Source organism: Necator americanus, chromosome III (genome assembly GCF_031761385.1).
Source record: "Necator americanus strain Aroian chromosome III, whole genome shotgun sequence".
Classification (NCBI taxonomy): Eukaryota; Metazoa; Nematoda; class Chromadorea; order Rhabditida; family Ancylostomatidae; genus Necator; species Necator americanus.
The window spans coordinates 29,180,862-29,325,040 of record NC_087373.1 but is presented as its reverse complement, the minus strand read 5'-3'; the positions used below and the strand labels follow the sequence as shown (position 1 = coordinate 29,325,040).

General features: G+C 38.4%; 5 protein-coding genes across 7 annotated transcripts; 1 reads left to right on the top strand and 4 right to left on the bottom strand.

The window, feature by feature from the left end:
- Window positions 1–8,890: 8,890 nt before the first annotated feature.
- On the bottom strand, window positions 8,891–17,865 carry RB195_011324 (uncharacterized protein; the record flags this gene model as incomplete). The annotated part of the gene is made up of 3 exons (XM_064192683.1): window positions 8,891–8,983; window positions 13,996–14,027; window positions 17,727–17,865. 3 exons carry the CDS (start codon window positions 17,863–17,865, stop codon window positions 8,891–8,893), a joined length of 264 nt encoding a protein of 87 aa, XP_064050266.1.
- Window positions 17,866–24,286: 6,421 nt separating this feature from the next.
- Window positions 24,287–24,508, bottom strand: RB195_011323 (uncharacterized protein; the record flags this gene model as incomplete). Its single annotated transcript, XM_064192682.1, has 1 exon — window positions 24,287–24,508. The coding sequence occupies one exon, from the start codon at window positions 24,506–24,508 to the stop codon at window positions 24,287–24,289; it is 222 nt and encodes a 73-aa protein (XP_064050265.1).
- Window positions 24,287–25,924, bottom strand: RB195_011322 (uncharacterized protein; the record flags this gene model as incomplete). The annotated part of the gene is made up of 2 exons (XM_064192681.1): window positions 24,287–24,422; window positions 25,743–25,924. 2 exons carry the CDS (start codon window positions 25,922–25,924, stop codon window positions 24,287–24,289), a joined length of 318 nt encoding a protein of 105 aa, XP_064050264.1.
- A 21,594-nt stretch (window positions 25,925–47,518) lies between these two features.
- Window positions 47,519–52,307, top strand: RB195_011321 (uncharacterized protein; the record flags this gene model as incomplete). Its single annotated transcript, XM_064192680.1, has 12 exons — window positions 47,519–47,592; window positions 47,785–47,928; window positions 48,384–48,507; window positions 48,586–48,661; window positions 48,719–48,813; window positions 48,874–49,296; window positions 49,824–50,159; window positions 50,222–50,802; window positions 51,058–51,118; window positions 51,344–51,470; window positions 51,548–51,638; window positions 52,112–52,307. 12 exons carry the CDS (start codon window positions 47,519–47,521, stop codon window positions 52,305–52,307), a joined length of 2,328 nt encoding a protein of 775 aa, XP_064050263.1.
- A 1,219-nt stretch (window positions 52,308–53,526) lies between these two features.
- Window positions 53,527–117,167, bottom strand: RB195_011320 (uncharacterized protein; the record flags this gene model as incomplete). 3 transcript variants are annotated; one of them, XM_064192679.1, is made up of 26 exons in its annotated part: window positions 53,527–53,613; window positions 53,681–53,866; window positions 54,073–54,171; window positions 56,258–56,360; window positions 56,440–56,612; window positions 56,732–56,819; window positions 56,915–56,985; window positions 58,203–58,360; window positions 59,273–59,393; window positions 59,456–59,551; window positions 60,054–60,137; window positions 62,846–62,915; window positions 62,982–63,072; window positions 63,232–63,400; window positions 68,839–68,941; window positions 99,728–99,856; window positions 103,092–103,208; window positions 103,449–103,517; window positions 109,921–110,078; window positions 110,152–110,310; window positions 111,123–111,210; window positions 111,273–111,393; window positions 115,552–115,649; window positions 115,762–115,880; window positions 116,835–116,951; window positions 117,033–117,167. In XM_064192679.1, the coding sequence occupies 26 exons, from the start codon at window positions 117,165–117,167 to the stop codon at window positions 53,527–53,529; spliced, it is 3,009 nt and encodes a 1,002-aa protein (XP_064050260.1). The 3 variants fall into 3 exon arrangements, with proteins under 3 accessions (XP_064050260.1, XP_064050262.1, XP_064050261.1); XM_064192678.1 differs by lacking the exons at window positions 99,728–99,856; window positions 103,092–103,208; window positions 103,449–103,517; ... (6 more) ...; window positions 116,835–116,951; window positions 117,033–117,167 and adding an exon at window positions 80,976–81,076; XM_064192677.1 differs by lacking the exons at window positions 53,527–53,613; window positions 53,681–53,866; window positions 54,073–54,171; ... (10 more) ...; window positions 63,232–63,400; window positions 68,839–68,941 and adding an exon at window positions 97,932–98,049.
- Window positions 117,168–144,179: the final 27,012 nt, after the last annotated feature.

Below are 144,179 nucleotides of genomic sequence, written 5' to 3'. Positions count from 1 at the left end.
ATACGTGGGTGAAAAGTGCTGGCAATCGTAGAACTACTTCTCAAATGTGACGAAAAAGAGGCGGAGCGTCTTCGGTGAAGGGGATGGCCCTAAAAATAAACGACGAATGAAAACGATTAATTTTAAGCTAAAAAAACAACCACGAAAATTCTGAAAATTGTGGAGAATTTTCTCGAAGCACATTTTAATCAGTTCACAGAATTTTTCGAGGAAAAATAATTTATTCAATCTTCTTTTAACAAAGAAGTATCTGTGTAACGTTGGAAGCAAAAATGTTGAAAAAGTCCTAACAAAATGAAAAAGTGAGCAGAAAATCTGTTGGTTACTCTAGAAAATTCCCTTAAAAAAGTTTAATTTGAACTAATTAACTAATAATAATTTAACTAATAATATTAATAAAAATGCAATTAACAGTAATTATTACATTATATTAGACTAATATTAAAATAAAATAGAACACAAAACTACAAAAATCAAAAAATAGAAAAATAGAAAAAAATAAAATAAAAACGTTGTAAGAAATAGTATTGGGTAATAAATAAAAATATTAATGTAATAATGTAATGTAATGTGTAATGTGTAAAGTGGAATGTGTAATGTAATGCATTAATTAGTTAGTTTTAGTTTTAATTTGTTCACAATTTTTTCTGAAGTGTTTTTCAATTTTTTTGCGGTGATTTTCCTTATCCCAGACTCTTTTTCCTGAACGTTGTTTTTGGTCAGCGTTTACAAAATACGAAGATTTCCCTTAATAATTACTAGCGGAAAAAGCTATGTACTTGGCGATTTATTTCTCCAAGCTCGTTGATAGTGTTCCATTATATTCAGGATACCGTATATCTAATGGACTTCCATTGCTTGTTTCGAGGAGTAGATTCGATGGTTAAGCGTGTATTTTCGTGACGTCGTGCATAGAACGAGCATAGATCGTGTTGTGTGTTCGGAGAGGTGGGAAAAAAGTTGACATTAGAACGTGATCGATTTCCAATGTGGCTCCCACACACAGAGACACACACACACACAGCCAGGACATACACACTTGAGTTCCCTGACAACTAGCACTTTTTTCCTGGACGCGTGTGTGTGTGTGTCTGAGCAAATGACGTTTGTGATAGGCGTAGCGCGTTCTGATGCACTTTCTCATAGAAATTCACTAGTAGATTTTTGTGTTAGTTACGAGCGCATGGAGAATAGGGGATTTTGAACCGCACTCGAACAAGAACTTCACGAAAAATGATCAATCCTTCCCGTGAAGAATCGCCCAGCGTCAACGTCAACGTTCGTCGTTCAATGAGCAAATGATTTATATTAGGTGCTATGTGTGCGTGTGTGTGTCATTCGCTTGGCATTCATTCTCTCTTGATATCGTGCTCGTGCTGTTGTCCGGCCGCGTTCCCGAAACGATTTCTTCAGCGATTCTCGCCTTCTGCATACGGTCTTTGATCGGCTTTATTTTTCTCGACTGCTATCCACATGTTTTTCACGCACCCCTCTCCGTTTTGCAACGCATGTAGCATTCTAGAATTTTTAAAGTGCCGTATTTTATAGGATCAGGTAGCTTTTTAGCATCTCAAGCATAGGTTTTTTTGCGTTTTAAACCAGGGTTCTACTGTCTCATTCTTCATTCTTTCTTTGAGATTTATGCAGAATTTTCTGGAAGCTTGAATCTACTTACATATGTATTTTAAGGCCCCTGGAAGTATCCACTGTAAAAGCCCAAATTTTGGAGAGATAACAGTGTAGCCGATAAACGAAGGCGTAGTGTGGATCTCGAACAGACTGCCTGGAAGAAAAAAGAAAATCAAGAAATTTGAAGAGAAAATTTTGAATGCTTTAGGTATTTTATGTATATGATAAGAACCAGCATATTGCAAAAATTTGGGATTTACCAAATCGCTATTACGATTTTTTTGGTGGACTCTGACTCCAAATTGAATTGTTAGCGGTTTTCTTTTAGAGAAAAAAAGAACTCAAAATAAAGAACAAAAATGAAAAATAAAACAAAACCTTATATAGAAGAGATTTCTCGCAACATGGTAAAGTTGTCTCCAAAACATCATTTGTGGAAATTAAAACGCTGTATTATTCACCTTTTACTTCGGATTCCATTTGGTCGAAACCTTCTCACCTTCTTCTTCCGATCATTTATTATGTTTTGAAATACAACCTCTCCTTTTTTAGTTTCGCAGGGAAATTTATCCCCGTAATTACCAAGTTATGAGTTAGTTCCATATATACCTAAATAAGTTAATGTATTAGTTTTTCCCTTTAGTTAAGTCTAGATGAAGTTGATACAAAATTCATCTGTAGACATTTTAGGATACTCACCCTCTTCGGAATCTGAAAAAATTGGATTCCGGACTGATCGACATAACGAAACGTTTGTTTGTCCCACTAAAAATGTTCTATCAGCACTTTTTGGAGTAACGTGGTCAAGAATGAAAGAGAGGAAAAAAAAGCACCTCTTAACACCTCTCACCACGAATCAATTCAACAAGAACAAGAGCGTCCGGTTAAAGTGCAAGGGCATAGTTTCTAATTTTTTTTTTCGCCAACATGGCCAGAGCTGAAAAAAAAACTGGCAGCTATGCAACGCATCCATGAACTTGCAGAAGTGCGCAATTTGTTTGGATCGTGTACTTTTGCAGTTAACACTTGTTATTTTTTAAAGGACATGCCTTTTTTTACATATCCTTGAAAAATAAAAAGTGGCAAGCGTTATTTTTCCACGACTTTTGGCCAAGCCGTGCTAAAATTGCTAATTTATTACTACTACTCGATTTGCTCGCACAAATTAAATATATTGGAATAAGGAATCAATTTATTATCAGAGTTAAAATTATCAGCTCTATCTCGCTTTATTCCAATTTTTCTACACAACTTCCTATGTTTTCGACTGACTAGACTAGATAACTTTCAACTGAAGCAAAAGAGGGAAAGAAAGAATGTATAGAACAGAGAGAATGCGTGCGATGCGGCAGACGCGTTGCGTTCTTCCGATTGAACATATTTGGCGCCGACTATGTCATTAATATTTATCATCGTTTGTAAGATATGTATTTCGGTGTATCAGCACCAAAAACGAATATCTGGATCTAAAATTACTATAATAGATTTTTAGTTAATAGTGTCAATGACTAGTCTTTGAAAAATCTATTCTGTAACGTTTCTGAGTCGCATCTCTTCTGCTTTGCGCTTACGCAGACGCATCATATGCGAGAGGTTTGCTATGTGTTTCCAGAAATGCAGTATAGATCCGCCCTAGCTTTTGGCATTGCAATTTTTTCAACACTATTTTTTCGTGTGCGATTCCTGTAAGGAAGTTGAGATGACTTTTCCATGAATATGTTCACATCACTGGAACCAAAAATCTTTATCATACTTTAATGTTTTTTTATTTGACAAAGCAGATATAAGCGGTCTTTTGATTGGAATCAGAATATGTACTTGATTATTTAATGTATTTATGGTTTTTCTTGGATTTTTTTTTGCCGCTCCATTCTGAGATCGGATTTTCACATTTTAGATGATACAAGAACTCATTTCTAGACTTTCGATCAGTATTGACATTTGGGTGTAAAGTTTTCACGTCATCATCGTTAGCGTTCAACTATTTGTCTTAAAACCAGTTATACACAAAGTAATAGGTTTGCGCTTAAATTTTCCCGTAATAGAACAGAGATTTTTCATTTCGGTGCTGTTTTATTTGTACATATATGGAGAACATTCTCTGGTTTCATCCTATTGACATAACAGTTGACGAATAGATTTGATAATAAAGAAAAATGTGCTGGAGAACGAATATTCCCGTTGATAAATCGATTTGTGTTTAACGAATTGAATCGGGTTCGAGATTAATGTAACGTTCGAAGCGAGTTCAGAGCACACAGGAGCTGTTTCAGTTCTCCGGCTCACTCCGAGATTATTTCCTCGGAACTCGTCAGAAACACCATATAAATGAAAAAAGCGAGCTGTACGGAGAAAAAAGACGCTTCCTAATTTTTAAAGGACTTGAATGAAAATCTTGTATTAACCTTTTAATCCACATCTTAATCCTTATTGACCTTGATATAATTCTTGTATTAACCTATATTTGTATATAATTTTGAATATTTTAACGGGAAATTCATGAAAGTGCAGGTAAAATGTTGTACAGGAAGATTATTTCTAGTGTATAGTTGAATATTTCTGTCTTGAAGCTTCTGCTGGAGCAATTTTGGGAAGTTGATCCGAATACTCGTACCAATCTGAGGTGGTACGGATTTCAGGTGGAGTATTCGTATACGGGATGGGAGATTAAGGAGAAGGGATTATTCCGTCCATTTCTTCCTAATTGCCGTAAAAAACGGCCCAAAAGATGCGGCACAAGACTGGCGCGCTCCAATCGAACTCGTTGTAGAAAATAGTGCGCCAGGACGCTCGAAGCCGTATCTTCCGTGCCGTTTTTTACGGGAATCAGGAAGAAATGGACGGAATCACCCTACTCCCCATAATCTACAATCCCGTATACGAATACTCCACCTGAAATCCGTACCACCTCAGATTCGTGAGGTGATGCCTTTAATTTTGTGGGAGTATAATTTTTTGCGATTAATTGGATATTCACCTCACGGGATAGATTCTCATTCAGGTTATTCGCACACTAGTTAATCTTTCCATGGAATTCATTTAATTACTTCTGGGTAATGTGAAGCGAACAAAACACGTGATTGATTAGTTAGTACATAGCTGCCGAATTCACTCTTTCTCGTGCTAGATTTAGGAGAAAAAAAAAACCTTAAAACCTATTAAATAACTAGCTGAATTTTAAAGCTAATTTTTTTCTTCAAAAACCTTTCAAAAAATGAGTTCCTAAAGAAATTGTGAAAAAATCTCTTAAAAACTGTGGTTGTGTTTCGGGATTTTTTTTTTTGCGAACTTCAAAGATCTCTGGAAAAAATGAGTTCCTGAGGTGTTCATTCCTTTATTTTGACATTTTTATGACATTTTTGGATGGGGAAATACTTGAAACTACAGACTCCTATATTTAACCATCCGTAGTAACAACCAAACATAAGAAAAAATAATCAGAATTTGTTAGAAGTCTCCTGATCTTAAGGTATGTGTAAAAAATTAACGTCGAAAGGCTTCGAGGAGAATCCTGTGATGTCCTTAAGAAAGAGTGATTGTGTATTTGGAATAAACCTTGCGATAGCTTTCGAAAGAACGGAAGCTGTCAAGGCGCCATCGGTTTAAACACATCGTCATTTGATGGGCAAATATTAGCAATCGAGGAATAAGACCCACTCTGAGAGTACGTAGGTCAAAACTCCAAAGTATTCTCCCACTAACGAAAAAAACTTTTCTGGATCTGAAACTGAACAATTGAAAAATAGGTTTATTATTATAAATCTTATCAAAATCCAGAGAACTGAGCGTCGACGACGCAGAGAAGAAACGTTCAACAACTTTTTTTCCGTGCGGTGACATTTATCATTCACACCCACGGTCAAGCGTGCGTTGAGAATTTTTCAACAGAAGCGCGGGGGGAGGGGGGAGGGGGGTTGTAAAAGGGGTGTCAGAGCAGGAGGGGGTCTTGTCAGCTTGTCAGAAGAGGAGAAAAAATGAGGAGAGCAAGGAGAAATGACGAAAAAGAGAAATGAGGGTATTGTCGATTTCATATAAACTCATATTAGGGAATGCGAAAAAAAATAGATGGCGTGACGTAATTTTTTAAAAGATCTTGCTCGCATAATTCTACACCTATTGGTCTGTGTCTAGCTTCAGAAAATATTTTTAAAAAAATACATAGAAATTAGGATAAATATGAGGGGTCATGGGTGCGAAGACGAGAAAAAGAGTGTAAATTATACAATGCGCTCTAAGCAAACCCTTGCGATCCTGCTTTAAAGTGAGTTGGTCAAACGAATTTTCCCAAAAAAAAAAAGAAAATATTAACTATGAGAGAAGGAATCAAAACGAGTGAATATCTGATATCTGCAGTCAGTAGCCGATTTGAGGACAAACCATCAAATAACGAATTGAGTATAGCACAGCATAAATTATATAATAGAAGTTGTAAAGTGTTTTAATTGCATTTAGCTAAAGAAAAAAATCACCGTTATCTTAAAATGTCAACGTGCTGTCATAACCATCAAATCTAAGCATTACAAATTTCTGTATTATTAATTTACTTCAAGAAATGGAACTAGCCAGAGCTGTATCTTCGTATTGAGTTCTAAGAGGCCGTGCTAAACAAACTTCATTTCTTTCATTGCTCGATTATTGCTTCGGAACTCCTTCATTACAACCAATAAAGTGTATTACTTACTCTAAGGAAAAACACTTTGTATATCACCAGTATTTGAAGGCGCAATGTGATGTGTCGTTGTTTTTATTGGAGCAGTCAGAGATCCCTGACAAGAGTCCCTGACAAAAGTCAATCCCTGGCAAAAGTGGGATTTTTGCATTTAGTGTACGAGAGTTAAAGGCATCACCCCACGAATCTGAGGTGGTGTAGATTTCCGGTGGAGTATTCGTATACGGGATGGGAGACTACGGAGAGGAGGGTGATTCCGTCCATTTCTTCCTAATTGCCGTAAAAAACGGCCTGGAAGATACGGCTTCATTCGTTTTGGCGCACCATTTGTACAAGAGGTTCGATTGGAGCGCGCCAGTCTTGTGCGGCGCCATCTTCCGAGCCGTTTTTTAAAAAAAATCGACGGAATCACCTTACTCTCCGTAGTCTCCCATCCCGTATACGAATACTCCACCTGAAATCTGCACCACCTCAGATTCGTGGGGTGATGCCTTTAAAGGAGTACATCTCTCATCCGACGATGACGAATTTCTGTATTATTAATTTTACTTACAAGAAATGGAACTAGCTAGAAGTATCTTCGTGTCGAAGTTTAAGAAACTGTAGGAAAAATTTTTTATTATTCATTTATTAGTTTAAAAAGCAGCTTGGATGCTGTTACTGAGCGGAAAAAAAGACATCTGCAGGTGCAGTTAGGGATAAAATTAGCTCAAAGTAGGCTCCACGAGTCTTTTTCCAAGAGAGAATATGGACGCTCGAAGTGAATTTCATGCGATAATTCACTCATTATCGACTTCGTGGCTGTGTGGACAGATTTGTTCTATATTCCTATGAAGTTTTGTGCTTCTAGCTTTCCTAGTTTTTTTTGAAACCTAGTTGAGAAAAACTCCGAATTTTTCCCTCAAATTTTCGAGTTTTCTAAACTAGCTTTTGAGAGACCTACCGAGACAAAAATTTGCTGCTAAGTGTTTTACTTGATTTTCGCCCTTTCAAGATATGCCATCGAACTTTTCAACCGCGCCGCCGTAATCTCGCAAGGGAAAAAGTGCGAGATCTCAGATTTTCGGCAAGGCGTCAAAATCTGTATGACTTCAAACAAACTCCAACAACTCAGCTCGTAGTTTATAAAGACTAATTCTGTTTGAAGCTGCTGTAGAGCAAGATTTTGTTATCGTAATTCGTTTTTACTTGCTTTAAGATAGTTTTCGTTTTCTCAAAGTTAGTTGAGAAAAAGTTGAGAAAAATGCTAAATTTCCCAACTTTTTCTCAACACGCTTGCAAAAAAATCAGCGGGTTGCTGTAGAGGATATGTTAACCATTTTACAGCACAAATCTTCCTTCGCAGAAAGCAGTCACCTTTGCCTTCCCTCGCGTCTTTTCTAGTTTTCCGTTGTTTATATTTATTTCAAGCTACTAAAATCCGATCAGTAGTAAGTACAGCAGTAATTTCCAATCAGGACCTGGTTCTAATCGCTAAATTGACCTTTGAATAACATCTATATGCGATGTGCAGTGCTCTAAACAGAATTTCAAAAAAAAACTGCCAGTGACATGTTTTTCTCAGTAATTTTTTTCCCGTTTTGCAAAAATCAAGAAACCAGCGGGGATTGAACTATTCATTGTCTGTAATCACTGTCAATGAGTAAAATTGCGTGTAGGAAGCAAACAAATAGTGAAGAAATGCTTTCAGAATTCTGCCTCGGTATTAGTTGTTTTTCTTTTTTGAAAAAAAAAATGGAAAAATTCCGTCGGGAATCGAGTTCTCAACCGTTCTTTTTCGTCATCGGCAAGCAAAATTGTCAGGAAGTAGTAGGAAATGGTGTGAAAACGGTTTTGCAATGTTTTCTTTGCTGTTCTTACTCGCAGCACTTTATATTAATATCCATTATAGTGGTATTTAATAATATTTACTATATTATATTGTTTTTAATCCATTATTAAGCGTTTCTTTAACTCTCATTTTTTGTTCCTTTAATTCTGCTTATTTTAACTAAATTTTCATTGCTATGAGCTGCTATATTAGGGAGATCGATTTGTAGAGGTCGTTTTCTGGAGGGTATTCTGTGGAGGGTCGTTTTCAGGAGGGTCTTCGCCCAACTCCACGCTTCACCCTGTTCACACCTGCCCCTGTATATATACTAAAAACATTTTTCTTTTGCGTTATAACTTTGATTTCTTAGGAAATATATTTTTGTTGAAAGGTTTTTTTTAGTAGAGAGAAAATTTTGGGACAAAATATAGTTTCAGGATCTGTCCATGAAGATTCAAAATTGCAGTTTCAGAGAGCAAAAGATGATGAGTGTTCACAGCAAATGCTTCGGAAATATTTTGGCTCATAAATGAAGAAATCATATAATATTTCTTCAATGTTTCATGAATTATTTTAAATTTCAAGATTTTTATCGTTTTTTTTTTGTCTTTGTGCTCTGGTTTCTGAAGTTTCTGGTCTCATGACCTATCTCGTCTGGGAAAGTTCCGTGGTTAATTGAAAGGAAATCTGGGAAAGAATTTAGGAAATCTCAAAGTAGGTCAATCAATTAAAACCACTGTAGCCTGCGTAGAGCTTCGGAAACGCTCTGTTTTTTTTTCTCCTCATTTGGATGATAATTTCTCTCGCTTTCTCTTCTCTTTTGCCTCCACAGATGGAAATCCATATTTTCGTGATCTTTGGAAGTCAATATTTCCCTGAGATAAAATGTGCAGCTCAATATTTTCAACATTCTATATTTTCTCTGGTCATGCTCCTGCTTTCTAACACACATTGATTTTAAGATCCTTATTTTTGAATACTTTGCTGCTGAATAGTCGGGATTTTTCGTCGTTTAAGAAATATTCGACTGATTCTTGCTGGCTTTTGAACAATTCGAACAACCGAACCCCGAATACTCGAGGCTTTTTCCTCTTGAACAAATGTTAATCGATAAAACTATAGTTGATGAAAAACAAAAACGCTGTACTAAGCTCATCTCAATTAGCGACATCTTGAGTGAATGCGTTTTTTTTTCGGATTACCATCACATCACATTCGGTAAACAATCGGCTGTGCCCATGACCACATCAGCCAGTGCTCACGTGCGTGCGCGTTCACGCTCAAACCATTACGAGGACAGCTGATCGATCCCTTGTGACCAAAACAAGGAACGTAGTGTTTCGGAAGAACGTTATCTGTAACGAGTTGATCGTCGATCAATCGATCCCTATGACCAAGGTATTCTACGTGCTACTTCGGAAGAACGTTCTCGACGTGACGTGAGGGAAGCATTGCTTGGCAGTGGCGCCGCCGGTGGCGGCGGTGACGGTGGCGGCGGCGGTGGTGGTGGTGCAACCAGCCAGCGGCCAACACACATAGCAGCAGCTCTATCATCGCACGGTCCCCTTTTGAATCAGGCAGCGGCATTGATCGAAAATTCTTCATCACATCACATCACATACACACATACATACATACATACATACATACATACGTGGACACATTTCAAATTCTCTAGTTCATCTCATTTTAAAATGGAGAAATTGTTTTTGAGAAGGCGGTCCGATATAGGTTGTCCTTTTGTTGTTGTCGTCAATCCTACACGAATCTTTCACCACCGCCTACGTGCCTATATCGTGCCTAACATTTTTGTTAACGTTCCCCTTCGTTCGTTGCTTTTCATTCGAACCGAATTTGTGGACATCGTCTATTTGTGAATGAAAAGGCATATACACGTTCATTGATCTACCCCAATGGTGCTGTTGTTAGTAACTGCTCGAATGTTTAGAAATTATATTCTCTTTATCTCTACTTCGTTATCTTTTCCTTTCTTTTCTTTTCCTTCGTTTTTTCTAACGAGAGAGTGAAAGCGCGCACTCTTGGTGTTAGCAGCACGTGTGTTTTTCGTTTTCTTTTTTCTTTCTCCTTCAGCTTCGCATTATTGAGTCATTCCAGAAGAAGCAGACAATTTTCACAATCGCGCCTTTAATTCTCCAAAATTTGGAACATTTTCCATCTACACTGAGAAACACTCAATGAATTTCGTTCAGCGGGAAGATATTTTCACAGAGAGCAGGAACTAGGGTTTTTACAATTTTTTTTCAATGTTTTTTTCTAGAAATTCTGATTTTCTTGTGATTATTTTCTGTCACTTAAAAGAATATGAAATATGTGTATAAATTAGTAGTGGTGCGATAATCCCACTTCAAGGAACAAGCGTTTAAAACCGCTTCACCTTTTTTCCTCTTCTTTTTCTTATCTAAACTCTTAATTAAATTCCATATATGGAGTTTAAAGCGCACTAGCGAACTACATCTCTAGAATTGAACGATTTCTCAGCTTCTTTTACCTCTCTATTTTTTCTCATTCACAACACAAATCCTTGTTTTTTTTTCGATAGGGAGAAGCTTGACGTGACTACGCGCTCGCATTTTTACTGCTGGGCTCCTCGCGATAGCGTTTCTGAACAAGAAACCCTCAGAAATCTCGCTATGCTTTCTTTCCGAGAACCTGCGTTTTCAATTTTCTATTCATAGCCAGTAAAATAAGTCCAATATTAGCACGGTAATAATGGAAGAATATGATTATTTCATGGAACGCGGTGTTGAGTCCATTCATAGCGCTCAGACATTTCAGGAACGGAAGGTTCTTTGATGCCGACGACACCGACCGCCCCTTTGTCAATCCATGTTTTGTTTCCTTTCGTGTTCGCGCCACATAACTGAATCCTCGTCCCGTATTGATCTGCAAAAAAAAGCATGTCGTTACAAATTTATAAACCTATGAATACGATTAGGACCGGATGGGGTTTAGCCATGTCTAATCCATATTTGTTTGTCATACTTTTCTTTTTTTATTTTCCAGCCTCTAAGTTCTAGATGACTTTCTTGCAAAAAAAGAGAAAAAACAACAAAATGGCAACTACACTTTCGATTAATTGTTTGATGAAGGAAAATATGCTGGATTCATTGATTTTTCCGTAGCTTTAAGGTTTAAGGACAATAACTCAAGGTGATCCGTAACTGCTTAGTTATAGCCAGAAGACCCTAGATCAGCTATTACATGAATACCCATTGTTCAGAGTGTCGCTTTTCGAGCGACGTAGTCGTCGCCCTTTCAGAACGATGAAAAAAACCGCGTGCGCGTTGAAACTGCACTCGCGCGAACACACACACACACACGCGCGTACCCCGATCGCTATGACTATCACATTATCGTCATCGCTCGTGTGGATGCATGCGCAAAAATTGACAGCGACAGTGGAAAAGCAGCAAGAAAACCGGGTGCGGACGCTTCTCGATCACGAAAATGAAAATGACGTAATTAAGCTCTAAAGAAAAATGAAAAAGTGGTGATTAGCTGGCAAATGAAACAATGGTATTCAGTGACTGCAACTGAAGAGATATCTTCCAATTCTATTGGGTTTGCTACTTTTTCTTCTTACAAACGTATACTCTTTACAATTCGAGAGTTTCTAATTCTCAAATTGACGATCATCCGTCGATCTATTCGCCATGAGCATCTACCGCAGGGGTAGGGGTTGTAGCGCAGTCGGTAGTAGGTTTCGCTGTCTGTACGATCAATTGCAGGTTCAAATCCGCCTTAGCGCAAACCAAACCTTCCATCCCGCCGAGGTCGAAAAATTGGTACCAGACTTCTTTGGCAAGATAAAAAGACTGACTTGAAACATCGGCCAGTCCTCAGCAAGTCATTATATAGGCCAGTTACACGTTCGTGAACCTCAAACGATTCTGAGTTGAAGTGAGCGTGGGAGCGCATCCCAAGCGGACTCATTAACGCCATACAAATCACCATTTTCCTTTATTTAACTAAATGAAAATGAAAATAAACGTCAAAGTCACTTTGACTTTTATTAAAGGATATTAAAGGATAAAGTCACTGGCGTATCAATCCACTCGGGATGCGCCAACGCGTTTTACTGGAATTCGTAATCATTGAGGTTTTGGAACGCGTGTTGGCCTATACAATGACTTGCGGGGGCTAGCCGATGATCAAGTCAGTGTTTTTATCCTCCCAGACAAGTCTGGTGCCAATTTATCGACCCCGGAGGGATGAAAGGCTTGGTTTGCACTAGGGCGTTTTCGAACCCTCGACCGTGTGGCAGCAACGGACCTCTAACCGACTGCGCCACACCCGCCCGAAAATGAAAATAAATTAATAAAATAAGCACGGTATAATTATAGAACATATAAATTAAGAAATAAAGTAATGAAATTCTGCTAAATATCTATTCTTATTTCTTTCTTCTCACTTCATACATTTCAATAAACCGCAATGTTTCATCTTCCTGGGAGTTAGAATTCTCTGGGACCAGAAACTGGGGGCTGACACTCAAAGAACAACACAGCCACGGATTCGAGGTCAGTGAACGCTTCACAAAATGCTTAAAGGCCTTGAAGAAGTGGTAAATGGTAAGAAGTGGCGATGTGTGGAGAGTAGGATGGTTGGAGGAACGTCTCAGGGACTCCGGGGTCTCAAATTGGCAGGAAGTGGCCGAAACGAGGTGCGGACGTTCGCTGTCGTAGAGAAGGTGAACTGTGACACGTTTCGGTCGCTGTCGCTTTTTTTCGTGAGACAGAAGACGGACTTGCAAAGCTGCCTCGTCTAGACTTTTGACGTGGACTGTCTGGTTTTCTGGCAGCAGCTCCTATCACCTGTTCTGTGCGAATCCCAGGAACAGCAGAGGAGAATCATCTGTTAGCATTGATTGCGACCGCGCGTACGTCGCTTCGGGAACTCGCCACCAACTGGAACCCATGGGTTCGGAGACGGTCCCCCATCCACCCTTTTCATCAGACCTCGGAGCATCACTACCTGGAGTCAAAACTGCTCAATTCTTTCACCTACCTCGAATTCGCCGTTGAGCTGTTCTCACACTTTCAGCTCCTCTGCATTTGGTCACAGGGAATTGTTACCTCTAAAAAGCTAGAACAGTGTGGTAGATATTAATCATGGATACATCGACAGATGATCTTCAGCGTGTGATTAAGGAACTATGAAGTAGTCAGCCTAGTACTATCGATGTTTTCTAAGAAGTGATGAATAGCTGAGCATATTTATTTATTTATTTACACACTTGGGAGTCTTACAATAAAATGGAGTTGAAGTGACAAAAAAACGCCGCTTTTTTTTGGACTATATTCAGCACAGAACACTAACAGATTAGTACTTTACTCAGCATTTTAGCAGTAGTAGTATTTTATTTCTACAGTTTTTATTACTTTTATTATTGTACGCTTTTATTTCTGTTTTATTTTTTTTACTTTTTGTTTCTTATTTTCTTTTTTTTCTCGCTTTTATTTTATTTTTTATTTCTGCTTTTTCAATAGTTAAATTATTTTTTAAAGAAACATTTGTGAAATTCCTGATGAAGTTAAGCATTTCCTCGAAATCCGTGTGTTTCCCCGGTAAAGGAAATTGTCCAGATTTCAGAGATTTCCCTAGCCACAGCCATTCAAAACCATTCATCCTCGGCGAAAATATGTAATTTGACCCTCTTTTACCGGCTAGACTGGTGCGTTCATCGCCCTTTAGCTTTCTTTTCTTTTAACGACGACCGAATGTCGCATTAGATGTGTGGTGTACTCGTCGTCGCGTACGTCTGCACTGGTGAACCCTTTTTGTACTTTTGCCTCGATTGTCTGTGTCGGTTCTCATACGTCCGCTGTTTATCCTAGTGGTAATTCCGAGCTTTCCGAGAATTCACCGTGTTCTCCTTCTTGTTAACCGGAATTAGCCCTTGAAATGTTGTTAAGGGGGTTTGAGCGCGTACGATATACAATCCGGTGAAAACGACTTGATTTATGTTGCAATACGGCGTAAGCGGTCGAGAGTGCAGATGAAGAATGCATGTTTTTTTCATGACTAGACGTTTTTCCCTAATTACATTTATATTTTTCACTAATTGCACGCATATTAACTAGTGGGCTTGGGCGGGTCCCAGTGCGATTTCCCAGTGAGCGTGCACACGCCAATGGAACGCAGGGAGGAGATCACGAATTCTTGATCTGTCTTTGTACCTGCAAGCAGCTATGTCTTTACTATATTTCAATTCCATGAATATCCTTCCAAACAACATTTGATTCGAACAGCTGCTTCGGGAAAAAAAAATAACCGCCAATTTTAGAAATCTATCTAATAAAAAAATTCAGAATTTTTATTCAGAACTTGGTTCACGGTAGCGGCCTAGAATGGCTAGCGCTCATTGATTTATTTTCATTTCATTCCGACTCTGATGATTTGATCCTAGGATAAACGAAGAGGTGTTGCCAGTCTCGGCTACTGTGAAATAAATACGGTAGTGGCGGATACGGTAAGATACCACACGATGATTTCTGCTTTATTCCTTCCTCCTGATATCGCCTACTGCACTTTCGTGAACATTTTTGCGAACTGTCCGGCGAAATTTCTCTCTAGTAACAATACTTGCAATACTCCCGAATCATTCCAATGGGGTCCGTGCCAGTGATCCTTGAGAATCTTCGTCCAGAGGTTGGATATTCAGCGTACTGCATCACCGTAAATTGCGCTAAGATGAGGATAAACATTCTGTATGGTAATAAAAAATGTGTTTGCATTTGATTTACTTAATTAACATTAACATTTAATTAACACTTTAACATTTATTTAATTTACAACTTTCGCGTAAGGAGAGAAAAACCTTTTTTTTTCCTCACGCGCCTCTTCTTGAACCCTTCAGTAAATCTAACAAAATCTAACAAAAACAATCTTACCCTATTTACCTATAATTTTCCTCTTTTTGCACGTTCGATTTTGGCCTTGAAATATTTTTTTTTCGGAGAAACCATTAAAATCTATCTGATTCGACTAAGAATTCATAATGGTCATTACTGTAGAATGTTAATTTCCGTTGCTCTCGTTAATAACATTAGATACGACGCGATTCTCTCGTCTCCTTCGCTTTTCACACACTAAACTTTCTAGAAGTATTTAGTACAAGAATATCTACATTATTGTATACTTTTTCTTCTTTGCCGCTTATTTCGGTTTTGCTTGATGTCGTGGTTCTTACGACATATGGAATGCATGAGACAGTGTGCACATTTTTCACGCAACACTGCGTTGTTGACGACCAGTTCTCGCCCTGTTCTACTTATTATTGCCTGCTAAAATGATATGTACGTGGATCAGTTCTGCATCAACGAGGGTAAACGAAAAACTCCTCTCACAATTGTTAGTTAATATAACGGCGTTATCCTAACTTATTCAGGATGGTGTCTTCGAAAAAAATACCAGCATTGAATCTTCTTAAATATATAAATAAGAAGAAGGACAGCGCCCTAATCGAAACCGAGTGAAACGTGAGGTGAGGAGGGGGAGGGCATATCTTTCAAAATTTGCTAGTGGTCACCGACAGCGTTGAAAGCGGATTCTAAAGGATTCGTGGGAAATGACCTAAGTGGTCCCGGAATACATAAGTAAAAGGAAAGCAATTTTTTCAAAGAAAATTAATATTTTAGACTTTGAAGGAAATCCTGTGTTAAAAGAGTAAGCCAATGAAATTGATTAACACCCTCCTGGCACAGCTCAGGAGAGCTCCATATAGTTTAGTTCCTATTAGTTATTTTGCTGAAGTTCTCTGAAAATCGATCATTCCGAAGGTGACGTTATTTTTATTAAGAGGGAATCAAAATATTTACGTTGTTATTTACGTTTATATGTAATGATGTTGTGTTTCGTCGTTAAGTGATGCCACGAAGATTTTCTCCTAACGCTGAGAGGATTTCTATTCCACTCACTGGGGTTGATCCATGAAACCTTGTGAATCCAGAATAATTTGAATAATAACGAGTGAATAGTGAACGATGTGGATAGAAAGAAAATACGGAAAGAATTTTGTGATGACTGCAATTGTACCAATAAGTAAGGGATTTCTCCCACTTGGGCTTATGAGTTTTTCCTCCGCTATTCCCGCTGATTCAGTGGCGGATAGCAATGAGGCAGCAATGGATCCCTCGAAAAACATCTCTTTTTTGTTTCTCAAAGAGGGTTCTAGGAATAATTTCCAGAAAAAAATCTCTAAAAAAATCTCTGTAACTCTTAAGAAAATTCGTCAAGCCAGAAAGTCATTTCAAACCTATTCAAAAGTCATACGATATGTGCTTTCTGTTTATTGCATCCTATGCTAATTTTATTTGTAAATGGAGCGCTGTGTTGGGTCTCAAATCAATAAATAAATGTCAGCATTTAGAATAAACTAATTAATATGATTTTCAAGCTACTACATAGAGAATAGAGAATTTATAGAAGAGAATACGACATAGAGAATCTATTCTGCACTCTTTAGAAAAACACTTTGGCTTTTTTGGAACTTTTTTTCCTTTTTTTTGGGTAAACTATATCTTCGCCTGGAACTCTAGACAGGTATTTTTGTGATATTCTATTTTGCTCACTTATCTTTTTTTTCCTGTTCACTGAATCGTTTCCCATCCTTAACTCTCTGTTCTACATACAGCTTAAAAAAAGTCCTTTTTTTATGGGATTTTTGTTCAGCTCCGGCAAATCTTGTGATATTGTGAATCACATCAACGAATATGAACAGTCATATTTTGCTGTGCATGTAAGTCGCCATCGTACGGAGAATCCTAGACGAGTTTTTTCTTCTGGACAGACGAGTTACGTAGCTGCTGCAGTTCTTAGCCCTTTTTATTTCCTTCGCAACTATCACACTGTTTTTTTTTCCTCGTAGTCAGAAACGTTCCGCTGATCATTGATGCGAGGACAGGAAAAGATTCTGGATATTTTGCAGGAAATGGGGTTTTTAGTCTCTACGATTCTTTCATAAATTAAGCAGAAGCATCCCAAGAATGTCTTTTTTTTCTTATTTTATATTTTTTTCTAGTTTCTAATTTTTTTTAAAAAATTTTAATGCCTATTTGATTATTGAGCTTATTTATCCAAATACATTGCGGAAAAATAGGAAGTCTTCGTTTTCTTTGTTTTTAAGTAAATAAATAGATTCAGGATATAAAGTTCAAAATAAGCAGGACTAAATTTTAAAAGTAGAAAAAAAAACTGAAAAAAAATAATGATATAAAATTAGTATGAAGAATAAAACTCCACTGATTTCGAGTATTTTATTTATATGTTTTCCTCAATATTTACTATCGAGTTCATCATTGAAATATGCGCGAAAGTTGGCGAACAACTCCGAATTTCCTATGTGTTCTCTCATTTTTCTGCAACGATTCCTGCACTGTGGCCAGGAACCGCTTCGTTTTTTTTCTTTCGTGGATCCTTCGCTCTCTCTTCTTCTCTCGGCCTAATTTCCAGCGTACAAATGTTGCAATTTCCTGTGTATGTATGTATGTATGTGTGTATGTGTGTATGTGCGTATGTGTGTCCATGTGTGTGTGTGTCTGCAGCCGAATGTGTGTGTGTGTGTGTGTGTGCTTTATATGTCTTATGTTTTCCCACGCTTCCCCTCTGACAGCGTCAAATCGAAAGCGACGCTTTGAGATGATGGGGCGAGCGAGCGAGCGAGCGAGCGCACTGCACGATGGAGACCGACAGACGGATCGGCGAGGAACTCGCTCCTTTCCACTTCCTTTTTCATCGCTAAAAATAGTTGTACGCGTTTCGAATGTGACGTTACTGTGTTTGAGTTCTCGTTTCATGCGTTTCGTGACCTACACATTCGCTACAATCACAATTCTCTGTTATGGAAAAGTTTGTCTTGATATTCCTTCCATTTCCGGAGCTTCTACAACTCTTTGAAGTAGTGCAAGCAAGCCAGCAGACAGCGATTTAGTCATCTGGACTCTCCTTCAGAAATTTGATCCCTTAATGTCGAGATTTGAGGAGATCCTTTTCAGTAGTGAAAGAAAAAACTTTTTTTGAAAATAAATATTGGCGTAGTTTACAAATATTCGCCAAGAATGGAAATATTTCTAGTCCATCCACACAGGTTGATAACGCTTCAGCATCACATAACCTTGCTCCGTTCTCTTCTACCGTCATTCCCCATCCTGCCTTCGATATTTTCAGGATCCCAAAATTCGTGTCGTCGCGTGACAATTCCATAAACTTTGCTTCGATTGACTGCTGCAAAGATTTGTTTCCCATTTCGTTCAAACAAAGTTATATACTATACATATACAAGAAATTTTAAGGCAGTGCCATGAGGTTTTTCTCTGTCACTGACTTAGGTAATTATCAGTGTTGTTTAAAGTTTTGGAAATAGGAAAACCTTGAACGATTTCAAGTTTTGGCGAAGTGTCTTGGAAAATGTAAGAAAATGTTGAACACGATGTTTAGTGCACGGGGATAGCAGCGTTCAGGAAGTTTGTCGTCTTCATTTCAGGGTCTTTTCTTCGCCTCAAAGACCACTTTTCAATCCCGTTGTTGATCTCATCATTTGTTTATCTGAGTATAACTTTGTTAGGTCTAGTGAAACCATGAGCAACTGAAAACGTGAAGGTGCTAAATTGGTTGTTCACTGAACACTCGATCATCCGACCATCCGAAAAATCCTAAGGGTCGGACATCGATAGTTTCGAAAATGTGAACTTATGTATAAGCAGCGATGGCTACTGAAAATAGGATCACTTTCTTGTGAAGGAGCTTTTCGGAAAAAAATCTCGGTTTTCTTATGGATGCCTCTTCAACATATTTTGGAAATACATTAAACATTTGAAATTAATGTTTTCCAATTGGATATTAATGTTCTGCATTAATTCTGATGTTTACGACTGGTTTTTTTCCTTAATTCCAGAACTTTCAATTGATCAGGCCATGAACAACTGTTATCCACTGCGGGTTCTTTGTTGTTGTTTTCGTTTTTGCAAGGAGTTGCTTAAAGGGATCAGCCCACGAATTTGAGGTGGTGCAGATTTCAGGTGGAGTATTCGTATACGGGATGGGAGACTATGGAGAGGAGGGTGATTCCGTCCATTTCTTCCTACTTGCCGTAAAAAACGGTCCGGAAGACGCGGCACAAGGCTGGCGCGCTCCAGTCGAACTCCTTGTAGAAAATAGTGCGCCAGAACGTCTGAAGGCGTATCTTCCGGGCCGTTTTTTACGGCAATTAGGAAGAAATGGACGGAATCACTCCCTCTCCATACTCTACTATCTCGTATACGAATACTCCACCTGAAATCCGTACCACCTCAGATTCGTGGGGTGATGCCTATGATTCTTCTTGACTTGACTAATCTTTGATTCTCTCCTTCCCGTCAAGTTTTCTGGACGTCGAAGAGTGCATAAAGGGATTAGCGCGGTGAAAATAAGAAATATTTCTATGAGTTCTCTACTTGAGATCTACAGCATTGGGTGGTGGTTGAAATTTCTTTGCAAAGTCAGGATTATTCGATCTTGCTGAGAAAGTGCAACGTATCTAAGGAACTAAAGACCTTTACACAGCGTGATCATGTGTTTTATCGGTTCCGATCCGCCTATGAGTCATCCATGAATGTGACGATTCCTGAATCGAAGAAGACTAAGGTACAGTATCGAATCCGCTGTATTCACTGCTTCAGTTTTTTTGTGTCTGGCCCGTACAGTAACCCGTGGGTGCTAGTGAATGTATCAAGTCAGTGTTTTTGTCCTCCAAGTCTGGTACGAATTTACCGACCCTTTCCGTACAGAAGACTTGGTTGCCATTAAACGGTTTCGAACCATCAATAGTGCTGTCGCAACCAAACCCTTACCACCTGCGCTTCACCATCCCTAAAAACCACCAGACCAAGATAACACTTTCTTCACAAGTGGAAGTGCTTAAGTAGAAACACCAATCGATAATTGATTGGTGAGACTTTTCGGGCGATGCGACACTTTGGTCACTGTAGGTCGCACCTGATGGTTATTACTCGCAAATCGATTAAAAAGAAAGGAAAAGAAAATCGGATACGTCCATCTTAGTCGTAACATATCCTGGGTCCTAGATTTTTACGAGAACTGGTGCCCGCCTTCATTTTGTCGAAATGAAAACCATGGTTACGACTTTTTTTTCCCGCGTAGCGCGAAACTCACAACCATTAGCAAAGAAAAACGTCATTTTAGATCTCTTTGGAGTCAAGCGTTAGGTTTTTCTTTTCTTTTTTTAAACTTAAATTCCTTCACTTATCCTTTTCAAGAAGGGTCTGGTTGAGGCATTGTCTTTTGCTATCATTGGCTTATTTTATTTCCTGGCACGATCTCTGCTTTCATTTTCCTATCAAATTTAATAAGATGCCACCTAAACAATTCATTTAAATTTTACAACTATCACAGACTTTTTTTTCTGTAATTCCATCTCCATCGCTCGATTTCTAATTTTTTTCGCTCATAGAACTTTGTTTTTCACCTCATTACTACTATGTCGTTTGTTTTGAAACGGATTTGGTTCACGGTTCGGCTAAAAATTTACCTCCACTGTTTTGCAATTTAATGTGATATCGGCGGGTCTACAGTAAATGTCTTCGTGGTGAGACCCATCGTGCTGCATTATGTTTAAAGATGCTTTGACCGGAGCGATAAAACACAACTAATAATCCGCTAATAAATAATCATTTACTTATAAATGATTATTTATTAGCGGACTATTAGTTGTTTATTATTAAATGATTTATAAATAAATGAAAGGGTTGATGTAGCGCAGTCGGTAAGAGGTTCCGCTGTGGTTGCAGCATGATCGATCGGAGGTTCGATTCCGCTCTAATGCCAACCGAGCCTTTCATCCTTCCTGAGTCGATGGATCGGTACCAGTCTTGTCTGTGAGGATAGAAACACTGACTTAACACATTGGTTAGCCTCCACAAGTCATAGTTACACATTCGTGAATACTAATAAATAAATAATAATAAATAGGTCAGTCACTCATTCGTAAACCTCAAAACTGAATTGACGTAAACTTGGTGACGCATCCTAAGCGGATTGATTAACACGGATAGTTTATCCTTTACTGTTCACTTAAATGAATGAGAATGAATAAAAAAAAAACAAATAAATTAGAATAATAGAGTAAACTTGATATAATAATATAACATGTAAATAATAAATAAAATAATAAATGAATATCCATCCTCAAGTCCTTCTCTGAAATGATTAACTCAGAATATCTAGTCCAAAGTTTCAAATAACTCGAAAATCCATGAAATGACCTACGTTACGTATCTAGAGGTGTGTTTCTTGTTTCACTACAGCTACATACGTTATCCGACTGGTTGGAACGCGCCGAGAACCTGTTCTCCTCCGACCAAATCATTATTAAACCGAGCGCTATTAGCGCGATCTTCTTCCCTGGTCGTGAAATGACTTTCGTCGTTTTTTTTTCACAAATAACAGTATCGTTGTTAAGAAGTTCTATGAATACTAGTCTATATTTGTCAAAAAGTAAAAAAAAAGATAAAGTCACTGGCGTATCAATCCACTTGGGATGCGCCAACGCGTTTTACAGAAATTCGTAATCGTTGAGGTTTTGGAACGCGTGTTGGCCTATACAATGACTTGCGGGGGCCAGCCGATGATCAAGTCAGTGTTTTTATCCTCCCAGACAAGTCTGGTACCAACTTATCGACCCCGGAGGGATGAAAAGCTTGGTTTGCACTAGGGCGGTTTCGAACCCTCGACGGTGTGGCAGCAACGGATCTCTAACTGACTGTGCCACACCTGCCCCTATAAACTTTATATTTGTTAAAGTTAAAGAAATCGTATATTGCAACTGGACTTTTAGGGCACCGACGTCCATACCGACCTCAAAACGAGAATAATTTCTTCGTTCATAGACAAAAATGTTCCTTACCTCTGGACATCCACGAGTTTCTCGAGAGTTCTCTCACTTTCCATGGATTATTGTCTGTGCATTGGCATTTATTATTATTTATTTAGAAAAAGGAGTAATCGCAAGGAATTATTTTTTTTCTTTTCGAATAATTTCTATAGATTTTTAGGAGTAGTTAAGTTGTCGTAACTTAAATCATTTCTGATATTTTTACGGAAACTACAAGAAAACGAAAATAAATTAACCAAGTAATAGCATTAAAAAACAGATACATAAAGTAAAATAAATACGAATAAATAGAATAAACAATGTGAATAATAGTATGAACTTCAGGAACTGATCAAATGAAAGTTGTTCGTCAGCCAAGCTGTGATTCACACGGACATGGCTGCAGCGCACAAAACATGAGCGCTCAGAGAAGTGCAGCATTTTTGGAGGTGTAGACGACGAAAGAAAGAAAAACTCGCAGCATGTCTCGTTGCCATTGGACAGCAAGAAAAACATCCAATCTTCTTGTGAAATTTTGTAGAATGTATCTTCTTTGCTTCTTCTAAACATCAAGCATATAAACGGACCAATGCTCCAGTGGTCTGAATCGCTTTTAAGGGGTTTTGGCGGCAAAAAACATGTTGTAAGTGGAAAATCGCTTTAAAACGCTACTGTAAGAGTAAGAGCGCTACAAATCATGCAATCTTTAGCCTAGGACTTTGCCATGTTCGGAAAATCTTCAATTACCACGCAATCCACTGAAATCGACCCATTATAATCGCGTGAAGTTTAGCATTTGTTCACTTTTTAATGTTTTACGATGTGTTTCTGAACTTTTGCGCTTGTGAGGATGAAAGAAATACCTATGCTGAAATTTCTGGAGTGGAGCAGCAAGATCAACAGCGCTTAAAGGCATCACCCTACGAATTTTGAGGCGATAGGTGTTTGAGGCGGGTAATTCCCATACGAGGTAAGCCTCGCCTTCCTGGCCGTTTTTAACGACGATTAGGAAAAGATGAACGGAATCACCCTCTTCTCCACAATCTACGACTCCGTATAGGCATTACCCGCCTGAAACCCGTACCACTCCAAATTCGTGGGGTGATGCCTTTAAATAGAGCCCGTATCTGAGAAGTCAACTGCAGCAACAAATTTAGCTTTCATTGTTATTCATTCACATTTTTGTATTTTAAAAATATTTTTGTGCATTATTACGTTAGCTTCTTCTATTTTATATTTGTATTTATCTTATTGCATTTTTTCTTATTTTCACTTTATATTCTATTTTTTTAAATGCTTTTATTGATTATCTTTCAGTAACCAAACAGAATGGAACAGCTAATAGCTAAGACCATCAAAAGTACATCGAAAAATGAAGGAAATCCTGCAGAGCTTTTTTTTCTCTATAACTGCATTTATAATTCCAAGACAAACTATTAAACCCACTATAATCATTGCTTCCGTACTTATGAAAAAAAGAAAAAAAGTGGATTTCTACCAAATGTTATTTTTTTTCCAAATTAATTTCAATTTTTTTTCCAAAGCTAAATAGTCTTGATCATGAATAGACAGAGCTCACATCTTCTCTTCAACTTCTGCTTCTGAAAAGTCCCAGAGAAATCCGGAGCTATCGTGTGTAAACATCCATTATTTTCGCCACTCTGAAGTCACATTCGTCGTAGAGCCTTTCCTATAGATACATAATAGATCTTGACCACTTAATAACCACTATGTTGTTTATGCCGAATCTATCCCCGCTCCATGCTGCTGCGTGTATCCAGCAGGATACATAGAATTCTGGCAGGAAAACTCGTTTCCGCTACCCCATCAGCTATTCGCCTTCGTATTGAAAATTATTTGGTGTTGGTGGCGGTGGTGGTGGTGAGCGTTGAGAAGTGAATTTATCAATGTGATGAATTCTATTATTAAAGGACGGGCACGAATCGTTAATGGCTTTGGTTCTGGTGAAACGGATTCTTCATTTGTACACTTGATGTCGAAATTGCCTTTATACTTCGCCTAATTTCTTTCATGGATTTTCTTTCATCTCCCTTTTTTTTTAATTCTCCTCATATATGTACACATGACTACTTACTTACTTACTTAATCGGCGGGCTGATGTCATCGCCTGACGAGATTACCCGCATCTTCGCCGAGGTGTGCCGTTCTTGAACACAGCTCTGCCCAACCTTCTCGATCTTCTGCGAGAGGTTGCACAGAATCAATCCATTCGTCGCTATTCCATGTTCTGCGAAACCTTACGTCTCGCCTGAACTGCCTATCCACGTATCTATCCATATCCAAGTGTCCTCAGGTCCTCTTTCACCGCCTCAGTCCAGAACTTTCGTTTTCGGCCAGGTGGCTTCTTCCAGCTCGAACCCGACGAACTCTTCAGAACTCGTTGGACAAGGCGATCTGCCGGTCTCCTTAATATATGACCAAAGAAGCGAAGGCGATTTACTTTAGCCGCTTTCGAAGGCGGTGCAAGATGTTGATGTTTTCCACGTGTCATCCGCCGGTAAACCACACCAATTTCTGCGTAAAGATCTTCATTGTGGCACATGACTATATTATATATTGTATTATTACGAGTACTCATAAGTAATCAGTTATTATTAGTGTGGAATATTTGTTCCAGTCCAGTTCAGGGTGTGCTCTCGTGCTTTCCATGGCAATATTACAATTCGTGGCTTGACTTTTGTGACAATTAAATCCAAGCATTTTTATTTCACCGTTGTAAAATGGCGAACAATCAGCGATCTGAAGAACGTTTACGTCATTGCATTGCAGTTTCATTTTCGATCGGATGTTAATGCGACGATTGCTGGAAAGAAAATTTGTGATACGTTTGGAGACGTATTGAAGGTCATTAGGTGCTGGTCGCTGGTCTAGAGAAATTTCCAGATGTGATTTTCACTTGTCTGATAGTGACACTTGTCTGAGGTGGACGTCCTTTTGAGTTTGGTGATGACGCTTCAAAATCACTGGTGGAAACTGATCTCAAACCGAAAGAGTTCTGCGATGAGTTGGAGTACGATAATGCCAAGCCGCACGAAGCAAGATTAACCGAGAAAAAAAATAAGGCAGCTAAACTGGAAGGTTATCTATGAAAAATTCGCTGAGGAATAAAAATTTCAGAAATATCCGTGATGGGCGAGCACATCTATAATCATAATTCCATCAAAAGAAACAAAATTTTATGGGCAGGCGGTTGAAACTATACGCAAGATGGCAAAAGATGAATAACGACGAAGATCACATAATAGACTGAAGAGAAAATTATACATATGTAAGCAAAACCACTAGGTTTTTTTTTGTTCCCACTCAAACAAATGATTACTTGTGGGTGGCCTTGACCATCCTAGTCTCCCCACGATCTTCGAACTGGTCGAGCAGGCGCAAGCAATCCATCCATCTGTCCCAATCGTGTGCCAGAGTCGCATATTATTATATATTATACATGAAGTGAAAAATTCTAAGCGCTTTTGCTAGACGTCTCTAGTGAGCCCTATCTGACGATGTAATCTTCACATCAGGTCATATTATACGGTGATTTCAAGCTGACATTACTGGAATAAAAAAAAGATCGTCGTCCAATTGCGGTAAATCGGCCCACACGATCACCAAATCCAGACTAGAAGCAAAGTTTTGCCAAGTGTCTGGTGGGATTGGTAGGAAATCAGCTACTGTGAGCTCCTGCCATCGAGCGAAGCACTCAATTCGAGCCTCTACAGTCAGTAACTGACCAGATTGAAGCAGGCGATCGACCAGAAGCGGCCAGAGTTGAAAGATGTTGTGTTCCATCAGGATAATGCCAGGCCGCACCCATTTTTAACGACTCGTCAGAAACTCTCAGAGCTTGGATCGGTGGTTCCACCGCACCCACAGCAAGGTCCTGGCACCAAGGGTGTACCATCTTCTCAAGCATTTTCAAAATTTTCTTGTTGCTACAAAAGTCTCTTCAAAAGAGGCTTTGTGATGATGAGGTGGTCAAGATTTGTTTTGCCAATGAGGACGACGACTTCTTCAATTGCGGAATTATGGATTTGTCATCAAAATGAGCAACAGTTACCGAACAAAACGGCGCATTTTCCATCTAAACTGGTTAGTCCTAACTATGTTGATTTCGTCGTCGAAGTAAAGCAAAAAAAAAAGGATTTTTTTATTTTACCTAATATTACACGCTCGCATGCGTTTACATGCAAGACATAAATTTTTTTTCTCTAATTGGGGTGCAATTTGGAGCTTCGTCGGATTGTGTGCACATACTCGTAGTTCTGAAATCAACCCAAAGATGTAGTATGTGATCGTCGTGTAGAAAAGATCTGTCTACTGAACCCGTTAAGGATCCCCACTGAAGAACGTATCCTACTACGAGGCGTCAGTTTACACCCTCTCGGAATCGAACTGTTGATTGATCATCTAGGATCATATCTAAGTTTAGGATGTGCCAACGGCTCTACTGCAAACTTCTGAACGGACACATCTTCGCACCACACAGTTCAATCTCTAATTGGGGTGCAATTTGGAGCTTCGTCGGATTGTGTGCACATATTTGCAATACGTGTTGTTTGTGCACTCGTTCACTTTTTTTCGATGCAGTTTCGTACTTATCTATTATTGTCACATAATTAAAAGTATTTTAAAAAGATAAAACTTCTGGCGTAACAATCTTGGAATGCACCAGCGCGTTTTACTGCAATCAGTAATCGTTGAGGTTTTGGACGTGCGCGCTGGCCCTATACAATCAAGTTAGTGTTTTTATCCTCCCAGACAAGTCTGAAACCAAGTTGTCGACCCCGGAGGGATGGATGTCTTGGTTGGCATCAGAACAGTTCCGAACCATCGTCGGCCACAGAGGACCTCTCACCCACTGCGCTACACCGGCCCTGTCAAGAAATTACCTAACAGAAATTCTCCAACTTTATGAAAAAAAAAGAGAACGAAATGTTTTCCAGATGTTTTGTTCAAGTCAGGGTTTCAAATTTATTGATAGCACTTATCTGAAAACTATGTACGAAATCATGAACTGGAATTTTTCTTTTGTTTGCCAATGAGAGAAAACCAACAGGTTGTCATTTCCTCCTCAGATGGACAAGAAGGCATTGAAGTCGAACGCGTAGGTGCCAACCCATAGGGACCCATAGGGATCAACGCCGTGCACTTTATCCTTTTTCCTTTAAAGGACAGAAGTAGTCCATCTTACGAGAAAAAATTCTAGTTCTTTTTTTTTCTAAGAAAAAAGAAAGACTTTTTCCTTCAGAACATTCTTTTAGAAGTCTTTTCGGGACGCGAACTATTATCATGATGCTATAATTCTGATCCTGATATGCTGTAGTAAGTAATGATAAACCAACAATTATATAATTGAACAATTTATAAATATACATGCGTTGGTTTTTTTGTACTCTAATTTCCAGTATAATTTAAAATATTCTGAATTTTTTATAATTCTTTTTGATTCTGATGGTGGTTGGTGATTTTTCTATGACTCCTGCTAACAATGTTTCTTCCTCCACATTAATCATAATTCTAAGGAGAAATGCTTCGTCGGTGTCTACGTAAGAGTACACTCTCATTAAATATGAGAGATGTTATATTACTACGTATTATATTTATATTTACATAATTGTTTGTGTCGTCACTTCTGGAAAATGAGTCTGAGGCTGGATTCTCTGTGACGTCGTAATGCAGTACTTAATACAGTATGAGGCCTGCTTGTCTTCGATACTCATTCGAAGGAATCAGATCTATTCTGCTCCCGTATTTTTTGACTTTATCATATTTCTAACAGGCAATGTGTTGCGCGCGAAACTTTTCGCAGAAACATTCGGGTAACCAGCAATTAACCTTTGCAAGAGAAGTTTTATAGCGATGTTATGCTGAAGATCAGATGCAAAATGAATTATAACGGGTTGTTTTTGAGGTTGAAGAAGAGAGAGGGAGGGGAGGAGGGAGGAGAGGAAACGAAAATACTCCCAGGGCGAATGTTTCTTCTAAAATAATAGTGTTTCATGTGACTAGGCTACTTAATGTTTTAGAGTGTCTTTTTTGAAATCAATTTTTTTTTTGAAATCAATACTATTTTATTTCGACAAAGAGAGTTTCTATAGAAAGTTCCCTGAATGATGATAATGAGGTAAGAAGGGCGTGGGTGTTTATTGTGAACCAAATGACTTCTTGTAGTGCTTTGCTGATTTTTTACGACAGAATTGATGTGAGAACCCTGGCTGCTTATCTATCAAAACCTCTTTTTTTGTTTTGATTTATTTTTATTTGTTTATATTATAATACAAATTTAAGTAATACGTTTTTTATTTCTATCTGTTTATTTATTTTTACTTATTTAGTCTTGATTCATTAAACCTCCTTCCAATTTTTACTACTACTATTAGGAATGAGCAGCTAAAAAGAGTTCGTAATCTGAGACATTAACAAAATTCTTCAAAATCAACAATTTTCGGTAAGATTGTGATTTTTTCCAAATTTTTCCAAATAAGGAAATCATAAGAGTGCTAGCAAAGAAGTGAATAAATATGCGAGTAAATATAATATATACATTCTTTTGTCTCTCAAAGTACATAATAAAGGTAAGCCAATCAATTGCTTCTGCTCTTGATTTTCCTCCGAATACAAAACGATGACGACGTATTTTTCAAGTACTTCGTCGATTTACATCAATTTTCAACCAGTTAATTAATCGATTTCGGATTCGATACAAATATTAGCGGCGAATCCAAAATTAGCCAATTATCGAGTCCAATTAGACGCACTAATCCTTGCGATAACGACTTTCCTGAGCGTCTAGCTGTCATTCACTGCTCCATTGTTACATTATAATAACAGAGCTTTCTATTCTAGGTCTTAGATATTTACATAACACAGTTCTGGGATATAACTTTGATTCACCTCCGGAAAAGTTGAAGTAAAACAATTTTCCCGAAAAAAAAACCTAGTGAGAATACCAAGAAATCACAGAATTAACTATTAATTGTAAAATTACAATATGAAATCAGTATCAGTGCACTCGGAAGTTTCACGTTCGATTTCTTCCCGATATTTCAGTTGTGGAATTTTTGGAACACTCGAATGTTTCGCTTTAAAACTACCTCGTTCCTGCAAGTTTTCCGCAATCCCCGGCTCTTGATAATTTTAATTTTCGAACCTTGAACATCAACGAATTAGCTGCGGATTGCTGGAATGCTGATACTCTTCAAAAATCTAAATTTTCGAGTTTTCCAAAAACTTCCAAGAATTCCACGTCATCCTTTCTTTGGAATCCCTAAAATTTTTTAAATTTATAGATGAAATTGAAAGCATAGAAAAAGAACATAGAAATTGAATTTTGATTTTTTTGAACAAGTTGAAGAAATTTTCCAGCAAATCTTTAGGTTGCACATCGTTTTGTTACGATTTCGACCTATCTTACAGGAGATTCAAGGTCTGAAAGTTAAAGGTCTCGGAATTAGGACACATAGGTAGGTAGATGTGAAGTTTGATGCGTGGGCGGACGAGTATATGAGTGCAGAATTGCCGTGCATTAACATGCGGAAGAGGAGGAAAACGTTCTGTTTGTGTAGTCAAGGTGAAAGCGGGATGAATGGGATTTCTGTCACTCCTACCATAGCGAAAGCGCACGTGCTATGCCCATCCCAACACAAGAAAGCAGTTATCTCCATATGTATTTTAGACCTTTTCCGGAAAGGATATTGCTGAACCTTTACGTCAAGTGACGTGAAGTGAATGATGAGTTTGATTTCACTTTCATGCCCTCACCAAGAATAGCTTGTGGATTTTCGGCTTAGCACAGAAAATACTGCATTTTCGTGTGAAGAACATAGCGTGCAATCGACAACGCTTTTTCTACATTTTCAAGAGATATCCTTCTAAATATACCTTACGTAATGAGAGTACCGATTGGATACTGTAATACTGGATTTAAGTAGATCCCAAGACGGTTTACAGAACAAAACCGAGGAATTTTCAAAATCTTGTCTTGAACCGTAGTAGTATTTTTTCCTCTATCCACAATCTTTCACAGTCGTAAAAGTTTCGCTTCTGATTTTTTTTGTGGGAATACTAAAAAACCAGGCGAATCGGCTGTAGATCTTTGAATTGAAATACAAGCACTAATTCAATTGAAAACGTTTTATCTCGTTCAAATGTTCACGACATTCTCCTCAACTCCTGGAAAAATCACAGTCAATCGTTCATTATTTAAGAAGTTGTTTCTTTCTATTTACACAGAAATAGAAATTTATGGATGATTTTCTTTTGATCCGAAAATTTGTTGAGAAAGATCACCGTAACATTAAGGAAATGCTCCATAATCCTCGCTTCGTTTCACTTTCTTCAGCTGACCTCAATCCAATTGACTTATAGCATGTCCAGCGATGGAAACGTGCAAATTCCGTACAGAATCCCAGTTTTCGCCTGGATTAAGACACAAGGAATCAGCAGTTTTTTTAATCGAATTTTTTGAATTTGTTGCTTCTTTGTTTTCTTATCCTTACCTGCGTTTAATGTCAAAACAGTGGCTTTTGAGTTTCACGTAGCTCAAGAAAACAATCATATGAACGAATATCAAAATAGTGACAGATTTCCATCAGTCAACTGCGTACGCCTATCAAAACCGTCAAAACTTTGTTTCTCGAAAAAAATCCTAGAGTTACTTCCCTAAAACCGCATAGCGGGTGTTTATCTAGGCGATAGGTCCGTTACTTCTCGATAAAGGCACCGGTTCGTGGTTGCCGGCCGGACATCTCAATTTCATTTATAATTCGCCTATCGACATCGGGGCCCGGGCATCGGGCGGCGGCCGCCTCTTTCTCTCCCGCGGTCCTTAATCGTTCCTTGGATTTTTGGCGGCGGATTCTGTGGCATGCTGCAGCAAACACCTCCTCCTCCGTACCCTCCGCCTTTCGCGCACTGTCTCCCGTCATATTCTCCTCCTTCTCCTCCTATTCTCTACTCTACTTAGTCAAGAACGAAACCTCATCGCATACATACGCACACATGGACACATTGACCTGCCGAGATCTTTCAGCATACGGCGTCGCGCTTTGGTTACAAGTGTATGAACGTGTGTGTGTGTGTGTGTGTGTGCGTGTGCATGTCTGTGGCTAGTAAAGCGCTGTGGAAAGTACGAACGTCGGCGGGTGTATTTAGGCCGAACGACGCGTGGAGGAACTGCCTCGCACCGCGTGTTTTTGCGACTCTTTTCGGCACTGGATCCGTTTTCGGACGAGTGCGATCCTCAGTTGGCTGTCGGCCAATTTCTAGCCTCTCTCCCTGACTATCGTGCGACCGCTACAAGACGACAGAAAACAATCGAGCGCGAGCTACACTCTTCTGTACGGTATTCGTGTGCGTGTGTGTGTGTGGAAATCCTTAGCAAAGATCAGCATAGCTGAATAGAATATTCTAGAAGACTCGTAAATGGACTCTTCGGCGATGCGATCTATTCGAACACAGATTTTTTAAACAGGCGTTCACTTTAGACTTTTTCGGACGTTTCTGGAACAATCCAAGGTTCTCGCTGTTCGCATTTCTTGAAGATTTCATGCATGATACAGTGATAAGAGAGATTTTCTGCCGACAATTCGATCCCAGTTAATTCTTTCTCCATTTTTTCCTCTTTTTTTTGAGTGCCGTAAAGAAATCCCATAAATTGTAGTGAGGAACCACTTGGGGCCACCGAGGCATTCCCTATTAAAACGGCTAGCGAACGATTTAGAGACTTGCCGAAATAGGGATAAAAAACACTTGAAAACTCCGAAAAATGGAAATATTTCCATCTCACTTGACTCTCCTTGAGTCGTTTCTTCTTCAGACAACTACTTGATTTTTGCCTTTGACGTCATTTTCCTTCTTCGATCACTCGGTGATTCTGTCTGATCGTTACGCTAGAATCCCTTGAATTTTCTCCATCTTATATCTTCAAATTTTATTGTTTTCCTACACTAATAACGTTTCCGTATATATATTTCCTCTGACTAAAGAGTTCAACCAGAAGTTCTTTGAAGGAAATGTGAACAGAAACAACACGAATAAATTGTTGTTTAGGAATTCTGGGAGGTGTCAGTAGGTCTGACAAATCTACTGGTGAAGTAAACGTTCCTGTGTGGCATAAAAGGTCTTTTTGAAATGTTTGGATTCATCCGTATATGGTAAAAAACGAAATTTCCAAAATACAGACGACCTATACGCGTTCAGCGTTCTTCTATCACCCCCGTGTTTTTATTGAGAGCTACTATCCAGAACTCTGAGCAGCGTTCGACTAGACAAGCAATAATAACGAATTAATCGGTGTAGAATTGCAATTATTACAGCTCAGAAAAGTTCACTGTGGCATTCGTTTCCTGACATGAACCCTATGCGGACCTTTCCTTCTCGATCATGATGTCCGCTAACCTCGCGAAGCCACAGCCGTCAGCTGGTGCTTATTCAGTTTTTTCAGCTCGCTTCGACCGTCGTTATCCCGATTCCTCCGCGCGTCGTTGTTATGTGGTAGCGGCGTCTGCTCGCTGTGTTTTTTCTTTTTTCGCCCATCCGCCCATTCGTGCTCGCTTCGCTCTAGTCGTTTCCATCCTCCGAAGCGCGAATTCCAGGATAGTTGCGCGCGCACCGATGCACTGATCCGATTCTGGTTTCAATGCCAAGTACTCGCTGCCGCCCGTTTGATTTGAGGTACAGTGCGGTTGTGTAGCGGAGTGGGGGATCGGACCAGCCAGCCAGCCCCACGGCTGGTTTGGCTCTCCTCTCTGACTCACTCCGTCACCGCCGTCGCGCCATCACCATCGCTTTACCTTGTCCTTGTCGCCTGTCCACTCCCTCACTCCTGTCCACCCACCCACACCCTCATGCATCACCTCATGCGCCTCACAACTCGTCCTCCTAGTACGTATCGACAACATCTGGCCCGCTTTCTGTTCACGACCCGGATAGCCACAATTCGAATCTGCCTGCTGCTGCTGTTCTCTAGGAACCTCGTGTCCTTGAACAGATTTCGGCGTAGGTCCAGCCGCGCCTTTTACTATTGGTGGTCAATGGTCGCTCACTATGCGCTGAGCTAACTGCTTTCGTTTGTTTTTTCCCGTGGACCACTGGAAAACTCGGATTTGAAGCGAATAATGTTGCCTACGAGCTGTACTAAGCCTCCATTTTCTACGATATCCTTTGGTTCTTTTGTTGGGCTTGGCGAAGACTGAATCATGATCGTTGGCAACAGCAGCCCCAGCTGGTGTCGCCTGCCCCGTGCTCCCCCTTGATAAGAGATCTGAGGCGTTCGAATTGTGATTCATTTCATTCTTTTCATGACTCAGAAGTATCTCATATCACACAATTCCTCCACAGTTCATTAAAATTTAAAATTGAGTTGTTGAAACTTATTTTTGCATGGTAATATTATAATATACCTCCTCTATTACCACACTAACAATTACTTCAAGAACTACTTTTGATGTATGCAGGTATGTATCGGAATGTCAACAGAAATGATAGGAAACCCACCTCTTCTCCTCTTTTTTTTCTTTCTGCTGAACCTCTCGCCAACCTATGACGCAAGTTTGCAACGCTGCCAAAAGGTCTTTGAACTGGTTGGCGATAACGTCCATAAATCTCACTGGTTTCCTTTCACTCACACCGTACTATTCACTCTATTTTATTCACTTTAGCCTTTCTGTTTCATCCTACTGCTATAAAGTTCTGGAAAGTATGTGGCTAGCGGCAAATTATCACGCAATCCAGTAGAAATTATCAATTTTCTCTGCAGTCACTTTTAAACAGCAATTTTTCGTGCACTTGTTCGACTCCTCTCTTTATCCGAAAAAAATGTATTCCGTTGCTACAATTCACTATAGAATTTGTCATTTCCTGTTCCCAGTTAAAAAAATCTTTTTTTTTAATTTCTGGAGAGCAGTAAATACGAATGGAAAAAAATCCAGATTCAACTTTACAGATCACTGATCATATTAGATATAGACATCGAATGATTGTTCCAAATCGTGAATATTCGAATATTCTTCCAATTCTCCACCAGTAGAGAATTTTCTCGCATTTGCGTCTTTTTTTTTTCGTTTGCTTCGCGATCATGCACGATAAACCGCAGCAATATTGATGGGTGACGTTTCCGAATGCCGTACGGTGTCGATCCAAAGAATGTACCTTAACCGCTGATAAGAGACTCTTCGAACCTCTACATCTTGCAACCGTTCTGCTAATGAAAGCCGTAACGTAGCGTACGGGAACTTCGGAAGATGCTGACGCTTACGCAACAGCTAACGAGTACTCGGAACAACCCACGCGATGGAATTATTGCTAGTGAAAAGCTCTCAGCTTGTTGTCGCTTTGTAAACAAAGCAGATTCGGAAAACAAGCAGCGTCTACTAGTTGCTAAGCAAAGGGATTTATTGATGTCCTGAATGAAATCAAATTTGAGCGTAATAATAGTTTTTCTTAAGAAAAGTTAAGTTAGTTTCAAAAAAAGTGAAGTTAGTTTTAAAAGTTTCGCAGTTGAATCTTCTGGAACAAAAAAATGGAAGAATTGAATTTAATTGTAAAAATTTAAAATTAAAAATTTAAATTCAAAAAGTCGGACTATCTTACTGAAATTCGCTAGTTTTGACGAAGTCTGTGTGAACTTTGATTATAGACTCCCATTAATTCCTAGAACTGCTAATTCTCAACAATAATAATAGTAGTAGAAATAATAATAATGGTAATAATAATAGTAATAGAAATAATAAAAAAATATTTTTAATGCTGTGATATATTATAATAATAACAACAGTTATATAACAGAACAAAATACTAACCCAAAATGATACAATAGCAATTTTATCCCTCCGATTTTCTGTCCTCATGCTTCCTTAAACAGCAAGAACTCTTTTCACCTCATCATTTCAAAATAAATTTTAATTCATTGACGAAAGCGGACTTTTTTGCGTATTTGTTGTTTGTTTATTTATTTGCCAAACGACTTTTGTGAGCTAAACTTGAACAAGTAGACATCAACGTATAATCAAAAAACCCATTAAGTGCAGAAAGAATTTTTAAAAATTCAGGAAATTATAGAAAACAACCGTTGAAAAGTGTGCAGCCCTCCAGCGATCCGCCTTTTCTCACGTGACCAAAAAAAAAGAGTGCGGATCACCGTTGAGCCACGCTGTCGTTGAAGGTGAAGGGTTATACAAAATTAGTTCGTCCCAAGGGTGAATATTTCGGATCGAACCATCTGAGTTTACGTTATCAGCCTTTTCCGAGAAAAATTGCTCCATATTGGTATAGCTCATTTCCAAAGTTTAAGCGGATGTTTTTTTCATCAGATGTGATGAAAGACAGATGAAACACTTTTTCTTAAGAAATAAAGGTGAAGGACCCAAAATACCTGAATTTTTTTTCTATGTAGAAAATCATTTTCGTCATCAATCAAAACATCATCAAAAAAACAAAAAAAAAAACACCACATTTTGGAGAAGTAAAGGGAGCAGAGTTGGGTTGGGGCTCTAGCAGCATAAGCAACGTAATCCTTCCAATATGCAGGGGCTCAAATCACACTACGATGCAACTCTTTACAACCGCGCGAGTGATAAAATGAACGGGGATACTTAACAGTTATATATTTGCCAGGAATTTAATGCATATGTAACACTCGTGTTACTAAGTATGTACATCATCCAAGAGTCCCATAAGGGCTATTCCTAATCGCTTAGTTACCTACGTTTCCTAACCATTCCTTCAGACATAGAAACCGTGTATGTCGTTTATAGGAACGGGGAACGCGTAAACGGTGAAAACGCGTGCTCCAGAATATGTGACCTTTATTAGCGAGATTTTTCCCCGTGTACAAATCGATTTTCACGGTGTAGCTGATCTTAACGCCATACGCACATGTATTGCATTAAATGCGCATCGACCGCGTCAAAAACACCGATGTGGTCTGCTGTTGATCCGGACAATTATGAATTGTTGCATAGGTTGCATGCACCGGGGATTAGGAACTCTCCGACCCATAGAATTCGCTAATCACGGAGTGCGAGTTTCATGGAAGTATTCAGGTCAAATTCCTCTCCGTGTACGAGTTAGCACCAACGCCCTCTGCAACCGATTAGGACATTTGGACATGTGTTCACCTATAAACATGTGAAAGTAATGGAAACCGTATGGCCACAAACTCGTCCTCCCCGTTGAGTATTGACGTATATAGATGGGGTCAAAACGACATGAAGCACGGACCGTTGCGTATGCGGCCGCGCTCGGAAGCGGTGCGGTGGAGACAGCGGTTGGAATCGACGTGGGACCATGGCGAACTGCAGAGGTGGTTGGCGGCAGCGAGGATCCTTACACGATCCCAACCGCTACGCTCCACCGCTCCGCTTCGAGCGCAGCCGCTTGCGCAAATGTCCGTGCTTCATGTCGTTTTGACCCGACTGTATTCAGTCAAAACGCGACACTTTTTTTTGGTTCCCTGGTTTGAGACTATAAAGTTCTTTTTTTTTTTTGAGATTTCTGGGTATAGTACCTGAATGATACCATCTTATCACAATTAACTTTTTTCACAGAAATTTAAGCAGGGGATATCCAATCAGTCTTAATCTGGACGTACTCGGATGATCCTTGAAAAAATTTTGCTCAACGATCTTTTTCAACGCGGTAACTTGGCCTTCATTCCTTTCTGAAATATCAGGATATCACGCCTCGCTCATTGGTGGACGTGGAATTTTTCCTTGTAAAGCGCGCGCACCGGTAAAGTGGGCGGGACTCGAATTATGGTGTGACTTCCTTGAAGCTAATGATGAAATTTTAAAAATTTGTGAATATTTACAAAAAAATATTTAGGAGGTACTGACAAGAAACAAATGGATAAAAATGGGATTTTTTCTAGGAATCACTGAGATTCAACGATATAAAGTTTTGTTTATTATTTTATTATTTTAATTAATTGATTTATTATATCTAATATTATTCTATGTTTCAAGGTTTCAATAGGATCAAAAAAGAATCATTAGCGAATTATTAATTATTATTAATGTTTGCCAATATTTTCGGAAAAGTTTCTTATCGAAGAATTTTTTTATTAGTGGATTACTTCCGACAACCACTTGTTCCGTTAAGCTACATAACTTCATGAACTATTACAGTAGACGTTTCCGTGATAGGTCACTTAACATCATCACCATTTAACATCGAAACTCATTCCTTCAAAAAAAAAGTGTGGATTTTGCTGGAAAGGCTCAATTTCCGTTCTTTAGTGTATTTCATCCAAGAGAAATAATAGAAAGATGCTCTTCCTACAGCAGCTTAGAGTCAATGCAAAGTGTGAAAAGGCGGAGTTGTCGAATTTTTGCGGTAAATCAATCGGATCATATTTTCATCCAAGGTTTAGGGTCGTCAGTGCACATTCTGCCGGTGCCTGCGGCGGAGCCGCTGCAGATACATGTAAATCGAGGTTTTCGCTTAACTCTTTGACCTCGTTTGGGCCGGAAGAAAGCCAGTGAACCCTCGGCGGATGTGTGTGTGTGTGTGTGGTGTGCGAGTGGTGCATGTGTGTCTGTGACCGCCTACGCATTGAACTATGAACACGCAGTACATCAAAACTTTCCAAGTGTGTGTGTGACCGCTTGTGCCACGAACGCCGCACATCAAAACTTTCCGACCCAACTGTAACTACCTTCCTTTTTTCCAGAGCAATTCGTCTTCAAAGAACACGTAAACCAGCGCTTCGTTCGGTCCGAACGCGAGCCGATAATATGTGCTTGCTTACACATCCCTTGCTCGCTCGACAAATGATTGTTTCAGGATGATTATATGGACGACGCTGTGCTTCCCACGAGAATACGTCATATTAGATGCGAGAATTCGCGTGGCTGCTGCTCCTAGTGTCTTTTTTCGTTTAAAAGAAGATAGAGCACGAACTAACTCAACAAAATCTTCTGGACATCTTTTTTTCGCGCATCAAAAAATGTTTTACTGATAAGTGGGCCTTCAGAAAAAAATGCTGTAACTCTGTTGTTCGCTTTTTGAGATGAAAGTTACACGTTTGTCCATAAACGCATAACAGCAGAGGGACATCCAGCGTAAGCTTGCTAAACAACTTTTATGCAGTTGAAGCTAGATGGGTTCAGCCGGACGACCGCGACGCGTCTGCGTTTTCCATCGCACGCGTGGCGTGGTGCAGTCGCAGGGATGAAGATACGCGATAACTGATAGCACGTATTTCTTGCAATTGTGAGTATTTTGAATGTGGAAATGTGAATTTTGTCTTGGGGGTCGAGTCCGAGAAGGAGAATCGAACCAGTTGCTGACGTGTGAGATGTGCGACTCATTTGTTGGTATGACGTCGCTTCCAGTGATCGGAGGATCCCGTGACGTGCGCAACTCATACGATGTTGACGATTTGCTAGCTTTCTGTCGAGACCACGTTCCTTAGTCATATGGTGGTTTTTTCTATGTTGAACTAGAAAAATATTCGATATATGTACGTGCGTTTGGACGGTAATATCCAGTATCTATGATGTTGTGACAAACCCGGAAAAATAATAAAGGACGGAGGAATAAGTGCATGGGGTTGATCAATCCCCATGGAGATTAGCCACTGGGTTGGACTCCAGTTCAGAATTGTTTGAGGCTTATGAACCCGTGTTCAGTCTATACAACAAATTAGAGGGTGAACCGCAAACCAAAGAAAAAGTTGGTGTTTTTATTCTTCCAGACAAGTCTGGTACCAATTTATCGATTCCGGAAGAATGAGGCCCTGGCATTGGCATAGGGGCGATTGTGAACCGTCGATCGTGAAATCACAGCCGAACTTCCTACCTACTGCGCTACACCCGAACCCAAGATAATAATTAAGCATAGGAGAAAGTACTGTAGCTGTCTCAACTCCCTACACCGAACGTCTCAATGCACTCCATAGTAGATGATCCTTCCTAATCTGGACAGAAAAAAAAAGAATAAACTCAGGCTTATCCCCGCCCATTCAGGCTCTATGTACGCGTAGGTACCATATCAGGACAAGCAGGTATGGAAAGCAAAGGACAGTAATCGGATGGATAGGGATAAATGACATTCTTAATGACGGTATAAACGCTGATACTTTCGACTGGGGTCTGGATAGAAATCCATGATTTATGGTGCAAGATACCGTGTGCTGCTGTGTGGTGAACGTTTTGGTTCTTAGCCGCCCGTTTATTTGAAGGTATGGCACCCCAGCTGGTTGGTTTCGAAGTTATACCGTCATTTACTATTACTATTATTATTGTTATTATTATTACTATTATTATTTATTTATTTATCTATTTTACTTCCGTCGAATTACTGCGGCTTTCCATACCTGCTTGTCCTGATGCGGTACCTACGCGTTACATGGAGCCTGAGTGAGCGGTGTTAAGCCTGAGTCTGTTGTTTTTCTTTTGTTTCGAACCACAAGGTGAAACATTCCTGTAAAGGAACGAGCTGAGCTTGAACGAGTTTAGTGAGCTACGGTAGATTCGTCGTACACAGACACGCGAATTGGTTCGCCGGGCGGAGGCCGCGATATTTTCTTTGGGTCATGCAGTACCTTCCCCTGGGGACGTCTTGCTTATTTCTGAAGAAAATGATGTGTGAATCGTTTCCTTTTCCTCTGAAATTTTTCAGGAAAAGAAAGAAAAGGCGGACAGGTAAATGAAATATGTGCTAGGGAGAGCAATGCAGTGAATGCAGCAGCCCGAATTCGCGGTTTTTCCAGAGGACAATAGTCCATCAAGTCAAAAATCCGCGACATCCGCTCCAAACTTCATGGTGTTTCCGGTGGGCCTACACATTCCACGGCCGGAGATGGGCGAGGGTCCTACCACGCAGTAGACGTCTGCGTGGTAGGACCCTCGCCCATCTCCGGCCGTGGAGACGGAGCCAGTCATAAATTCGAAGTAACTTGCAAGCGCTTGAAAACCTTGTCATCATCGGTCGTTTATGCCATATTTTAACGGAATTGTACCATGGAATCTCAAAAACCACTGGTTGCTAGTACCGAGTGAGCTTTGGACGAACTAATGCATGCACAAATGTGTACTATGCATGTCAGATGAAATTCGAGACCATATGTGTGCGTGAAAAACGAACCAAGTTGCGCGTTTGTGCACGAAAATTTCACGAAGTGTTACGCCCACAAGAGGATTTTGGATGTGCGTTTGTGTGGTCTCGCCACGAAATCGCATCTCTACACCATGATTTCTTTCAGCATTCATTTTAACCTCACTGTAGTGGGAATGAATATACTTTTCGTAAAGGATTGTAAGGAGCTACATACTCCCATGCAGTATTGTAGATCTATTCAATATTTTCTACTTTGAAAGTTTTCGATTTTTCTAGTGATCGCTAGTGTTTGTGACATAATTTGCATACATTAAGCAAGAACTCCCGACGAGAATATGGGAATTGGTGAATCATTGAGAATCAATTTGTCCTACGTTGCAACACCTCTCTGCACTCATGTGTAAGTGAGCAGTGCATTTACTCACTAGTAAAACTGTAAAGAGTTGCTTCGTCGGACAAACTGAGCAGTCCGCTGACCTTCTGATACGTCTGATTTCTGGATTGTTGGGTGCACTTCATGTTCTCGTTATGATATTTGCATACGATATCCTGAATCTTAATCCCACCCACTCCACGTCGAAAATTTCCGCCCTACAGTCGAAAAATATTGATATTTTCCAAATTTCAAAGTTTCACTTGCGAAAAAAAATAATTCAGGATTGTCCCTTACTCCTTTTTCTTCCAGCATATGTTATAACTTTGTTATTTATTCCATATATTTCCATATTATAGGCCATATAATGTGCTGACTTTTCGTACAATTAATTTCGCTCTATTTACGCAAGCCGCACACAGTTTTTGCGCTCCATTGCTACGCGACCACACCACCGATCCAATTTGATCATTGCCAATATCGATCAATTTTCTTGTATTTGTCGTCGTTGTCGTCTTCGGTGCAACATAAAACTACATTCTTTCCTTGTGATCGAATATGTCTCATACTCCTCGTAATTTCCTGATTTCTAACGTTCGTTATTGTTCCCTTCGCACTATATAGATATTTCATTAACGTCTTTGAAGTTTATTTCTCTCCGTTCATAATCTAAACATACGGAGCACACATGTAATTTTGCGGCATAGTTCTTTCCGAATTCCGATACTCGGTCAGATTTTCGCACTTTTCATTCACTATAGATATTTGCTGAACGTCTTAATCTTTGTAAAGTTTCCACACGTCACTTGTCAACGGTATTTTCTCAGTCGCTTGCTTTGTGGCGGTTTTGCGTTCTTCAGGAGGTTTTTCCCTCGCTCGCATGCTTTTCGCATCACGATTGAGCACATTGATTAATGGATTTGTGACAAAGGTGTTAGTTCTATCGTTTCATCTTCGCGAAAATCTTCTTCTCTTCTCCGAGCGGTTTCCGAGAAAAAAATTGTTAACGATTTTACTTGTTCCGAGTCTTCGATGTGCCGATTCGTAGTGAATTATTCGTGGGTAATTGCTTTGTTTTCTAACCTATTTGCGACGATGTCCATTATTTCCATGGCTCGTGTCCAGCGCCGCGTATCTACTTTGATTCTGCTGTGTGCTGTGCTTTGAAATACTCTTCCTCTTATAAGTTTCGGAGTGATTCGAATCCTTTCACATTCGGGTTTTCCAGTCTTCCAGCGTTTTACACACATTTGGCGAACCGCCAGAGCATCGCGCTCGCGCGTTCTTTCTTCTCCTTCGTCATGGCGGCCTCACTTGAGCAGTTATCGATCCGTGTTGAATGAGATTTTCACTTCTACGGATAGCTGTACAAGTAAGTTATAGCCATAAAGTAGTAGTAAGTGAAATCGAGTACTGGTTTTCTACCCATATGTCACTTTTCCATAAAACAAACCTTTTTGTGAACTAGCTTATGGTTTTTTTCTTTACTAACAGGCTATTTCTAAGGCATATATTAATCTCGTTTTTATAGATTAGCGCTTATTTGCCCCCATGTTGTTCTTATCGAATAAGTGATAGTTGTGTTGTGGTTGTCTCCGCCGCGAGATGATTGGGGTGGTGGTTCGGTTCGTCGTCGGTTGTCTGTCTGTGGCCCGCAAAAGGTCAGTGGGCACGCGTCGCGCGTACATAAACCCTCGTTTACTCCCTCACACGCGAATTATGACCACCACATCCTTCATCGCTGATTCCGTCAAGTTCAAGTTCTTCCCATTTTATAACTATGACGCATTTCTAAAGCGTTCAAACTAGGATCTTAAATGTTGAAACAGTTAATGGAAAAAAAAACTGATTGTTGTGCAATATATGGGTCAAGAGAGCACGCCGCATAATTTTGGAATTTCGTTTATTTTTTTTCTAACATATTTCCTTTGCGTGGTTATCTATCTTTTTAAATGATAAACAGAAACAATTTCTTCTGCTTAACCATCTCTTCTTAAAATTCGCTCTCAATCCCAATTGTTTTGTTCTCGGCAGCTTAAATAACTCACTTTCTACTACCGGTTGATCTCTCTTCAACTTCATTGGAAGGTGAGCTTCTACGCATTTTTTTGTGTTCCTTTTGCTTTCTGAAAGTATAAACAAATGTTTACTCGACTGATTATTAGTGTCACTAGGTGTCGTTCTTAATCTTGCTCCCGAAGGGTGTTGTGTTTGTTCGATTCTTATTCTTTGACCCATTTTGTTATTGCATATGCTCTTTACTACTGAAAACTTCATGCATATGTTTACACTCACTTGAAACGGCTGCCATAAAATATAATTCTGTTTCGCATTAAATTCGCCACTAAATTTTTTCAGTAGCTTTTATCTCGATGATTTAATGTGCTGAATATTACAAGTTCTAACAGTTGTGCGAATGAATTCATCCTATTGTAATTTCCAAACATATTTCGTCCCATATTTTCATTTTGTTCCCTTCGATTATTCGCTGTTATTCGCCATGGAAGGAAGCCCATGTACTATTTCGATGTCCATAGCTTGATTTTACAATAAAGGGTGGCACATCAGCAAATTTAGGGCTTAATGAGCGAACATTTTTTAATCGCAGAAAGTTACAAGTCATTTTATTGTTATTGAATGAAGGGAGAGCCAATAAATGAAAGGAAAGATAATATAGAAGCCTAGAGACGTCATCGAAGCAGCAACTGGATATTCCTAGGAATAAAAACCGAACGGTTCTAATTTAGCTAGGAACACCTAGAAAAACATTTGCGAAAGACATGATGCCAAACGGACTCGTATCCATGCCGCCGCCACCACTCCATCCCCATTCTTCGATCCGCTCCTTTGTTCTCTGGCGGAGGAGGCGGGCTTTGGGGAGATCTCTACAACCTCTACCATTCCTTATAACTCTTGCGACTAGAGATTAGGATTGGTTTGCTAATAAGAGGACCACACATACGCACGCGCCGAAGAGCTACGAGACTTCTCTTGACGCTTATAAAATTGATAGAACAAGTACGTACACCTTCATTTCTATAAATGATCCACAAAGATTTTTCCCACGTACTTCAGCTGCTCGTTTTTATTTCTTTTCACGGTAGATAAGATATAGGTTGCTACCATCTCTCCTACGAACGTGCACTCTTCATTGCAGAAACTGTTAAGGCGTGCGTAGAAAGCACTTTATGAACCGCAGCAATCAGTCGTGCTCAAGTCATGGTGATACGGAATTTGATGTTCGCGACGACAACGACGATGTTCGCGTAGTGTCGTATCACCTTGCAAGGGTACAAAAAAAGGTTCCTAGCAATTGCTCGCGTCCATATTTCACTCCGGTTGCGGCGTCTTTGAAGCGTTCTACAGTCGACGTCAGCAACCAACGAATACGCCTGTTCATTCGTTCACTTTCCTAATCGGGTACGTAGCTGTTCAAGGTTTGCTTGTCTTTCGTTGTTACTTTATAAGTTCCCTTTTCATAAATGAAGCACACATATCGGATATGCTGGGTCAGAACTTTGACATCCAATCCATCTACGCAGCATTTTGTAACAATGTTCTCGCATACTTTCACTTTCGCGCTGTTTGGTTACTCCGTGCGCTTTGTTGAGTTTTGCTGCACTTTCGGATTTGCGAGGCAATAAACTTCGTTGCATTGCTGGACACCGTATCCTTATGTTTCCACTGAAAGTAACTTAAAATTACGAAAGTTTAGTGTTCGTTGACTGATGGTCGCATGTTCGCTTGCGTGTTTAGTTTTTGTGAGGTCATACTGGGTCAGGCCGCACACAAATCTGCGGCCACCGTCTGCGTCAGAACCTCAACGCAGCTCACTCGGCCTAACCTCCATCACATGTCCCGCAATTATTACGGTTCGACCGACATCGCTACGACAACATCCTCTTTTAGTCTAGTTAGGTGTAGTCTGATTATCTATTTTATCTACTCCTTCCTGATCTAATATTTGTGAACTTTAGTTGATTCGTCATGTTGTCCTTCCTCTAAATAATTGAACGAAAGAGCAAAATTTCGGAGCAAAATCAAATTGTTGCTTATTTGAGGGGATAAGCGCATCAATGATAAAAGAAGAACATTCTTAATAATATTCGCATACTTCTCCTCGTTAAACCGTGTAAACCTTCAAGAAGGAACGTGGGTTTAGTGTGCGAAAGTGCGGGTCTCCAAAATTGGAAGATAGACGAGGCGGGGAAAATGTAGTTGGGGTGGTACTCATACGCGCATTTGTTGTTGTTTCTTCCTTTTTCTCTTTTTCTCTCAGTGACTTTAGCTTACATGTCATAGATCCTCTTAGACTAATACTTAGGCCTTAAGGCCGAGTGATTTAGTTATTTACTTCCAGAAATAAGAGCGCGACATGCCCCAACTACACTTTACGCGATGAGGTTTTATGCGATAGCTGTGTTATTTGAGCGGATTAGCTGTGGCTATGTGGCTTCCTCAGTAAATATTTCGTATCACATATTTTTGTTGATCAAACGTGAACAACAGTTCTTCTTTCACTTACTCCCATTTTTTTCAATAATGTGATACTTCTGTAAAAAAAGGAGGAATACAAAGATTCCTAAGAAATAAATTGCTTTGAAAAATATGCAGCGAATCGAGAAGCGAATGTTGGCGAAGAGTTGGGCATCGACGGAGGTGAAAAAACGCGTAAGAAGTGAAGGTTATCCTAAACTGAGAGCGAGAAGCCAAAGAACCGTCTTGAGTTATGTTCAGAAGGTGAAAGTTCTCCCTTAATTGTCTGCAAGTGAAAGAGTGAATGTAGGGGAATAATTGATCTAATTCATCTCATTTATGACTTCTTCTATTCCTCACCTCAAATAATTTATTTGTATTCTTCTGTCGCTCGTATTTTCGTAAGTATTTTTCGGCCCTCTTTAGATCCCATCTCGTTTTATTTTTATGTGGTTCCATCTGTATAGGTTCGCTATGCACACGCACAGCTGTTTTGTACAATTGTTGTAGTAATATCAATGCTGTAATTTGTGTATATCTCACCAAATTTTGATCAATACTAGTTTTATTCGCGAATATAGCATCAGTTTCGCTTACTAACGCTGTGTTATGAATGAATATTGCGTACATAGCCGCATTCGATCTTAACTGCTCCCGTTTTTTTTTGAATCCATATTAAGAATTTTCTTCGAAACTCTTTGCTCAAGCTGACAATAGTAAGTTAATGTGCTTAGAAAGAGCACATTTAGACGTTTTCAACACAAGTTTTTCTTCAGATAATAAAGGAAAAACATCAATTAAGAGTTTTTTCTACAATATTTGATGATTTTTTATGATTTTTTTGATGATGGACGGTGCAGACACTTTTTTTGGTTGGAAATATTATAGATCTTCGAAGTAGTTTGTGCAGTATGTATGTTTCATTTTCATCAAACTGTTTTCAAAACGTTCTCCTATAGCGGCGTGATTTGGTATTTATTTCGAAGAAGAAAGAGTGGTCTTGCTATCTGTAAAATAATGGATTTACTGGTTTTATCTTCTGTACACAGTTCCAAAAGTGCTTGTATTCCTTGCTCGCGAGTTTCATGGTAGTCGTGTAATGTCAGCCCTTCCGATGAAGAGCACAAGGTGTTGGACATTACGTGGATCCCTTCAGACGTTGCAGTCTTCAGAAGCAGATCATCAGATCCTAGTTCTGCCCCCTGTGCACCTGTTAATATATTCCCCGGACATTTTATACCAATGTAGTCAATATTACTATTCCTGTAAGAGAGTTGTACCAATCTGTGCTGCTGTGATTCACGCTCCCTTTTTTAAACTGCCATCTACTCATTCAAATCCGATTTTTTCTCGTCAGTAATGAAATTAATTGGTGAAATAAGCATGTGATAAGTGAAATCCACAACTATTTTGTGTGTAGAATTTCGTCTTCATCCCCACTTATCTCTAATAACAGTTTATCGCCTTCATCTATCGTTCAGCTGTTCAAACTATAATATCTTGCATCTCATTTGCAAATACTTAAGCGTAGTCGTCTGTTTGCGCACGTGAGACCACCGTTCTGAGTTGTGAATATTGGTTTACGTATTATCGAATTTTTGCCTTTATGCTACTTTGAAAGGACGCCAATTATCTGTACTTAGTAACACTTCTAGAAGTTCTCTTCTTTTTTCTTCTCCTGACTCTGGGCTTATTCGTTGTCTAGTCTCCTTCAAGAATCATTTTTTTTTCATAAACAGTCCCATGTGATGAGCGTCGCTTCAAAATTCTCCCCGATAACGGTTTAGAGAAGTCATTCGTCTTATTCGTCTTATTTCTCTCGAAATAGTTACTGTAGATCTCTTCAACTAATTGTCTCCAACGTTACGATGTTAAGTTTCACAGTTTGCTTCAAGTGAGTAGGATGAGATTGTGAGGTTCTTCACTCTCAATACATCTCTAAGACGTGTGAGTAATAAGCTGTTTTAGTTCCGAAACATTGTTCTAAAAAAACTAGGTTTCGATTTCGATGTAAGTTAAAGTCCATTCATTTTTGAACTCTGTCCTTTGAAATACTGACCGGTAAGTAAGTTCCAGAGCAGGTGCTAGCTATAAATTTTGTGTTCTTTTGAGTTTCTGCCTTTGTGTTCTGTATTTTAGTCTTATCAATTCAGCCAATATTCAAAACAACATTTTGTATAAGGTTTCCAGCAAATAACGTGCAGGTTTCGCATTCTTTCCGATTTTCTGCTCTTTTCATTGCCTACGAATACGTCATCTACATTTGCGATAATTTTTTCGGAACAGTTTTCCTGTTTTAGTGTCGTTGAGCATCAGGATCAGGTTGTTTTCAGTTTGGCGACATTGCACGGTTACTTCAACTAATCATGTATTATATAGCTGCATTATTTAGAGTGAAGTTAGGCGTTAGTTGCAGTCGGATTGCACCGGGCTATCCAAGCCGGATCTGGAACTTCTTTTTTTCACATTCTTTACACATGTTGGCATTCGCCTCAGTTAAGCTGCTTGTTTCATCGTGTTATGTGTTCTACTATTGTCGTATGCTTCTATGGTCGTATCGTTTGGTCAACTTCAAATTCTTGTGCATTGGTTTGCAGGATGCAGGTTGCTATGATGCCCGGCCAGTCACCTTCCTCAACTCTTAACGGAAATGCGTCGACACCAGATCCACCGTAAGCTTTTTTTTGCTCCTCCGTTCTTCGCTTTTTTTCTTCTCTTTCCATATCGCTGCATTATTTTCTGTCGCCCTGTCTTAGTCATTCGTTTGACGGAGACTCCGTGTTTGTGGAAGCGTTTTATGTTTTCCTTTTCCCAATGCTTGCTTCTTAGTTTGTCTGTTCTCAGTCAATTTTCCATTTCTTCAGAGTACCTACTTCGGACGGCGATCGTTTACGCGCTTCAATGGAAGCTTGGAAACGAAGTGCTGCTGTAGCAAGTGAAAGATATGGAGAGGCTAGACAGAGACAAATAGCTGCAGAAAGGGATGATCGACAGGAGCTCCGTAAGAGGTAATTTCTCTTCTGCTTTTTTAAACATGTACGAAATTTTCTTTGTGGAATATATCCACTATTGATCACAAAAAACTCATACTGAGTGTATATTTTTTTATTAGCAATTTTTATGGACTTTTTTGTTTTCTTAGACTAATCTACTCCGTTGAATGACATTCATTACGAAATGACTCCATATTTTCTGTTTTCATAGTGACGTAGTTTGAAGACTGGAGTATTCTTCCTGTGTCCGCTGTTGTTCGGGAAACTACAACTAGGATTTGCCATACTAATTCGCTGACTACCATTACTTTTTTTCCTTTTTGAACCTGAAATTTGTAAAACACCTGAATTTCTGAGTAATCTGAACTTTTTCGAGATATGTTCAAGAAACATAGAACGAGTTTTTCACTTTCCAATAAGTTCTGCGGACATACACTTTAACTAGAGCGATTACAAAGTTGCTCTTTCAGGTGGCTCGAAGAGGAAGCGAAGAAGCGCGCCGAAAACGTCGGCAAACACAAGGATGGCATGAGTAACAACTTGACTTCGAGCATGCCTCCTCCTCTCTACCAATCCACTCCCATTAATAATCGAGTTCGTTTATAAGAAAGCGGTTGAATTATTCATGTCAGTTCACTTCGGTTCAGACTAAGTTATGAACTGTTGTTGTAGGATAACAGAAAGCGTCATCTCGATACGAACGATTACGGCCACGAAGAGTGGAGGCAAGGTTTCCGAATGATGGAAGGTTGGTTCGAGAAGAAGAAAGTGCCGTTTCGTTCCTTTCAAACTCGCATAGTTTCAGGTTGTGGTATGCCTGATATGTCCAAGACATCTACCGACATGTACCCTAACATGAGCTATCCACCCGCTGGTGCTGGTTTTTATCCTGGAATGATGGTAAGTATTTCAGTTCTCCTTGGTGAGAGATCTCCAAGCTTACTCAGCATCTACTTTCAGATGCCTGGTATGCGGCAGCAGTCCGTAAAAAATGTTGGTCCTGGATTCTCCCCAGCTCCTTTTCCAAATAATGGTGCTTATCCTGCTGGCTCATTCCCACCTAATAATTCCTTACCCAACGCAGCAAATGGACAGTTTCCATCGTCAAAATCCACGCCTTCTTTTCAAGGAAGTTCATTCTCAGCTCCGAATACCGCCCCTTCAACGATGTCGTGCTCTTCGATGCCCTCTACTTCCACTGCCGACTCGATCTTAAGCCAACGTTTTCCCTCCATGGAGTTGCCTCAATTTCCAGTTTCGTCGGACTCAACACCAACTCTACCACAACCGCCACAACAAACACAGTTCTCTGGTTCGGATTCTACGTCCTATAACTGTGGGATGCGGCCGAGTCCGTCAATGTGTCCGACTTCCCCCAATGAGGTCAGACCTTTCTAGTTTTCCTCTTCATTTCGGAACTTTCTCTCTTCTATTCTTTTTCCTTGTTCATATCTTCTTACTAGTTTTTAGGAGATAACTAGGTATAGCGAAAATCTGATCAATTGTAAAATATAAAGCGGACCATTGTATTTGTTATCGTGGTTGCAACTAAGAAAATAGCAGACAAATAATGTAACCGCATTGCTTATAAGTTTTTTTTTTGTGTTTTAAAATACCAGTCTGCTAGTGGACATGTGATGGATCACATTTTCTGGATGACAAGATAATCACGAGAAACTTGATTGATATGTTTATTCGTCTCTTGGAGCTGAGTCCTCAAACTGCACTTACTTGAACCTTAATTGTAGTGTGTTCCAAGGGAGCTCTTATTTTAGTTGCGGAAGACAAACAACCCAAAAGATTGGAAACAACATGCGTTACCCAATACTAACTACACACATTTTGTATTGACGTTGAAAAAAGTCATGACTCCCCCTATTAAGATCTCTTTTTCAGTTCGTTTATTTTAGGTGCCGACACCCCCTGCCTTGGCCAGCTCAGGTAGCGTACAGGTCGGAAGTTCTTGTCCCAACTCTACGGCTGTTGTCGAGCAGAATTTGCGTAGTCCAGCCGAAGATCTCGGATGTAATGCTGTCAATGAAGACAATATGACGCGAATGTTGACAAGCATACGGACTGATAGTCTCGGAATGTTAGGAGCGGATGCTGTCGATTCCCTCTTTGACAGCGATACAAACGGAGAAAGTGGTGCTGGACAAGTTCCAGTGGTAACGTCGACTGACAACACCTCTTCTCCTGCTGGATTTTCCCACGGTGGCCCGCAAAGTGTTCATTCTGTACATTCCGTATGTTACTTTCTTTTGTTTTGATTTCTCGTTAAAGCTATTTTGTAACTTCGTAGTTTCAGGCACCTCAAAGCAATGGAAATTGCAATCCTCCATCCACTCCCACCGCGGCTGCAACGACTCCTTCAGCACCGCATTCGACTAGTTACTCACAACAAGTATCTGCTCCGCAATCCACCAGCTTTCCGCAAGCATCTCCGTCGCAATCCTCAGCATTTCCTCAGCCTTCTCCCTCTCAACAAACTGGATACCCTCAGCCCGCAGCTCACGGGCAGCCTTCCCCTTTCACGCAAAACTCTCAATCGCAGGCCACTTTTTTCGCTCAGCCGTCGTCATCGCAGAGTACAAATTTTCCTGCGACTAGCGTGGGTCAAACAACGTCTTTTCCGATAGCGCCGTCATCTCAAACAGCCGGCTTTGCCACCGCACCTGCCCAGTCCTCAGCTTTCCCTCCACAGAACGTAATGCAGCAGAACGCATTCCCTCAACAAATGCAGACCGGTGGAGGGTTCCAACAACAAGCACCGATGCCGACGTCGAATCCTTACCCTGCAGCGCCAGGTGTCGGGGTTATGGGGCCTTGTCCAGATCCCAGTTTCATGGCACAACAGAACATGATGAATCCTGGATTTGGCATGAATGGGTTAGTTTTTCTTTCTATTCACTTGTTGTTCAGACATTACATAAAAGAAGTTCTCGTCATTGGTCAAGCAGTGCCTTTGAAGGCCTCTACTTGTGGCGAAATTTCTGTGTTAGCAAGATGTTTGAGAAATTTACGTATGCGCTCTCTTCATGGAAAAAAGTCAACCTGTGCTGCCCTCATTTCGAACATTTTTTCGTTAATTGCAAAATGACAAATTCTAATAAACCACCAGTGATACGAGAATGTTCTTTATAGGTATCCAGGGTACGATATGTCACAGGCGCAAATGAATCAGCAGCAACAATTTGCAATGCAGGTTTGTTTTTTCTATTATTATTGTTTGATTGACTTAAATTTTTGTTTCCGTGACCTACAGGCGCTTGGTTTTGAGTAAATCTTCAGTTTTAGAGCTGAAGCAGTTCTACGAAAGTGATGCTTTGAACCTTTAAACATACTAACTGAATTTGTTTACATGATGTATCTTCTGCGAAAACAACAATAGTAGTGTTGCATTAGACTATGACTAGAAAATCGAATTTAGGCTCAACAACAGCAACAAATGGCGATGGGAGTAGGTGGCGCTGGTGCGGCAATGAGCGCACAACAATACCATATGGTTATGATGCAGAAACACCAGCAACATATGAAGGCTATGATGCAGCAACGAGGTTTGTTATTGTTTATTACTGACACATTTTGAAATACGTGCTGGATATGCTTCGTAAACATTTTCACCTTATTTTAGCAGCTTTGATGTATCAAAATTATCCGAACGGAGCGGCAGCCATGTCTCAACAACAGTATTTCATGCACATGCAGAAGATGCAGCAAACGCGGTACGTGTTTAAGTTTTTATTTTGCGTTTAAAATTTTCTCATTTGATTATTTCATTGAAAGTTTGTTTCGACAAAGACATCCTGTAGTTTCTATTTTACTTTTTACTACTTTTACTTTATTTTTATTTCGTACTTGTTGTAATTCGATTGCGTTTGCATCGTAGGCTTCTGATTTACATGTTTTTTTTTTCGTGAATGTGAGTTGAAGAATGAAATTTTCTACAAATGACTCTGTTGATTCTTTTGTTCATGTTTTTGTTTTCGATTTCGAATGAATTGCTAGAAAGATTTGTAACGAATAAGTATTAATGCAGTGCTAATTCTCGATATGACCTGAAATACTGCAGTGGTGTTGAATCTGATAAAAGTTAAGCTAGGTAGTTTTAGGATATACGATACTTCTTGATGTGCTCCTCTTAATTAATAACACACGGAAATTATGACTACATTTAAAAATATGTGTTTTACTTCAGATTCGCAAATGGTGTGGACCCATCGGCTTCGGCGTTCATGGGAAGCCAGCGTGTGATGGGCATGCGAGGTGGTCCTGTGGCACCTGGTTCAATGATGGAGCCAATGGCGCCGACTGGCGGATATCCAGGCTACGCACAAGGAATGCAATCATTTGCGGCCCAACAACAGTATGTGGGTCAGTTCTCCATGAACTAGGCTTGTTGTGCTTCTGGAGCTTGATAGAACTCGCTGACGCCGGTTCGAATGGCGAAGACTAGTCAAAAGGAGGTACGGTAGTGGTGCCGACCTTACTTTGCGACTATTGCAACTGCATTTTTTTCATGTTGGTCAGAGTTAGACATGCTGTTTTCCAACTGTTGCAGCTCGCAGGTCGACCTGCAGCTTTTTATTATGTCCTTTTTCGTATCGGGTAACAGGGTTACATATCCGGGAGATTTTGTTCCGCTTCTTTATTCTTGTCGGGATGATCTCGACTGTATCTTGTCATTTTTGTAATTATAATGTTCTCATTATTTTCTTTATTGAGTTGTCTAGTGTAGTAATACTCATGCTAGTTTCCGCATGGAAACTCTAAATATATTGATGAACGGTGAGTTTGGAACTCTTTTTTTGAGGTTATTTTCAACCTCATTCTTGCCTATAGTTGTGAGAAACTCCCCTTTGTACGTTTTCACACTTCAAGCCCGGTGATGTCCATATTTATCCGTGGTTAGCTTTTGTTTTTCTTTGAATGGAGCCCTGGACGGTTCTTCGTAGCCTTATTCGAGTTGCTGTCCGTTTACGATTGTGTACACTGTGAATAGTACGACCTAAGAGTTCCATTTCTATGATAAATGTTTTTATTCAAGGCATTCTGATATCACTTAATATGCACAGTAACATCACAGTCGTGTTCAATGCAGATGGCAAAAGCTTACGCTCGGTCTGGCATCCGCCTCGAAACGACCATTTTTGAAATGTGAGCTGGATTGACGCGATCGAGTGCACTAGTCTACTAAACGCTTGGGCGAAGCCACGACTGTACGTCAAAGAGTTAATTCGCATAGGTTTGAATGGTCCTATTTAATCACAAACCCATGTATTTTTTCGTAGAAAAAAAAAAACTGATGCACTAAAAGCACCAGCAATGAGAAGAGCAGCGTAAGGAAATAACAACGGACGAAATAACCGTTTTAGTATTACGAAAATGACAATCATCAATGTGCACAAAAGAAGAAAAAAAAAGGAGGAAAAATGCATGAAAGAAGAAATTTTGAGAAAGAGATGACTAGGAGAACTCATGTACATCATCATCAGTAAATCTATAATTTTATGCTTTGGTTCTGTTTCAACAAATAATGAATGGGACCCTGACTCGTGTGTGTGTATGTGTGTGTGTTTTATGTTTTGCACTTGGGTGATTCGAACCGACTAGTTACCGTTTTTGGTATTCGGCTAGTGGTTTGATAATGCCTTCGTTGTATGCACGCAGAATCGACTCGCATACGAACGTGTACTGACCCTGAATAATTTTGAAGCGTTTTTTTTTCTTCATGGCTCTTCACTCGGCCCAGATAGCAGGGACTTACCGCTGTCTGAATAGCCATCGCTCGCTGATCTCGCATTACCCGTACGATGTCCAGCGGATAGACAGGTTCGTTGGCTTCGACAAGACATGCGGCTGTTTCCATTAGGATCAGCACACCGGTACGACCAATTCCTGCAGAACAGTGCACAACGATCGGATCCACACTACCAGCACGTGCACGACGGACCTAAAAAAAAGGATTCGATCTCCAGGACTACGAGCTTAAGGGTACTACGGTAGCAGAGGAGATAAAAATATGGGGTGAAGACCAGGAACGATGAGAAGAAGGAATCCAAAAAAAAAAGAGTATAAGAAAAGGATGATCTGAGTTTGCATCCACAGTCACGTTACAAAACAGTTACAGTAGCAAGAAAACCATGGATTGAAACATACTTCGTCAACGAAGGCGATGAAATGTTGCGGATCATCCGGAACACCATGATCCGGCCATGCTGTGTACTGCATTTGCGTCACCCGTCGCTCTTCTTTGGACTGAAAGAACACGCGTAAAAACTCATGCAGATTATGTCATTATGTGAAATAAATATATTACAATAAATAAATGCTAGCTGGTCTAGCGCTATTTTTTTTCTTGAAAAAAGGTATTTTTGACCACCAATGATGTCATCAAGCTTATTTAATCTTGTGATTACGGCGAATTAGTGACAAAGCCTGAACCATGAAGCAGCGAGAAGTTGTTATTCAGATTATTTGCAGCTTCTTTGTTTTTTCAGTTTCAAGACGCTTCACTAAGCAAGAAACACGATGACTTAGCCGTAATAAATTGAAATTTCACGAGGATGGAACACTACGGAGAGCAAGATTTGTTGCTTTAAAGGCATCACCCCACGAATCTGAGGTGGTACGGATTTCGGGTGGAGTATTCGTATACGGGATCGTAGATTTTGGAGAGGTGGGTGTTTCCATCCATTTCTTCCTAATTGCCGTAAAAACGGCCCGGAAGATGCGACGCCACACAAGGCTGGCACGCTTCAATCGAACTCCTTGTAGAAAATAGTGCGCCGGAACGCTTGAAGCCGGGCTGTTTTTTACGGCAATTAGGAAGAAATGGACGGAATCACCCACCTTTCCATAATCTACGATCCCGTATACGAATACTCCACCGGAAATCCGTACCACCCCAGATTCGTGGGGTGATGCTTTCAATCCGCTAACAACATTATTCCCTACCTGTGAGTCTTACGCGGGAGATCAAAAACAATACTCTCGCCTCATATCCACATCCACAAAAATAAAAAAAATACTAGTCACAATCTAGCAACGCTTTTTAATTCCTACTTCATCTTTATATTTGCTGGAATCACGTTAGAGCCAAGAAGTAGGTGTTTTTTTTTGTAGAAATCGAACAACAAATTGCATTTTCAGAGCTGAATGATAGGTCGTTCTAGTTCATTCTTTCGAGGAAAAAAACTTTGTCGGTTGTGTGTTACTAGTAGAATTTTGCAACAATCCCAAAAATTTCTTTAGTACCTCAGTGGAGAAGAATTGCAGCCGAAGGAAAGGGCAGTTTTGCTGCTATTAAATGCAAAAATTGACAGCCTTCGCTCTTTTGTCCTTAGGGAGCTTTGTAACGTAACTGAGGAAATCCACAGTTCTTTCCGCTAAAACGATTTTTTTCTTAGCCTAAATCGCGATTTTCCATGTGGCTGTCAACTGAAGAGCACGTATATCCACGGAAAGAACAGAATTTCGCATACGGAGCGCGTAGAAAAAATGCTAATGCCTGATTTTTACTGCCGAGCGTCAGGTAACGGGGAGAAAATGAGTTTTAAGCTCTAAGACCAGGATTGAGACATTTTTTTTTGTCAAATGACAAGTCACGCTCAATGTTTCTAAATAGTGCTTCATTTTATTCACTTACAGTCATGCTTAGAAGGTCCATTCATTAATTGTGTACAAAAGAGAGGAAAGGATAGAAATGTCCTTGGTCTGGATTTTTTTTTCAAACTGCGTCGATTTCACGGTCACTTTATACTAAGATAAACTGTTTCAAAGGCGTTCGCTGCGAATTTCCTCATGCTTCCGTGAGAAAAATGCTCAGTGGCAGCGTATCGCCAGTATCTATTCTCTGGATATGGTTTGGAGGTACAATTTCCTGGGAGGGTAACCCGAGGGTGCTGCAACCAGGTCTGAACTGAACTCGTTATAAGTGAAAGTTGTACTGTTGCTTTCTATGGAGGAGCTTATGTTTACAGTCTTGAAAGGCCGAGAAAAACTGCTCAAGGAGTCTATTTTTTAAAATTAAAGCTTTGATTCAAAGATAAGAAATTGCCTTCCACCTATCAATAAATCTTGAGAGATTATTAGACTTTTTATCAATAATTCTCTCTAATAAAGGGATTGGATGCAAGTTTCAAAGTCTTAGTATAATGGATATGGATGGTACAACTCCGATTAGAATCCTTAATAAGTGTTACAAAAGTGAATCCATGCTATCGAGGAAAGATTAGCAGCTAAGCCGCGTTGCAAAAGACAATTCAGGGTCAGGATAGTGTAGTGAAAATTGTAACGAAAAAAAAAACACACACACATACACAAACACAAACACAGAACCTACCGTTCTATCCTTCACAGAAAATTCTCTATACGTACAATTAGGCGTCTCATGATCTCGTATACATGTCACCAATAAACGGCCATATTCATGACTTTCATGTAATCTGAAGAAAAAATCAACGACAATGTTCGAATATAAGTCAGGAATCGATCGATACGATCGATTACGGATCGATTATGTACCTCGGCCAGTATTGATGACATTTAGCTCGACCTCTTTCAATGGTAGTGGTGAGCATAACGATGTGAGTGCACAGCTGTTCCCATACCATTAACCAATGGTCAGCTGAGGTGTGAGCAAGAGGTCCCTGGCATGCTATGTAGCGATTCACTATACCCGATGAAGGAATTTCCATCTAAACACGTACGCCTCGCTAGGATAAAAAATTTAACAATGCTTTTCCGGCAAAAGAAAACCCGGAAAATAAAAGTACTGTCGCACCGCTACAGTAGCGCTAGGAGTACTGTAACTTACATTAACATAATTAGCATTAATATAGTCGCCAGTTGATGACGAACTAAGGTGCACTCTTGTAGCATCATATGGACATACATCTCGGTACCTGTAAAGAACGTATTCATTAAGAATTAGTTACGGTATAAACTTGTATTCGTTAAGGATTAGTTACAGTATGAACGATATACATTGGTACGGTACCTATTTTTGTTAAGATTTTGAGGTAATCGGCAGTCGTTCATTGTCATACCGGGCTTCTTTCGATACAACTGCTAAAAATAAGAATAAATTAAAATTTAAAGATTGAAATTTTCTGGAAAATGCATGAAAAACACGTAAAAAAAATGGTAAGTAAAAAATGAAATAATAAAAAGTAGTAAAAGTATGTAAGAGTTAGAAAGTATTAAGTTGGAGTATGTAAAATTTGAGTTTTTCTTTTTAGAATGTTAAAAAAAATTGAAGATTAAAATTAAAACTATTATTACTCAAGCAATGGTTCTGTGTTGTTTAAAAAAACATTTCAAAAGATTTGCTGGGGATGTTGATTTCATGAATTTGAAAAAAGATTGAAGAAATGAAACGGATTTTTCGGAAAAATCTAATAATGTGGAAAAAAAGAATGGTAGTGAGAATCATCAAGAATTATGTATAATTAGAGCTTCAGGATAGTTCTGGAAGAAACAGATGAATGAAAAGTGAAGCAAACTAAGAAAACGTAGAAATGGTTTTTCCACTAACTAGAGTTTTTCGAACGATTCAGATGGTCCTCCCTGCCCCCACCCCTTAACGGGTAGAGATTTCTGCATCTTTGTAAATATTCAGCATTTTATCATAAACCAAGGTAAATAATTTTCAGACAAGACACCATTTTCAAGAACTAAACAATTACAAAAATGAAATACTCTGTCATCATTGTCTGTTACTTTCATTCTTTCATTTTTTCATTTTTCCACTGTCGTTGTCTGTCATTTTTCTGTAACTGTTAATTGTTTTGAACTACCTCGTTAAAGGAATTTTCCACTTTTGCTGAGAAGATCCCGGCAACAAACTTTTCCTTCTAATTTTCCTCTAACTATGGATGAAGTCATTTAACTACATTAATGCTTTACAGAATTCCAGAATTTCCAGAAAAGAAAAAGAGAATTACATTAGATTTTACAGAATTAAAAAAATGGCTTTCCACTGATAAACTGTGCTGGTATTTTAGAACCTTTTATTCGGAAAAAAATAATGGAGTGAAAGGGAAGATAACGTATTTGGAAATCCTTCGAACTTTACGTAACATCATGGCTAACATTTAGGATTTGAAAAATAACGCTGAATTTGTCAATAATAAAATATTCTGTACACACAACAGTGTTTTCATCCTTTTCTGTAACTTTCTTGTACACGAATAAACAAGTGAATAAATGAGTGAACAAAGTAAATAAGCTAATGATCAATACGTAAATAAATAAACCATTGAACAAGTGGTGAAAATGCAGCGTACCTCAAAATGTGCGACCACTCGGCCGGAAGTGAGCGCATCGCTGAGAAGGCGAAGCGAATGCGAGAGTTTGTCGCTTCGAGGCACGCTTTCAGCCACTCTCAGCGGTTCCGGCACGCTGGCACCTTCGGGTTCTTCCACCTCTTCGCCGAGGCGGTACACTAGAAGATAAGGATGAGTTATGTAGGTGAAGCAGACTACGGGAAAAATGCAACATTTAGGAAAATTCTCAAACAAACATCAATCCTTTAAACAGAAGCCGTTTGAAATTCTTCTATCTATCTATCTTTCTTTCTTTCTTCAAAAGTTATGAAAAAGGAATGCTGTTGGAAACGAAAATGAGGTGAAATTAAATAACTTTGTGGAATAAGATATTACGAGGAATCCAGTATTTTCTTTTCACCGAGTACTGTAGTAGTAGTGTTAAGGAGTTTGCAAAAAATGCGGTCAAAAACGTTTAGAGATTAGAAAAATAAAATTTCTGCGGATCAATATTTTTCGTTTCATTTATCAACTTTTTCGGTAAAAAATGAATAGAACAAACGCAAATGACGAACCAATACCATCTTTTTTTTCTTTTGAGCTTAATATGTTCGATTTTAAAATAATGGTAATTTTTAAAACGAAAATGTCATCATGTGAATGAAATCAATCGTAAAAGGTGATGTTCAATGAAGTATTGCATTTGAAACATATAATATAAATGTTTTAATATTCAGTGTCAAAGTAAAGTTTTTTTTAAAAAGAGTTTTCAATTAATTTCTAAGAAAATTTTTGTAAAAACATTACTTGGTTACTCTGCATAAATATTTCTTGGAATTTCGTGCAGAAAATTGCTGAAAAATATGGGGAAAGTCCAAACAAAATTCTTTAAATATTAAAGATAAAAAAAAGTGGTCAAGCTAGTTTTCTCAGTGTTACAAAAATGAATAATATAGAGATAGATAACCTCATTTTTAAATTGAATAAAATAAAATTTGAACTGAATTTGAATAATTTGGTTGGTTATCATAAGAGTACATATTGCATGTTTTTTTTAAGAATTGTTTAAGAGAAAAATTAAAGTAACCAACCATTCGGTTTAATGGTCAGCACCAATTCACCACCATTTGGCGCGACACGAGCGCTTCGAATAAAATCCACCACCATATCGTGAGACATTGGTGCCACATCGCGACCGTTTATGAACAAAACCTGCGATGGAAAGGTGAAATAATCAGATGCAATTGCTCCCATAACACCACAAAGTACAGTACCTGGTCTCCTTCGTTCAATCGCGGATGCGCCTTATCGGCCGAACTACCTGGAGCGACTCGCGACACGATAACTGGGTAGTTTTGGTCGGCACCGCCCTGGAAAGGTGAGCGGTTAGAAATTGGAGTACAGTGTCGAAAGTGCGCAAAATTTTAATTAGTTGAATAGCTGGGAAATCTCAAAAGGCTTGGAATGATGTGAATATTGTGCTGCAACAGTGACGACATATTTTAGAGTCGACGCGAAAAGTGTTCAGCCGCGTGACCGCGACAAGTCGGCCGCAACGCGCACTTCTTTGTTTGATATGGGACCCTTCTTTTGCTTCGCATAAACCGAAGACACATCGTGGTCACTCGGTTCAAAACTGGGCTGACTTTGGATGAAGCTATGGTCTTCTTGTCCGGTCAACAGATAAGAACAACATGACGATTTATACGGTATGAGGGTAGCTGAGCGTCCAGGATTTTCTGGACGCGGATGATTTCTGAGCAATTAGCAACATGGGTAAATCATGATTTTTAGGTCAACTAGCGATGTAACAAAACTACAGAACTTTATATAATAACAGTAATTCCAAAAACTCAATCTAATTGAACAAACCTTTACGTTGAATCCAAATCTCCCCAAACCATCTGGTCGCATCCGTACCGTAACCAATGAGTCTTCGGTAACCGGTGAATTGGACTGAAATTCAGGTGAATATATTCATTAAGAGAAATTATTTCAAAATTAACTAACAAAGCTCTAGAATTGTATTAAAATCGACAGATAATTATTCTACTCGGAATTCTGCGTCTTGCACATGAAAATTCGTTAATCATGCTGAGTTATATTATAATGCTTTGAAAAAAAAACATAATTCATTGTGATCATAAATATTCATTAGGAGCTATATGTTCCCCCAATGTTTTTATTTCGATGATTTATAGAACATGCATTAGATTTTCTCTACTTTAGCGAAGGTTGCAAAGAAAAATTTATCACCCTTATTGTTTTTTTTTGCTAAGGATATGAATGAAACAAACATTAAGGATTGAGGGAAATTTTTTTCTGGGTAATTGCAAAAAGTCGAACTTTCTTTCTCTCAGAAAATAGAATAAAAACATTCATGCTCCACTTCCACTCAACTATACTTTTTTCCTTATATATATGCAGTTGTGTTGTTAACTTCAAACCCTATCAACCCTTAAGCTCAGGCGCATCTCTCAGATTCCGCAGCGATTTTCGTGAATCAGAATCGTTCGCGATTTGTGTAAAGGAGTGTAGGGAATTAATTCTAAACCAGAAACTTTCATCACGCATGAATGAGCGGCGGCGCCATCGCCACCACCTGCGGAGCGACTGTGTCTGTCGGTGGTGCCAGTGAACGATTTTGTAGCCGGTGCGCGACACACACACGACGATGCACCACGGTTTTGCAGCAACCGGATCGCGCTTGCTTTGATGGAGTGTTTTTCTAGTTTACTCTTCTTAACGATGGACAAGTGTGCACTGTTGTTAGTCCAGCTTGATTTGACGATTTGCTGCTGTCGAAGTGTCCGGAGTGCTGATCGATTTACGATTGCAAAAGCTGGACTACCGAGGGCGGTTTCACTATTTATGATTTCTGCCAAACCGTAGCTCAGGGAAGGCTTAGAAAAGTCAAAATAAAATCAGAAGCTAGAGGAATATTGTTGATTTAAAATTAAACTCAATCTATTTTTATTCGCGAAAGAATTAAAGAATTAAAAGGACAAAAAAGGACAGAGTTATTGGCGTGTCAATCCACTTGGGATGCGCCAACGCGTTTTACTGGAATCCCTGATCGTTGAGGTTCTGAAACGCCTGTAGGCCGTTGAAATGGAGAATTACATAGTAAATATTCAAAAAAAAATTATGTCAGAGGATAATTGATGACATACTAATGAAGGACTAATTTCAATTTATTTTTGTTCACGAAAAAAATAGAGAATGAGATTAAACAAAATTGTAAATGTTTTTTTTGAGAAAAATGTGCCTCGTACCCCTTCAAAAATCTCCAGTGCCAAGAAAGGAATGGTAATGAAAAACACTGTTGGAAATACGAAAAAATATCAACCAATCGTTTCTGCAGAGTAAAGTAGGAAAGGTTAGGATGTCACAAATATTTAACCAGCTCCTCGAAAGACGAGGAGTCACGTGTTTTGATAGGCAGCCACTCTAAGCAGATATTTTGAGTTAAGCAAATTAACACTGGTAGATAATTTCGAAAGTAAAATTATACAGATGTTGGAAAATTAATGGATCGAATTTCGAAGCTGGTAGACTTATAAAATATGGCAGTAACAAAGGTAGCTAGTCACTTCGAAAAATAAAAATTAATGTCTATAAAAATTTCATCAGAATCTTTCAAAAGCCAGCACGGAAGAGAGCATTGAAATCTCGTTGAAGAGCTGGTCCTCCTAGAGACTTGGAAATACAGAGTTTTAAATAGTTCTACTTATTCTTATTAGTCGTGAAAACGATGCAAAAAAATAAATTCAAATTAGAAAATTGAGTAAAAAAATTTAAGTAAAGAAAATGAGGAATTCTGTTATTAGTTGCAGAATCGAAACGCGTTCCTTTGGTGACGTTTACAGTCCGGTGTGGATGAATTCAGATCGGTTCCAACTGAGAAACATCACAGAAAAGTTTCGTAAATATGTTTCTTTGTCGAATCGAATGATAAATGCTTCAAAAGATAGGAAAAACTTTTTTTTTTCAAAATCATCAAGTAGTTAATAGGATAACAGTGGAGGAAATAAGGAACCTAGAAAGAATTGTGTTTCTAGAAATTTCTATCAACAGAAGAAATGAATGCATAGATTCTTGTTTCCTACTGAAAAAGTTTTAGCATTGAATGCTAATAAAAGTTTCATAAAAGGAAATTTAATGAGCAACATCGCTTCTAAAAATATGACTAATATTATCGTACTGTAAGAAACAAAAATACCGAAGGTGGTTGTAAAAGTAGATGGAAATGAAGTACGAATGACATCAAGGCGCCACAAAGTCGATGAGACGATAGAAATAAACAAGCTCTCGAACGAATTGGAAGGAGACATCAAGATTAAATGTGGTCATGAGTATGGGCGAGGAAGGCCAAGCAAAAAAAAATTCGTAGAAAGACATTATAGAAAAGATTTGCTGCCCTCTGCTCTCATTAATTATTTCAAAGAGGAATTTCTCGAATTTTCTACATAATGACTTCCTATAGTGATGTAAATCTGTCTGTAAAGTGACTCAGAATACTTTCATATACGCCGCTGCTTTTTTCAAAGTTTCTTTTTAAGTTACGGTTTTTAAAATTAGCTTAAAATAGGAAAAAAAGGCTTAACGCAAAGTCTTAGAAGCTTAAAAAACAAAGGGTGGATATCTAGATGCAAAAAACTGACCTTATTGCTTTGAGGTGATCGTCGTGCCATAGGAGGGCTAGCACCTATGCCAGAAGTATGTGAAGAATAACTGAAACGACAGGACTTAGTACTACTAGAGGTCCTAGGGAATGAGAATCTCTTAGAATTCGCTCACCTCGCAACCGATGAGCGAGGGCTCGCTCCACATCCCTGAGTGAGTCTCGGTGACGCTCTGGCGGCGTTCAACGGTGGTTTCGAAGAAAGTGCTAAACGGAGAAGGCGTTTACGAATGTATTCGGAGCGCGTTGTTAGTTTTTTCTTCTTTCGGGCATGAGAACGGATAGCGACGGTCGGCCGCCATTGCGCTCTACGCGCACATTTGTACAAAAGAACGGTAGAACCGAACACATCACTCTTGAACTTACTTCCATTCACATAGCCGTTGGATAACGTGGCGGTGGCCGGTGAATAACTACCGTAAGCGCTTGACGGTTGACTGCATCCGTTCGAGAGGAAGCCGTTTGTCTTGCGTGATGTCGTCGACGTCCCACCACTCGGAGGTCGATGGTGTACGGCCGCTGTTGATGTGCATGCCTGGAACGATCCCATGCACCGATGTACTTTCCTGCAATCCACTGCTACTCTACACTACGACGACAATTTCCCGTCGTCGTCTGTCTGTGCGTTGGTGTCGGGGAAAAAAAACCAAAAATGTCAAGGTCGGCTCGTGGCACGCGTCATTCCAAATAGGTGGAAGAATGTCGAAGGGGAACAAATTGCTAACAGAAAATTGTTAGAGAGAAGTCATTAGGGTTCTTGTTAGTATCCAAAAAAGAGAAGTACTTTTAGCATCCTAGAATGCGGGAGGAAATTCATGGATTTTCAGGGAGAATATTTACACTTACCAATGTAATTTTTTTAAAGGAACTTTTACAGCACTTTTTTCTTCCACATAAGTAAAAGTTTCAATGTTTTAAAAATATGACCTTTCTATGATTGGTAGAAATTTGAAGGCTGTATGCCACAGATCAACGTCCACGATTCTTTAAAAAAAACGTCTCAAAACCTTTTCATGTTTCAAAATGAAGCTAAGGACATAAACTTTGAAGTTTTGGAAATCTGATTTTTTTATAGATCTTTTTATAAGATTTTTCCCATGATAAAATTACAAGAGTAACTTATTTTTCAAAGCGCCAAGAAAAAACGAATCCCTTTTCAGAGTTCTAGGAACACGTCCACGAGCTCAAAAAAAAAACGAAAACTCCGGCGAAGATTTTTTTGCATCAATACTAATGTACCAGACTATATTTTGTCAAGTCATATGAAATTTCAAGCTAGAAATTCGAAACTCTCTCCCAAAAATCCTCTTTAGGAAAATAGAAAGGAATCTGGGAAAAAATCCATGAAAACACATCAAGTTTCATGTAGATTGATGAAGTAAAAAAGAAACGTCAATAACGAAGACAAAATCCAGAAAATTCAAAATTTCAAAAATATTGCATGAAGAAATATTGTGAATTTCATAGTTTACGCCATCAATAACATAGAAAAAATGATATTGTGGACATATGTTATGTAAACGATGCGCTGGTAGCAAAATCACTTAATTGATCGTTTCCAGTTCCGCGTTTTTTCCTTCAGAGAAAAAAATCCTTAGAAAAAAACGAGGATAATCTCAAATATGATTTTGATAGGGTGTCAAGAGTTTTTATGCACTTTTTTTGAACACCACGAGATTTCGCTGCTTAATTGTTTTTCGAAACCACACGAGGAAAAGCAGGCTACAAGAGGCTGCAAATACAAGCAATGACAAAATCAAAATAATAGAAAAATAATGAAATAAACTGAAAATGAAAAAAATGAAAAATGAAAAAAAAACGTTCGTATGGTGATTTGATCAGGCTTGATATCCGCTAAGCAAGTCGTACTCAGAAATTTTCTTCCATTTCTTTTTCCTTAGTAATTTCTTTCTTAAATTTACCCTCAGATGTGAGTGAGTTATCTCGTTTATCCTGGCTAAATTCCTTGATGCGTGTTGATCAGGTTATATCTGTAGCTGCCGACGGTAAGCTCCTCATCACTTGGATTTTTTGACCACCAATGGAAGGACACCTTACAGCTAATATACGTTACAAAATCAAACATAACGAAATTGATGCGCAATGAATATAAAAAACGCTATGGTAAGCTTTATGAACCTAAATACATGGTATTTTCATTAGCCTTTAGTTTTTGAAATGTTCTTTTCGTTTCCTGTTCACTGTTCAGATTTTTATCCGCAAGAATTCATGCAAAATTTCCTTTTCAGACACCTACACAGTATAAAGAAAATTTATTTAAAAAAAACGAGGAGTTTTAAGTGCAACAACATGTTTTTAGTGGACTACCTGTAGGGTCCCATTAACACGGCAGAGCGCCAACGTTCATACTAAACGGAATTTAGAGAATTTTTTGGTTAGTTCGGATTGATCCACCATGCTCTCAAGTGGTTTTCAGAACAAATTTACCACAAACTCGATAAGTTCCCTTGGAAGCAGTGAAATTTGAGAACGAAATTGCACGTGATGGACGATTTCAGTTCGATGAACTTCGAAAATCAATGAGCATGTAAGCTGAGCTGACTGTAATAGTCCGCTTTGACACCTTCCTGAAACGAACGACGGCCAGCAAACATCACTGTGCAAACAGTGCAGCAGCAGCAGCACCAGCTCAACTCAACGCACTAAGTGACTTCGATTCGTTTTCGATTTGCGAACGGAAAAATATAGCGGATTGAGGGGATTCAGCGAGGGTAAATGAGCCGTAATGCGATACCGGCAGGAGCAGCGTAAGAGCTCCCGAAAACCAGAACAGGACCAACATTTAACCAACACCGATAGTACAGTACTGTGATGCAGTAATGGAACTTGGATAGGAATAAAAAGAGCAGAATAAACGGAGGAAACGGCGAAAAAAATGTTGAACGATTACCTTATTCTCGAATAGCTTGATAGCAGCCGCTATATCAATCTTTCTTTGCGTACGATTCATAGAGAATTGAGACATTCTATTTCAGATGACTACAGGTTAATAGGCAGACATTTGGACGACACTCCACGGCGATGCAGTCGACTCGAAAAATTGCAGCAAACTGCCAGCACAGATTGTAACGAAATCCGTCCACTAATCCATGGCTGTCCGTCCTGTCGCGCACTCGCTCGCACACACACAGGACGACGGCGAAAAGGCAGGAGGAGTGCGCAGTGAGCGGTCGTCCTCGAAGAGGCAGCGCGGCGACAAGGAGCCCCAGCACACCAGTCGAGCAGGAGAAAAGTGCTCGAGAAATTCTCGGTGAGTGAGAAGAGAAAACTCGGAGATGAGCGTGAGAAAACCAGAGTCGACAGAGTCAAGGGCATAAGGAAAAAGGAAACGAATCCATGATTATGAGATGAGCTGAGCTGAAGGAGAGAAAGAAGCTGAGCTGAAAGAGAGAAAAGTGGAGGAGAAGCTTAGTGGATCAGAAAACATTCGATCGGAGCACCGAGAACATTGAAAAATGCGAAAGTTCGACCTTCCTCGAATCTTGGCATGGAGATTGCAACTTAAATTTGACTATCGACAACAATGAGAAAGTCAGATCAGATGCGAATTGGATGGTGGACCTTTACGTTAAGGCGTGAAGAAAAAAGGACGATCTACCGATTACTTGACTTCTTTACGGTAATACTGGCAATTTAATGTAATTACTACATAGAAGAACAGTAATCGTAACCTCCAATGATAAATACAGCACTTCGACAACATTCCATAGGATTCAGGAAGGACATACGAGGATAAAAAATGCTTCCCTTTTGCTCTTTCTTCTCACAAAGAGATGTGATAGGAGGAAATCAGAGCATGGAGGGATCTCCGCTTTTAGGGTGACGACCAGTACGGTGCTGTGGTAACAAACGTAGGACGTCGATGAATTCCGGGAAGACATAAGAAATTCTTCAAAAATAGGAAAAAATGACGGAAACGACTAGAACACCGGAAATAACTAGTTTATGTGGTTAGTTCATTATATACACTGATCATAAGGCGCATATGAATGGTCATTGGAAGCACAGCGGCCATAGACGAATTTTTTCGGAAATATTTTTAGTATTTTGAAATTGGTGAATGAGTATGATTTCCGTGTGGCGGACCCAAAAAGAGGAAGGAAATGAAACGAATAGGGATGATGTTAAGGTGATGATCTCCATATTTTGGAAGCTTTAAAACAAAGAATTGGGGAATTTTAACCAATTGACTTTGGAACAACAAAAAAAAACCCAATACACATATTTCCCCTCAATTACCTTCGCGTTTGAGGTGCAGGTGGGGAAAAGAGAATTGCGCACCAATGGATACGTATGCGTCTGGATGAGACCGTGCCAGTAACGATGCAAGGATGTGAGGAATGTGCTAAAAGACACTAGAGACGACGAAGCTGGACATGTTGGTACTTATAGTCTGGATCCGGGAAGAAAAAGGTCTCGGGGAAACCTAAACGTTCTTTTAGTGAACTTTTTCGTTCCCACCAACTCAAACAATTCCTAATTTCCCCAAAATCACTACTCAAAATAGTATTTTTCTGGTGGAATCCCCAATAACTGTCCGTCCGAGATCTTAGAAAGAAAGACAAGCAAAAGTAATTACGAGAAGATTTACCAGGTTCAAACCGTACGGATAAAATTGTAACACAACAACCGCCTAATAATAGTAGTAGTAAAATTCTAGATACGGTAGTGGTTACTGTGAAAAAAGATGGTGATTTTTGAATAATAGTAGCATTTTTCCTTTTTCCTGCTACGAAGCGCTCCCCTCTTCATCCGAAATGACACGGCGCGTTTCATTTGCTCCTAACATTGTTCCATATATTGTCACAATTTGCTCCCTCCATGCATAAATGGCTTTCTAACGACGATTTGCATCGTGATGATTCACCGGTGCACATCAATGCATCTTTCCGACCTCGAGACTAATGGAATGGCTTTTATAGTGACCCTAATTTAGCATCGTTTTCGTAATAAGCGATAGAAAACGTTTTTGATGATGGGTTGTTTGCTTCTTGCTGCTGGCTGATTTCTGCATTAAGAAGGTATAATGTGTTTGGATGCTATGTTTACGTAAACATCATCGTCAACATTCGAACAGACACCACACCACACGCAAAGAGAAACGATAGCAATGAATGAATGAATGTGTATAAGACGTTGTAGTGGTACTGTAGGTGTGAAAATACACACAAATATTTGATGGGTGAAACTATCCACAAATCGTTTTCTATTTCAAGTTAAGGAAAAAAATTTCCATCGCTTTCTGCTCCGTTGCGTATGGATTCATTTGCGGTCTCCATAGCAGCAGTGAATGAAGCCTCATTTTCCAAGAACACGCAACGTTTGCAAAGCTTCTAAGGAAATCTTATGTGCAACATTTCCTGGAATCCCTTAGCACTCGGAACGGAGCGCATATTCTCGGAGTTGCTGAGTTTTTCAGCCGAGTAAAAAACCATAGACTAATTCCGAATGCTGCAAATGGTTAAGCAGAAAGCTTGGTCATGAAAAAAATGGAAATGGCTGCACGCAATTCCCAGAAAAAACTTTTGAAGCGGGAAAAAGTAATGAGCGTTTATCATGTTACAAGATATTTGCTGAAGATGATAATTTTAGGAAATCAGGGAGCAAATCCTCGGATATACTGAGATCATTTTTTTGAAGCATTTTCTTTCACAATTTTTTAACAAATAGAAATAGGAAGTAAAATCTTTTTTTTATCTAAATAATCTAAGAGAATCTAAAAGATAAAGTAATCTAAAAGACTTCTATATTGATGAGAAAATCCGATAAAAAGGAGAACAATCAACGACATTTTCCTAGAATCGTGGATATGAAAACATCTTTTGAAGAACTTTTGTTCCTTCGACAGCAGACAAATTTTTTGAAGTTCTTCACTGCCTTTCCATTGTTTGAAGCAAACATTGCCATTCTGTTATCTTTACTCGTTAGATAATAGAACTGGAAAACTCGTACTTGCATGGCAGGTGTCCAGTTACGTTCCTCCGACGTATCGTCCTCGGATACACCAAAAGTCGTTTCTCGAGGTCGTCGTCGTAGAGATGGCGCCGAAGATTCACTGCAAAAAAAGTAATGTAGGTACGCTGGAACTAATTATCTTCTTAAGATTTTTCTTGCGCAACAAAATGACGTTCGAAGAAAATACTTTGGGGAATGAGCGCATGATCTGCTCTTCGTTTCTGGATCGTAGTAATTTTTTCTTTTTGCCCAAACTCTATGAAATTCCCATTGGAACTCACAGCTGTTTGAAGAGGAGAAAACTAAATATAGACGACGTGGCCCAGCTAAACAAACAAGGCGCCTACTCGAAAGTTTCATGGAAAACTTCTTCTGGAGAATTTGTTCGCGAAAATTCTATTTTGATCCGACGGTCAAGCGCAGCGGATAGTGATCGACAGCATGCGATACAGTAGCGAGGAATTCCGGATCGTTGACGTTGCGCGAACCGGACAGCATTGCACACATACAAACACACACACAGACACTCGCTCGGACCGGACGATCAAAAAAGAGTGGAAACAGAATAAGGCGAACTGACGGGGGGATGTGGGGAAGAATGGGGAGAGGGAAAGGCAAAGGGCAGCATGATGGGACTCGTGCGAGAGACGAGGCGAGAGTGCCGATCCTCGCAAAAACAGCTTCCCGAAAAGAACTGCCAGCGAAGGGAAATCGCTATGTTTGGTATTCGAGTTTTTAAATGTTTTTGGCATGGGAATGTCGATGGAGGAAGGTCAATTCGGCGAAGTGAACGAAAAAAAAACATCTCGGTGGTTTGTGAAAAATTTCGGTTTCAAGTGAAACCTCCTCTTATTTCCGGAATATTTGATGAGCTTTCATAAACTTTCGATAGTGGACACCATTTTACTCGATTAGGGCCAAGACCCTAAGTGTCCCAACCTTTAGTGTGAAAAGGATGACTTACTGAAAATTCAGTTCTCATGAAAATTTTAATGAAGAAATAACGGAACAAAAAAGGAATTTAATGAGAAAAATTTCCCAATGGCCACTTGAATTAATAGATGAAATTGGAAGTGTTAGCAGATATTTACTAAGATGATCCATTAAGTCGGAAAAAAAAACGGAAAATATCGTTAAAAGAGAATCTTTTTCGCAATATTGTTCATAAAAAACTAAACTCTCCCTAATTCAAAGTCTTTTCCAGCATTTCCACGCTAAAATAATTATTTCGTGTTTTATTAAAGGATTCGAAATCTTCCTGAGCAAAGAAGAGAAGGTTTCAACCACCACAAAAGTTCAATTGTCAAAAACAAAAACCAACTACAGAAACGGCTTAGGATTATCCACGAAAAAAACACTGCAATTTGCTGGATTTTGTTCGAATGAGTGAGAGAAAAATCTCTACTTAGACAGGCAGGGAAACAAATGAGACCCTATGGGGGACAATGACGTCATTAAAAGTCATGGAAACATCACTCGAAACAATTCATTGTTCCACTGAGTACAGTATGAGTACAGTATCTCTTTCTCGTTTTTTCAGGAATAATATGGTGCTTGTTCAACGGCGCTGCACTCCGAGATTCCTTTAAAATACGTTGTTGCTAAATGAAGAAATAATCAACATTCTAGAAAATTCAGGAAATTCAGGGAAGATCTACGAAATGGAGATGATGATATGACCAAATAATGGAATGAGGTGTGAAGTTTTTAAAATGTGACTCCAACCAGCTATAAAGTGATCAAAAAGCAAGTGAATGAAGCAGTAGCTAACATTTCCGGATGAAATGTTGACGATACGACTTTTTTTTTGCTTTTCGAACAGCACAAAATAAAGAAATGCATGGAATCGTATAAATAAATGGTGGAACTATGAACGACGGAAGAAAACCGAGCGACACAAATAAGGAAGTGAAGCGTTTCCGGCCGAACACTTTTACTGGTGTTGTTCGATCGATGTTATGCTTAACTCAACTGACGACTGACTGCGCCTCGCTGACTGACTGACTCCCCATAGGCCACACCTCCGTTCACAAACATAAAGTGCCAAGTACGCGTCGCAACAGAAAACATTTTGTAGCGGAAATGCAGTTGCTTTGCCGAGGAAATTTCTCTATTCAATGTTGCTGAGAAGCTGTGAAATGGCTCCAATTCCTAGGAGACATCCATAAAATTGTTGAGAACCAGTACTTCCACAACACAACAAAAAATCCCAGGAGCGCCGGGAAATTTTCCAGGATAAATGCGAATTAGCGCAGTGCTGAAAATCGAGATCTACAACGAATCCCGGTAGATGATTAGTACGAAGACGACTACGACTACGACTACGAGAAGTGTAAACACAAATCCGATCTGAAAGCAGCTCCTATTCTCCAAAGAGAAAAAAACCACCCACTCAAACAATTTCGTAAAAATTCAAAGCAAATCAATGGACATCAAGGATTTTCCAGCTCTCCCGGGGATTTCCGGTTTTGTGTCGCAGAACAAGATTGTACTTTAGCGCCGCTAGTAGCTGGTAATCGCACATTTAAGCTCAGCTCAACGATCCTTAATGCTTAGTGCGGCAATAGGTTTTGTTCGCGTCTAATCCGTTTCGCTGAAATTTAAAATACAGGGTAGACTTGGATGAAAAAACACGACAATTTACGAATAATCACCGGATAATTATTCTTTTGAGCGTTCAGCCTTGACATTCATTGTTGACATTCAGCTGATCTTATAATTTGTTTCAACAACGTGCTTAGTCTAGTGTTAAAGAAGAAATCGGAGCAGGAAAGTTTACATTCTTTCATAGAAATCTCTGGAAAAACTTCAATGAAGAGGAAAAACGAGTTTGTCTGATGGTTGATTTGAAACTGATTTACGGGGGGTTTTCATAGATGCACTTCTTTTCGTAGCTGTCTTTTTTGCGTTCATTCTGGCCCAACATTAATGTATGTGAATAAATAAACGAATAATTGAATAGATGACGCCTTCGTAAAAAATTTCGAATAACAAGGATTCGCTACAGTTCTGTAAAATAAGACTAGTCTGGGTCTATTCCTTAAAACGAGAAAGAAAAAGGAAAGAGAGGCCGAAAGAGTAATTTTTTCTATTTTTTGCAACTTCCACGAAACAGTTATTTTATTAATTACGAAACTCAAGTCAGAAAGAAACTGTTCACAAAAATATTCGAATCATTGAAACTGATCGTTGGATTTTACTGATTTTTTTTTGAGCAGTGCGACAACCTGTACGCTACCCGTTAGGAGATCCGTATCAAAATTCACAACGATCTACGAGCGACCAACAATTTTTTTTTTGGAGGAAAAAAGGAAAAGAGGCAGCCAATGAGAAAAAAAACGAATAAAAAAAGTTTTCTTGCTTTTTTCTCTCTTCTCGGTTTCTACGTTTTCTGGTGATTTTACGAAGGAAGCACTAGGAGAAAGAACAATGGAAGCGTGCTGGACACGTTGCAAGTTTGTACCCAACGAAATGACGCGTGGGGAAAAAATTATGAAAGAAGTAGAGCAATGCTTTTCTGGATTCTGGAAATTTTTCGAGAGGCGGGATCGATTACGAAATCCCCCAAGGTTTTTTTGTTTTCTGGCCCAGTCTGGTCCTCGTTTTCAAATTTTACATTTTCTGTTTGTATGCGATTGTGAAATAAGTGTTCATGATGTACTTATAACTTACTATAATTATCCATTTTTTAAAATTAACCAGAAACTAGTTTTGTTTATTTTAAAGGGACCAGATACACGGTTGGGAAGATTTATTTGTTTGTTATAAGTAGTTATTAATAGAGTAGATTTATTTGTTTATTTTTCTCTGTATCTCTCCATATTTACAAATAACAATGTGGCTCTTGAAATTCACATAAATGAATGATGGAAAGTCCAATCCAGGTGAAAGGAAGTGAATCGAAGTAGTAGACAGATGAAGTAGATTTAATAAATATTAATGGCATCAAAGTTATTCGTAGCACAAAAAAAATCCTACCACCAGCTATTTTCATTAAACCGCTACATCCGATGCCACATCGATACGCTCACGTGCCCACCACCACTTACGTATTGATACCAGTTCCGTTGATTGCTAACAAAGCATCCAGAGTATGCGCCATCATCGTCACCGGAGAATAGACGAATAACAGCAAATGTGAGAGCGAGCGTTCTTAAAAAGGAACGAGCAAAAAGAAGGGGGGGAGGGAGAGCGAGTTGCGAACAATTTGTGAGCCCACACTGTTCGACTGGGGGAAGAGAGGTCGCTATGAGAAATGAACAGAGGCTGGTCCTGGAAGATAACTCCAAAAAAGCTCCTCAACTTTTTTCTGATTGTAATAAAATGAGTTTAGAGCTTTTTCGTGTCATCTGCGCGATCGAAGAAGGTCAGGCACCGCGAAGGGAAGGATGGGAATCCCCAGGATCAGCGTAATGTATAATGGAAGTAACGTTAACAGGACCTTTACGGTGTGCTCCGTGGTCCAAAGAAGAAGCGCCAATAGTCGCGTGTTGAGGGCGTGCCCCGGCGGCCGATTCCAGCCTCTACCACCTCTCCCACCCCCGTCGGCCCGTCGGTCCGTCCTTGCGTCCGTCCGTCCGACCGTCCGACCCCGAACCCGGTTTCCTATGCCACCATAGCACTTAGATGCATTTTGTCGGCGATGACGACGCCGCCATGCAACGGTGCGGTCAGTGATTTGATGGTTTCTGCAGTCGTTTGTCTGCAATGGGTGGAGAAATGGTTTTCCACGAGTACTTACTGGATAGCTGTGTGTAGCAGAATGTTGTTAAGCCAATGGTTTAATCTATCTATGATTCATTATAATGTAAACTAGAAACACGCTACAGACAGGATTCGAGTTATGCGGCATGGACCAAACCAGTTATTTACTAAAAACTCCTTTGAAACCTAAGTAATGTTATCGTAAGAACAGGGGAATACTGTACATGGGAAGAAATGTTCATGGGAGTCGATAAAACCTCGATCCTTTTTTCATAGTGACAAGATTATTTTTCAATTTTTCCGTGTTTTTTTCTTCCAAATCTAAACCTGCTGAATCTTGTAATTTTACCATTCTTTGTTGGTTGCGTCCAAGGCTTTGTAGGATAATACCAATTTACTTGGTATTATTGGACGCAACCTACAAAGAATGGTAAAATAAAAGAGAAAATAAAAATGAAAATTGATTTGATGGAATGAAGATGAAGGAAGAAGTCGTCTTCTTGAAAGAGAGAAGAAACTGTGAAACTCTTTATAAACTTGGAGAAAGTTTATAAAGAGTTTCACAGTTTTTTTTCACAAGAAAAAATCGACGAATTAAAAACTGGCTAAGCAGAGCTGTCACGATAATCTGCCAAGGTCTTTCAAATTACGACATTTCTAAACGAAAAACGTCATTAACAGGGATCCTCAACAACATCAACAGGGAAGAATCCTCCGATCAAGGAGGATCAGTCTGAAAAATATTTCCCTGAATTTTTATTTATTCTACACAATTACAAGGCGAACTGAGATCATGTAGACAATTTGCAGTTGCCGTCGTAAACTGAGCGTTTGATTCGTTCGAGTACCTCGTTTTTCTATGGACGGGCATGAAAAATTTCTTCTGTTTGGAACTTGAAGCCGGAAAATGTCTCAACTTTCTTTTATTCCATGGATTGTGACGAAGAGAACGAAAAAAAATCGTGATAGATGTTCGGCTCTACCGACACTGGCTCAAGTTCACGAAGGAATAATTTTCAAATGGAATTGACCCAAAGGTTTTTGCCGATGAAGTAGACTCATGTAATCTACAATGAATGATTTTTTTGAATGTATCATCAAAAAAAATAAATGCACTCGTTTTTAAAAATGCAATCAATTTCTCTGAGAAACTAAAATCGGCTCAAATTCGGAATTTTCAGATTTTCTTACTACTCAAGTGCTATTCCTCAAACAATTCATTGCATTTACTCTAAGGAAAGGTAAAATTAGTGAAAAAAGAGTAATGAATGAAAATTGATGATGAATAATGAATAGACAATTATTTGTTTCCTATGCGCTTCTAACGTTTAGCAGTGACGTGAAAAAGTGAAAAAAAGGAAAAAAAAAGGAAAAAAAATAAATGAAAAGCGTCGCTTGATCTAGAGTTATCCAGGATGTTGATTAAGAACAGGAGTGAGATTTGTACCTGATTTTGTTAGCACAAAAAAATAGACAAAACTTTGAATATTTCACCTCTAACCATTCTGGTTCATGTCAGTTTAGACGCTGAAGTTTATCATTTTTTAAATTTTTCGTCTTTTGGTCTAAGACGTGCTTCGATGGTGTCAGACAATTTTCTGTGTTTTTTTTTTTGCCGCCAATTTGGATGTGCCTGTCAATGTTAATTGTGATCGAGGAGTCGTATGAGTTCCACTTTCAGAGTGTTCAAAGTCTAGAAAACATTTCCTTCCGCAAGAATCGGGAATTCCTGCTGGAAAATACTTATGTTTGCTTCCATGGAGACCTCGCGCGATCCTCGGAAACAGACGAAATGAGGTGGAGTGGTGGCGAAAGAGTGAAGCGATCGAGTGAAGGAGGTCGCAGCGATTCCGCACTTAATCGCAATCGTACAAAGTCAAGAGCGATCCGTGAACGACTACGATTCATTTGAAGCTAAACCAGATCCTAATAATAGTAATAAAAATCGCGCTGACCTTTTTTTAGCTGCGATCATCACGAAAACAGTGAGTCTCGGTTAGTTTTTTTGCGATCCAGGAAAAACAAATCATCGGGAATTTGTCGAAAATTCGCCGAATTCCTAACACAAGTTCAGAATGGAGTTTTTTTTTCTCCCAACATACTAATCGACTAATATGATTCGGCAGCACGGAACATAGTTGAAATCACGTGAAGGCCTAATCGGAAGGAGAAAAAAGAAAAAGAGGAAGGAAGTTCTTCGGAAATTCCGATAGTTCTCGAGTTTCTGGAGCTGTTCGTGGTGAAATATTGCTCTTTTCCCAGCTATTAATACATTGCTACGTGCCCTCTACCATGGATGCGTCATGTGAACCACGTCTAATTGATTGTTAGCCAGGTGAACCAAAGAACAATCGCTTCCAAAATCCTTCACAGTACACAAAGATTCCCAGAAAAACACTTTAAAACCATCCAGAACAATTCGATCCTCTCTTCCTCTCGTCATTCTCCGAGATTTTAAGTCAGAAATTCTCTTGTCCATCTCTATCTCCTATCTCTCGTAGCTTTTCCTCATTTACAAAGATTGCGGAAAAAAGAGAAAAACAGCAAAAAGAAGTGCACAAAGAAAAAAAGATAGGTGGTGGTAGGAAAACAATGAAAGTGGGCGAAAAGCATTTCGAAAGTCATCCGAATGATTAATGACTCTAGCAGACCCTGTCAGGATAAATGGGATAAGAAAAGAGAAATGGTGATAGCAGAAGCACTTAAACGATGTTTCAGTAGGTGACGAAATATAGAGAGAAAAAAAGCAGAGAAGCAAAGAAAAGAGAAAAAAATAAAAAGCATCGATGTGAAATGAGTTGCATTGATGCTCGGAAAATGAATAGAAGCGGAAGAGTTAATTATTCTTGCTCACGACTTGGTGGACAGATAGAAAAGTGATGTGACTTTGAACTTTGAAGTTTTTAAAGGGAAATTTCGGAATTTTGAAATTTTTTCACGTTTTTGCTCTTTTTGTGGTGATCTAAAGATCTTAAGTTTCTCGAAAAAAAAAATTCGAAGCCATGAAGAAAATTGGATGAGAAAAGATAAAAAGAAGAAATAAGTGGCTTTTGGGGAAAAAATACTCGAGTAAGAACAAAACCAAACCAAGTTTAAACGCTGCTCGATAAAGAAATGTTGGATTACTGCCAAATTATTCCGAAAATATAAGACTAAGGTATTAAAATGAAATGAAATATTGATAAAAAAGGAGGCAGAGGCTAGTGAATATGTTTGAATGAAGCTTCTGAATGTAAATGCTAAGAAATAATCGGTTTCCTGGAAGTAGTACGCACCGGAAACGATCATATCCAACAATTCTGCAAAACATTTATAAAACACAAGGCTAGAGGTAAAGAAATAAATAATAGTAGTAGCAGCATTATCATGGATGGAAAATTCAGGGAAAATCGTTTTTAAAGAATTCTCGACAAATTTTTGAAACTCTTTTCTAGAGTATGGACCTCCTACTCACTTTATCCGGAATAAAATTTGATGAATTTCCCTTTTTGGGTTTTTTTTTTGGAAATTTTGGGAATGTGTACGTCCTGTGTATTTGTTCTCTAGGGAAAGTGTCCAAGCGTGGAAAATTGACACCTAGTTGCGGAGCACATGATTCACTGCTGTTTAAGCGGCTATTAACGTCAGTTGACAAATATTATCAACCAAGAGAATTTTTAGTAGAGATGACGAAGGATCCTGGATAAACATAGTAAGGGTACTGAAAATATTTAATATAATTGTAATACACTTACACAGTACTGATCCTTGCTCATTGTATTCTTTTTTCTTTCTTGTCACCGTGTATTTTTTCGATTTGTTTTGAATTTCTTATTGCAACATAATTTGGCATGCCATAAATAAGCAAATAAGTAAATAAATGAATAATAAGAGAATGATAATAAATAACTATAATAAGAAATAATATTAAAACGTTTTAACGCTGTAAAACCACAACAGAACTGTCAGATCCCCGAATTCCATGCCAAATGTTGCTCTTCTTTCGAAAATCGAAGCAAAAATTAGACGGCTAAATGATTGCGTCCAGCGGGGGAAAAAAGGGTCCCAATCCAGAAACACAGAGCCCCTATCTGGTGTCCTTCGACAGAACTAGTCAAAGCAAATGGAGATGTGTGTAATTACAGTTGGAAAACATCCGTAATGCTTAAATTGAGTCTCAAGGTCACTGAGGAACGATAGCTTTAGTCGGCTAATTCTTGAAAAAGTAGATTTATTACTAGGAAGCGGGTGTCATTCCAATGGCCACGACTTCTGGTCTCCAAGCGAATGACAACAGGGGAGGAAAAGGTGAGATCAAATACCGTACAAAAGGTGTACAGCATTACTACAGTAGATGCCATCTAATTACTATTTATATTAATATTTACATATTTACATCTAATAACGTCAAAATATATTTGTTATTGCTTATTTATGTCCTTAATTTGCATATATTTCTACTTCATATTTATATGTTCTTATAAGCTGTAAGAAGGGACCCCAAACAAATAAATAAACAATAATAACAATGAATAGCTAAATCACTATTATACGCATATATATCATTTTACTATCACTAAATCAATGATGCACGCATGCGTTTCATCTTATTATTGTTTTTTAGATGCCTTTTATTTATTTATCATCAATATACATCATATGATGATAAAAACCATGTTATTATGTTACTAAACTGTGAAAAGGAACCGAAAGGTCATTTCATGTTGATTTTACCTTTTTAACCGTTCTTTGTTTAACCCATTTCACGTTTCTGAACAGATTCACTGCAAATTGCATAAATTTCTTAGCTAATAAAATAATCAGTTCATATTTTTTCTCCGAAGAGTCTGACCCTCAACGTCTTGGTTCAGATTTATGTACCCCTTAGCTTTGTGGCGCTCAATGACTGATTCGCACTTAGCAAGTCTATGGTAATTTGGAAAATTGTCGTGAAAACGTGTGCAGAAAATCCGAACTTGCCTCAAATGCACAAATTGCACTCCGAAAAGAGAAAAGTCCGAAGATCAAAGCACAAATCAGACATTTTTCGCTAAAAATGTCGTTCAAAAGATGGATGGACACCCGAAGGGATCAGTAAAAAGTTGCACTATGAACCTCTCTCTGAAAATCCTTGCAAACCCTGTGATAGGAAGCGTCTATGCCGATTTATTCGTTATAAAATGAAATCGTATCTCTTTCCCCTTCATGCAAAACGATATGCATTTCTCATCGAGAATGAGAATACACTTTTCATCTTAAAATCAGCTAGGCACATTTTCGCAATGTATTGCAATGCAAAAGATGACAGTAAATCTTTGAAATGTATGACGGGCGCCAAGATCGCCACGATCGAAGTCGTCGTTCATGAAACGAATAGCGGAAATCCATCAAAGTCATCTGGTCGAGATCCAGGATTACGGTGAAGTTCAACGCCAAAGAACGTTCTTTTCGGGACCCTTTCACATTTCTTTCGAATAGAACACAAGAAATGTTCATTCTACATTGATTTCCTTCATTTATGATCGGTTTACAATTTAAGAAATTTCACTGTTTCCTAGTCAATAATGTCAATCAACAATGAATAAGTAATACATTATATTTAATTAAAAATAAAATACGCTAAAACTATAAGAATTTCCGCAGGTCTCTGTTTCTGAATTGTTCTGAACTGAAATTTCTTCATTTTCTTGAATGAAATCTCGTGTTGTTGTTCTGCAAATTGTTTTCCTAATAGTTAACCAGAAGAAAGAGAAAAAAGTTATAAAGTTACGAAACGTAGTGATGAAAGTTAGATTCTTAGCAAGGAACAATATCAGGTAAGGAAATTTTCACGGATCCGCACGCCAAGCATAGTTCAATGCAAAGAAGTTCTAAGAAAATTCACGAGAAATTCCTTTGAAAGCTGTGCTGATCTATTAGCTCTTAGGCACGAAAGCCAGAATTATCCTGAACGGAAAATCGTCAGCATTGTATGCATACGGGTGCTGCAGTGTGGATTTTTCAATTAAATGCATTCCAATGATTAGTTTCTCGTGAAAAGAACGTTTTTTTCTCGTTGAAGATTCGACCTCAGTTCCTAGGATACTCAGAATTTCATTGCGGAAATTGAGCGCAAAGAATTACAGGAATCTTGCAAAGGCAGCAGTGGTGGTCCGGAAAAAAGACGCAACACAGGAGCTGGCACTGCCATGAGCCCAATGGAAATTGCAGATGGATGAGTTCCGTTTTAAAATTGTCAAGAAAAGTTGAGGATCCGCAAAAAGAGATGATGAGAGTTCAGCTTGAAGATGGATGGATTTAGGAATTTTCTGAGCAGCAATCGATTTCAGACTTTAAAACAGTCTTTTCACTCACTACTACGGTATAACTTTATATTTTTCCTTCGAAAGCACTTCAATTCTCTCAGTTTCGTCCATTGGCGGAGTCGTTCAACGATGTCGTTGAGATTTTAGTAGTTCCGTGGATTACTGAGATGACATCATGCATGAATGACATCATTAAAAGTCGTAAGAATCCCCGAGCAGAACAGTTACCGTAGTTCTGATGTATATTTGGCATATTTGTTTACTTATTTCATTTTTTAAATTCTTTTCATGAACCACAAAGTTTGCCATCTGTAGAAACAGCAGTAAACTTTAGCTGGACCGTAAAATCATCAAAAAAATCTCTTAAAAAGGGTTAAACATTGCGAGAGACGAGTGTAAGAAGTCTTAGTTTTACATCTCAGAAATCACAATGATACTTCTATTTGAAAAAAAAATAATAGCTACATAATTCTACTAAATCAGCTGGGAATTCGATCAAAGTTAGACCAAAAAGAGAGGAAGAGGTGAAAAAAAGCCTTTTTCGTGCATTAAACCTCGCTCTTTTCTGATCACGTTCACCACATTTTGAGGATTTTCTTTTTTCGCATGAGAAGCAACTCATGCTTACACTCGAAGTTTGGCAGTAATCTGTGGCGAGTCGTAAACAACTACAGCTGTTCCTCATCAAGCATGAGCGCAAAGTTTGCCCGAAGAGAAGAAAAAAACGCTTCTCATCGCCGCCGTTTGCCAGCAATTTCGGCCTCAATCAAGCTCGACCGGCGAGCAGGCTCGATAGCCTCGGTAGAGAGCATCGAGCCTCTCTATTGTGCGATGCTCTCGTGAATGTGGGGGGATTGGCGCAGGGGCGGAGTGCAAATGTGTTCGATTCGTTCAGGAATTAGTTCTGAGCTGCTGAGCGAGCACGAAAGAAGCGCTCGACGACGATAATTCCATTACTCGATGAGTGATGAGTGACGGGAAATGGACGGTGATTTATGGGCGAATAACCCTCACTCGAACGGGATTAGCAACCCTCAAGTGAAATTCACATACGTATCTTAGCAAAATTACCGTCAGGACCTCTCCATGCATGGTAAGATCAAAGAGGGGATCGTAAAAATCCACAGAAATATCATATTCACTCACCGTTTCTTCCTCAACGACACCGGCGGAGGTTTTTTCGTCGACGACCGCTGAATAGTGCCGTACTGTTCGGCCACCCAAGGTCCTACAGCGAATTTCAGCATCGTTAGCGTGAGTTTAGGCGATTGTGGAAATGTGCAACGTTGTGTGTTGTCACGGTTTTAATGGTATCACGCTGCGGACGTGTGGGGAATGGCTTGATAAGCCGTCAAGACTGGAGAAGCATGAGAGTGTGGGCGGGTCCGAAGGAGCGGCGGCGGCAAGCCGTGGGTCTGCTGTGACTACGACGGGAGCCACATGAGATTGTGCACGAAAAAACGGATATGGATTTCGAATGTGAAAGAAAGATGATGGTTGGAGATTATTCTCGAAGATTCCCGTCCCATCAAGAAAAATTTCGGGGAAAGAAATAATTGTGCATATTTCTTATCCAAAGGAAATTACTCACAGTTCAAGTTGACCGAAAACATCGAAAAAAAATCTGAATTGCTATCTCAGCAGTAGAAATTTCGGCAACAAATCCTCGTGTATCATTTTTGACCACAAAAAAACTATTCGCCGTTCAAGGTTGACTAAGAACATGGAAAATCGCATAGAAAAGTGATTTACACCAGAAAAGTCCTCTTTAAAGGAGGAGAATAATAGTTTCCAGAAAAACCTGGGAACGTGCATGAAAATGATAAAATAAATACAAAAAAGAACTCATGCCATGGCGGAGGAAAAATCACATTTGATTGATAAAAGTTCCTTCCAACAACAGACGGAAGGAAAGCAATGGTTTAGTAATATTTTTCCGGTAAATGGTAGAAAAAAAATGAAAAAATCGTATTTACAGTAATTCTCTCAAGTTCATGCGCAAGCGCTTCTATGAGCTATGAAAGATCCGGAAAATCCATATTCAAAAAAAGAAGAATGACTCAGCAACACGAGAATTTCTTTCACGATTTTCGTTCGCAAAGTGTTGTAAGCAACTGTTGCAGTTACGAGGTTAACAATTTAGCTTAAGTGGTTTTTTTCGTTGCTGGAAAACGTGGAATGTAATGAACGTGCCTGGAGAACGTGGTTAACACTACGGAAAAGAGATTTGCGAGAAAAAAAACTGTGGGAGTTTCCCTCAGGAAAAGATCGTAAATCTCATCCGTGAGTTAGTCGTGCTCGAATCAAGTTTACGGTAGTCTTATTGCATCGTTCCCATACTCTCCCCAATCGATAGCGAAGATTTTCGAACACAAATTTTGCAACAGGTTTACAGGCTTAAGATAGATTTCTCCAATATTTTCTTACTACCCGTAGTTTAACACCTTCTGCAGTAGCCTTTACAATTTATACAGTATAGCTCTTACAGTTTTGTGTGCCGCGTTTTTCTTTCAATTTTTTGGGTCCCAAAAACTCGTCTTACCCACTTTTTCTAATCTTGCTTTAATGACTTTTCGTACTAGAATTCCCTACGAAACGCTTCAGTTTTTTTTTCTCGATTTCAAGTTGTATCATCTGATCCCAGCTATTCTAGGATGGCTGGTTACTTCCATAGTTACTACTACAGTACAGTACAGTTCCAGTAAATCAGAAGAAGTCCTTGCTGCTATCTAATGAAGTATAAACGAGAATAAAGAAAAACTGTTAGTAAGAACCATCAAATGTTACAGAAAGACTGAAGGGGTCCATTACTACTGCTTTGAGGCCTCAAATTGCTAAACAGCTCCAGTCAATTTCCGGTAAGGACCTCATAATCTCAGGCGGTTCATACCAGGAAGAAGTTATGTACTTCGTAGCTGAATGTTACCACTACCTACACTCGTTCCGCTAAAGCGATTACGATTTTCCTAATGTCAGTTTTTCACCTCATTCCTAAAAAGCCCCCTAATGTTGTTGAGAAATAAAATTAAACCAATAGGGTAAATGTTCCTTATTACCGTAACCATGCTTTTTTCCTAACCACTGCTGTATTTTTGCGAAGAAATGAAATAAACAGAAAAAACATCTGGAAAATTCTCAGGTTAATGTTGATGATATACACATGTATGTTTTACAAGAGAAGCCTAATAAGGAAATTTCCAGAAAATTCACAAAGTCACGGTGGAATTTCCTTTTGCTATTTGACCTAAATTTTCCAGTATGGATTGCTTGACAATAATGGCAATTTCCAATCGATGACGATCTCCCCCTTGAGCATCGCCGTAAGCAGCTTCATAAGCACCTTGGATAACTGAGTAAATAACTACTGCATGGATAAAAATGCGATCAATACATAATCTGTTTTCAACTGCGTTGTTTTTGAGGCATACAGTTATCGGAATTAAATTCTGGAACTATGAAATCAACAGTTAATTTGCTTTCTAATTTATGAAGTCTTCATTTTAGCACTTTTAATTTGAATTATTGAAATTTGGATAAAATTTTGAATAAAATAATTTGGATAAAAATATGAAGATATTTTTATTTCGTGCAACCCAAAGGTTTCTACGGGTTGTTACGGATTAGTCTGTCGGAAAAGGATTTTGGGGAAAAAGTTAATGGCAGTGCCGTAATCCTCCACCATAATCGCAATGTGTTCAAATTTTTAGATTTAAAGTATGGAACACAGTTTCCTAGGGAAACTTCTCTACCTCGTCGTAGTTCCATAGATTCAGGGGCATACATATGTGTAGGGTTCACTGTGAGTGAGTGAATTATTCCGCGAAATTTTGAATAATTGATGAAAATCTCATCCGTACAGCTTTATTTATAGAAGGAAGAGGTTGATTCGGTCTCCAATTTACAGAGATCATCTTGTAGCTTCCAGTAAAGGATCATTTTTTGGAAAATCGCTTTCATTTTCCTTGTCGGAAAAGAAATTTTCAAAGAATTCAGTTGTCGTTGATTTACGTGAAGAATTTTTGAAAAGTCATGGTGTTACTTCTAAAGGTGTACTGTAGAATTATATATTGCTATTGAATATTTTAAATATCCGTAAAAGAGGGGAATAATAAATTGCACGACAAATACGCCCACGAATCTCGTCGTCGTCAACCGCTCCAGGCACACCTGATATCCTTCGGTCCTCATCAGCGCATAAATTTGATATTCTCATCGTAGGTAACGAGACGCGCAACAACAACAACGGATCATTTTACCAGAAACCGGAAAGTGCAATGGATGGATGAATTTACCGGGAACCTCCCGTTCCTAATATGTACTCCCAGAGACCGAAGACTCGTGCAGACGTTCTCAATTCCTAGCACTTGGATATGCTGGGAATTCCCAGGGTATAATTCGAGGTTGCAAAGATGCGCCACAGATTTTCTCATAAAATCCGAGAGCACATTTCCTCAAGAGACATCTAGCATATGTGTGAGTGTGTGTATCACTAAACGAATCGATGTCTGTCTGTGTCGACGTCGTCGCTTCCGTCGACATTAGCGCATCAGGCGCGTGTTAAGCGCGAAGTTGAGCATCGTATATTTCCCCAAGGATTTTTAGTGGAGTGTAGGTCAAAAATCGCTGGGATTGTTATGCAGCGGATTTCTGCAAAACGACTCCAAGACCTCTATGATTACATTTGGGAAAAAAGGTGTTCAACAGTCACAGAACATAAACATACTGTAAGAAATTAGCAGATGAACCGGAAGTCGTTATGACTATAAAAGAGTGTTTCGAGCTGATGTTAACAGCTTTAATGACATTGTCATTAAAGTCAGCGTAAGGAGAAACACGATTCTGGATTCCTTTCAGTAGTAAGTGAGGTTAAAGACAAAACTACTTCCAGGGATGTAGAAAAACGTAAAATTATAGAGGAATTCAGGAACCAGTTGAGATTTCAGACTCCCCTACGAGGCAACGCTTTCTACCGTAAACTTAGTAAAATGAAAACCCAGTCGTTGCGTTAATCAAGCGCACGAATTCCTTTTTTGTGGTAGTTTCAGCAGTATCTCATGAAAATTTTCCCGATGCTTCTTTTAACTCTTTGACGACACCAAGGCTTAACGATGAGGTGCACATTTTTTTACTGAATATTTTCTATGATTTCGTAATTTTTTCTGAGTGCTTTTTGAAGAATTTTTTTAAAGTTCATTTTCATTTGTTATTTCTATTTACTTGTTCAAATATACCTCGTAAAAGTCAACTGGTGTCACTCAAAAACTCAAAAAGTCACTCAAAAAATGTGCGCTCTCGTCAATTGATTGAGAAGAAGTGGAAGGGAATTGTCAGAGAAAAACATAAGAAAGAAATCCGTAAGAAAACATAAAAACAATAGAAAAGGATTCTAAAACAAATCCCTCAAGCATCATTTCGCAGCAATTTTCAACAAAAGTATGCTTTGTGGCGGAATTTTATCATCAATTTTCTGGTCCAGACTTTTCAAGCAAAACAATAAGTTATTCAGTGAGATACAATCCATAGGTTAGAAGCTGCTTGTGCTGATGCTTGGCGCTTGCTTTTGCTTAATTTATTTTTTTTTAGGAATCCTGGAAATCACATCACAAAAGAGCTACTGTTCAGGAAAAAAACCAAAAGGAAATCATCAAGGGATAAAGAAGAACCAGCACGATAACAGATGGAAAAAAAATATTTTTGTTAAAAAAGGATTAGGACAACGAATCGCTCCAAGAAAAGATATGTGTATATTGACATCAATTTGCGCCTATACGTAAAGTAGAAAAAATAAAAAAGGTTAGCTTGAAAATATTCAAAAAACGAACTAGATTTAAGAAACGAGTTAATAACAAAATGTTTGCGGAAGTTGGAGCTCATTGGTTATCCCCGGATTTTTTTTTCCAGGAAAACTCTGCTTTCTTGGATGATAGGGCTAGGCGCTACCACCTAAAGCATTTATGTTTGGATTTGGAATTTTTTTAACGTTTTTTTAAAGCATTTTAGAGTGTTTTTCTCAGGAATAAATATGTTTTCCCGTGGTTTTTTTTTTGAAGGTAGAGAAATCATTCAATGTACCAGATGTGCCCTTAAGCCCAGCACTGAAAATCTGCGCGGGCGCCTGTTGCGATTTTAGTGCTGTTTTACGAATTTTTTCGTTCGCCCGCAATGATTCACATCCGGAAATCGCTGGGCGAATGAAAAGCCCGGCATATGTGAAGGATAGTCAAGTGCTTCTTGAAGTTTTTGGTTTTCTTGAAGTTTTTGGTTTTCTTGGAACTTTTGGCACGGATAACCGGCAAAATGAGGACAAAATAAGTGAGGGGGAAGTAAGTTGTTAAGGGAATGAACGGGTCAGCGATAGTGCTTTTCATTCTCTGCTGCACTTCTGAATGAAAAATTGTCACCGGTTCCATAGAAGATGCTTTGAATATCACAGATATTTTTTAAAGAAAAAAAACACTCAAAAATGATGGCTTTTGGTCGCGAGTTCGAGGATATCATATGTCCATAGGCAGGTGTCGATCTGCTGATATTAGAAAAAGCCAATGCCTATGTGATGAGAAGTATCAATGGATTCTTCCAGAAAATACTGCGCCTTTTTTTCTACACGCTAACGGCGAACATTAGCTCGCGAACACTTAGCGCATGAAGTGTTTTCCTCGAAATCTGATACGTATTACATCTCTATCGAATTTATAAACAAAGTCCTAATGCATTTTCATTATCCTTCTCCCATTTCAGAACGTATGAAGGGCTTTTTTGTTGGTTGGAGTGATCGTTTTCCTGATTATATTTTTTTTTAAAAATTACATTAAATATAATAAGAATAAATGAATAAGCAAATAAAAAATAATAATAAAAAAGTATATAGCGACAATAAAAGTAAATAAATAAGTGCATATAAATAATAAATATAAGTATTGTTATAAATAATAATAAGATAATGACTAATATTAATAATATTTAATTATTACAAATAATAATAAGATAATGAATAAAGTTTTAAAAAATCTGGAAGTGTAGAAGAATTCAGTAGTGTCAGGTAACAACCAAATGGTGCCGCCCTATGACGAGGACATGGCACGAACTCGAATTCACGGAACGTTCGAGCTTCGAGCACAAATTCAACGAACGGAGTCAACGGTAACGTGGTGTGTGGCACGCCTCAAATTTCCTCCTCGTACCTGATTGTTTCCAAGAACTCATCAAACGGCAAGGGGCTGCAGAGTTCTGCGTATTGCGTGAAATACACGGCAGCTAATAGAGTCGACTTTTTCCGTTAACGGCCTCATTTGTGCAAATGAATTCAAGCTTCCAAGTAGTCACTAATCCAATTCGCATCGAAAAAAAAAACCGAAAAGAAAAAGGGAAGGTAATGATTTCCTCGTTACAATTACATGAATGGAAAAAGGAAAAAATCGTTGTGGGAAAGAAATAACTATAATGGATTCAGTTTTGAAACGTAAATGAGCATTGGCAAAAAAAGAAATCCTGAGACATTTTTAAGAGTATTTTCTTCTTGAAGAAAAAAAAAACTCAAGAGTCTCTTGTAGTCTATATATCAGATAGATGCAGCGTGAAAAAATCTCTGAAACACATAAACAGATTTTTAAGGAAGATTTTTTGCAAAAGATACCTTTGGAATCTCCTGTGACCTAAATTTCAAATAGAAATTTCGTTTAAAAAGTGTCTCAAACATCCTTAAAGGTTTTTTGGTAGTGATTTTTCACGGGAAAAAACCTCTTAGGATCTTTTGCGAACCAAATTTCAAATAGAAACTGTGTGAAAATGTCTGAAATGGTAGCGGCTTTCATTCAAACCAAAACCACGGCTCTCGGTAACTGAGCGCACGGAAATGGCAGCATAAAAAACCGGTGCCGGGCACGATCATCGTTCATGGAATACTGATGCGTGGTGCTCCGTACTACGAATTGTATCATTTCTGATTAGAATTTATTTTGTGTTCAATCTCTTTGTGGTGAAGCTGCAGCTCAGATCATCCTGGAGTCAGGTGTTCTGCTCTCGGAGGCGACATGAAATGATCTATCCACATGCCACAACTCTCTGATCAATCGAAAGTCCTACGAAGATATCCGGAATCGGCGCGACTAGAAGAGAGGAGTGAGCCGAAAAATTCGATAAATTTAAAATTAAAGGCATCACCCCACGAATCTAAGGTGGTAGGTGATTTCAGGTGGAGTATTCTTATACGGGATAGTAGATTATGGAGAGGGGGTGATTCTGTCCATTTCTTCCCAACTGCCGTAAGAAAACGGCCCGGAAGATACGGCGTTCCGGCGTGCTATTTTCCACAAGAAGTTCGATTGAAGGGCGCGAGCCCTGTGCCGCGCCGCAACTTCCGGGCCGGATGTTCGGGAGCGATAAGAAGCAACAACGATACGAGAATGACGTAGACATGTCAGTGACAATGCTGTTGTCTATGTCATTCTTCCATGTTATTTTGGAATGTCAACGCAGTGGAATAGAAACAGTGAGAAGAACCGTTTTCAAAATCCAAAAAAAAAATCCAAAATGTCACCGAAGACTTATAGATCGTTACAAAAATCCCATATGAACATCGTTGTTTCTTCTGAGGCGACCAGGTATAATATTACCTGGCCGCCTCAAAAGAAAATTATTATTATTACTAATTTTATTAATTATTCTATTATTAATTTTTATTAATCATTTTATTTCTGTTAGTGTAAAAACGAACAGAAATAAAATAATTAATAAAATAGCATTAAAAAACCAATAACGTGTTATAAAACACCGAACTCTTTTTCTTCTGTGTTCTATTTCTCAAGATTAGATTTTGAAAAAACGTTATTACTTATATATCAACCCAAAAAAATTCTTCATGAATGTTTTCATGTCTACCCCTACCCTTAAAGTTATTTAAAAAAATATTCTGAAAAAATTTCTGCTTTCTACAACAATGTCTGGAAGACTTTGAAAAGAAAAAAAAGTGTAGACATGAAATGTACCGACCTATAATTGTACACGATAGAAAACTCGATTGACAACTGATAGTCAGATTACAACTCGCAAAAAAAAAGAAGAGAGATTGACAGAATGAGGTCGCGATATGTAGTCGAGGCGAGAGATCACTTCACCTCGCTACGAGCAAAAAAAAATTGCTTCAAGCAGTTGTTTGTCAGTGTGTGTGTGTGTGACGAGGCTTTGTTTTTAGTGAAAGCTGTTCCATTCGGTCACTCACTCAACTCTGAGTCGAGTCCTACGAGCACCTCATCGCTCATCTCAGTTTTTATTTACTTTCTTCCACACGTGGATCGAGGTCGCCGCCGACTCGCGAACGGCCGGCGTATGTCCGGTCGGTCAGGCGAAAGCAGAGATCCGTGCGTGCACCGCTACGAACATAAATATTCTAGCTGACATACGAGAAACTTACATGAAATCGTCGTTGTCGTGACATTTCTCCTTCGCACGTCGTGACCACGCATGTACACATAGTAAACGTAATTTACTGGAAGCTTTCTCGAGGAAAGTTGCCACTTCCATCACTCAGAGGACTGTAACGAAAATGGAACGAGCTGATGCGGCGCGAGTGCGTGCGTGCGATTCACGCACGATTCACGAGACGCAAAAGAAAACGCATTAATTGTATGAGAGACGTATATAGCAACGAAATTATGTCAGCAATGAGGATCGAACGGAACGTCCACGTTTCATTAGACGTAGATGGTAGCGGATAGCTCGTGGAGCGAAAAAAAAAACCGAGAGAAAAAAAACGTCCTTTGCAGGACAATATTAGAAATTTCAGGAAAACAGCGCCGGGGGCGGCTGTGCGCCTGCCAGATCGAAATCCAGCGCACATTCAGCCGCTACGGGGTCCGCCGGTGGTGAAATTGTAAAAAGAGAGTCCAACGAGGCGTTTAGCGCTGTAGGGGGCAAGCTGTAACACGACGGAGGGCAACCGGCACCGTGGCGGCGGCGGTGGTGATCCATCCATCCTTCCACGCCACCGCCGCCGGAAGTGCACCCGATCGTCCGTATTGTCCTTGGCATAATTTCAGGAATTTTAGGTGAAACTACAACACTTAACTAAACCTTGAAATTCACTAGGGTTGAACAGTTTACACATTCAAAAGAAGTTCTTCGAAAACACTCTGAAATAGAGATCCAGAAGCGGTTTTGCTAGAAGAAGTACCCCATTAACATGAGCAAAAAGAGGGCAAGCACTGAAATTGGAATGGCTTCTGTTCGGAATCCACAGTAAACCGCAGAGTTTCCAACGTTTACGGAATAATTTACATTTTAGTCGAATAAAAAATGGGAAAAGAAAAGTTCCAGGAACTTTTCTGGTGGGTGGCTCCTATCGAAGAAAAACATGCTTCACAGACTGTAATAAATATGGAAACGTGTTCATACATAGAAATAGACGATGTATGAAAAACGAGTGCAACCAGACCAGAAATTTCCTCGATGACTAGTTCAGCGCGCAAATGTACAAATACGAAACACGCCTCCGCTATGCTATTTCAGTGTGGGGGAAAAAACGGAAATTGTGAAATGACGCTGTCAATTGACTCAGCCAGTGTTTTCATTTTTAAAATTCCCAGTGTTTTTCACGTTCCGCGGATCCTAACACGATGTTGAAATTCTTTTTGATGAATGGAAAAACTCATCGAAACCGCTCGTAAACCAGTTTTTCCTCCTGAAAGCGGCGTTTTCGTATTAGCGTTGTGGAAAACACAGCGAAAGAGCGGTAAATATGTTCTAAAAGTGTTATTACTGTAATTTCACTGTTCTGCTCTATAAGGATTTCGTTGTTAAAATAAAGTTGGTTAGGTCCACCCATTCGGTCCACCCTTATTTATAACACATTTGTAGTGGATTGGATAACGCGCTACGTTCTTAGGGTGTGAAGGTCAACCAGCGGGAATTTTTGTTGTTCACTTCTTTTTTTTCGAGTAGGTTAGGTGTGGGATGTAATTTTTGATGACGCAAAGAAAAAGTCGGAACACTCTCACGAATTCAAAGAAGATGCCTCAATTTTTCCGACAAGGCGACTCTTTACGCTGATATAGGCAATGAAACGAAAAAAAAACATAGGGAGTGAAGGATTAGAAAGGATTGGAACAAAAGTAAATAGTAATATACAAGTAGTAAATTATAATAATATGTAAAAATAAATTAGAAGTAAAATTACCAGAAAAAACAGTACTTTACGTCTAAAAGTAACCGAATTTACCATTTTATGACCCGGATTGGCATAAATAAATATAATTGGCTACTTTGTTGAGCAAGCTGAAACTTTTAGTGCTCATGAATCCTTTGATTCCTGAATTTGTTGTGTGTATTCCGTGTCATTGCTGAGATACTTGAAAACTGCTCCCAAAACCTCATTTATTTCATTATTTATTAGTGAAAAGGACTGAATAGGGAAAATTTTCGCAAACAATGCCTCTCGAACGGTTGCTCCCGAATAACCTAATATGTCTAGCTGATCCAGTAAATCCCCAGAGTTTTTGGATCCGGAATTGTAGAGGATTTCGTTCACACAAACAGGTGGAAAGGAAGCGAGAATCCCTCCGGGAAAGATGGAAAATAAATAGGAATTGAAGTAATCGGAAACAAAATGATTTGACTCCTGAAATGTATAGTTTGCAAGTATCATCACAAAAACATGGAACATCCTCCATAAATCCAGGCAAGAAATGTTTGGGATCATCGGAAGAACACTTACAGCAAAGTCACAAAGCGACGCAATTCCTTAAAACCACTGGATTTACGAAATAAAATCGTGTACACCTGATTTTACAAAGTGTTCTTTTACAAAGTAAAGGGATCTGCCAACGTTCATCCAGACGAGAAAGGGAAATCACAAGCGAACAGGTGCCTGATCGACTCAGCCGCAAAATAGCTGCGTTTTTCCTCGAACCGAAACACTCGTAGTCATGGAGGAACACATAAGAAACAGCTCGCGTATCGGGGCTCGTGGGTCTCGCCAAGGTTACGCGCGATTGACTGCGATCAGGAAACGTGTAGCGCGGAGAGGTCCTCCGTCACCTTGCTGTAATCGAACGGCTCCTTTTTTTGTATGACGAGAGAAGCACCCAAAAAAAAGTGGCCATAAGTGGATGTGAAGAGCTTCTTCTTCTAGAAAAGTCACGACATTGCAAACGATGGAAAATTCCCGCAATTTCCTCCCCCAAAAAAGTATTTCTCAGAAAGTTCTGGAACTTTTTATTATATTTATAAGCATTTTCACCAGAGTTGTTCCGGTTAGGAAAACCCGACAAGTAAAAATCACAGAAAAAAAGACTTTAATCCTTGTTCTTGGAATTCTAGCTCTGTTTCTTTTCTTCTCTGTTCTGTTCTGGATTCTGCGATTATGAACACGCGAAATTTCTCATGAATCCGATGAAAATCATGTAAAACTGTGCCATCTTTCCCAAAACGGACGAAAGAAGGAGAAAATTATGTCAAATACAGTTGAAAATACGATAAGAAGAGGGACTTTGAGATTTGAATGGATAACAAGTTTATTCCACAACTTTTTTTCTCGGATTTTCTAAAGATAACCATCAAAATGGGGGACGGGACCCGATACGGTGACCTGTAAACGAGTTTCACTTCAAATGCATTTTCGTCAGTCTGGATTTTGAGAGTATAAAGCCCGGATTTTGATTTTGACGCAACATTTCCCTTTCTTTTTTTCGGTGCAGCATTGGAGTATTTGTGAATAAATAAATAAATAAATAAGTATAAAATAAAGTTGATGTGGCTTAGAGGATCCAGGAACGTAATCCAGGTCCTAATTCCCGGAAAGATTGGGCGGAATGCTGGAACAAGCTGGTGGAATGCTGGCTGCTAGCAAAGAACCGATCTAATCGCAAAAAAGTAGTTTCCTACCACTTTGTTAAACAGTAATCATAACGTAGGACTTAAATTATGATCAGCAGAGATCTGAAGAAGTTTCTGAATGGGGTCCTGAGACGAACAACAATGTCGTGGTGTGGTGGGAATAAAAAGTGAAAAATGGTAGGAAGTTGGCGTTGCGCGCCTGCCTGAGCGTTGATTGTACAGTAGATATGCTGGAAATGGAGTGCGAGACCCGGAGGGAGCGTAGAGGGGGCTGAGAAACATGTGGAAGGGATAGGAGGGTTTCTTTACTGGATGGGAATCTTTTAGGGCGAAAATCTACGAATTTTGATAGAAAACTAGCTTTCTCAATAGGCTTTTTTTTCGCAGCTTCAAGGTCGTCCATTTCAGACACTTGGAGAAGAAATTGGATATAACTGGTCCCCTAGTTTTCCTATAGAAGCGCGTAGTGCTTATACGGTAGCATCGTTGGACCGTCATAAATAAATATAAATTAAATGTCACTGTAGCGCAGTGTAAACAGTAAATATAAATGGCAGGAAGGTACAGACGAGGTCGGGAACGATGGTTAAATAGCCCCAGGCCGCCTCACGCAATCCCCGTCGGTCCTAGAATTAGAAAGAATTAGGGATTGGCTGCACAAGCTCTTGACCGATTTTCGAAGATGGCATTAAAATGTGTTGCGTGTTTGAACTTCGGCACCTGTGTTTACTTTTTTACACGCACTGAAAAGTTTATATTTTCTTGTATCAATTTATTGCCATGTATGTCTCGTTGAAGCAAATCGATTTTTGTTTTAGGGAGTTTTTTGTTCAGTTGGAGGATAAAAAATTGCATTTGCGGCATGGAATGTGCTCTGCGCGAATTTCGGAAAGGCGTGAGTGCTGGGACTGCACAAAGAAAACTATTTCGAAAGTTCATGTGGATCGTGCTCCTGCCCTCCGGACAGTTACCGGGTGGTCTAAGGGATTTTGAAATGGGGATTTCATTTTGGAAGATCATCGCCGCTTGGAATGGCCTTCTGGCATTGATAGAAGCATTCTGAGTATCTTAGTGGGAGAAAACCCAAGGATTACAACTGAAAAAGTTGATAAGAGGTTCACAATTGTAAGGAAAAAAAACACCGAAGACTATTTTATTAATTAATAAAAATATATTTTTCAAAATTCTAGCTGTTGGAATTCATCTTTGGACCGGGCACGAACTTATGCAATTATCTTATATATATTTATTTATCTGTTCATTTAAATATATACATGTATAAGTTTATATTCTTCCCGATAATGCTCTTTTGTGAATCTATAAGGAAGACAGTGAATGAGTACATACGATAAATAAAAAACAACATTTTCCTGTACACGACAATGCACTTTTTTGTGGATTTCGACTAAGGAAGACTAGTTTCTGAGCTTTCGGAAAATTGCTACCATCCCAAAAACTTGGGTAAAAAAAATTGAATTTGCACCAAGATTTCGCTTCAACTAGAAAATTCTACATATTTCGTCCAATGTGCCGTTCAATTTGCTACGAATCGTTTCGGTGGAGAAAAAAAAGACGCATACACGAATTTAAGCGGTCGTTGAGTGAACGCTGACACGATTTTTCGCACTTTTCGCACACGTCTGTCGGCTTGAAAACCAAAATACATACACAGACCATGGGGAATTCATTTTTTGAAAAAATATTCAATACACTTAGTAAGAGTCAGACAGTAACACCGAAAAAAGCATCTAATTTATCCAATCGCTGCGGCTACTATGCAAATTTTGCTAATAAATCATATCTGAAGCCTTCTAGAAGGAGATGAATAACGTTCGACAGGCACTATGTGGGATAATGCACGTGTGGATCAGGAAGAAACCGTAGCGGTAGCCGCCGAGCCGTTAATCCATTAATGGATATGGAAATGCCAGGTGTTACATAGAGATGTGTGGTGTGAGCAAGAAATTTGATAACGTCATGGAATTGGAGAAAATTGCACACATTTCATCAAATGAATAGAAAAAGAATCGCTGACTCATTCGGGCTCGTAAGAAATGTGCACTTTCCATGCACTTTTCTTCACACAAAAAGGATTTTTCCAGGATTAAAATCTGAAAATTCAGCTGTCTGTGAAACGCCCGTGGAATAGGAGAACATTTCTGCAACAAATGCGGCTCCTTGGGTCCCTGGGTCACAAGATTCGTTCTGGGGCGCGATTTCAATTAATCGATATTTACCGACTACTAATTTCCATGTGCTTCTCTAACTCCTATCTAGACGATTGATCAAAATCTCGATGACACAATATTAGAATGATCACGATGTTATCCAGAACGAAAAAAAAAGAATTAGATTTGGATCTATTCGAAAATTTTTCTGGTAGACAGATCAATTCTTATGGATATTTAAATTTTTGTGACACAGAGGATCATGGAAATGGAGTATGGAGTAGTCCCACTAGAAGTTTAAAGGACGCAAAAAAATAAAAAACATGAAAGAAAGTTAGGAAGGTTTTATCGAATTTTCTCAATAACTATGATGTCTTAAAAACACGCCCACGGACGATTAGACTAGATATTTCTGGTTCGGACAAGGTATAGGACAAGAAGATTTCTTGTGGCACAAGAAGGAATTTCCTGGATCTCTTCCACATGTTGTGAATGTCAACGCAACATTGTAGAATGCCATCAGAGTCGAGGAAAAAATAGGGTTTTAAATGTCGGATGATACCATTTAAAACCAGCATATCACGATTTTGTGTGGAAGCCAGCGTGGGTGTAAGACACCGTTTTCTCCTACGATTAGGGGAATAAGGGACCGTTTTTCACGCCGATTTCAGTTGCAGCGCGCCACATTTGTGTACGCGCCGCATCCGCGAGCGAGCGGTCGACGATCAATGATGGCTTCTCACCAGCCTATTCGAGTGAAACCAATGAATAGGCCACGGAGGCGACCGGAACGTGTACGCCAAGTTCCACAATGTACCATCCGAACTTTACGCTTTACGCCTTCGCTGAGCGTTCAGCGCCCGTCAGAATCGTAGAACGCTGCCTTAAATGTGAGAGAGATTCTATCTTTTTGCCCTCAAAACGAAGGTGGTGAGCAAAAAAGCTTTCATGAGATTTATGGTAGCTTGTGAGAAAATTATCCTTTAAAAAAACCATTCTTCGGAATATCCCATAGGAAGCGAATGTTTTAAGATAGACGCCTTTTAAGAAATCAAGAAGAAGGACATCTGTAGTCCTGCAAGTACGAATGTCCTTTTTTAGGAAAAAAAAGTCGTGATGAGTTAGCGATTTGTAAGAAAAAAAGTCCCATTAGACGTCTAGAAATTGCAATCGAATGAATGTTTATTGGGAGGTAAATAAGGTGGATGGGAGATTCGTGGAAATTTCCCAGACAAAATCAACCTGGTTTTCACTAGTGCGATGCGGTGGCTACTTAGCAGAGGACGGTTGGTGCCCACAGGGTCCGTTAGACACGTGAGAATGATGCGGCGACGACAGACTAGACAGCAGTTTATCGGATGAGCCATGTGAAGAAATAATGGTAAATGTAAAGGAGATTAGAGAGAACATAATCTGCAGAAAAAAAGCAAAGAAAACTAGAAAAAGTTGGATTTCTCCGGAAGGAAACCCGTATTTACTTAATCTGGCTCTGGAAAATTAATCTGGCTCAACAATCTTCCATATAGAAATAGTAAATAGAAACCCATAAAATAATAAATAAACTAATAAATAGTCCTACCTTCTATAGAGGAGAATTCCGATGAAAGAAAATCCGGAAAATTTCAGTAAAGAAAAGTCTAAAGATGTCATATACATACATGTGAGCGCATAAATTCGAAACGGTCACATCTTCCTCAATTTTGTCCATTAAGAAAAGTGCCTATGGCTTATTCTACCTATTGTAGAGGAAAATTCTGGCGAAAAGATCCAGGAAGTGGAAGTTTCAGCAAAAAAGCGATAGACATAGACATACGATAGACATACATATGTACATCCATGCAAATAATTTCGAAACGGTCACTTCTTCTTCTTTATGAAAGCGGCTAAATGTGCTTAGATACAAACGAGTTCTCACGGCGAACAATTGCTTTTTTCCATAGAACGAAGCAGAGCGCCGGGAATCTACGATTAGTTCCAGTAAAGCCGGAATAATTGACGCCGCCGTGTGTTCCAGGAGAGAAGTGAAGCAGCACTAACCATAAGAATCAGGCCGAGTAGATGGAGAGCCGCGCGCAACGCAGTCCATCCTCCTGGATAGTCTGGGATTGCGATAATCCAATGAATGAAGAAGTACTTCCCCGAGAAGAAACATTCAGGTCATGTGATTTGAACAAAACGTGTTATGTGTGCCAAGAAGTGCTTATTTATAGAAAAGAACAGGAAACAAACACACACGAAATTAGCTCAACGTTACTCGTCAACAAATTGACGCCAATCCGCCAAAGGTGAGGTGGTAAGTGAGGAAAAGCGCCAACCTTTTATTCAACCTATCAATGCTTCAAAATTTGTTGATTCAACGATATCTTATTTCAATAATACACAACATAATATGTAAATAATATATATAGAATACAATAAAATGAAATATAAACATGTAATATACAATATAAATTCAGTAATATGTATCATATAATTATGAATTATAATTCAGTAATATGCATTAGAATATGGTATTTTAATATGTATTAGGATATAATATTTAATTCTTGAATTATAATCCAGTGATACATTCAACATTCAAGAATATTGTACTAATTCAATTTTTTTTAGCAAACATGATCCCTTTCTGAAAAAAAATCGGATTCAGATCTAATCACATATTCCCTTGAATCGGACGTAAAGGACCTATGTTCCAAAAATGTTAAAGGAATCACCCCACGAATCTGAGGTGGTACGGATTTCAGGTGGAGTATTCGTATACGGGATGGGAGACTATGGAGAGGGGGGTGATTCCGTCCATTTCTTCCTAATTGCCGTAAAAAATGGCCCGGAAGATACGGCTTCAGGCGTACTGGCGCACTATTTTCTACAGAGAGTTCGACTGGAGCGTGCCAGCCTTATGCGGCGCCGCATCTTCCCGCATACGAATACTCCACCTGAAATCTGCACCACCACAGATTCGTGGGGTGATGCCTTTAAAATATCTCAGAGGGGAAGTTCAAAAGTAAACAGGAATGAAAAATAACATTTATAGCATCCGGTGGGAGGTTTTCTTAGCAGAGAGAACCGAAAAAAGGTCTTAGTACATTTATTTTATATTTATTTTTCACAACTGATGTAATATGAAGTGGCTATCGGTGTCCTCGGGAGAGAGCGAGGTGCGCCCCGCCGCATTTACACCCACAGACGACAACCTAGCGTACTTTCCTTCCTCAGCCAACGACCTACGATGAATTGTACTCTCGGAAAATGTCGAATAAATGCATGTGTTGCGGCGAATGAACGCAAAGCGTACTTTCTTTCCACGAACAACACTTTTGAGGATTGTCAGCTTACGCGGGAACGTGAACTTCACAACGAATTGGAAGTCCACGCATGGCATCGAGAACGTGGAATGCCATACGATCACAATATAATTCTCGTAGTGTTTATAATAAAACGCTTGTGATTCGTGGAGAAAAGAGCCTTAGGCAACACTGAACATTTTAATACAAAGTACGTACATAAATGTGACGCTATAGCGCTTAAGAAAAACCTAAAAATCCTTCTAAAAACTGAGAAGTGTTGTTTCAAAGCTCCAAGGAACATCTCGACAAGAAGATATTAGTCCTTTAATGTTTCACGTCAGAATCGGAATGAATCCTTGTACCTTCCTCTACAGAAAGTCCAAGGATTCATTCCGCAACTATAATAGAAATGAGCGGAAAAATATGTAGGAATGCAGAAAAATGACTTCTACTTATTCTTAGACCGCAAAACTTCAATTTTGCAAATTTTGCAAAAGACAAAATTTCTCTTTCACATCGCACCGGGCTGAGCATGAAACGAGACGAATCTTGTAAAGGAAGATTAAAATAGAAATTTACAGAAGCTTTAGAAAGAAGCGGATGAGACCGAAGGAGAATGAAAAAGGAAGGAAGAGGATAAAATAATGCCCAATAACCATTAATCAAGAATTTTACGGATTTTTCCACCGTTTTAACGAGGAACGTAAGTCGAACCCCCTATTCAGAACCAAACTTCTCGAAAACATTTTGTAAAGACAACTTTCTAATTGAGTTGAACGTACAAGAAATGAAAAAAGAATAAATTTCGGCAACTTTTTTTTTGGAAATTTTGATATTTCTCATTTGTTGTGGCAAAAAATACAATTTTCTCGTTTCGAAATTCTATCAGGATGACAGGGAAGGTCCCGCTTGGAAGTGAAGGTCTTTTTAGATCACGGGGCCGCGGGGAAATTTCCATTGTCGAGAAATATCACAAAACGTGGGCTGTTGCCGCTAATAAACATGTTTGAAAAGAGGCTGTTTATGTCTGCGCACACCGTATGGAACGTGGAGGGATTTCTATGGAGATTCTGAGGATTAATTAAAAGATAGAAAAACTAGAAGAGGATAAAGATAGACAGTAAACAAATTAGAGATTAATTAGAGATACTTTAAGATGTTCACGTAGAGAATAAAAAGCAGGTAATTTTCCGAGAAAAATCCTTCACATGTACAGGATTAGGCCGATAACGCGTGTGTGGAGAGCAATAAAGTGAGCGAAGTCTCTCATTGCTCATAAAACGGACACTGAGACGATGATAGATATGATTAGGGAGATATCGTCTCACGGTCAGACGACGTACGCCTGGGCCACGAATACAAACACTACCGCGCGGAACAGCGCGCGGAACAGCACGCTACACGAAGAGACTCAGACGCGCGACCTCCCGAGAACGTATGCGGTCGCCGAAGACGCACCGCGACGTCCAGCAGCTGCCAATCAGTAGACCAATCCAAACAAATGAAATTCTACACACACCCATACCTCATCCGCGATGCGAAATGCATGCGGTTTCGTGAACAAATGAGGAAGTGCGGAGGTCCTGCGAGGAAAAAGGTGCGGAAATCCACTGACCTGTCTTCAACCACAGGTCTTCTGGATCGAGAAAGTGTCCCTTCGCTACAGTAACCGTTCAACGGTGGTGTGCTTAACAGTACCGAATCCTCGCTTGGCATTATTCGTCGTGGTGTCCTCGAATGCACACTAAATTTGCGTCAATACAGAATACAGAATGGTATCAGGTTATAGAAAAATCTAGAGGACGTATGTATATTATTTAGAAAATCAGTTAATTGCCTTCACTTATGTAATTAATTGCAAGACGGACTGTATAGCTCTATTTGTGCCAACAACGTCCAAAAGGACAATATTTCCATGCAACTTTGCTCTATTCATTTGAAATAAATCCATATTATTATTAATATTATTACTATTAGTTGTACTATTGTTATTTTATTTATAATAAAGAAAAAGAAACAACGAAGGAGAAAAAGAAACAACAAAATGAAATTCTAGTTGTAAAGACATTGTTTTTAAAGGTTAAGGAAGAAAATTGTATCTACTGAGCATCAGATGAGCGTCGGAACACGTTTTCAGCTATTGAAGAAGGCTAAAAACGAATCTAAGCTCTCCGCTAGTAGCGTCAAGTTTACAATCTGGTTGTTTATTGTTGCCCTACACAACACCGCTACCAATTTCTGTCCGAAAATCCGTCGCTAATGGATTAATCCGTCGCAAACCGTCGGAATTCTTGGGAGTGGACAGAATTATATTGTGAAAATACCGTTTGAAAGCAAGTGAGCTACTGATTTCAAATGTACGTCAAGAATTTAATTTTCACAAATGTGTAGCCTGAAAACAAGGAAAGTTTCCCCAACCTCCGTTAATTATTTTCACACCTCCGCAATCCTGGCATTCGCTTATCCAGCGGATGCACCTCCGTGGAAGGAAAAGGTGTTCATGGGACCCGCATTAATTTTTCGAAATTAGACAAAATTTTTATTATATTCGTAATCAAGAAGCTACTAAGAGCATTTTGATTCCCCACATCATATATGGGTTCAAAATTCCTACTCTCTTAGAAAATTTACAAAAATTGCAGCATTGAAAGTTAACAAGAAAGCATATCTTCCTAGTTGTGGAAAATCTGCTCGGAAATTTTTCAAATGAAGAATTTGGTCTTTACGATAGTTCAAATTTCGTAAGTTTCTATTTTCGAAGATGTCTAGTTTCTTCAATGTACGTTATGTGTAATGTACGTTCATACTGATTTTCGAGCAGTCTTCAATACAATCAATCAATACAATATAACCAATACAAGTAAAATCAGGAAGCATGTATGAAATCAGCAGCTGGAATGCTTTCGAAAAGCATTTCTAATGTTTATTTTTGCCCATTCCGACGGTTTTCGAAGAAACAAAAAATTAATTGTCCGTCAATTAATTGATTCAGTAATCTGTATAATTATCCGCTAATTAAAATTAATCCGTCGTAAACCGATTTTGGAACACAACTTAGCGGCGGTTTTGTATGCCTTGTTTCGTATGCGTATGTAAATTTTTAAGTTAAATTTTTGTTAAGACAAAGAAAGAGAGAAAACACCCTGCAAATGAAATAAAGACAGAAAATAAATTTTTCATTACGGTACCGAAAAAAAAACACTTATGTCAGCTAAAGTTAAACGAAAGAGTGCAAGAGTCTGACCCAAAAAGTGATTTTTTATTGATTTTTTAATGTGCCCAAACCCTAAAGCAATTCAAGCAGGTAATGAAGGTAAAATCTTGAATTTCAAAGAGTCGTCTTCGTTGAAATACAAAGGTATGAATTTATGAAAATTCCTGATCGTGAATAGCCGGTGCAGAAACTCTTTGAGCAAAAAAAAACTATAGGCGTAGTAAATAAGTGCGAAAATTAGTCACCGTTTTTCCGGAAATTTTCAAGGATACGCCGAAAAATGCAGTATTTCCACTCATCTCCTAAGTAGCCGCCGTTAAAATGTATTTAGCAAGGACTAATTGTGTTAGTCAGCATTTCTCAACCGGCCTCACATAAGTGTTGTAATAATTACCGTAACTCGAGATCTTTGGCACAATTGACATAATTCAGGATCGAATTGATTGAAGACGTGAACGGTTTTTTGGTAAACAGTCTCGGTGGCGCAAATTTCCGCACGAAAATGTATTGGCCAACGCCCTCTTGTAAGAACAAAAATGTAAAAAAGGGTGCACATTGACCAGAAGAATTCATGGGGAAGTGATGGACGTGTTATTTATGGTTTTTGACAGATAAAACGGGAAGAAGAATGGAAAAGAAAATGGGAAGAAGTGGAAAAACCACAGAAATGTTGTAAATAGAGATTAGTAAACAATAACACTGATAAGTAAAGTTCAAATGTATTCTTTTGCAAGTCCAGTACGTCGACGGATTATGAAGAAATTTTAGAAGAAAAAAATAAGGTCAAATGAGTCATGGAGATGCATTTTTTTAAGTTCATGCAATTGAATTTTTCTTGATAAGGAAAAGTGCTGTAAGAAAACGTAGAAAATGTTTGTAAAAAAGTTTTTAGGATTCGATTGATTTAGCCATGGAGTGAATGCGAAAACGATAGTCGATGAAACTACGCTTCGGAAATCCGAAAATCAAAAGTGGCAAGCATTTCTTTTTTTCGGAAGCATAATAAACATAGCTTTTCCCGATAAAAATCTTTTTCTTTTGTTACTGTTGCTTGTATGCAGAAGAGAAACAAGTTTTAAGCGTTCTGTGTTTACAAATCCATGCAAACGAGGTCGCTGGCTGCACAGCCACTGTGAGCGGCTGCGATTGGAATGTTTCTTCTGAAAACGTTAGGATATTCTCACAAATGAAGAAGAAATTCGGTCATTTTTTAAACGTAAAAAATTAAGGGGTGAAATTCAGGGAAGGAGAAGAGAAGTCTAAGATTTATAGGTTTTATTAGATGAAATATATTCAGATAGGAGTAAAAGTGGTAGAATTTTCAAGAATTTTAAAAAGTAAAGAGTGAGTCCACTTATAACAGATGGGATTTGTAGAACAATAAACCGAAAAGAAGAAGAACTAAAGGACTTCCATCAAAATGGAATAAATTATATAACTTTGATTTATCTACAGCAATAGTGAATTTGCGCCTAACTTATAAATTATTTATGTCATATGTAAATGAGAGTCAATAAAAAGGAGGAAAAATATATAATATAATATAAATAAATATGCATTTTCAAGTGAATTTGGAATAACAAATTCCATAAGAAAAAAACGAAAGAATAAAATTCGAATTTTTGATTTTTCCCAGGAAAATAATCCGCATTTGCGTATCAACGAAACGAGCACTTCCGCAGCAAGTGAATTGAACAATTGCAAATTCTTCGATTTTCTCTAGAACAGCAGCTTTTTCCTTGAGAAAAAATAACAAGAAAATCACCTCAAAATCCTAGATGCGATATCCGGTGAAGCTGTGGTCGGAGTGAACGTTCGGGACGTATCGCACGACGGTACACCACTGAACGTTGATCGTAGAAATGATGTTTTACTATGAGATCTGAAAGCGGATTAGTCAGATGCGGTAAGTGGGACGGGGAGCCACAGCGAACGCGCGCACACACAGGGAGGAGCAGGCAGCAAAACGATGACGACGACGTCGACGACGATTTGACTCTTGTCGAGGTCGCCCCAAATTTATCATTATCGAAAAAAAGCGGAAAAAAAAACATCGCGGCGAATCATTGATTACGTTAGCGCAATCAGCGTTGCGGTTCTACGCTGCGGGAAACTAACCGACCTTTGAAATGTACGTTCCACTCGTGCACGATGTTTCACATCTTCCATCGTTTGAAATTCTGTTCGACCACTGAAAATAAGTAGATTTATGAACGATTAAGCTAAAAATTTCATTGAAATTTATTCGAGAGATGCATAAGAAAACGAGAGCGATCACATTTTTTGAACGAACACTCAGGTCATCGCTGGCTGATAAAACTGATGTGCTTGATAAGATGAGTAGTTCTCTGTTTGCACAGGTTCTCGGCACGGGGTAATGGTGCCCCCGAGATGAAATACATATGTATTTCTTTGCGAGTGTTCTCCTCGTCATCGAGAAATTTCCTCGGAACTACACGTCATCGATTTTTGTGGAAATACCACTACAAAAACTGACACAAAGGTATAAATAAGAATATAAGTCCTTTTTTTTTGCAATATTTGTGAAAACTCCGTCAAAATAATATTCTTTTCCGGTTTTGTACTGAGCGATATTTCGAAGATTCTATCGGAATAAATTTTTTCTCATTTGTCAGAACTTCGCATTTCTTTTTTTTCCTTTGAAAATAGTTGAGTGAACTAAAAATTGTCCGGATATGATAATTAGTAAAGATTCAATTCTTAATTGAACTTCATCCGGACTGATTCAGTTGATCTAAGACAGTGTGCACAAAAACCTGCACATGTACATAACACGAATTATGTACAGTACATGCGTAAATATTATATATTATATTATTATTATGGGGCGGGTGGTTATTATTATTATTATCATATTATATTATACATATTACGGTAGGAAAACATGATGAATTTGATCCGCTGTTTGATTCACGCGATGAAATTCAACTCACTTGAGTGTTTCATACTCATCGGTTCTCCTATTGTAAATGACCAGAACTATTTTGAGTTTCGAGAATTTTCATGGACCTACCTCTCTCAAAAATATCTTTAGGGACCTTTTCTCTCCTAAATATTAACATGTCGTTCAAGAAAAGACAGTACAGCCAAGTTCCAACCTAGAGAATAATAATAATTCTAATAAAACATTTTCGAGGCGTTAAGCAGATTTTTGGTGGTGTAGTGGAAAAAGAAACCGTTTGCAATGAAGAATTTGAATTTGAAGAAGTCTTATACAAAAAAAAAAGAGAAAAGCTATGAACTGATCTCAGGATAGTGATGGGGAAAAATTCTACTAAAAATTAGCTTTCTGAAAAACCATCGATCTATAAATGTGTCATAAGAAAAAGACGCAGGTTATAAATAACATATATAGGTAAAGTTGAAATAGTTTCAAAAGTAATTTCCCTAACATAACCAGAATTCCGGGCGTCGGTAGAAGTTCCTAAAGTAAACGCTACCTTCAGTAGCGTTCGTCATGTAATTTGATATCTAGTACGGATTGTTGGCGCTAACGATTCAAAGATTCGGGAAACGAGAAAAAACATTTGTTTTTGAATAAAAGAATTGAAACTGAAACGCAGTACATGGTAGCTGTGGGACAAATAAAAATTAGCGAAAAAATGATAAATTGCAAGTAGTATAAAAGTAACATATAAAAAGGGTGATCAGAAAGAATTTTCTGGATATTTTTTAGCACCCATTTAGTCTTCGCCGAATGTGGCTCGGTGGTGAGCGCAAAGCGTCTTCGACTGAGACAAGGCAGAGAGAAGAGGAAGCGAGGGAGAGAGGAAGACAGCAGTGTTGCGCAGACGCGTCGCGCTCCTGCGGTTTGAACAGGTTTGGCTGCGACTATGTACTGCTCTAATAACTTAGCTAAGGAGTAGTTCTAAATATAAGGTTTATTCAGCTGAACGCTGTAAATCTCATTAAGAAAAGAAAAACACATTTAAGGAAATTAGGGAAATATTCCGTTAGGATCACTTTTAAGAAGCTAAAATACCTCACGAAGATGACCTCTCAGTTACGAGCTTCTCTTCACTTTTCAAATCTTTTTCTCTTCTAAATTCAACCCGCTAGACCATCGGAATTACCTATATAAAATTTAAATTAAATTTATTTAAATTTTATTCGAGTAATTTAATTTAAAATTTCATTATAAAGAACTACACTAATACTTTGCAAACATTAATGTAATAATATAAAAAATCAAAAAAAAAACTTTCGGTGATTTTCGATCAAGGAAATGAGTATTCAGAAAATATCGCAGGCTCCAAGAAAGAGAAAATAAATAAGAAAAAATACGTATTTGAGAAAAGCGATAGTCCAACAGAGGGAAGAATTTTCATTAAAAAAGAATAAACGAACATAAAAGAAAAAAGTAAGCGAGTAAAATAAGCATAATGATTTTTGGGTGATTTCCATTCTTATCCAATCCATAATCGATCTGAATATGAGATAACAGTGAGCAGTGGTGAAGCGGGATAACATGGAATTCGCTTCGAAGAATCACTACAGACGGAAGGCTTCCATTGAGGTGAAACAGAGGTTGAAAAAGTCACTATTCGAGGAAGAGGACTTGCTTCCAAACACTTATCTATTGAAATTGTCGTCGTATTCCTGTTGTTGTGACTGATTAAGCGGTCGAGGAGTCCAGTAGACTCAAACGGTTCCAAATTACGATGATTGTTCAATTAAAATCAACCACGCTGGGTGTTGTTTGGTTACGTTACGCTTCTGGGGAGCTCGTAGTGTTCAGGACAGGCTTTAAAACGACAAAAACAATTTGTGAGAGTAAGTCATTAAGTTTCTCTTCTCCGGAAAATAAATTCAAATGCCGGTCCTAAAACGAAAACGCATTGCAATACAGCGAAAACAAAAAGCCGTTTGCGATAGAGTAAAAATTATTTAAAAATTTGGGTTCACTTACACTAACAGCAGTATATCTCAAAATAAAAACTACCTCGACAGTTAAAAAAAACAATAACCGCGCGAAAAAAAAAACCGTAAACGATAGAATGAAAGGGAGAGTAACATTTTCTTAAAGAATGCGTTGACTTACAATAACACCATCAGTGTGTCTCAAAATGAAAACTACCGCGAACAATTTGAAAAAAAGAACAATAAATGGATTTTTGATTTTTCTTTGGCCTCAACTATCGAATTGAAGAAGGAGTAAGCTTGAAACTGCAGTGTCCTGCCTTGTTCAGACCGATTTCGAGCTTCAAAAAAGTGAATGAGGCTGAATGTTGGAATAGAACACTAACCACATTTTGTATTCGAAAAAAAAATTAGGATCAGTTAGAGAGGACGAGGATGGTGACAATCCGTAAATTGTAATGTAAGTAAAGAAAAACGAAGAAAAAAGAAAAGGAAAAAAGAGGAGAAAAGAACGAAAAGAAAGAAATAAAAAGAGAGGAAGAACTATAGGAGAAATCTCAAATGAATTTTTTTTTGAAAAAATTAAGAAAACCTGGGATTTTTCACGTGAACCATATCTTTCACGTGTTGGGATGTTGGGGTAATGGGATAATGTGAACCCTGGCAAAATTCAACGGTAAATGGAAAGGGATCCGGATCGTGAGTATCGACGTTGTCCATAAATATCTGACCTCAGATTTCTTTTTGGAACTCTTCCTTCTTTTCAAGAGTTTGTGCAGAGGCTGGCAAGTAAAAAAAAAATTCATTGAATTTCAGGCAAAACCTCCTCATTACTTTCGCTAAGAATTTCCATGCTTTTCTTCTTTGAAAACGTGTTGATATTCAGAAAAAATACTTGGTAAATGCGGAAAAATAGAAATATTCACGTATTTTCACTCACTCATTCAATTGAATCCATCAAAATCTAATAAAGTCAAGAATAAAATAAGGATTTTCGCAGAAATATGGGTGTACAGCAAAGATCAGCGTGAAACACGAAAAAGAAGCATATATTCATGCGAATCTCAAGCACAATTTCAGCCAACACTCAAAAAGTCGAGCGCACTCAATGGGGGATTCATCGAGAAAGCAAGGCCATGTTGCGGTTGAGTTTCAAGAGGTTACGTACGAGGTATGCGGCGGATAACAAAAGAGGCATCGAGAGAAACTGATCGAGTGCTGTGAGTAACGTGGGGCTCGGCCAAAAACCAATTCTAACCAGTCAGTGGGTTTTCAGTACGAAACCTCGATCGATTCAACGAACCGTGGATTAGTGGTGGCGGTGGTGCTGGTGGCGGTGACGGTGACAGCGGTGGTACTCGCTGTTCACTGTGCCTACATTTCCTCGTCGACAGAAAAATAACCTCCTCACATTTCCCATTGCTCAGGATTTATTGCGTATGCATAGTGAAACATGTGGATTGATGAATCGCGATCATTTTTGGTGCGGGGTGCCGCCTACGCCAGTACCTACATAAACGGAGGAAGGCAATTTTTGAGGTTTTTTTTCGCCTCGGAAGTGATTCGTGCTCGGTACATGAGTTTGCGCATTTTACGCGGGGCACGAATCGGTCCTGACACGATCCATGTCAGCGAAATAAACAAAGTTGTTTTTGCAACAACAAAAAAAAAAGAGTGAATAGCAGGCGGATAAAAGTGTGAATAACTCAACGGAGCAAGTAGAGGAACAGAAATTCCGGTAACGTGAAGTATTTTCGGAGCTCAATTGAGGGAAACGAGAGGTGTGAGGTGAATCAGGACGCGAAACACGCGCAATATCTATTCACCCGCTACTGGTATTCGACACAATCGTGAAATGTGCAATTTTTGCATTCTGTCGTGTCCGATTGTCGCCTAATCGATGCTCGGTCGAAAATACCCGGAAAATTTGTCTCCCATCGACCTCATAATTTCGCTCTGATTCCATTGTGAGTCATGGAATTCTGCGATTGGAATTATTTTCGACGAGAAATTTCCACACGAAAGAAAAAGAAACGAAAACGAAGGAATGCTGGTTATCGCCATCGATGCGTAGGAAACAGAAAAAAAAAACTTCTCTTTCTGTCTCTTATCCAGAGTATTTCTTTTATCAAACGAATTCTAGAGAGCGATTGCTGTATCCACACACATGCCTTTCGGGATTTATGGGACAAAGAATAAAGAAGGAAAAATTTTCACGATTAGAAGAAAATAGCAAAGGAATAGAATGGAGAGAAGAAATATATGACGCAAACTAGTTGTTTTCAACTTATTTTAACTTAATTCAATTTAACTAAAATTGAAAAGCTTGAAAATATGTTTTTCAGAGTGAAAAACAAGTCGTTACGATGTCAGCGCGACTCAAAAAATCGGTCTCAAAGTATCCAAAAAAGTAATGAATGACTAAAATTATTTAAACGTTCATAGTTATCTTTGTGAACACTGTAACCATGAAATTGAATATGAAATGTGATAGAGTAAAATAACTACAGAAATTCGAACTGAAAAGAATTTGAACTATGAAAAACGGAAAGGACACAAAATCTTTTGAAAAATCTTTTTGAATTCGATTTGAGAAATTGCACCAAATAGTACATGGTTGGCAAGCGAAAGGATCACACAGTGGATTTCGAAATGAGAAGAAATAGGAAAAGAGAGAGGTATGAATTGATAATCCAGAAAACTAAGCGATGTTTAACTGACACCATGTTCCAGTGCTCCGAATGAGCATAGCGAGATTTTACGATAGTGGAAATTTTTCACGTTTAAATAAAGTCGTTCCGTTGTGAATTTCCTGTCAGGACACGGTTCCGGTATCTGATGATTAGAAAGATAAGAAAAATCATGAAAAGGGATCCAACAAATATTAAAGAAATGAAAAATAAATAAATAAATAAAATAAAAAAGATCGGCCTTCGTCAAAATTCATACATCTATAAAAGCGAAGGATATTGAGAAAAAAAAGAGGAGACGATGCAAAAAGTGAAGGAAAAAAGGACGAACCGTCAGCCGTTCGTCTTTTGTACATTTACGAATCAAGTAGCCGTCTCTTTTAAATTTCAATGGCTGAGCATGAAATATTGAAAGGGAAAATTTGCTGCTTTTAATCAACTCATTTCGATTCGGCGAATATTCGAATGAAGTGAATGTGAACCTTAGTGATATATGATGTTGAACTATTTGAAATGGGAGCTGCTCGGAAAAGCTTCAAAATAGTGCAAAATTTTCACTAGTTTCCAAACCTAGAGATGCTAATGTCAGAAAAAAAATTAATCGCTTTTGAACTAAGAACTAAATTATGCTCAAAAAGAATCCAGAAAACCAAGAAAACTTTTTTTTTTCGAAAATGTCCAGCTCCCAACTATTTTTCAGCAAAAAAAACGTGTCACACCCCGAAACAAAATGAATTCAAAGCACGGAAATGGATGGAAATAAGCGAAGACATAACTGACTGACATAATCTGACTGAGATGCATATTCTGGATTAAGCATTGGCAAAAGGATGGAAATTGCGAGAATTTTATAAGAATATCAACAGAAATTCATAGAGGGACAGAAATATTTGTGGAAATGTTTCCAGAGCTTGTTCCTGAGTTTGTTTACAAGTGAAAAGGGAGAAGAACTTCGAGAAAAGGGCACGCAATCCCTTAACACGCAACGAACGAATGGGACCATCGATGAAATCGTCAACTGACCAGTATCGATATTTGCTACCAATCGATAACAATCCACGAGTTGGTGCGATCGGTGGGGCGATAAGCCGGAAGAAGGTGTGATGTTCGATGCAAGCCTTCCATAGCAGCTTACACGCCGGCGACGACGTCACGTGGAACGAGAGCACCGTGTCGGGCGTCTAAAGCACGAACACTTATAATCCTGACTGGCCGCGAACGGTGTCGGTCCACAGAGATCAAAGATCAACTGACATGTTGATCGCCGAGCCTGATTTGCACATAGAAATGCTTCTTTTTGAAGCTGATCTTCATTATTGTCGCCCATGCGAATTCGTTGATTTTTGATCCTTCATGGAATATTACCATTCCGTACGAGTTCACACCGATCCCTATAGGAAGACCTTTACCATCCTGAAATTGTCGGATTTTTCCATGAAAAATGATAGATTGAAGATACCCTAAGAAATTTGAGAAATCTCAGTGAAATGTGTACGGGATTTGAGAATTTCGGAGATAAAATTAGAATTAGAAATTAAAAATTAGATAAAAGGTTTGATGTAAAAAAATTAGAAAAAAATTAGATAAAAGATAAGTCCGCATCGCTACAAACCAACTGTTTTGCGTCGAAACTGATTATAAATTCAGTTTTAAAAAATGAGCAAACTCCTTTTCTTCGCTGAGAACCTTGTGGAGCAGTTAATGGAAATTTTTTTGAAGTGGAAGAAGTTGGAATGAGATTTTCTTGTGAAATTGTTCTCGTTCTTAATTTATAGTTATGAGTTAGTGCACGAATTCTGTGAGAAACCTCTCTTTTTCTGCAAAGGAAAAAACGTTAGAAATTATTTTAGAACAAGTAGAAGCCTTGCAAAAAATATTGTTTCAACTGTCCTCCGGTTCGAAAATTTCTAATTTGACCGAAGAATTCCATCATTGGACGCTTTTATGTGTCTTTAAACAGTTCTTTGCAGAACTCAATTGAATTTATCCTTATTAATGGTATGGACTGCAACTCACTTTAAATTTACATTTATTTACACCCTATTATTATATCATTCCTTATCATCACATTATTTTCCTGTATATTAAAATTTAGCCTAAAATTAAATTCAATTTACAAGTAAATATAGTGTATAATATAATAATGAAAATATTTTTTGCTAGTTGTGGCCACAACTTCGTCACTAGTGTTACTTTTCGAAACAAAAATTCGAAATAAAATTAACCTTCGCTGGAAAAAGTTCCACTCCATACATATCCAACCGTTTCGCATGATCAAGGAAGTTGAACTCAGCCTCCGCTGGGGTTTGACCTCTGCAAACCCATGACATAATCAATATCGATCAAATCCTGTGTTACCATCCGCAAACCCCTACCTATGCATAGCGTGCAGTTCCGCTACCTTCTTCCCGAAATCGGCTGTTTGTCCTGGAGCGAATCTGTACTGATTAAGGTAACCTTCCGGATGATCTTCTGGATTGTAGTCACCGAGTTCAGCTAAAAACGATATTGTTGTTGAAAATTGTTGCGTTATTCAAAATCGTGGCTCGCCGGCGTCAATAAATGTTTATTTTTCTAAAGGTTCATGTTCCATGTGCTACATAAAAGCAAGGATTTTTTGGAAGAAGGGAGAGGTGGCGAATAGATATTCAAACTGCTTGGTTTACCCCTCATATATTTTTTCATTTGAAGAATTTCCAGAAATGGATGAGCGGACAAAAATCAAATATAGTAGCAGGAGAATTTTGCAAGAATAAGGGACTGCTCAGACTATTGATCGATGGCCACACACTCGGCAAGTCGGAGATCAAAATCGGAGATCAACTCGAGAATTGATTTGTGGAAAATTTTGTGGAAAATTAAAAATGGATTCATTTCTACTGATAACATCCGAAATTGAGAAAAAAAATTGAGAAATTTATTCAAATAAACAAAGATAAAAGTAACTAGGCGTCATTCGGACCGTTTTGATTTGGATGAAAGTGTGATGATGATTGGTGAGAAAGGTGATAAAGGTCATCATAAGAAAAAATAAAAAGAAAAACAAATAAAGAAAAATGAGAAAATGTTAAAAATGATATTAAAGCAATAACAGTAATAACGAAAGTAAAGCAACAAAAAAAATAAAATAACGATAATGAAAAGAATAAAATATGGAACCTAAAAAAACTGGAGAAGTATATTTAAGATAAGAGTCCTGGGGATATTTCTTAAATAGTTTCAGTTTATTTAAATTAAGTTAAGTTATTTTGGCAGAAGGACAGTTTTAATTAACGATTATAAATAACGACTAACTTATAACTTCCGTAAGAAGTAACTAAACGGTGCTCCAGGATACGGTACACTCCCAAAAGACACTATAATGTGAATCAACACGGTTCCCGTGGTGTCAACTTAGTGCCGTTCGCTAATCTCACGTAACGGTTCACTTGCACTCCGCCTTAGTACTTGTTGACATAACCGCGCGCGCGCGTAACCGTTTCAGCTTTGCTATGGTGGAGTTACGTGGAGGAAAGACCTCTCTACAATTCGATCCTTTCAGGTTCTCAATTTTCCAGGGATAAAAATTAGCTTAAAGGCATCACCCCACGAATCTGAAGTGGTGCAGATTTCAGGTGGAGTATTCGTATACGGGATGGGAGACTATGGAGAGGGGGTGATTCCGTCCATTTCTTCCTAATTGCCGTAAAAAAAAACGGCCCGGAAGATGCGGCGCCGCACAAGCCTGGCGCGCTCCAGTCGAACTCCCTGTAGAAAATAGTGCGCCAAAACGCCTGAAGCCGTATCTTCCGGGCCATTTTTTACGGCAATTAGGAAGAAATGGACGGAATCACCCCCTCTCCATAGTCTCCCATCCCGTATACGAATACTCCACCTGAAATCCGTACCACCTCAGATTCGTGGAGTGATGCCTTTAAAAATAAGATAAAAAATTAGATAAAATTAGATCGAAATTAGATAAAAATTAGATAAAAATTAACTCTGTCAATCAAATGTGGAAAATGATTCCTTTTTCGGAAACTGACTCTTCACAAATACATGTTTGACGTGAGATTTTGGGAAACGTAGGTTCGTCGTAGAATTTACTTCTAGATGCACTTCTGGCTTAAATTACTTATTTCATTCTTTTCCAACATTTTCTTGGATAAATCCAGCAATTTTTAAACATTTTTCCAAAGTGGTATTTATAAACATTAGCATGCAACATACATATGTGGCTGGTATTATTAATTGCCAGAAACATCTCGTTTTTTCCTTCAAAATGATCTGGAAACCTTAGCGGTGCAATTTTACTTGTAAGTTTGAGTTTTTCCTGTCAAACAAATAATTCATCAATGAATACTATTTTTATGATCATACTATTGATATTATAATATTTGATAAATCAATTTGTATTCCTAAGGTGAAGATGGAATGTGTGATCTTCAACAACAAATAATACCGCCCACATATGTATACTGCTTACTAGTCTCTATAAATACCATTTTGAGACGAAGATGTTCAGACTTATTTGATTAATTATTTGTCTACTTGTTTATTTATTTATTCGTTTATTTATTTGTGCATTTGAAAACACCAACAGATGTGACATAATAGAAAAAAGATGGAATAGAGCTCACTGGAATTTCGCCTATGTTTTACACAGCGCGGCTGACTCTTCACAGCATATTTGTGGTCGGTTGGCAGGTCATTCTCCTGCTACAGAACGTATGGAATTTAATTGGTAAATTGTGGATTTTTTCAAAAAAATGCTGAAAAAAAACCGATTCACTGAAGCTCTAGACGCTCTATTTACCGTCGGCATCAACGCTGCATTTATAGTCCGTAGCAAATTTCCGTCTCATTGATCGTCAGCGTCGTCTCACTAGTTTCGCGCGTTTGCAACGTGTTGCGACGCGGTCCAGATGCGCGTTGTAAGCGTGCCACTTAACGCTATCTATTGTTAACATTAACACGCGTTTGCGGGAACACAGTTAGCGAACGGAAAAAATTTTGGAGGTAACTATAAGTTTGGATAATCCTATAATATGCTTATTTTATGTGAAATTTTTTTTGTGACATCAAGAACTCAAATACGTTTTCATGTGAATTAAAATCATTACCAGATATTTTGTAAATGTGCTGGACTAGACTGTAGTGTGTAAATAATAACAAAAATGAGTAGAATAACAATAAGTTAAACAATAAACAAAACAAATAATATCAATAAACAATAAATGATAGTATGTCCAACAATTCACAACATTTTAAAAGAAAAAGAAGAAGTACGAGAAAGAAAATGAAATGCACTTGAATACGATTGAAGAGCAGAAGAAAAGCAGGAATCAACAGCGGGTGCTGTTGAGTTTTTTTTTTCATTAAAGTAAACAATTCTTTCACTAACGTAAAGAAACGTCCACGAAATGTGTATCGTTGAAAGAAACGAGAGGAAATGCGTGATAGATGGGATTTTTTTCGTCTCGTACACTTAACGGAGCCGAATAAAAGGCAACGGACAAAACCATAAACTTATGACGGAAGCAGCAACGAATAAAAAGAGAAAAAATATTGAAAGAAAAATCTGACATGAAAGTAAAAATAGTACGAGGAAAATATTCTTCGGAAAAAATCAAAAAGAAAGACATACCCTCCGCCGAAAGCAAGTTAAATGAAATTAAACATAATAGTTATAATGGTGATAGCAGTAATAATAATAATAATAATAATAATAATAATAATAATAATAATAATAATAATAATAATAATAATAATAATAATAATAATAATAATAATAATAATAATAATAATAATAATAATAATAATAATAATAATAATAATAATAGTAATAGTGATAATAATAATAGTAATAATAACAACAATAATAATAATAATAACAGCAATAATAATAATAATAATAATAATAATAATAATAATAATAATAATAATAATAATAATAACAATAATAATAGTAATAACAGTAATAATAATAATAATAACAATAGTAATAGTGATGATAATAATAGTAATAATAACAATAATAATAATGATAATAATAATGCAAACTATGATTGATAGCCGTAGGTTACAGTTTTACTGGCAATAAGAGTTTCAGTTAATTCTACATTTATTAAATGGCTAATGGGTTTATCTAACCTCAAGTTTATCAAACCCTGGAAACCAGGATACTTGTTTTTTTGTTAACGTAACCAGTTTGAAATACGCAGCAAATGATCCCCTTCTTGAAAGATTCCAATCAGCGATTTGTCAGTGGAGAATTAAAACAAAAAGGAGTAAGTTAAATGGGATGGGAATATTACTTCCGGTCGAGAAATGAGGCAAGAAACTGTGATGACAGTCAGTGTTTTAAAACTGTCAACTTGTCGTCGTTTTCAAACGTTGGAGCTGTCATTTAAATGACAGCACAATCACGTGACGCACACGTGCCTGATACAATAAAAATGGACTGGGTGGAGAGGAAGTTGCCAAAATAAAGGGATGAGTGGAAAGTTTTTCTCTTTCTGGAGCGCTCCTACAATCGACGAAAAAAATCAAAAGCATCACAAATAAACACGCATGCATGCATAAAGAATTCTTCTGAAAACTACGAAAATCAGTAGATCAAAGATTTTATCTAAAAATGTAGGAAAAAAGCTAGTTTCCAACTGTTAGACTTACACTGAACGGCATAACTCGCTAAAAGTGCAAGAGATCCTTCCGTGCTTCGAAGCCGGCCTTCGAGAATATCTAAGCGAATCTGTAGGAAGAAATGGTACCTGAACGAATTTGACTTCAGCGAAAATAGGCAGCCTAACACTTCTTAGGACTAAAATAAAATAAATGAAAATATGAATGAAAATGACAAATAATAAATACAGTAAAACATACCTGGTGTATTCTTCAGTGAGTTTACTCGGATCGCTAACGTAAAATTTCACTCGAAAACAGAGGTGGAACGGAGGGCACAGCATTTGTTTCCGAATCGATTTGTTTGGTTCGAGCCATCGCTGGAATTCACGGGCTGAAGGGAAGGTTCCGATGACGACTCGATGCTTACTTGAACATACAAGGAGCTAAGGGAAAAATTTGCTTTGATTCCGATAATTTCCGATATCCTCTATTTTTACTTTTACTTTTATTTCATTTTATATTCCATTATTTTATTATATGTCTACACTCTGTATTTCTAAACTATTCCTATATTTCTATAATTCTATTAGTCATAAGGATTAATCGAAGCGTTCGAGGATACTTTTAGTGTTGCGATCTTCAGCCCCTGAGGTGAAAACACAAAACTTCCTCCATAATGTCAAGAATAACAGATACTGGCTTACGCAACGATGCAACTCTTTACGCCTATGGGATTGACGAATTAAGGCCCACTAAAGTGTATTTCATTACTCGAACAAGTATCGAGAGTTGTTTTGTCAGATAATTTCACCCCTAATTCCCTTCGTACGCATTTATTCCATCATTCATTTCGGTGTAAACACTTGCATCGTCAGGCAAATTGAGCATTCCACTGCTTCTGATGTATCTGTTCTATAGATTTAAAGCGGGTACTTTGGATTTTCGCGGTAAAATCTGAAGACTATCGTACATGCCTAATTCGATCCACCACTGCAGAAAGCCCACCATTTCCAAGCACCTCAAAAATTTCCCGGACGTTACCCTCAAATTGTAGTGTTGGACGAGTCGCCAGTGACAAATCGCGATGTAATTATTGGAATTTTGGAAAAAGGTATAAGTATTAATGAAATACTAAAATTAAGAAATAAAGCTACGAAAACAAAAAAACAACAAAATTACAATAAAAAAATAGTAGTATGTGATACATTTAATGGAATTCAAGGAAAGTGGACTTGAAATATAGAGAGATCTGTTATAGACATCGCCAATTTTATTTCCTTCCACTATTTTCCTAACTTCCTTCGTCGTTTTTTTTTCATTCCTGAGCTCACCTTCTGAGTTTCCTTGGTGCCAAGAACGTAAAGAAACTGTAGCCCAAAGAAATCCCTTTCAACCAGCTCCAAATGTGCGAAAACCTTATCCAGCAGGACATAACCGTGGGCGTGTCTCTGAAACGAGAGAGTGAGTCAGCTCAGTTAGTAGGGTCACGGTGACCCAGAAAAGGGGCTATAAATTTCCGTGCCGCTCACATCTACTTGGAATTGACGCTCGGTGCCATCCAGAAACGCTACCGTACATGTGATCTCATGGCGGGCTGTTGTCAACAGTGAAGGGTTGAGTCCTTCGCTTCGACGAACGTCGTAGCTGCCCGAACCGAAACGCATACCTCCTCAGGTCATGAGGAATGATAGCATAAGATGAGTAGGGAATAAATTACTATGCAGCTAGTGTGCCTGTAATATTTCACTGAAAAAACTGAACATATGGAAAACATATGATGACTAGCTGCGCGTAACATCGAAGTAAAGGATGAGAATAGCAAAAAAAGAAAGGAAGAAGGAATAGAAAAAAGAAAAACAGAAGGAAAGGATCTGACATATTTCACAAATATTGAATAAAACCGCTCGTATAAACAAATCAAAATATAATATGTAAAAAAAAGACGAAAGAGAGATTATTCTCCTTATAAAAGATGAGCAAGAAATTGATCTGTGACCGAAAATACAGACCAGGAAAACAGAGACCAGAAAAGGAAAAAAAGAGGACGAATACTCGCGAGAAAAAAAAGAAAAAATGTCTTTTTTTCTCGGAAAAGAAAGTGAGCTTTCCTCCTGATAGAAGCGTTGTATTTGTGTGGGGGAGATGATTGCTAATTTAGGAAAATAAACGAACTCGGGTTAGTTTTTTGCTTCCACAGCTTTGTTCGGGTACACCTTCCAGATTTTTTCCTCCTAATAACTCTGAGTTCTCTTAAATCTATCTTAAAAAAAGATTGGTGCAGATGGTTCTAGTTGACGCTACGATTGTCATAATGATCTTAACAGTTTTCTTGTAAAAAAAAAGACATTCATGGAATTTTGTGCAACCCTTAATCATGTGAAAAAACTGAATTCCTTTGTTACATGCTTTTTCGCAGCAAAAATAAATCCTATGAATACTCCGGGGTTCGGTCCGAATCTCCAACAATTTTTCTGATTCTCCTGCGGAAACGATACAGGAGCAAAAAAAATCGCGAAGTAATCTAAAACTTAGCACCCATACTTTATAACTAAGCATCCTTTATGTGAACGTGAAAATTAAAGAAACGTTCCTAAAACAACAAAACATTTTGAGTATTGTAAGTGACTTCAACCAGTTTTTAGTTTAGATTTTCTCTTTAAAATTAATTTTGACTGTTGTATGGAAGATCTTTGACTTTTCTGTACAACAGTCACCTTAGCAAAACCTGTTTGAAACCTAGTTTTGACCGCTTTTTACTGTGTTGCAATATAAAATTGTAAAATTTCCCTAAACTCCGCAAGCTGCGAAGAGAAAGAGAAAAGGACATCGTCCATAAATGCAGATCGATAAAAACGAGGATTCACTGTCAGTTTTTATGACTTTGGAATTGAAGTTTGCACCCAGAAAAAAAGAGCCATTCACCATTGCAAATGTAGCACTTTGTACTATTTGAAAACATATATCATCCACTATTTTCCAGCTATTTTAAAGAAAAAAAAAACTTGTTGAAAACGATACAGAAGTGAATTCGGAGGTTTTTTTCCATATAATGTAGTTGTATATGTAAATCCATGTCTTCCGCGCGAGTTTTAGGGAATGTAGATGTAGTTCCAGAAACATGTGAGAAAAAAATGCATAGAAAAGGCAAAGATAGTTTCTTATCTTCGAAAAAATTCGAAAATTTCAGTAAGAAAATATAAGCCGAAAGAAATGTTCTGAAAGCGGAACAACAGTGTTCTGCCTTAACTTACAATCATGCCAATGTTTTCAAGCACTAATAAATAATATAATAATAAATAATATAATAATAAATGAAAATACTCTAGATATTTCATAGCCTTCTGGTGATTCTCCTTTATCATTGCCGGGAAGCTGACCCCACCGTAAAAAATAACACAGAACGTCATCTAAATGGTACAAAAGCAAGAAAACGTTAACTGGAATAAAAATCGACAACGATCTTGACTGTATTAAAAAAAATACTGCACGAAAAGTAAGAATTTGAAAGTTTCCGGTAATCAACTGAAGTCCCCTATGGGTTCCTTCATCCTTAAAGGTATGGTTCGCGGGAATTTTCCACGTCTCTTACCTTATTCTGTTGGTACTCATTATTTTCATGTTGTATGTACATAGTTGTCAGGTACGGTAGCGAAAACAAAAATAGATCCAGAAACATGTGATCTTAGTTGACCCAATGAAGAAAAAAGAATAAAATTAACTAAGAATAATATGGATTCCAACATTTGTACGTGTGTAATAAGCTGCCTCCAGTGAACCGAAAAAATTTCTGATTCCCTAATTTTTGAGGATTCTTGAACGCTACAGTGCACATTGCGAACCTTCCCTTAGTGAGGGAAAGGGAAGGCCTCATTTTCTTCGAAATTCGGAATTGGGAAGAACCCAATATCTTCGAAACCATTCCCTTCACTCAGAAGAACAGACAGAACAAGAAACTATTCCTTTTCTTTCATGGAGAACACTTCCAGTGAAATACTGCCAACAAAGTCTAAGAGATTGCCGATGAGAGATAAGACAGAGAGGAGCGAGAACGTGGCCGGATCCGGACACACTCCCCGCTTCTTTTTTTTGTTGTTCACACAAAATTTCACATAGGTTCTAACGATGCTGAATAATGGCCGAAAGAAATGGTACTAGACAAACGTGTAGTTTCTTAGTTCAACACATTTTTTAACGTTTTTAACGACATTAGCGCTCTAGTGTGTAGTCGTTAGCGGTTCCCTCGAGACTCGAATGAGTGCAAACAGGAGTATCAGTTGCTAAATTCAAATAACCTGCTGCTGTGGCGTTACGGGTCTAGGATCGCTCCTGAAATAATTAGAATGACAAGGTCAGTTACTAACATTCAGAAGTAGGTCAAACAGAATAAATCCAGAAAAGGATATGCAATGGCGCAAATGGTCCCGAGAAAAGATTATTCTAAAAAATTTTTCTTTCGATTTTTCGATTCAGTTTCGCTAGCAAAAATGGATATAATATAGAAATTATTGATTAGTCTAACGTGGATTAAGGACATCCACCGAAATTCATAAATAAAGAAGTTCGATGTAAACAAAAAAGAAATACCGCTCATATACAAATGCTTTGAGTTTTTATTTATTTTTTTTTCGTATTTTTTCGTAACCGTTTTCGCTCAATATTCTGAATGTGGAAAATATTAGCGGAAATTAGTGTTACAAAATAAGTAATATGCATTAGGAAGAATTAAAAGATTCGTGTTCGAAATTATTGTTGATTTTTTGATCTCTTATTGTTATTCTGTTGATTGCGCCGATATTTTATTCATTCCAGTGATTCCAACGAATAAATCAATTGTTTCTCTTTGCTTCACAAATTTTTCGGCTGCGTATTGTGGATGTGGAAATTTTCAAGGGGTTTTATGAGGCTATTTTGGCTAATCCGGTTATAATTGATCAAGCGAATCCTGGCAGTGTTTGGCGTTTTATTTTAGGAATTCCCACACGCACTTTAGTAAGCAGCCATAAATATGTAACTAGGAGAACGTTAAGATTCCTCTTAGTATCCTTGGGAAAAATCACTAAGTATTGAATCGTTGTTCCTACAATGACAACATCAAAAAATTACGAAGGTACAGTACACAACTGATTCCACCCTTTTTTGCTATTTTATGACAAATATATGAGTGTTCGACTAGGTAACTTTGCAAATAACTTGTGGAGCAAGAATAAATAAACAATAAGAATTGATAAATAGCCGTTCGATCCAATAATTTCGTCATAACGACTAGACAAATTTACGGTTTTCTTTTCATTTCTGTTATCTTTTGGGAAGATTCTTTATCGCGTTAAATAGACCATTAAAGCAAGTAATCAACAGATAACTTAGTAAATAAACAAATAAACAACGGCACAAACCACATAAATTTCGAAGAACTTGCAAGGGCATAAATCTATGTGGAGGGAAAAAACCAAATAAATGACAATAAAGAATAAATAATAAGAATTAAAACAAGAAAACACACCAATTTGATAATAAAAATTAATGAAAAATAATAAGAATTGTTATTTTAATCATTTTTAACTGATATAATATTTTTTTTGACATAATCAAACCTAGTGCCACCTACATTGTTGGTAAACGCGATGTCGTAGTAGCTTTAAAGTGGTTTGAAGGTAAAAAAAAAACACAAGTCATTCTGGCACCGAAACGGCTTTAAATAAATATCAGATCATATAATGAAATTATTAAAACATGTTTTAATAAAATAATATCTTATAATATCCTATATCCTTAATATCTTATAAAAATAAAACTGATTGATGAGGGGATATATTATTTATATTGATATCCTTAATATCTCATAAAAAAATAAAACTGATTGATGAGGGGATGTAAGTGGGGAGAAGTTTGGAAAGAAATAGAAAGTTATAGAAAAAAGCTCAAGGTTACGCTCAACTGCAAACGTTCCAAAAGAAGAAAAACTCTTAGTTCCATCAATAAACGAAAAAAGAACTCGATGAAGATTTCCAATCGCGCATTCAGTTTCACTCGCAACCAAACGCAATGAGGCTGTGACGGTAGCTGGTCGCAAGTTTTCGCTGCGTTTTTTTTTCGTTCGCTGTTCGCTGCTTGCCATGGGAGCCGTGGCTGATTAGGTCGGTTCTTACTCCGTCGAATCATACGGTTCACGTCAGCGCACTCCTACTATCTCGTCTGATTTCGCGGATGTCAGATGAACTGGTTGAAGAGATAATGATCTTATGACTCCTATGAGTCATTCGTTCCTTCCTTAATTACCTGTCCAGTTTTTTTTTCTCTGTAGACAGGAGTTCGATAGGAACTGAATCGTATATCGTTGCTCTAATGGAATATAAAGAAAAATAGATCGATAGATAACAAAATCCGAAAAAAGGCCTTAATGTTCTCATAAAAATTCTCATTGCAACTAGCGCCCAGATAACAGTTATAAACTATGTTTTAGAGAAAAAAAAGAAAATTTATGACCAAAGATGTATTCGTGACAAACACGAAAAGTGCAGGAGAGAAGGATTAAATGAAACAATCGTGTTTCTGGAAAAAAGTAAAGCTTCTGGAAGAAAACGAAGCAATATTACTACCGTGGCGTATTATTCCGAAACAATTCAGGAAATATTCCTCCAGTAGTGGAGCACTAATCTTATGTGGAAAAGCTAAAAGATGAGAGCCTATTGAGATTAAGGCAATTGGAATAACCATTAATTCGTAGAAAAAAAGGTTTGGATTAAAAAATTGTCTTAAGTAAAGTTTAACGGTCTCATCGTTTGTCTCAGACTCCAGGGAAAATTTTGTAAGATGCTACGAAACAAGAAATTACCATCAGCTCTGCTCAAATCCGTCCTTTTCTCCGATTTGGAAGCAACCAATAACCTTAGTCAATTAATTATTGTTTATTTTACTATTTATTTACTTGTTTACTTATTACTCACACACTATGCAAATCAGAAAAATAAGAAACCGTAAGGATATGTGTGGAAAAATTCAAAAATAGTTCTATCAATTGAGGAAACTATCCTTCCCCTAAAAATATCGCTCGCGTTATGTGGTCTCTCCTGTAGGAAACTATTTTTCTCACTTTTCTTCAATTCCGGATCTCAAGCGGTAACCACAGGGTACTCTTGTCACTCTGCACAGCTTTATCGCTTTCTTTTTCCCTTCCAGAGGAAATTGCAGGTGAAAACGATTTACGAGTACAGTACGCTACACTTACTTACGGCTGCACAAGAAACCAGGAAAAAACTAGGATAAATGTAGTGAAAAGAAAAAAATTGAAATAAACACGGTAACATTAATAGCTGATTTTTTCCGAGAATAACTGTGGCATAATTTCAACACATAAAAATTTAAGAACAGAAATTTTAGAAGAGAAAAGTAGAGAAGAATTACGTTTTGTCGAAAGCGTGCACTGTTTCAATGCATCTATGATATTCTGTAAGCGAATAATTAGCATGAAATAAAAATTCACCGGATCCGTGCGAGAAACGAAAACTTTCCCGGATTTTCCAGAAAGCATTAGTGAACCAGGCGAATGGGCGAATGTATGTTGGATGATTGACGCTAGTCTAATATTCCATGGCTCCGTATGCATAGAAGTACATAACCGAATAAAAGCTCGAACACTCCGCTCGTCCAGCAACAGATGTTTCGCGTCAGCACAGAAGAAATTCGTGGAGGAGGAACAATCGTGTAAAATGAGGAAAACACGAACGCATCGCCTCAAGTAAGAAACGCGTATACGGTATACGGTCATTTTTATGACGAATGATGTACTGAAAACACTTGACAATGTTCTTTTACACACATAAAACTTGACATAACGTATTGCTCCAGGAAAAACGTTGGTGTACACTGGCTACAAGAGAAAAACACAGAGAAATATCCAGCAATCGCCTGGAAAAAAATGTCGGAATCCAGTGAATCCCATCACTACAACCATGGAGTTGCTTACGACATTCGCATGCGACCAACAGGAAATCAATACGGAAAATTAATGTCACTATGGAAAATTACGTAATTATAGCTGGAATTTCCGAGTGTTCCAGAAGGAATTACAGGAGAATCTCGCAATCAATCGCAAAAACTATAAACGGTATAGGTCTTTATTGGGCGAATGCACTGAGAATTCAATTAGAAGAGCGAATAAAAGGCGGTGATGTTCTTGCGGAACTAATATTCTCGCTGGCTAGTGAAATCTCGTCACGAATGAATTATTCGTGCCGTCTTTTAGGGCTTAAAATGACCGTTGTCCGTTTATGTGAGAGAAAAGCGGCACGGAAATCAATGCGCTCCGCACACCGGCCGAATAATTCACGGAAATGGAAAAGGCTTCGAATGTTTTGTTGCAATGCGAGCTCTTCCCCTCTCTGGACATTCGGTAGCGAGGGGAAATCGGCCGAGAGGGAGAGGGGGAAAGAGAGAGGTCCGTCCAGCGCCAAGCAGTCAGTCGCAGTAAATTCGATGGAAATGACGCGTAAACCCGGGAAAATGCGGCAGCCCTTCGGGAAGCTGAGGTCATTAAGGAAGCTTTCACTCAAAGCACTTTTATTGTAGATGAGTGAGCACAGATAGGAGGTCGAAGGTAAAACAATTACGCTGATGTATCCCAGAAAAAGAGAGCTACTCTTGAGAATACGCATCCTAGGGCATTGCAACTGCTTTTCTCTAAAATTTAAACATAAGTTTAAGATTTAATCGCTGAAGTATTAGAAAAGCGGTTAATACAAGTGTTTGGAATATTCTTGAAGGTGTCGAGCTGGCGCACAAGTAATATTGCAGTACATCATAGCTTTCTGTTATTCTTGGTGGAAATTTTTCGTATTCCTGTTAATTAATGGCAATTATCACACTCAGAGAACATCGCTGTATTGAAAACGTATCACTTAACCTTGAGGAGACCAAGAGTTGACTGAACTACGATTGCTCCGAAAAAGTTGAAAAAAAGACTTGAAAACAAATAATGTGATGTAGTTAAGCGATGTTTTCCCTATGAGGAAAGGAATGGAAGTATACAAAAAAATCCTGAAAACATCATAAAAAGCTGTGTTTTTGAAAAAAAGAAGAAGTTAATATGGTCTCATGAGCGGAAAATATGTTGGAACTGCAGGGGAGAACGAAAGAAGAACAAAAAAGAACTTCCTATGGATATAAATTACTCTATAGGATGGAGAAATTAGCAAAAAAAATATTGACGTAAATAAATAAATAAGCATAATAATAATAATAAGTATTGATTTTCATGATAACATCTAAATTCTCAGAGAGTTGAAGTTTTTGTGAGTACAGCTTCCTTCCACAAAATTAAAGGGATAGGCTCGTAGGCGTCAGTCATCCAGAGATTGAGTAACTGCTAAATAGTGACAGCCGCTGTTAACGGATGTATGCCGGGACCATGGAAAAGTAATCTACGAACATTTCTTATCTTGAAACTGGCAGAAGAACCACTTACGATGGTACAGAAATTAAAGGGATTTGTAGGAAAGGGTGAAGTGTGGAAGCGTGAAATTGTTCCTTGGAAGTGTGAGGACTTCCGAGGAACAATTTTTGCTTAGTCAGGATTAAACTCATACACCAATCCTCCTTTTAATCAATACAACGTGATTCGAACAATTTTGAACAAATGTACCTTAACCAAATATTTGCTTTTCTTGGGTTTTTTTTCTGAATTTTCAAACTAAAATTACTGAATAAATTCTAATCTAGAGTGACTAGCGGTTTTCTAAAACAGTGAGAAAAATTCGAAGGGATCACCCATCAAAATCGCACAGAGATCGCAAAGCGATGGGAAATCAATCACACATCGAAGAAATACCTGCAAATGGAGTGATATTCGAGAAGAAAACTGCATTTGAAAGTTTTAAGAGAGCCGAGCAGAGATAGATGGAGAAAGGAGAGAGTTATGAAGGAGAGAGAGAGACAGTCAGCCAAGGTGACCAAGGTCGTCTGCCTCAAAGGACACCGATTGTTCGCCTTCTCCATTTCATTCACCTCCATTACCTCCGAAATACGAACGGAGAAGATGAGTTGAACGCGAATTACGGGGATGGACGGGGACGATGAGGAATCACCGTAATGAGGTGAACGACGAGGCGGCAAGGGTCAACTGAAGGGTTGCGGCGCGAAAAAAACGGGAATGATTAGCCGTCGTTTGAGTCCTCCTCCGCCACCGCATGTGACGCACCGACGGCAGATGGTTTCAGCCGACTGGCAATATTGGGGTGCGGCTGGCAGGAAAATTGTTTAAATTGGTTTAGCTCTTCAAACGAGATCCTATAACGAACGCGGAATTGAGCGTACTGTGGCCATTTCGGGGAAAAGAAAACTTTGAAAGAATTGTAAATTTAGAAGAAAAACCAATCAAACCAGACAAAGAATTGGAAATTTAAAAAACCAATCAAACCAGATACCGCACACTCTTTTCCAATTTTATATTTTATGTTTTCCTGAGCAAACCGTTCATCTTTTCAAAAATAAATCATTACTATTGTCAAATCATTATTTAATTCAGATTCTTATAAAAACCCTACGAGAAACGTTTAAATCAACGTTTAAACACTGCTCGATGAACAAGTGAGGGATTGACCCCTCTAAGAGAAAGTAGAGGCAGTGAATATGTCAAATAAAGAGGAAAATTAGAAAAAAAACGAAAGTGATGAAGTAGACGTGCTGATCATTCAAATCCTCGTATCTGCATGACCAAAGATCATTTCCAAGGAAGTGTATTTTTAGAAAAAGAGAAAAAGCTGAAGGAAGTTTCTCGATGAAAATGGATAATTTTGTCGGAACGTGAACGTGATCAGGGTACCGCTGGGATGCAGGTGAAGATACAAATGAGAGCCATATACCTCATAAATCAATAGAAATGGATAAATGTGATAGGTTTTTTCCAGATCTCATGTGATGCAATCCATTAATCAATGTCGTATATTGCACAATAAAAAAAGAATGAGAGAAAACGATGAAAGACCACCTTTTTCCTTTTTTCAGGAATCTCAAGCTTTGAACTATGCACAATTTAGTCAAGGCTTGAATAAGGATGATTTTAGAGTCACATGTTTGACTTTAACTGACACGTGGGATATTTCGAAGAGTATGTTTTTAAACAAAGAAATCCTCGTCTTGGATTTCAGCTTCGGGCTGGGTACATGAAGAAAAATAGAGCACATGTTTCGTTTTCTGTGAAGCATCTATAACCTCAATCAACTGCTTAATCGATTATTTTTTAAAATTCACGTAACATTGAAATTGATGTGTAAACAAATGTGTTTTAAGCATTGAAAGAGAATTCTTGGATCTTAAACTTATTTCTAAGTTTTTTATTGATTCAAACTCTTAATAATAACTTAGCAACAACGGTAACAGGAAATCAGAAACTGATTTTTGAAAGGAAATTGAATTTGAAATTTTAAAAAATCTTATTAAAATCTCAGCAAAATTTCCATACAATAAAACAGATCAACGATTGAAAAAACGAGAGAGAAGTGAATAATGAGTCGAAAATTTCTGATCAAGATTAATTGTAAGATTCAAATGGAAAAATTTGGAAACGAACCATTATTTATTTTCGAAGTATTATTTTCGAAACAAAACACGGTAACGATAAATAGGGAAAATTAACATACGAGCAGTTTTTCAAAGAAAAACTTCCGAGAGAAGTGTTAGAAATGACCTTGAAGACGGGTTGAAGATTGACATCTTCCTTTGGACAAGTGACTTTCGATGATTGACAATGTCAAAAGAGAAACGAATCGTACGGTGAAAAAATGACAACGAGCAAGTTGGCGAAGCCGAAAAAAAAGACGAGACGTGGTGGAGTCGATAGGAAAACAGCAAGTGTGTGAAGTTTGTGAAGTTTGCGAAATTTGTGAAAGTTAACGAAATGTGTCTGTCAGTGCTGTTCAGCCATCCACACCACCGCCACACGCATCAGACGTGTGGGATGAGCCATGGACGGACGGACGGACGGACGGATGGACGGGATGGGATGGATAGGTGTGGCGGGCGGTGTTCAAGGTAACCAGGTAACGAGCGTGACAAATAACGATGTCTGCCATCTATTGAATGCCTGAACTCTAACGCCAGGAAAAGCTGCTTTTTCCCCTGGCCGATGTTCTTTGGTGGCACAGAAGTGCAGAGAACAGATTGTTTCCTTCGTTTTCGATTATGCCAAAGAAAAAAAGGATCTACAATCATGAAAAACCTACTAAATTACACATTAAACGTCAGAACACCTGCAACTCTGTAGCTGGTCGAGGACCGTTGAAAAAGGAGATCTCTAGAAGAAACTCTCTTCTTTTTTTCGCAGCGATCTTTCCTCTCTTTCTCTCTTTTTCTTAATTAATCACTTCTTTCTTTCTAAAAGAAAATACGCCAAAGTATATTCTGTAGACAGATCGGATTCATTGGATCCTATGAAATACTCGAAGTGAAAGGATAAAGAAGAACGATCGATGACATTTTCTATTAATCATTATCACGAATGTATAATTTCGGGCTAATCAAATATTCTAGAAAAATCTACGTAGTTCTCCCCAACTCTTTCGATTCCTCTAATGTTTTCAATGTGGTGACGTATCATACCAGAATTTCGCCATTTTTTTGTAATTCGGCAAAAAAAAAACTCGGATTTTTTTGTGTAATTAAAGCAACATGCAAAGGAAAACTTTTTTGAAGGACTATAAACACAAGAGAATCCTTTTCTCGAAATAAGTTACTTTCAGGCTAAAAATGACCTTCAAATTTGTGGCAGACAGGAATTTTCATTCATACAGGTGAATCGCGAAAGAACGGCAATGTCAAAGGCGAAAAAAGAAGGTTGATCGACTTTCGAACCTTCTTTATCCGAGCAGACCCGAAATGGAAGAAATCCACGGGAGGAATGGATGAATGATCATGTGAGAACGAGCTAAACTGTTGATCTCCACAATCATAAAAGTTCTTGTGAGGATTTCCCACTGTTTTTTTTTCCAAAAAAAAATCCGTTTTTTAATTCCTGGAGCTAACCTTGCTATGTTGAAAATGAAAATCCAAAATCGAACAAATGGTGAGAAACAGCTCCTGTGAGGAGTAAAAAGCACAACATAAATCCCATTCCATTGAAATGTCATTGCATCGATGTTGGTCAAATTTTTCCGATGGTCCTTTAACATACCATGAAAAGCGCACTATAACAATAGGAAGGAAGAAAATGATGTTTAACGACAAACAAGAGAGATAGCATCTATGATCACATTATTGTCACATTACTGTAATATGCTGCATTGGAAAAGGATGTCAGGATCAGCGATGATCCACTGATCCATTGGCATCTTACGCAAATACGTAGTAAAACCGCTATAAAGTATTGGATGCACCGCTATTATGAGTCGGAGGTAGAGAGCGTTGTAAATTTAGGAGCAATAAGGAAGGATTAGAAAGAATTAGCCCTGCCGTTCCGCTCATGGTCAAACCTCTGAATGAATGACAGTAAATAGTAGAGCATAAAACCAGAAAAAAAGCAGAAAATCACAGAAATTTTTTAAAACGTAGCGGTATTATTGTTCTTACATCTGTAGGAAGTTATAACTGTAATTAGCTGTAATACATAACTATAATAAACATAACTAAAAATAATATAATATATAATATATAATAAAAGTAACTATAACTGTAATACATAACTATATGTAGGTTGTTGTGAGAATGTCCTACCAGGATTTAAAAAAAAGCCGATTTTTATTTCGTAAAGCTAACTTTGCCATATTGAAAGTGCAAAATCAAACCTGAACAAATTTTAAGCAACTCCTTCGCTGCTCCTTTTAGTAGTGAGAAAGTTTTTTGTTTCAATGACAACAAACAATGAATTCTTAGAATCGTCAGAAAATTAGCGCTTTTTTCCTTGCACGTGAGTAACCCGTTTGTCCGTTCCATACTTACTATTAAAACCTATTTTATTAGGAAGCGAATGGTAATTGCTATAGAGAAGAATAGCCCGGAAAGGATTTCTGATACTTTAAATAGAGTGTATCATGCATTACAAATATTTTTTCCTGGCTTTTAGATAAGGAGGCGAACGAAAATTAATTTGACACCATAATTTTTTTTTAAATTCTAAAGCTCTTCTTTTTTATATGTGCACTTTATCGCGTCCTATTCACAAAATCAAAAAAAAAATCAATGTCAAATCTTGTCTCGTGTTTTCTTAAATAACATTTTCTAAATAATTTGTTTAGAAATAACACCTCTAGAAGATTTGAACTCCAGGGAAATATTTTCTGGAATCCGCTCAGGTGTGAAAATGCAACTTTAAAAAATGTAACCGAGGGGCAAAAACGCAGAAAAAAATCAGTCAGTTGTCTTCTCCGTAAGTACATTCTTCTTCAAAAACTTGCAAATGAGAATTGTGCGTTACGTTGGCGTAAACATCGCGTGACCTTGGGAAGTACAAAGAGGAAAATTGCTGGGAAAAGATGCGAGTTTGTGAATTACAGGCAGAATCCACGTACTCTCTTCGAAAGAAGAGCAAAAAAAAACTCCTCATAGAAGACACTCTGAAGCGAACGATGATGAGTGGGCGGAGCAGGGGGGTTGGGCTCCCGAAGAGCAGCAAACCCGCTTGGGAGCTTAGCTGGAGGCCGAAGTGTAATGTAAGCCAATTGAGGATACATTCATTCGAGCAGAGAGCTTTGCAAAGGCGAGACGAACCTCGTCGGCAGCAGAGGAGACGCAGGCGTCGAGGTCGACGCCAGCCGGACCCAGAATGCATCATCGACGCCATAAAATCACGCAGGTGGGTCGCAATAACGGAACGATTGGGATCAGCACAGAGGAGGTGATGAGGAGTTGGGAATGTGATCGCTTATGAGGTGAGCTTAGATGGAAAAATCTATAATTTGTAGATTGAGTAAAGTGGTCAAAAATAGAGAGAAGTAAGATAGTAAAGAGATAAAAGAGGTGAGGAGAAATCTCAACAAATCCTAGAGAACACGTTGGCTGAGGTCAGGTGAGATGAGAGCTTACGTCCAAAGTTTTGTAAGGTGTCAGGTGAATTCCAGTGTAAAATTTTAGCTCGTTAAGTTTTGGAAAGAGGTCTACAATAGGTTTGATGTCTACGGTTCAAGGTCCCCTAATAAACATCCTAAACGCCTGCCAACACCGACAACCTAAGCTTATTCTCACATAATTCTGCCGCTTAAAAAAATCCCATCACATCTAATCTCAAACCTAATGAAATAAGGATTTTGAGTGGTTCCTAACTTCTTTCTTTCCACTGCAAAATCCTGAAGTTAACTTTGTCATCTGGATTACTTCTTAATCGTAACTGTGAAAACAGTGCTCAACTGTAAATGGAACCGAAGAGCTGCGCTTTTTGATGGGGTGGGAAAATGCCAGTCACTGGTGTAGTAAAATTCGAAGATAATGAACCCATCAAGAGCGAAAAAAATTTCGCTGAAACGTTTGCGGAACAATTGTAAGCCCTTTGGGTACAGACGTAAGTCCGTATTTGAGCTAAGGACCTCAAAATACATGAATATACCCGTAAATAAAATAATTCTTACCATTACCACATCAAGAACAGGATTAAGTAATAACGATTCTCTGGCTTTGTAGCTATTTGAGCGAATATCACTTCAGCGTGGGAATGATTTCGCGTAAACAACTACTTTATGCGATTCCTCTGCAGTCCCCACCGGAAAACCTCCTGAAAAACACTGCAACTATTCAACGAAAAATGTTTGCAACCTACTGCATAGTTTTATGACATTTACATCGAATCCAGAACATCTGGAAGAGTTTTAGCAACGCTCTGTGACTACACTGGAATTTCCCCCTCTTTCTCCCTATGAATGCTCAAGTGACTCGTAAAAGAGTGCCTACAACTTGAAAATATTGCAAGAGAATTGTTTTATGACGATTTGCACCAGGTGTGGATGCATGAAGGCATTTTCTTTCATTCCTTTTTTCCTATTCCTCGTATCGAAGGATTTCCTCTCTTCTTCTTTCTTACTTCTCTTCTTTTCCTTCCATTCCTTTTTTTGCAGAACATTTTGCCCTCAGATCACCTGATGAACTCGGAAACGCGGCGCAATATAATAAAGAATGGAAGAATAATGCCGGCGAAAGGAATTATAGAATAAAGAATGTTCCAGAAATTTTTGAAATACGTAACTTTCAATGAGCACATTTCACGGCCTTGAAGCCAATGTACAGTGGATTTTTTGAAGAGTTCACGAAAAAAGAAATGATTATGGAAATTGGCCTATTATCATACATATTTATACGACAGCAATGAAAGTTATCAATGGATGAGCTCATTTTACACTACTGAGGAAGAAAACTTCTTCTTGAAAGCGATGAATCTACATACGAAAGCACCTATAGGACATAAGACCTAGAGAATTTTACCTGAGATTTTATTTCATTAATTTTACCTGAGATTTCACCTAATCCTAAGATTTCGTCGGTTAGTCCAGTTAAAGGATTGCAACAGAAAACTTCCTGAAAGCATGAAATGACCGAACCATTTGGAGCCACGACTCAACGACAACGAAAAATGTCAAATTTGAGACTAAATACTAGGGATCTCACTCTTAACAACATAAAAACAGTTTCAAAAACGGGAATTTTTTTCATAATTATTGAGTTTACGAAAAAATTCTTATCCATATTTAACTTTGCTCCTATAGAGAGGAAAAACCCTTTGACTGCGCTTCTTTAAAGAGTATATTCCATTCTTTCCTATTATTTTATTATTTAGTTCACTTTTTTCATTTTTCCAAAACGATGACCGTTACAAGAGCCCAGCAACAATCTTCTTACACCATAAGCAATCTATGTAGCTAAGGCTACGTATCGTTTTGCTGTTTTATTTCTCATTGTTTAAAAATTTATTGCGTGACCCAGGAAAAGACAAAGGATAAAGTGTCTGGCGTTAATCAATCCGCTTGGGACGCGCCCCCACGTTACACTTCAATTCAGAATCGTTTGAGGTTTGCGCCACGTGAAACTGGCCTCTACAGTGACTTGTGAGGGTTAGTCGATGTGTCGAGTTAGTGTTTTTATCCTCCCAGACAAATCTGGTGCGAACTTATCGAGACCAAAGGGATAAAGGCTCAGTTAGCACTAGGGCGGATTCGAACCTCCGATCGATCATGCAGACAGTGGCACCCCTTACCGACTGCCCTATACTCGCCCTAGGAAAATAGGATGCTAAAGAGTAATGAAAAATGTCTCCATCGAAGTTTAGAACAGTGCGAATCAACGGAACTTTCTGCCATTTCAGTAAATCGTCGGAAGATTCAATACGTGCTTGCCTTCACCTATGGGCGAGTAGGATACGTAAGCGCAACGCACGATCGACCATTAATCACTCTTATGTCCTTAGGAAATTTTAATTTTGAAACATTAAGGATGAATTCATAAGGATGAAAATCTGCGCATATCCGTTGGTCAGGGAAACAATTAAAAAATCTGCCGGTTAGGGCTATTGGAATTGTTATTTCTTCACAATATTTCCGTTTAAAAATAGACTCAACATTAGCCTTATGTATTCTATAATAGATGAAGAAGGAACCTATGAATGAACGGATATGAAACGTATACGTAGTTGTTCGGATCGCTGTTCTGTTTGTCAGCGATAATTGATTTAAATCCGCGTATTAATATCATAATCAACGGAAACATGGCACGTGAAAAGCGGATGCGTTTTCACTGTGAGGAATGAGGTGGAGGCATAAGCATAGGTGCAGGAAAGCAGCAACAAATCACAAACATTTCCATCTTCTTCATTCGTTTCATAGTTCTCACTTTTCAATTTTTTCTAATTTTATAATAATTTGATACTCAAGTGAAATTATTATAAAATTTAAAAAAATGGCTGGGGGAGGTCCAAAAAATCGGAATCCTCAGTGCCTGAATAGTTTTCACTTTACAATTTTTAATTTCATAATATCATACTCCACGAGTGGTCCCAAACATCAAAATGCTCGGTGTGCGAAGAAAGCGGTTGTGGCGTGGATAAGGCTTTCTATTTAGAAAATCGCACTTGATCGATTCTTATGATTTCTGTAGGTCTGAAAAACTGCGCTCTTTGAAAGCTACGGAAACTTTTTAGCGCAGTAGTTCAAGCAGCTTTCCTGGAGGAGACTTTTTCCTTTGAATTTCTAGAGGAATCTTACCAAGGTCTTTATATTTACTGTTTTTGTCTTCTTTTTCGTTTTTTTTTTCACCAAGGTCTATTTTCCAAGAGAAAACTGGTCTTTATAATAGGAAATAGTCACCTCAGGCTAGGATCTCCCCTAAGTTGTCAGAAATAAGTACTTCAATATCAAAACAACATTTGTTTTACCTACTAGCATACAAATTCCAGAAAATTGTTACCGTCCCAATTCTCTAAGGATCGGAGGCAGATTCCTGTTGTCGCGACTCAGTTATGTATGAATACCAACATGAAATAAACAGAAGCGTTCATGACTAGGAAGTTCGTCGGAATAAAACGAAGATTAATATGTAGGGAATCCAAAGATCTTCTACACGTGAAAACGTCAACATATTAGGTTTTTCGTGTGTAGTCGGTATGAATTATGGATGAATTATAAATTATTAGAATTATCTATGCATCACGTGGAGAACCAAGGGAACGCGGGCCGTGCAGGCTAAGAAAATTTGCAAAAATTTCCAGAGATTTGTTGCAAATTCTGATATAATTCAATTCTTTGACCTTGTGCATTCACTACACAATCTTTCACAGAATTTGCTGTATATTATTTTTTCTCTTTAATGTCCTTGAAGTATATTCTCTTCCGAAGGACAAATTCATTTTTAATTTTCAAAACACTCTTTTCTCAAGCTCAACTTTTCAAGCTTTCAAGCTTTTCAGCTCAACCTTTTCCAGGCCTGTTTCAGAGGGAATTACTTCTTTTTCGATTGGAACCCGTGCATTTGTGTGCTATCAATGTGCATTCGTATTTATTTACTTTCTCCTGTTATTCTCAACGGTGAACGATGTAAAATGTAATTCGATACTCTGCGAAACGACGATGTTTAGCAATGTTGAAAGAAATTTTTGAATCCTTGCAAAAGAAACGAAAGATACACGTTGTGATGTTGGAAAAAAAAATCCGAAAAAAAGGAGGCAGAATGCAACAAAACTTCGAGCGATAAATGAATGATGAGGGCGTGTGATTGTTTCGGGCGCTAAAAAAAATTCTGACAGGGGAAAAGTTGAAAAATGGTCTGGAAAGACAAAGCACAATAAAACAGAACAAGACGCAACGAACTCCATAAATTAGAATTGAACAATGGTCTACAGATGAAAAGAAATAAAACGAAATAAGATGAATGACTGAATGAATGAATGAATGAATGAATGAATGAATGAATGAATGAATGAATGAATGAATGAATGAATGAATGAATGAATGAATGAATGAATGAATGAATGAATGAAGAAAAAATGAAAAAAAAAAGAAAAAAGAGAAAAATGAAGAAAAAATAGAATGAATGAATGAATGAATGAATGAATGAATGAATGAATGAATGAATGAATGAATGAATGAATGAATGAATGAATGAATGAATGAAGCGCAACAACTAAGTGCGTTCACACGTTAACTCTCCCCCACATTGAAACATGTCGTAACTAGTGCAGACATGTTAGCGCAATCGTTACAAAATTCTTCCCGAAACTATCAGGAATACTGTAATTAAGGTTTGAAAGTGTCGTTTCTTCTTAAACTGACTAAAGTAACGTAATACAGAATAATTTCAACCACCGCTCCTACTGTGATAAGGGAGAACGAACACATTCGAAAAACTTGAACGTGAAAAATTTGAGAATTGGGTTTAATGGGAGTAACGTGGAAAAACTGGGACTACATAGAAACTTTACCACGATATGAAAAAAAAACTTCAGAAGAAAAACAACATTGTTGATTTCCAGAGAAAAACTTCAAAAAAACCCAAAAAACATGAGTTACAAGAGATTCAGAAATCTCAAAACTATTCAACCTCGGAACATAAAATCTTCTCAGTGACCCTTAATCATGAAACAAAGTCAGCAGTCTGCACGATTCAAAATGACCCTCCTCCGATGAAACTCAACAAATAACTGACAAAGGAGGTAAAGCGGCAAAGTGGTGTGGAAAAACATTTCCATATGATCAATCAGCTTGACCACTCGATATTTACCGGTAAATATGCATGAAGAATGTGACTCCATGCATTTGTGAACGGATTAAATTCTGCTCTACCAGGATTTTAAAAAATGGTTTTAATTTAAAACGAATTTTGATTTTTAAAAAAGTGTGACATTGAAATCTCCAAAAGAGGCTGTGACATGTTAATCCAGGTTGATGGAAATGAAATTTTTGCCGGAAATTGGCACGAATTTCCAACAATCCCCCGTAATGGATGCACCATACTTAGGCTGTCATCATCCTTAAGATTATGATTGCGCCAACAACGAAATTTTGGCATTTTCATGGTCCTGAAGAGTATTTTTTGTCTCATTTTCCGTCCAATGAACATTTAAGCAGTTTTAAACAAGTAATTATTTAATACTTTCGAGCTATCGAATAAGAAATTTTTAAAATTATTAAGCTAAAAATTAATGGAAATCATTGAGGGGTCGTTGTAATCATTATAGACTACCTTACGCCTAACCTCATAAAACTCTAAAAATCAGTTTTCGTGTTGTGTTGGAATTTCATTCCTTCAATGGAAACCGCTAATAGAACTTCAAAAAAATTGTATTTCTATATCGCGCTAAGATATTCCCCTTCATCCAATTTTTATTCCAAGAGAACTCATCAAGGAAAAAATTTCACGAGTACTGTAGTGGCAAAGAAACAAATACTAATCAGTTGCCGACCACTGCATAATAATCCTCTCATTTCATCAGGAAAAGAGAAAATGAGAACAGTAAATTGAGCGAAACGGAACGATGCTAAGAAAGCATGTCCTGCAACCCTCATCGAGGATTACTATTAACTGAAACGAGCTCGGTTTTGAGAGCGTGCAGATGGAATTAGCGAAAAACTAGTCAAGGAACGGAGCAATTTGCAAAACGATTCGTACCCGGCTGAACCGCTCCTAAATCGGAGAATTTCAACCGGAATTGATAGCTCCAGAATAGCTAGCGGAGCGAATTCTGTTGGCCGATGATGTTGGGGAGGAATGGCGAACGGCCGACGATGGAATTCGGTAATTTGAGCCATGATTACGGAAATGAATTAATATCATGATGTTGGAGGGGGATTCGAAGCGAAAATAGCCCGGTCATCCGAGCCCAGCGGCAGCCATCATCGATACATCGTGAGAATAGGCGAAACGCAATAGATCACGCCGATCCGCCCGTCTACGAGACGCATCTTGAAATAATAAACGCGAAGTCCGCGGGTGTGTAACGGATACCCGTCCGCCCTGTATGTCCTGAAATGTTTGGCTGACACAAACATGAGAAGAACGAGCGAGCCGTTAGGATGGTCATTAGACCTTCGAATCACGCTAGTTTCACATTGAATGCCGCATATCGAAAGCAAATTCTCCAGAGACGAAAATGGCCGCGGAGTTCTTTGGCGGAGAATTCCCGATGTCGAACATGTTTCGTAATGATGGGCAGCAGTCACGAAATGCTACGTTTTTTTTTCTTCATTTGCCTCTTTGCACCAACTTGCGCAAAGTTTTTGTCGAAGCAGATCATCTTTTAAGAGCAGCATACGACGAAATTGTAGTGTAATTGTAATTAAATGTAGGGATCTCTGAACGAAAAAATTGATGTTTTTGATGTAGGCCACGAGAGATGAGCACGTTCATGTCCAATTCTACGTAACGTTCTGAAAAACGACGTGGGAAACGGCTTCTCTGTACGAATCTTCCTACGAGGCACTTCATAACGCCACACACGTTCTGCACACGCGTCGCGTATACGAGCGAGCTGATCACAATCAATGAGAGTTCATCGTCATCGCATCATGATTTTCGCAGCATGCTGCCTTTAAGACACAGCAACGTTTCGGAATGTTCTCTTTTACTAGTAGTCCCATAAAGGCAGGAAAACATTTCGAAAATATTTTTAATTCCCAAAAAAAAGTTCTATATAACCGTGTAGTCGTATATGTCGTAATCCATGAGACTGTATCCCACCTATCGAATGTATATGCCCTGGCGACCGATGTCAGCGACGCAAGCCGCACGTAATTAGCGGTAGCTTGGTGCAACACAAATACCGGTATTCATTTCCCCCTGTTGAATATCTGATGATAAGAACTTAGTGTGGTTATTTTTTCTTTTTCTCGAAAATGCAGTCGGAAGATATCTGTACGCCATTCAACCAGTGCTACTAGCTTTATTTATGTAGAACAAAAATCACCGCACTGTATGATTTCCAAGAGAAACACTTCGTCAAATGTTTGGCAATATATTTCCACGCATAACAGTGATGGTTAATCACCTTAAATTTCCTTCAAGCATATCTTCCAAAACTTCCCGCACTATTATAAAAATTTTATTACGATCCGTTATAAGCTGAAAAAAACGTCGTAATAGGACTTGCATTCTGTATATAAACCTCTCTCTAACATTTAATATATATTATATTTCTTAGAAAATATATAATGGTCCGCTGTGGCCGCACTACCGATGGGTCGAAACCGCCCCAGTGCCAACCAGACTCTTCGTCAACCGGCATCGATAAGTTGGCACCAGGCTTGTCTGGGAGAATAAAAACACTGAGTTTATCCTTTATCCTCTATCCTTTTTGTTTCATAAATAAACAACCCCAGTAAATCCCCTTCTGAAATAATAAAAATACAGCAGATGTGTATTGTTTGTTCCGTCCCTTTCACTGCTTTTGGTTGCTTGGTTGCTTTTTTTCCCTTCTCTTATTCCTCTTTTTCCCTTGTCTCTCTCTTCTCTTTTTTTTCTTTTTCCCTTGCCTACCTTCTCTACCTTTATCCATTATATTACCTTAATAAGTTTAATGACAAAGAAAAGCCCATCTTTCATGAAATGATCCCTATGATCTCGAACAATTAGGTTTTCTGAGTTCATGTGCCTACAAAAATGTGGAAGGATTTCAGGACTGTGATCCTGGTCCTAAATTCAAATGACGCTGCAAAATGTGCTTCTTTCGAGGGACTAGCCAATATTTTAAACTACAGATGATTACAGTAATTCTTCCCCTACAACAAATCTTTTTCGTTCTTTTTTTTTCAGGAAAGAGGAAAGAGAACAAAAATTGAAACTCAGCTCTGTTTTCCTTCTCATATCAAATAGCTGCTAAAAATCTGAAATTGTCAAAAATAAATACAGAAAACAAGCGAATTATGTGAAATTTGTCTGCTACGGATACGATATGTGGACCTAATGGAGCTTCTCTACTTTAGAAACAATTTCAGATTTTCTTCAGGAATGCAATTGGCGTACAGCCAGTGATCCCTATTCCAGAATGTTCGATACATATTTGTATCGTTTGCAATTAAATACTTGAACAACTCCAATTTAGGAATAATTCTAGTATTATAGTTCTAAATTACTTGATGAAATGATAAGTAATAGATTAAACGTAACGCCACTACAAAAAGTCGACTGATCGTAAATTTGGGGAAATGTGAGGCGTAGTAGCGCAAACACGCTACCAAATACCATTTTCTTCGAAAATTTTCAAAATATGGTAAGCCGTAAGAGAAAAAGAAGTCACGAAAGGAGAATCAAAGATGACCGACAACAAAAATACGAGAATTTATGAATCGTTGATAACTGCAAAGGACCGAAAAATAAATCGGATTGAAGTGCTGGATTGAGATCATTAGTTCATCTGAACGCATGCAGGATAGTTCTCTTATAAATATCTAGACCAACTGTCAACGCCAACGATTGACATCTGTCACGTAATTAAGTGAACTATTGACAATCCGAAGAGATCCGAAGAAGGAAACTTTACCAAATCTTGAAATGTAGGACCTAAAGAATTCCGCATTGAAGAATCCCTACAAGAGAAGGTTAAAATGGTAAGAAAAAATTAAAAAAGAGAAATTAAAGGGGTTGAAGAAGTTTCTAGACATCATACAAAAACCTGGAAGATTGCTACTATTCGATTATCGATTTGTTTGATTTACTCAACAAACGAGCAAGGTACCAAATCGTTTCTGACTTAGAATACTTCTGATCGGCACGCTGGTTTCCAGAAATTAGTCATTCTGTCGATCAAAACTTCGATTTTTTTCCTTCTTTAAACCTCCAGGATGTGAACTTTTGAGACATCCGTCAAGAGAATCAATGTAATCAAGCAACGTCAAAAAATGCAACGCACACTTGCATCTTCCGCCTCCTAACTATTTCTAGTGAGTTAATTTCACTCAAAAAGGCATTCAGTTTTGCACGAGTTCTCCAACAGTTTTTTTTTTAAATATTGAATGGAGTTGAATTAGGTGTAATAAGAGAAAGCGCAGAAAAAAACCAATGATGCATGAGCGAAAGTGCATCATTACAGCGCACAAGAAGTTTTTTATTCACTTTTTTATTTAGGTTTTGGTCACGCATGCATTATCCGCAGAAACGGCAATTCATGGTAAAAGTTCCTAGGAGCTTCATCAGAAGCGGAATAAAACTTGGTCATCTCGGCAAAATAATGAAATTATTCAGATTTGCTACAGTTTTTTGAATAAGTTGTCTCTTTGTTTATTTATTGAGTAAATAAATATCGAGTAATAACTATCTTCCAAAAATTTGTGCTATTCAATGCCTTTAGGGGGCGATGTAGCGCACTCGGTAAGAGGTTCTGCTGTGGCTGCGGCATGATCGATTGGAGGTACGATTCCGCCCTAGAGCCAACCAAGTCTTTCATTCACAAGTCATTCTATAGGCTAGACACGCGTTCGTAAATCTCAAAACAATTCTGACTTTAAGCGAACGCAGTGGATGATCCCAAGCCGATTGATGATCCTTTATCTTGGGTCCCTTTCTCTATTCCCTGGGCTACGATATTTTCTTAATTTGAAAAAAAAAAACTTTATGGTTTAAGAGGAACAACGCTCCCTAGTACTCTAGAAAGAACATTTAATTAATCTATGGAAAACTAGAAGAATTAGGGAGAAATTACACCTTATTCTCGAGAATCTTTTTAAAAAATCTTCTATCAGAATAACCAATCAATAATATGCAATTTGTAAAGGTCTTTGCAAATGTCTTCTAAATTCCCTAAACACCAAAAGAAAGCGAATAGGGACTTTTGAGTCCTCAATCGGAAATACCTCGACACCTCATAATCCTCGAAAAGTCTTCCGTATTATTAAGTTACATTTAATTATTTAAGTTATTATTTAAGGTCACATTTTTGTTTTCTAAAAGTATTTTAGGGTCATTATTTCATTGAAATCCTGACCTACACGTCCAGAGCATATTTTCACCGGAAGCTCTCTCCCCAACCAGTCATTTTCAACGGAGAACGCAATATTCTCCCCTGCCAACCAACGGAAATGCGGCTATAGTCGTTTGCAGCCGGAGTCCAGCCCAAAAAAAGCTCAACTAATCAGGACCACGCACAGAGGTGAAGTGAAATCGTTATGTGCATACCCCTTCGGAGCTGAATTCAATGCGTTTTTTATCCTCTTAACGACAGACATGCACTACTGCAAAACAAATTTCCTCACTGACAATCGCGAAGACAGACATAGCGTGTTACGAGAGCATATAGTAAGACTCTGAGTAAAAAAAATTCGTACGGCCTTTAAAAAGGAGGCAGGAGGGATGTTATTGAGTTGATTCATGGATGTCAGAGAAGATTTTCGCGTACTTCGGCGTCTGGCTCTAAAGATCGGATCGTTCACACAGATCCAGCAGCAATAAACTCCATTTGACCCTGATTTAGAGCCGATTTAGACGATGAGGTGAGGACGACGAGATATTTGTGGCGCATGCGGAGGTGGAGAGAGGAATCGCGAGGGTAAAACTTGGTTATCTGTGTCGACAAACAAGGTTAGATAAAAAAAGAAGTGCCGTTCCAGCAGCGATACGTTTTTCCTAGAAATGATAATAGTGAGTTCGATTATTTTTCTGCTTCGTAAGAAAACTTGAACATGAGCAATGAATAGTAAAAGATGAAATGGTTCGCTTAAAAAATTTCCAAGCAGGTTTCTTACAGCTAGGAATGTATACCTTTTTATTAGCTTCCGTATTCGTAGCAATTTCGTCAATTTTTTTTGTCAATTATACGAAAAGCTCTTCCTCCCGCTAATATCTCTAGGATGTGCCAATGAGAGAATTGCGAATGTGCGAAAGTAATTTTAAAAAGTCTTTGAAAAGTAGCCTTTTTCAGGTCACATATTTGCCAAAATTAAGTTCTGAAAGCGCCTTATTAGCGCCTTATTTACTCTGGAATACTAGCTTCAAATTTAATTTTGCCTATTCCCAACGATTCCGACGTTTTGCGGAGGATTAGTCCCTTAAAGGCATCACCCCACAAGGTGAATCCGTTCATTTCCTCCTAATTCCCGTAGAAAACGCCCCGGAAGATACGGCTTCAGGCGTACTGGCGCACTATTTTTTACAAGGAGTTCGATTGGAGCGCGCCAGTCCTGTGCACGCGCCGCATCTTCCAGGCCGTTTTTTACGGGAGTTAGAAAGAAATCGACGGAACCACACCCTTCCCCATAATCTACAACCCCGTATACGAATACTCCACCTGAAATCTGCACTACCTCAGATTCGTGGGGTGATGCCTTTAAAGACGGATTTCGTTAGTAGAAGGTATTCTAGATCAGTGACCTGTGTTGGTGCCGTCAACTGGATTACTGTATATATGAGAGATCACCTTTTTGAGCTTAACTGGGAAGATGACCGTATTATTTTACTCGTCCACTCACTACTAGATAGACAAACAAAAATCGAGGATATCTTCCAGAGGATGTTCTCGGAGCTGTACATCGAACACCAAAGGATTTTTTTCCCGCAGCTATTGGTTTTTTTCTCAATTTTGAATGATGAAAATCTTCACGAGAAATAAATAAGATCATGTCATAACCAAAAATATTTAGGACGTTTATCTGAACTCCACAGCATCCATGTTCCATAAATTTTGGCTGGATCAACGGTGTCCTAGACTTGTAAACTGTATTATCCTAACTTTGGTCACCGCCTAGCTAAACAATTCTGAAAAGAATGGTGTGCTCGGCGCTGACGAACCCCTTCGGGACGTATCCTCGGAATCGACTTCAATTCGCTAACGAAAGTGTAGGCGGCTTATACTTACCTGACTTGAGAAGGTCAGCTGATCAAGTCAAGCAGGTGATTCTGTCCTCTCAAACACGTTCGATACCATTTTTTTTGTTTTTTTTTTCAAATTTATATTTTATTATGCATTTATTTGTGTGTAATTTATATAGCCATATAGCATATTTATTCCAATTATATTTTTCGATCCGGAGTGATGAAAGACTTGGTTGGCACCGGGATTGTTTTGAACCATCGAGAGTGCGAAGGCTGTAGGAGCTTCTTAGCGCTACGCCACACCAGTTCACATGCACCAAGAAGCTCACAACTTCGTCGCTTTATTTCTGCATGCCTCAGAAGTGCATAAGAATTCTGTGTTCTCTTGCTTAGACGGAGCTTTTCATCACTTTTCTGCTACAAATGGGAAAAAATTGTCTTTTGAATTTGAAAAAAAATTGATTTGTCTTTTCTTAAGACTGATCTTCAACCTGATGTCTTAGCGAAAAAAAGGAAAATGATTACAAATAGGTTCATATCCTAAGATTTAACGAGGTTCACATTCTAAAATTCTCTCGGAAAGACTTTTACTGCCTTTCGAAACACATTTTAACTTAAAATGAAAATACTCGTATAGGAGTTTGGAAGTGTTATTTCGAAAAAAAACTGGTGTCTTAGATCCTTCAAAGCTACTCAACAACGAATGTGTATACTATTGTTACAGTAAGAAGTGATGTTTAGTCTGGAAAGTGAAAAAAATTAATCCTTTCAAAAAAAATCAAGAAGTGAAGACTAAATAAAGAAGTTTGACAATAGAAACAAAAAGATTGAGAAAACTATATGTGCGCTCAAAAAGGAAAGAAAAAGCACCCCAAAGACCGCTAACTAGAGATTCTTCCAGAAAATGCGAACTCATGGACTCTTCGTTCCCGACCCCCCTCCATCCCAGCCAAATCGAAGCTTCTAGCAACAACAACAGCGGATAAAAATCGAATTAACAGAGGCTCTATGAGAAAAAGTGAAGAAAAGTAGTGTGCTTGCATGTTTTCCGGGAACGTTTTTCTCCGAGAAGAGATCAAAAGTTCAATTTCGAGTTCGAATTGTGATGTTTTTAATATCAAGGGATTTTTGATTTTTTTTCTATTTTTTTCTAATTTTAGTTCCTTTTTGGATTGGAATCTTATGCTTTCCAGGATTTGACGTCGATAATTCCTTAAATCTAAGAAATAGTTTGTCACGCAGTTTGAGACCGGAGAAAAAACTGCTGAGGAGTGCTGAGTCGCGTCAGAATTTTGCAGACCCCCTTTCTGCCGTGTTTGTAACCGAATATTCCTTGCCTCAAATCCACAATATACATCTTTTCGACGAATCAGCTGGGATTTAAAGGACAAATCCGGAGGTCACAGACGATATCAGCGGCAATAAATCTCTTACCTTCACTCGAACCTATTTGAATAAAGCATGACAGTGTAAAGAAAAAG